We start from the raw sequence: 136,162 nt of genomic DNA on the forward strand, positions 1-136,162 counted from the left end.
GTTCTTCATCAAAGCTCTAAATTCTTCGTCCATTGCTTCTTTCCATTTGGGATGAGAGATTGTTTCCTGGAAAGTATTAGGTTCTTCAACATTAAGATCAATAGTATAGACCTTTGGTTTAAAAATACCATTCTTTGACCTCGTAACCATATGATGTGGCTGCTGCGGTAAAGTGACTAGTCTTGTATTGATAGATTCATTTGGTTCATCTGAATTTGTTGATAAAGGAATTGTACTAGGAAGAGCATATAGATTAGAAGAAGAAGATATGGAAGCTGACTCATTGAGAATTGGCACAGTTGAAGAAGAATCAGTGTTTGATAAATCCTGTTGAACAGACCTAATGTCTGAACCAGGATTCTCATCAACTTGATGACTTGACTGAGCTGAAGATGTGGGAAGTGATAGTGAAGGACTGACACTTATTGGCTCTAGGTTTTTAACTAAAGGAATGCAAGGAAGACCAACTATTGAATGTGAAACGGTTTGAACAGGTTTTTGAAGTTTATCTGCGAAAGGAAACTTAGTTTCATCAAAGATAACACTTCTAGAAATAAACATTCTTCCTTGCTGATTTAAGCATTTATAACCTTTGTGTTTAGAAGTGTAACCAAGGAAAGTACAAGGTTAGGACCAAAAATCTAGTTTATGTTTATTGTAAGGTATTAGGTGAGGAAAACAAAGGCAGCCAAACACCTTAAGCTGAGAATAATTGGGTTTAGAATTAAACAAAAAGTCATAGGGACACTTTTGCTTTAAGACCTCAGTAGGCAACCTATTGATAAGAAAAACAGCTGTGGAAAAAGCGTCAGGTCAATATTTAAGTGGAAAAGAAGCTTGAGCAAGAAGAGTCAAACCTAACTCCACTATATGTCTATGCTTTCTTTCAATAATGTCATTCTGTTTTGAAGTATGAGGACATGAAAGCCTATATATTATACCATTTTGTTCAAAATAGGTTTTCAAACTTCTAAATTCACCACCCCAATCTGTTTGAAAGGTTTTGAGTTTACAACCAAATTGGAGTTCAGCTTGAGCTTTAAACAGTAAAAAGGCTTCTCTAGTTTGTGACTTGGTTTTCAAGAAATAAACCCAGGTGTATCTAGAGTATGCATCAGCAAAAGAAACATAATATGTGAACCCATTAGAAGAATTAATTGGAGCTGGTCCCTATCAATCTGATACAACTAACTGAAGAGGCTTAGTATACACAGTTTGAGAAATTGGAAAAGGCAAATTATGACTTTTCCCGAGCTGACAAGCTGAACAAATTGAAGAACCAGATTTGGTAGAAAATGGAATTTTATTATCATTGAGAATCTGTGTTACAATTTTTGAGGTCGGATGACCAAGCATTTTATGCCACAGATCAAAAACATGAAAACTAGAATTGGTTGTTTCAGGAAAATCAGAATTGACATTATGCATAAGAGAAGCAGTACAACATGTAAGTTCATTTTGATCATTTGATAAAGAAAGACCAAATGCTTTTTCAAAGAGTTTATTTGACAAGTTGAACTTATAGAGTCCTTTATGCATATTACACTACAAGAGTAAAGAGTGATTAGATCTGTCTTTAACAAAACAAACCTTTTGATGAAACTCAAAATAAACATTATTATCTCTAGCAAATTAAGAAACACTTAACAGATTTTTCTTAATTACAGGAACTCTAAGAATATTTTTAAGAAAAAAAACTTTATTTGGACTAAAAGAAGAAGGAAAAACAGATAAACCAATGTGTGAAATTTCAAGTCCAATCCCATTTCCCATGTGGATTTTTGAGTTACCATTATACTCAGCACCAAAATTGAGGTTGCCAAGATCATGAGTAACATGGTTTGTGGCTCCTGAGTCTGGGAACTGTGGACCCGCATTTTTCACGTGCGTCCCCACTCGATCGGCGAGACTCGCTTTTTATTTATTTGTGAAAAATTGATTTTTGAAAAAAAAAGTTGGAGTCGCCACTTATTTTATTTTTATTTTTGAAGGGAAAATAAAACAAGAAATAAAACCCTAAAAAAAATGACTCCATAATTTTTGGAAAAGCGTGTCTTTGAAAACCCAAGTCTTGGTCCGGGGATCAGGTTACTTATTGGGAAGGTACCTCTAAGAGGTAGCACCCTTCTAAGCCCTAAAAAGGTCTCTACTAATTAAGTTAAGGGGAATATGGAAATTAATCGGTTAATTATGGATACCTAAGTAGGCTAGGTGATTTCAAAAGATTTGCATGCTAAACAAGATCAAATCACAAAAACTGAGAGTTAGGGTGCGTACCTGAACCGCTCTTCAAGCGCTATCATAAAACATCAGAGTTAATATAGAAGTATAACACACAACATGTATTTAATCATAGTGAATCAAGCATACATCTAAACACCTAAGGATTATCAAACATATGCATACTTCACAGTGACATGATTGTTTACGAAATTTAGAAAGTAGGTCATTAGGGGGGCGTACCTGGATAGCATAGATAACTTACAATGCGCTTCCATAAGACATGAGGGATTAGATAATAATAAAATAAAGAAACCCTAGCATGCTTGTTATCTAATTAGCATAACAAAAATTATCAAAGCATATGAAAACATTAATTATCACACACATCTTGTATACAATTCCTAAAAAAAGATAGACATAATTTCAACAAGTGACAAAAATGGCAACAAAAATAATTTTTGAAAAGATTTTCTAATGTAGGGGTTTCACCAATTCCCTAATTGATATACACGAATTTAGCCCAGAATTATCCCATTATTTGGGACCACAAGCTTTGATTCGTGTTTTTGTTCAAAACCAAACCTTTTGTTAGAAACCGAGAAGGATGCAAACCGAGCAAAATATGGTTGCATATTATTTTTTTAAAAATAAATAAAAAAAAGATTTTGATCCTGAAGACTCTAAATGAGTTTTTGAAATAGATTTTTAAAATGATTTTTTTGAGAAAAGTATTTTATTTTAAAATAAAAGGAATTAATTTGGAAAAAATAAAATATAAGAAATAAAATACCCAACAAAACAAAAATGAAACCTCAAAGTAAATTTTTTTTTTTTTAGTAATTAACAAAAATGATAATGGTGATGGTAGAGGCCAATCTTCATGATTTTCCAATGGCCTCTAAAAGTCAAATTTAATAAATATTCACCAAAGCAACAAACCAAACGACTTTTAGATCAAATAAAACTAACGAAATATTAATCGGGAATTTATAAGGATCAATCAAACACATAAATTGAGATAAACAATCAAGAACTAATTTAAAATCAACCAAACACATAAACATGTAATTATAATAATGTGAATATAGTAACATAAGCACATAGAATTCTAAAACATATTAACTAATCAACAACTAGACATTAATAACTTCCAAAACAAAAACAAAACTAAGTAACAAGGGATTAAGCAAAATGATAACCAAAATTTAAAAAAAGGACACATCGACTAAGTAGAAAAGCTAAATTTAACTATTTTTAATACATGAGTATAATAACACGGGATAAAACTAATTAACTAAAATTTTGAAAAACTATAAACTAGGACAAGATCAGTCAAAAATCAAAATTAACAAATTTTTTTAAAACATGAGCATCGATTAAACTAATTAACTAAAACTCTAAAAAAAAACACGTACTAAAATTAGGTCAATCAAGAATTAAAATTAACAAACTTACAACATGAGAAAAGTAACTTTTAAATTAAATATCTAAAACTCTAAGAAACACACAAAATAAAATTGGATCAATCGAGAATTAAAACGAACAAGCTCAAAACGTGGATATAATGACATGAGAAAGTAATAGACTCATCAACTAAAAATCTAAAACACATAAACTAGATAGGGTCAATCAAAGACTAAAGTTAACAATTTTAAACATGGAATCAATCACATAGGTTCAATAGGAATAATAAACTAAAATTCTAAAAACTCATAAGCTAGATAAGATCAATCAAAACTAAAGTTAAAAAATTAAAACATGGATTTAATCAAGTGGTTCAATAGGAATAATAAACTATAATTCTAAAAACATAACAACCTAGGAAAATCGAAACTTGGAATCAAGACAATGATAATCCATACAATTAAACAAATTCTTAAATTTAAACTCAATCAACTAAGAAGAAAAAAGAAACTTCGAATCGAATTTAATAATTAATATATTTAGTCAAAGTTCTCAATAAAAATCAAAACTTGGAATCAAAATTAATCAATCAAGAATTCAATTCTATCATATCGTCACACAAGTAAATGAATATCGAAACTTGGAATCATAAAATAAAAGATAAGTCATAAACTAAAATACACATGAAATTATCAATTCTCAATAATAAAAAAAATAATCATAAACCGAACCTGCAGTACGCAAACCAAGGTGTTATCCTGCTCTTACTGGTGGTGCGGGCTGATGATCAATGGAGAAAAGGTGGTTGCTCCTCCTTCCTCAAATTCTTTCAGACCTCTCTTTCTTCCCAGAAAAATAATATTCCCTCGTGTCAATCTCTAAAAAAAATCCGTGTCTCTCCTCTCTGGAAGAATTCTGCTTTATCTCTTGATCTCTCCACCCAAAAAAGAAAAGTCCCGCGCCTCTCCTCTTTGGAAGAACCCTGCTTTATGTTTGGATCTCCCCAAAAAAAATCTCCTAGAGAATAATATATTCTCTCCGTGTCCACTAAAAAAAATCCTCCTCTTTTTCTCCCGAAAAATAATCTCCTCCGTGTTCTCTCAAAAAATTCTTTTTTACGTGGATCTCTGCTCCAAAAGAAAAGTCTCCCCTGCTTCCTTTTTTTCTCCTATTTATATGGCAACCTTACCTTTTAAAATACGCGTGTGATGGTCTCTTCAATACGGAAAGCATGACTGCCAATATGGAATCATGATTTTGTCCCCCAAAAAGAAGAAAAATATCCCATGCAACTTGGATATTTCCTCATTAAAAATTCAGTTTTCCATAAATTCTCCAATACATACCCATAAAGCATTTTGTTCCAAGAATCACGATTTCTCCATCTCCTTGCCGACAACCCCGCTTTGTATGGAATATTTTGTTTCTTTTTTTAATGCATTTGGACATATGGAAAGTGCATTGCATGGTGGCTAACTTGAGATTCTCTCAAGGATGCAGCCCTATGTCCTGTTCTGTAAATGTCCAAATCTTAGTAATCACATCATCAACCGTTGATTGGAGTGATCGGGTAGGGAGTTGCAAGTGCCTTATCCTGTACCGCCACACACTGGAGCATTTACATTGTAACACATGTTCACTGAAAAACCAATGAAGAATACTCCGACAGCTTATCGAGATCGAAGAACAAGGATCCTTCTTCTCTTCTTCATATTTAGAATCATCTGTGGGTAATTCAAACCTACACATAGGACAAGAATTCCTGGGATTCAACCAAATGATGATGCAATCCCCATAGTATCCATGGCCACATGGCAATTTCCTAGTAGTCTCGCAAATGGAGACCACATCTTTACAAATAGCGCAATTCAAAACCTGCTTCTCCAACTTAATCTCAACACTTGGTAATGTGGAAATTGCAGATTTCGATGCTGGTGGAGTTCCTCTTCTCACAGTTTTGTCGCTCTCAACCAGGTTTTGCGACAACTCCTCGTATCCGGTCGCATCAACGTAATCTTTCGAATTTCCAATATAACCTTCGGGTTCGGGCATCTAAAAATGAGATTTGATTGTGCTGCCATCAAGATCGCCCAATCGAAGACTGTGTTCGGATTACTGGAGGTGGTAGCAAGGTTGTGAATACGACCACGTAACATCTCGCGACGCCTCTGGAGGAGATCTCTATCTATCTCTGGACGATGTATATTCCCTTCGTTCTTGTTATCAGATCGATCTTTTTCTTCTTATTGTTCTTCTCCTTCTCCATCGTTCTCGTTCATGTCTTCATCCCTGTCATTATTCCAACCATCCAGAACGATTCTCAGAAAGTCGTCTTCAGATGCGTGATCTGGAGGCGGTGAAGGCAGATCCTCGTTGTCACTCGACGGTTGAGTGATATGTCGGAGGCGTCGCGTGAGCATGTATACTAAAGAGTGCTCGTCGATTTGATCAGCGCTTCGAGGCTCCAAAGCTGTCAGCATGACGTCGATTGTCTCAACGAAGTCGTTCTTACATTCGTTGTAGATGACGTCAGACAGATCCAGTAGGGTTTCAGTGGAGACATGCTCTTCGCAATGATAGCACCAGTAGTGCAAAGTATCAGACCGTATTGGCGATTCGTCCATGGCGTTCTCATTGCAGCACCACCTCAAGAAAACTATGTTAAGACGAAATAGACGAGCTGAAATAGGAGCGTCCCACTCTCGGGACTTTTCATATGGTCCTTGACCCCTCCCAATGACATGCAAAATTTCAAAAGAAAATAAAAATCCCTCCTAGAAAATCCTGTTCTTGGAAATATAATATAATGAAATAAAAATGAAAATCAAACCACATACCACAAAAAATCTAAGATGTCAGTTCATTGGAATCAAAGGGTATATAAATAGGTGAATAAATAAACAAATTAAATTAATAAGGGTAACAAAAAATAAATATTAGATGTGTGCAATAAAAATAAATAAACAAATAAAAATAAAGATAAAAATAAAATATTATATATATAAAAAAAAAGGTTGAGCCTTAGTGAAGTGTCTAAATGGACCTATTATGAAAAGGTGCCTAAGTGACCTAAGTGACATGCGTGTAAGTTAAAAGGTGTCTCGATGAATCTAAGCGGGTCAAGGTTGGTGCCTAATGGGTCAAGTGTATCTAAAAGCTATCCTAAAAATGAATGAAAAGCCTAAGTCTAAATTAGGGCTGCCAAGGGTCACAATAAGGGGTCAGATAATCCCTCAACCAAAGTCTCCGAGGTGACTCAGAAAAAGGTAAGTTGTACGAGTAGTAATGGGCCACCAAGGAACTATTTTGAAGCACTGAAAAAGAATTTTAAAGACATGTGCTAAAGGGACAAAATTGAGGGTCTACAGGAACCAACAACAATTTTGAAGATCTTTAGGAGTGGCAACCATTTCTGAGCAATCTTGATCTTCTTGAGCATCATACTCAGTGAGATTGACATTTCCAGCACTAGAAATTGAACCAGATGCTCCATTCCTTGCACCACTTCCTAAAACACCAGGAGTATGTCCATTAGCAGGCATATTCCCATGGAAATTTGGATCATACCTATAAAAGCAATGATGAATAGTATGACCAAATTTATTGGATAGTTGACACTGAGGCTTGATTCCTCCTTGAGCTCTGCCACGGCCTCTTCCTCTTTTAGGAACAAAAAACCCTCTAGTCATCTGATTTCCTCCAAATTGATTCCTATTCTGAAAACCACTAGAAGGGTAACCATTAGAATTCTAAGAGGAAGAAGAACCTCTATTAGAATACTGAGAGGTGTAATTCACACAAAGATCATTAGAGAAGATTTTGTGTGCAATTCTTCCTTCATGAGCAATCAAAGTCGAGGTGACATATTGAAGAGAATGAGAAGACTTTTTTGAGGAGATAACAGCCATGACAGACTCATATTCATCTCCAAGACCTTGCATTATAGCAAGTATATGATCTATGTCTGAAATCTTGTGACCAACAGTAGCAAGAAGATCACAATAATTCTTCATTTTGGTAAGATAATCTCTCATAGTCAGACCATCCTTTTTTAACATCTGCATTTGACTCTTGTAGAACATAACCTTTGCAGAAGATTGAGAATTGAAATTCTGGGAAATTGTATTCCATACCTCAAAAGCTAAAGAACACCCAACAACCTAAGGCAATAACGCACTTCAGATTGAAGATAGAAGCCAAGAAATCAACAGATGATCTTGGCGTTGGTAATCTCTGAACTTGGGATTTGGAACCAAAATCCTTATTCCATCAGTCACCATCTTTGATGGAACTTGCTATGTTCCAAACAAGAAACCTTCAAGACCATAACCCCGTACAACATTTTTAATTTGATACTTCCACATCAAGAAATTATCATCCTCCAAACGCATCGTAATAAGCTGACTCAAAGGGCTTATTACCATTCTCAAAGATTCGTCCGTGGTCGTCGGATTGCCTTTTCTAGCTTCAGCTGAAAGATCCGAACGTAGCACCTCTCCAGTAGTCTAATTCACAGCGGGCATTGATGCGTGAGCACTGATGCTCTGATACCAAGATAGGAAGAAGAAGAGAGAGAGAGAGAGAGAGAGAATCAGGCAACACAAATTCTAGAGAGAAGAGAGATTTTATTGATTAGACAATACAACACCTCTACTATATATAACAAGGATTAGGAAAATAGAAAACAACAAAGTTTTAACAAAGAAACGAAATGACTAATGTTGTTACAACAAACTAAACTACTAGTTGTTAATAGTAAAACGACAAGCCATTTTGCTACTTTGCCTAATTGACGCTCTTGTTTGGAATGGCACTTGGGAACTTGTTCCATCTACCCCATCACAAAACATTGTGGGATGCAAGTGGATTTTTCGGACTAAACGACTTTGTGATGGCTCTATTAACAGGTACAAGGTCTAGTTGCCAAAGGATTTCAGCAGCACCCCGGGGTGGACTATCATGACACATTTAGCCCAATGAACAAACCAACCACTGTGCGTCTTATCCTTAATCTTGTTGTTAATAGAGACTGGTCTCTTTGCTAACTAGATGTCATTAATGTCTTTCTTCAAGGCCATCTATATAAAGATGTCTATATGGCTCAACCATCCGGGTTCATTGATCTTGACTTTCCCTCTTATGTTTGCAAACTCCATAAGGTGGTCTATGGTCTCAAACAAGCACCACAGGCTCAAGCAGTTTCTTGTTTTCTTTAGCTTTATCAATTCTCATGCTAACACCTCCCTTTTCATCCTTAACACTTGTTATCATCTCATTTTCCTCGTCTATGTTGATGACTTAATCATTACAGGAGATGAGTCGAGTGCAGTACAATGATTTGTGGAGTTACTTACCCAACAATTCTCATTAAAGGATCTTGGTCTCTTATCCTTTTTCCTTGGTGTTGAGGTCATTCCACACAAGCATGGTCTATTGCTCTTGCAGCATCGGTACAATAAAGACCTTGTCTGCACCAAAATGATTGATGTTAAACCAATTGTGACTCCTTTGGCCACTAATCCAACACTGACACTCCATTCCAGTACAACCCCGTCTGATTTAACGGATCGAGTTTCGGGCTGGAGTTGGGAGTCTTCAATATCTATCTCTCACCTGACCAGATATTACATTTCCAATCAACATGTTATCTCAATTCATGCATTGCCCAACAACTGACCACTGAACCGCCGTTAAACGTCTCCTTCGTTATCTATGTGGAACATTGGATCACAGGCTACTTTTATATCATGATTCCCCTCTTTCTTTGCATACATTCTTATACGCTGACTGGGTAGGAAACACGGATGACTCCACTTCCACTACTACATATGTGGTCCATCTAGGTCGCAATCTAATATCTTAGAGTTCAAAGAAACAACGCAGGGTCACTCGTTCCTCCACAAAAGCCGAATACCGCTTTGTTGCCTCCACTATTGCTGAACTCAGTTGGATACGTTCTCTTCTTTCTGAACTTGGTATTCATCTTCCAACCCCTCCTGTCATCCATTGTGATAATGTTGGTGCTACTCATCTGTGCTCTAATTTGGTTTTTCATTGACTTTCACTTTATTAGGGACAAAGTTCAAAGTGGAGCTTTATATGTCACACATGTTTCATCCCATGATCAACTTGTTAACGCACTCGCCAAACTGCTTCCTCACATTCGCTTTCTACTTCTTCGGTCCAAGATTAGAATCTCCGATTAGAGCTTCATCTTGTGGGGGCATGATAATGATAATTGACTTCATCCTATAATTAGAATCCCCAATTACTTGTAATTAGTTCTAACCTTAATTGTAGGAGATTTGATTTAATTAAGTAGGTATTTATCTTGTATGCATATTCATTTGATGTTAATAGACAATCCAAGCAATACCCCAAAAGTCAAGATGTAAGCTTATTATCATGAAATTATTAAATTTTAATCTAAGAAGAGGAAGATTTTGGAAATTATTAGTGTAGATTTTATCTCTTGGTCGGAGGAATAATTAGAACAATAGATGGAAAAACTCTTTCTTCACCTCGTTATATCTTCAGGCACTTTTGTTATATCTCTTTTTGCCCCATTTTTGTTCTTAAATTTGTGTTAAAAAGTGCTCTTCACTTGATGTTTCAGCTCCTTAGAGACTGAGCCCTACACAAAGATCACTTAGCTAGGCTTAAACCCAACTTTTAATTTAGGCCCCAACAAAAATATCAAAGGATGAGCCAAGTTTAATTTCAAGGATATCCAAATGCCCACTATATTTTATTCTTGAAAATTTTGAATGAAAATACAAGGAAAAAAAATATATAATAAAAATAGATTTAAAATTAATAAATTATTTTTATATATTTCTTTAAACTAATTTTACTTATTTTTCCTTTTTTACATAAATATTAAATAATTTAAAAATACATAAATTTCTAAATAATTTTAATTATATTTGATTTTCTTTCATACAATTTTAATTAATATTTTTTTCATTTTTTTAGTACTTTCTCAAAACCAATATAGTATTAAGACCAAAACCAAAGAAACTTGCTTATGTAGAAAACAAATATATTATAGTATGATTTCTTGTTTCACATTTTCCACCAATACCAAACAATGAAAATATTTTAGAGTTCTTTCCTTTGTTTTCTTGAAACTTCTCATTTGATTTAAACATAAGACCATGAACTTTGAAAAGACCTAACTCCATTTTCCTTTTCTTTTCTGTTCATACCCTTATCTTTTTCTTCACAATTTCTTGGGTGCTTCGAGAAAAGAAAAAGGAATCTTCAATAACCCTTCAAAAAGTTGAGCAAGTCTACAATGAAGACCAATCTAGCCCCTTGAGCGGGGTAAGAGTTTGATGTTAGACACGGTAAGGTAGTAACTAATTCATTTTGTCTTTGCCTTCTAATTTAATAAGTTGAAAAGAAAAACAAAACAAATCAACCTATTGTTAGATTATATGAGCAAGTCTTTTATAGAAAAAATGTAAGGCAATATTCTTATAATTTTACCAGACTTTGAGAAGAGGTCAGGGTGATGTTAGGTGATCAGGCACCAAAGAAGGAGGTCAATTTTATTGTAGTCTTCTTTTTTAATTCCATCCTTCCTTGTCCAGAAAAGGGAAAAAGAAGGGGTCAAGTTTGATGCTCGTCTTCTATCCTATTTCATAAGGACAAGTGTTGTAGAATATTTCCAATAAAAGTGAAGTAGACTTCTGCTACATGTACACATCTCTGACAAAGTATTAGTCAAAATTGATGATACCAGGCAGGTAAGGATTGGTTGGTTGGAAGATTCTTGCAAAAATGTCCTTTTTCTCCTCTTCTTTGTCAAGATTTTCCCTCATATTTTCCTCATCTGTCTCAATTGGAAGTAAAAAATATGGACAATGTAATTTAAAGCAAAGGAAAAGTTGCATGGAATTCCCCAACTTGACAAGTTGCATGGAATTCCCCAACTTTGGAGAAAATTTTTACCTAGACTTTTCAAAGGCACAGAAATGAAGATAACAAAACCACAAGTGAAATCCACCATGAAGCCATCAGTCGTATGCTGCATTGGCTAATAATTAAATCCTCAAAATGACTTTATAAACTCTAAATCCTTTTGACTTTTAATGTAGATTGTGTGTTCCTGGGCTTGTTTGAAGGAGCCGTTTTAGTTTTGTAATCTAAAGCAAAGGACAAGTTGCATGGAATTCCCCAACTTCGTAGAAAATTTGATGATCTGTATGAGAAACTTTTTACCTAGACTTTTCAAAGGCACAGAAATGAAGAACAAAACCACTAGTCAAATCCACCATGAAGTCATCAGTCTTACGCTGCATTGGCTAATAATTAAATCCTCAAAATGGATTGATAACTCTAAACCCTTCTGACTTTTAGCGTAGATAGTATTGTCTGGGCTTGTTTTCAGGAGCCATGTTAGTTTAGCATATAGGATATTGCTACTGGTTTTTGAAACGGCAGTGGAGACGAAGCTTTTTATTTCTTTTGTTCTCACTGCATGTGTCATCTGAATTTTGTCTTTTCTTATTTTTTTAGAACTTTGGTAAGCCCTCATGGGAGAATCGAGATTTGAAAGTGGAATCAAACACAAAACTTCGATCGGTTTTTCCTTGCATTGCATTAAGTCAAGGGGGTCAAAAAATATACATTAGAAAAGGACAGATTAGGTGGGATTTGTGGAAAATGGACTTGTTCATCTCTGTTAATTCACATTTAGTGAATTTCATGGATACATTATTCCGCGACAAGTACCATCAGGTGATGATGGCCTGGATGTTAAGTAGTGTGAACCGATTGATACCACACATGTATGACTATTGCAGAAAATTCTGCATGCTTAATTAATAATTGAAATGCAGATTGAAGGTGACTCAACACATTTCCTTAATATGATAACACCTACCGGAATCGGGTGTTTGACTGCATTACAAGATCATACATTGTTATATATATATATAAAGCATTCCTAGTACTATCATCCCACATTCAATTGAGAAACTTGGAGTAGTTTGTCATCAGGGTAGGAAACTTCAATAGAAGATGTATAAGCTTTCTACCTTCAGTTCCATGCCTCCTGCAATTTTCTTGCAGCCTAGGATGTCTCATGCAAGGTAATGCTTTAAGTTTTTTGTCATGGTTTAAGTGCTTCTGATTGTATACATATCGTTCTTACTGTGTTGCATTTTTTGTGCACCGGGACTTTTACACAGCTTGAAAGTCCAAGAGGATGGAATAGGTATGTGCACAAACTGCACCTGATCATAGTTGGTTTCCAAAGGCTGATTGTTTGGTTTTAGAAATGTCAGCAACAGCTAAATGTATGCAAATGGCAGGTGTTTGTACAAGGGTGACCCGGAACTTGAACATGGAGAAGCTGAGAAATGGTTATCTGTTTCCTGAGGTTAGAGGCTTGGATTCCCAAGTTTTTTATTGCTTCTATATTGTGATCTTGCTTGCTGAATACCTAAGCGTGGAAGCTGTGATTTGCTTAGCCTTTTTGTTGACTTCGGATTTTTTTTCTTGGCTTCCAGAGATATCATAGTATTTGATTGTTTACAGCTATTTCAAGACTCTCATACTCTCATCTCATTTGAATCAGATAGCTATGCGTGAGCTTGAACACATGAAGAAGTATCCAAATGCGAAAGTGATAAGCCTTGGGATTGGTGATACCACAGAGCCTATACCGGATATCGTAACATCAAGCATGGCAAACGTAAGTATTGCTTGCTGGATTTTGATTTGTTGTGTATTTCTATACTGCAAATTGGTCATTTTTTGTCTTTCTGGAATGAAAGAACACGTCTTCAACACACCAACCTGCCTGGTTTGAAAAGGTTTGACTTTGCCTCCAGCAGCCAACTTCAAAAAATATTCAGTTTGGAGAAGATCGTGGGGTATCAACATTTTCCCACATACAGAATTTTCATGAAAACAAACGCAACTCTACTAAAAGTTCATATGTTAATCCTTTCAGTAGTTTCTTTTGGCAGTTTGAAGGCGAGATAGCCCTTAAATTGCAGCAGATGTAGAAAGTTGAGCAGTTTATCTACAAAGATTGCTTGATGCAATTTGATCTAGATGGCCTGTAAATTCTATCCAAAAGGCTATTATACTCGCGTGAACCAGTTGGCTGATATGCTGCAAGCCTATCTTCCATACTCCCAACCTTCATTAGACAAGTTCCATAAAAGTGAGATAATGAAAGCCCAAGCCCAACATGTTCTTTGAATCTCTCAGAGAACAAACGACCCCACTTTCCAGAAGTGACTAGTTTCTTCCTGGGTGACCCAAGCCCAACATGTCCTTTGAATCTCTCAGAGAACAAACGAGGGAACTTTCCAGAAGTGACTAGTTTCTTCCTGGGCGAATATTTTCTCTAGTATGCTTTAGTTTCTCCAAAGTCTATAACCATGGTCGATCATTCAACAAAAGTTTTGTTAAGGCCTTCACATAATCAAACGAAAATCACTCTTTCAAAAATTGGAAGACAAGCCCATTTTTATGCAAATATAGGCATTAGAGACACTCGAGTGTCTTGGAGCCTGGAGGTCTATACTACAAGTGGTGACTATCAGAAGAAGCAAGTGTATGAACAGAGCGTGAATTATAACTTCTTTATATAACAATCTACGTGCATTTATGTAGATGCCACTGTTTGAAGTACCTAACACCTAAACAGAGTGCAGAATACCGATACTGAACTCTGGATTAGATCAAAATTATACTGTCATCAACTATGGGAGCAAAACCCAACAAAACTTGCTTGCATTGAAAATTGTATGAATTTTGTTTATAAATGGACGTTAACTGTATATAATGAATGGCAGCATGCACGTCGGCTTTCGACAGTTGAAGGTTATAGAGGGTATGGGGCAGAGCAAGGGAACAAGGTATTGTGGAGCTTCTTTTGGCCTTTACTCTGTTCTATTCCAGACATTTTTCTTTCCTGTTCGTTATTTGTTTGCCAAGTTGCAGAATCATTTTGTTGATCTTCAATTCAGCTCTTCTTCTTATATCTCTATGCCCAAAACAAGTCCTTTTCTTTAGTATGAGTATATTTATCACTACTAGGATGTCCATCCTCAGAAGCCTGTGAAATTATGACATTTCTCTTCTTGAAATTTGATGTTTCTAGTTTCTTAATCTTATTTACATATATGTTAGCTGGGTGGAGGGGTTTGCATGTTTATGAACATAATATCATGCAAATTTTGGCTGTGGTTAACTTCTTTGTTTATGTAGCAGGCACTTAGGAAGGCAATTGCAGAAACCTTGTATGGAGATCTACCCATTAAAGACACAGAAATTTTTGTCTCAGATGGTTCTCAGTGTGATATTTCTCGCCTGCAGGTACTCAAATATCCAAGATTGGAGGTTGTTTACATTCTGATTAACTTGGGTTTACTGGGAAAAATGCTGAACTTAGGCTTCTATTTCTCTATTTTCACAGCTGCTTCTGGGATCCAATGTGACCATTGCTGTGCAAGATCCAACTTTTCCAGTAATATCGAAATGCATCAATTTATTAGCTATTTTTCATGAACTAAGGCTTCAGAACTAATGGGATTTATGATAGGAAATGTCAATTGTAACAGGCTTATATAGATTCGAGTGTCATAATTGGCCAGACCGGTGACTTCCAAGATGAAACTGGCAAGTACCAGAACATCAAATACATGCCATGCAGGCCACAGAATAATTTTTTTCCAGACTTGACTACAACTGCAACCACAGATGTCATATTCATCTGCTCTCCAAACAATCCCACTGGCCATGCAGCATCCAGGAAGCAGTTAGAGCAGCTAGTGGAGTTTGCAAGGGCAAATAGATCAATTATTATTTTTGACTCTGCCTATGCAGCTTATGTCACAGATGAAAGTCCTAGATCAATCTTTGAGATTCCTGGTGCCAGAGAGGTAAAATAAGTTACTGAGCTCTCGACTTCAGGTAGGAGGGCCTCCTAGTTTAAGTACTAACCATAAATACAAACCAATTGAAATGCCATAAGCTACTTAAATCACCCATCACATCATTTTATCAGTTATGACCTATAGAAGAATTGGCAGAATAGATTGTAGAAGATTAATGATAGTCAGACCAGAATGTCCGCAGATGATATCAAAAAACCAAGTGTTGGGCATCAATGGCTTCAATGAAATAGTTTCTCATAATCTAACCAAACACAGCCTAGATAATCTGTCTAGGCCTCTCATTCCAGAGTGAATCCAAGTGCACCAATGTAAATTCTGAGATGCAATGTAGCCTGTTGATTTTGCACATCAGTATCTAACCCTCTCTTTCCTTTTCCCTCAGGTTGCCATTGAAATTTCGTCCTTCTCCAAATTTGCTGGATTCACAGGTGTCCGTCTTGGTTGGACAGTGGTCCCTGATGAACTCTTGTTTTCGAATGGCTTTCCTGTCATAAAAGATTACAACCGCATTGTATGCACTTGCTTCAATGGAGCATCCAGCATAGCTCAGGCGGGGGGACTAGCATGCCTTTCCTCAGATGGATTAATGGTAAGTCTCAGTTCTTTTCCAGGAAACAGTGTGTGGATACTAGTCAAAACATGGAACCTAGGCATGGAAATCCATCAACACACTTCTTGATCATTACCAACACCCGTGTAGCAACCACTTAAAAATGATCTTTAGGAGCAAAATTCTAGGCTTACTGAACTGAAATATGCTCCTGAGAGTCACATCCCTACAGCCCCTAACCCTTTTCTTTGTGAATCCTAACTCTATTTATTCTACATGATGAGATCTCCTCATTGAAATTCTCTTTCAGGCAGTGCAATCTGTGGTTGACTACTACAAAGAGAATGCAAAGATCCTGGGTGACACTTTCACTTCACTTGGTCTAGACGTATATGGTGGCATAAATGCCCCTTATGCTTGGGTGCATTTTCCAGGTATGAAATCTTGGGATGTATTCACTGAGCTTCTTGAGAAGACGCACATAATAACAGTTCCAGGTTGCGGATTTGGACCTGGGGGTGAAGAGCATATTAGAGTTAGTGCTTTTGGACACAGAGAATGTATCTTAGAGGCCTCAAGGAGGCTGAAAAGCCTTCTTTCCTAGGAGAAAGATGCTTCACTTTGGTTGTTATAACCATATATCTATCTAATACTAAATAAAGTAAACCGAAGTTCAACAGACCAGATTTTGAGTTGGCATATAATAAAATATCAGCTTATATCTTGTTATGTGAAGATATAGCAATATATTCAAAAAAATCAATAAATAAAGAAAAAGAAACTGCAGGTTAGCATGGTTTCCAAGTTGCATACTACTGCATGAGTATGCCTTCTGCAATTTCTATATCATGTATCACGAGATACAATTAAAAAAATTAAACATATATGCTAAAAGAGGAATATGGACTACCCTCTCATATCTGTCTATCCTCAAGAAAATGGTCTGAGAGCACACTTCTCACATACACATTGGAAAGGACCCTAGCAATAATCTTATAAAGCCTTGCAACTGAATTATTAGGTCTGAAATCTTTAAGACCCTAAGGGGTTACTTTGTTAGGGACAATAGCAATAGAGGTAGCATTGGTGGTTTTATTGACAACCTCAATATCATAGAAGTCACCAAAGACTTTTAATAGGTGGTCTTCTTTCACCCTTGGCCAATAATTTTGGCAACAATCTAAAGAAAAATCATTCATATTTGGAGCTCTATATATCCATACAAAAAGTACCCTTTAGTTTCCCGCTTGGAGAAGGGATGCTTTACTTTCACACACATTGTGTTTCATCACCTCAACTTCTATGTAAATGAAGAGACCCCCAAGGTCTAGGTCAAATCTAAACAATAATGTGAAAGTTTCCACAATTCTATTTGTGACTAGTATATGACAAGCTTGATTTCTATCAGCATGGTTCTACTATCAAAGGATATTAGAATTTACAGTATTAAGCAAACGACTTCTGGTTAAATAAAAATCAAGCTATGCAAGAAATTCTCCAATTCGAATTTGGTTAGCCAACATACCTTGGTTGATTTTGCAGAAACCTCCGAATCAAAGTCAACCCAAGATTGTCACAAGGCTTTCCTTTCACCTTCTTGCTTACCCCCACCAGAAAACCAGAAGTTTCCTCATTCAAAGTTTATTATACATAGGAAGTCTAAATAAAGACCTGCGAGACAAGGGCAAAGGCCAGACATATAAGCCACTTCTTTAACATTAAAGCTCCATCCTTGCAATAACCTTTGGTGAGATTTGCTTGCAGTGTACTGTTGATGTTGGCTGCGAGAATCTGGACAATTTGACCAGCAACATATTAAGTAAAAAGGCATTCACAACTCAAAAGTCATTGCTAAAGAAAGCTCACACTACGGGTGAGCCATGGTTCAGTTTCTACACCTACAAAATCTAAGAGATTCAGCTTATCTCATACTATGGGTGAGCCATGGTTCAGTTTCTACACCTACAAAATTTAAGAGATTCAGCTTATTTAGTATATGATCATCCACTCTACTAGGTTATTTAGGAATTCCTTGGGGTGATGCCTTTTTGTGAATATTTATTTGAAGTTTTTTCTAGCATTGAACTTGTTACATAAGGATATGGATAAAACAATCTGTTGAGATAAACATTTAGTTTTTTTCCTTCCATTTTTTTCTTCTTGAGAAATAAGGTGAATCCACAATATTACACCCAATTCTTACATGAGAGGGAACACATGTCATATAATATCACTGCCGTCCTAGTTTTCTTTAGTTTAGTTTTGCCTCCACCATTTTAGTCTCTGTAACAATGGGTCTTCTTGACAAATTTTGCTCACTAGGTACACCATCAGAGTGCTTGAACATGCATTTCCAAATGCAAGTTCAGAGTCAGGAAGACAACTTGGAGATGGGAAACAGATCTCCAATAGATGGCACTGGATTGCTATCAGCTTTTGTGTTACTTCTAATATTTCCCCAGAACTGGCCTGTCCACCAGTGGAATCTGGGTATTTTGCACATATGAATCATCAAACACAAATGTTCATCAAGGATGCCATAGTAATTGTCCTAAATTTCAAGTAAGCAAGTGTTTTGTTGGCAGTTGAAATGAGATACTTGGTGCCAAGGGCACCAAGCAGAAGCATCTATTGCTTTGTTGGCATGGAACATATCACCGTAGTGATAGAATAGCAAAACCATATCATCAGGTATCAATAGGTCTTGTTGGGTGTTGAAATCATTTGGCTCACCTAATTCATTGAGAAAAGTATAGATGTCAAGATAGACAAACTGAAAGCAACCTTGGATTCCTTGTCCTTAAATTAGATAAGCAACACCATAAAATTCATTATTTTTACAATTTCATCTTCCTTACTCCATACATATGCTAGAGAACTCCAGATTTTTATCATTTCCAAGTAAAGATAAAGATCAGTAGGAGGCCCCACCTTCACCAAGAATAGCCACAGATCACAAATAATGCTGCTAAAGTAATATCACCTGTCATTTCCCCAGTGTTCCAAAACCAACATGAATCAAACTTGTGGTCACAAAATAAGTCAGAAATGTGAAGATGATTATTTCAACCAACATTTAAAAGTACAGATTCCAACAGTAAAATCATTAGAGTGCAACTTTCTAGCTCCATATCGCATTAGATGCCAAGGATCTGACAACTAACCAGCTCACAAGCCCCAGCGCTCCTGGCAGCAATGACCTTCCAAACATCTGTTTCTGATTCTGCTGCTGATTCAGTTTGTTCAGAGGAGTTGTTTCCTAAGGGAGACAATGGAGTCAATGGAAAAGAGTGTAAATGATTTTGCATGTTAGCCTGCAGGACTGTGAAGTTGTTATTGGCATCTTTAGTGATCACATGAAGCTTCCCAAGAAGCGAAGCAAGTAAATATGGAGATTCTGCCTCAGCAAAGTCATGAATGGGAACATCTGTGGAAACAACTTTCCAAGAATCACATTGGTAATCATATACTTTGATTGTAGCAATATCTGCAGAACTTGAAGGATCTAGTGCATATAACTCATCGTCGACTATGGCACCCAATTTTGTTCCTGCCTGCCTAGCAGGCCAACCCTCACCCATGCCAACAGGCATTTCAAACCATGAATTTGTCTCAGGATCATAAACCTCTCCTCCTACATCAACAAAAAAAGGCCAGTAATATAAACTCTGGGGCACAAATAACTTTCCCTTGTATGATGTCATTCCAGTTGCAATGGGCTTGAGCAAATCAGCCAGGAAGGCAGTGGGTAGTACTTGCGCTTTTGCAAAAGGCATGCTTGGTATTTGAGACCATACACCTGTACGAGGATCAAATACTTCAGCAGATTGAAGAGGGATCAATCCACCACGACCTCTGGTAACTCCTCCAACGACATAAAGCTTATTATTTAAGACACCTGTCTTACAATAAGCTCTACCAATGGACATAGGGCTCACTTCACTCCATCCATTTTGAACTGGATCATATCGCCAGACACTCGTAAGGGCTGAAGCTCTAGAAAATCCCCCTAACACATAGAGGCAACCATCAACAGTCCCAATGGCAGAACCACAAAATGGGATTCGGTCCAATTCATCCCTCCTCCCAAGCCAACCCCTTATGACATCTGCAATTTTATTGCTTGACCCCACCATATTCAACATCCGAAGGCCTGAGAAACCCTTTCTATAACCATCCTCATGAGCAACATTAGGCATTGGTGGCAATCTTTGCCATCTCCTGGACAAAGGATCCAAAGAATACCACAACAGCTTATCATCTTTGATCTTCGTTAATATGTAGAGCCATTCTTCTGTCGTTCCAAGCTCTTTTCTCAAATTGAAGAGTTCAGTACTCATAATAGCACCTTTCCAGCTCCGAGACACCAACCTCACATTCAAATAGAAAATTCTAGGAACCCTTGCAAGAATTTGGAATGATATCTCATCAGGAAGGTTGGGAATCAGTCTCACGTTTTCATTCTCCTCAGAAATGCTTGATGAGAGTCTTTGCCTCTTGCAGGTTTCATCCACTGAAACCTCAGAGTGCTCCTCAAATCTGGTCTTCGAGCCATTCAGGCTCAATGCAGAACCCATCAGGATCTTTCTAATTGCTTCCAATCTAAATAAAAACCAACCAGCTTCTCAGCTAAATCAATTTTTCTAGCTCATGTGTAGATAGTTGCAGGTTTATGTCATATTATTAGCAAGAAATCTGAACCCAAAACAACAATGGAGAGAATAAGAAGAAACATTCAGAAGTATAAATTTCATATGTGAATCATAATAAGACATACAAGAAAGAAATTTGATAAGCACACATAATTAGCACCAAACAGTTGGAAACAATTCAAATTCAACCTCTCTGCCCCCATCACACAAGACATACTTGTATATGTAAACAGAGGGGTGAGAGAGATTCTCACACTATCCCTTTGAACTCCAATGCACACCCTCCACATTCATAGGATGCTATCCGGCATATAAATTAGTACTGTCAAACTATTCATTTAAAGGAAGAACATCAACACCCCATACACAGCTTCCAGATTCCAAAGTCATAAAAATATGCTGAACATGAAAATGATATAAAATACAGATTGTTTGTAGTATGACTTCCCAAATAGACTGAAAATAAAGAGTTCCAGAGGCTCTCATTTCATGCAACAGGATCTGCTCTAAATTTATGAACAAATAAAAAAGTTCAATAATGTCAATCAGTGACAAACAACCACACAAAATAATCAAAATTATTGGCTACAAAAGAAAAAAAAAGAAAGTAAAAAGGAAACCATGTCACACCAATCATCCACATTATTATTATTTTTAATTAACAGAGAATTGCTCTTGGGATCTCTCCTCGTTAACCCATGGAACTTGAGGCAGGCATGGGAGGCACCAGATTAAAAAATTATACTAAATTCCCAACATCAAATTGATATTGAGGGCTCTAATCTTATCTCCTGACATGGAAATTCCATAATGTTATGTTGTGCAGACAAGTTAATCCATGTGAAGCAATAGAAAATTTGATACGCACAAGCATTTTCACAATCTGAATAACCAGGAGCCCCCAGAAAAAGAAAAACATTAGAAAAAAGTCATCAACTGTTTTGTCACACAGCAATTATTGAATTGTTGACTAACAATTTGGTAAAATTGAAAAGTTTGGGCATACAGAAAGCAAATTAAACCATGAACATGTCACTTACCATCTCATTTTATTTCAACATGTCACTCAACATCTCATTTTATTTCTCAAACAGTGCAGGAAAGGAGAAAAAGAACTTAGAATTTGCAATTGTAGATTTTCATTGCGCCTTCAAACCCAGCCTTATCTATTTGCCCCCTTTTCTTTCATTTTCCTCGGTTTTCTCGACAGCCAAACGGAAAGCTAAACCAAAATCCAACAATTCCCACAAACAAATGACAAAATTGAACCAACAACACGGCAAGAAAAGGACCAAAACATACAAAATTGAAGCAAATCACCCAAAATTGCATAAAAATAAATGCACAAACTCAGAATTTAATCAAAAATTAAGCAAAGAATTAAAGAAAAATAACAAAAATACCATCCAGATTTCTGGGTCTTCAAAAGAATGATGGAGCGGATATGGGCATCAGGGGAATTTTTCACTCTAGGCGTTCGCGCTTGGCATTGTCATCCATCTGCGCCCAAAAGAAATATATATATAAAAAAAAAAGTAATAAAATTAAATGAAATCAAAGACTTTTGTTAGAGAAGACAAGACTTCGGGTAGACTTTTGTTATCATTTTTCCACCTTTTTAATCATGCCATCTCATTGACTTAGAGATAGAGGTTACCTATTAAAATAATAATAATAATAATAATAATAATTTATCATATTAAATTTAAAAATATATATATAAAAAATTTCCCTTTTCACTTGAATTTTTAGAGGGGGAAATTACTTGCCATTTCATCTAAAGAATTTCCTTAATTAATCCCATTTTTCTATTAGTGTCAATCTTTCTAACAAAAGCCATCCATGGGTAATTGTTTTGAATTATTAATATTTTTTATTTTTTATTTTTAATTATTAATGTTTTTTTATTTTCTATTGGTTAAGTCTCATAATCATGGGCTTGGCAAGTGCATATACATTTCATCTAGAAATTTGTAAGTCAATTTAAGTTTAATTTTTTTTCTTAGTCAATGATATCACATTATTAATTATTATTTTTTTCCTTTGATAGGTGGGGTGATGTCACATTAATCTATGCCATGACGCAATAACAAAGATTTACAATATATGTGAAAAGTTTTTATTTAGATGGTATTTGTTTTTTAATTAAATAGAAAAAATTAAAATATTTGATTTTTTTGTTTAAATAAAAATAACGTGTTAATATTAATTAATATAATTAAATTAAATATATTGATAATAAGTTTATTTTAATTATATTAGTTGATATCAATAGATTACTTTTAGTTGAATAAAAAAAATTAAAAAAGCAAACCTTTCAAAACATATATTTTCTTTTTTAAGAATAAAAAAAATTGGGAATAAAAAATAAAAATACATGTGATTATTAATTATTCTCAAAAAAAAAGTTATAATTGTCCTGAAAATATAGTATTTTTTATAATATATTTTAATTATTTTTACTAATCTTTTAATATACAAATATGAAGAATGATTGAAAATAAAGTATTATCAATAAAAATTATTTTTATGAAATATTTAAAAATAAAAACATATAAAAGATGTTAAAAACATTTCAAATTGTCATTAAAGTTGTAGAAAACATTATAAAACTTTAATTTATAAAACAATTTTTTTAGAACTCTTTTGTTTATTTTTCCATCCACTATTTTTAGAGATTTTTAATTCAAATTATTTTATTTAGTTTTGTTTCAATTTCTAATTTGATAAGAGAAAAAATATTAGGCCCAATTTTAGCAGCATGTGGCACTTGGCCACATCATAACAATTGATAGAATTAAATATCAAAATAATGAGAAAATTGGTTTGATGAGAGTTGCTATCAAAAATAGGATTATTTACAAAGAAAGAGTGTTGTTGCAAAAATATGGGAACTTTTATGTGATGATGATAAGGTGAAAAGTAGGATCTTACTATACCATCATATTGGATTTTATTATGAAGTGAATATCAAATTAATAATCTAGAAAAAGAGGAGTGATTGGTATGAAATTCTTAGTAGAAAATAATTTATCATGTAGTAAATTAATATGGTAATAGAAGGGTTGGTTGGGAAGTTTAAAAAAAAATAGAGATCTATTACAAGATAATTAGTGTGGTTATTGATTATAAAATGTTGGAAAATGTTCTTAAATGATGGCATAATGACATAAATTGATTATCTTAATTAAGACCTTTTTAAATTTTGAATTAAAAAGATCATGATAAGCTATTTTAGGTGAGCTGTTAAAATATGATTAGAGTAAGTGGGACAAGTGGGCTAAAATACCAACCATTATATTACTAGGGGAGTAATATGAAGGTGACATATAATAGGGTGTTTTCAAGCCCTTAAAATAAGAAAGCGAAAGAGTTTCACTTGTTATAAATAGGAAACTATATATAGGGAAAAGTATGTTATAGGCTGTTGATTTTCAAATAATTAGAATCTTAGAACCCAATCTTTTCAGATTCAAGAAAAATATACTCATCTGAAAAGTTATTATGTTTTCATACACTTTGTGATTAGGTTTATACCCAATATGCGCTTCCCTATCCTCCAACTCAACTTCCATAGAAGGAAAACCAAAAGGAAAAAAAACAAAATTAATTCCTCCAACTCAGCTTCCTCAAGTATAGACACTAAACCAAAGGAGTTGGAATTAATTCCCAAGAATGAATCTCTCTCTTGAAGCCAAACCTCAACCTTCCTTATCTTCCTCTCATTTAGGAAGACCAAAAACCCCAACCTCCTACTCCCATTTTGAAACCTCTTTGCCTCATTTTCCTTTAATTTTGGAACCCTAAAAACCCTAACCTATTGCTCTCATTCCGAAAAATGAAAATCCTCTTACCCTAGCCCCTTATTCTCATATCTCAACAGTGTAGATTGGAGGGATTAGGTTACCATAATTGCTTTCTTCTTCTCTATCTAAAGCTTCATGTCATGGACTTGGTCTTTTCCTAAGCTCGTGCGACACTTAGACAAGTCAAGACATTGATTTTGCTAAGTCAACCTTACTCCCAATGCTTAACTTGCTAGGCTAAGATGCTCACGACTTGGAAGCTTGAGAAGGCATAGTAGGAAAATCTTAAAGAGTGGAAGTTTTTATTGCTCAAAGGAAGCTTTACAAGTGTTTTTGGAACTCACTTGCTTGGTTGGTTAGGTTCTTTGGTGGTTTTTGGGTGGTTTTGGGTGGTGCTTTGGCCAAATGAGGCCTTAACCTATTTATAGGCACCTTAGGAATTCTCTAGAACCTTGAAGGGTTCCTTACAAATCAAGAATAATTTAGAAGCCTCTGCACTAGTCTATGTACAAGGGTATGTACAAGATGACTTTGGAAAATTCTAGAACACCCCACACTATTCCAATTCTCTCTTAGCCAAGTATAGAGAGGTGTGGACATCTCTAGCCCTCTTTAGAAGTTTCCATACTCTTCCACTTTGTAGCTAAGTGTAGATGTCTTCAGGGGTCTCTAGAAGCTTCACACCTCCTATATAAGCCCATGGGGAGGGTCATTTGAAGCATCTTGTGACACTCTTCCCCACCTATGTCGTCGACGTACCCGTCGTTGCCTCTTCTTGAAACCTCTCAATGTGTTTCCAGAACCTTCTTAAGGAAGCTACATGTTTCCAATTTACCTGCCTCTTAGGTAGTCCTTTCCACCGGACTAGATACTCTATCACAGGAGGGACCCTTTGTATCCTAGTAACCCGTTTAGCCAGGATATTTTTCACCTTCTTCTCCCTTGAGGCCTTAGATGGATGCAGACCCCTGCACTTTCAATGCTTGGAGTATTGCTTCATCTTACCCCTCGAGTTCACCTTTCCTTTGGTGACCTTGTCCATGTGTGTGTGGGCTACCTCAGCTCACTCCCCTTTTGTCTCCTTTACTTGCACCCCTGATAGTAAGGAGGTCTTAGGTGTACTAGGCTTTGGGTTGACTTGGAGGGCACCTAGTAGCTGCATCAAGCCCATATGTGTTTCGTCTTCCTATTCCCTCTCCTTGATTATGACATTGAGCATCTTTCTCTTTGGACAATCCCGTGGCCAATGTGGATCGTCACACAAGAAGCATTTGATTTTAGGCGTAAACTCCTTCCTTTCCGCTTTAGTCCTTCTTTCCCGGACGTTAGGCGTCTTGCTTGATCCCATTGTAGGAGCACTGTGGTCCCTTAAAACCTCATCTCCCCCACCCGTGGCGTGACTATCCTCCAAAGACTAAACCTTGGAGGAGTCTCCCCTCTTGTAATCCGTTAAAGACTCTGCTACTACCATAGCAGTGGCTAAGTCTTGAACACCTCGGCGCCCTACTTCCTTATCAACCCATCCTTGCAGGTTATCCATGAAATTGAATAGAAAATCCTCCTCAGTCATATTAGGAATCTCAAGCATGAGCGAAGAGAATTCCTTGACATAGTCGCGTATCGAGCCTGTGTGCTTGAGATGCCTCATGTTTTTCCTAGCTAGGTAAGCCACGTATTCGGGGTAGAACTGCCTCTTGATCTTCCTCTTAAAGTCCTCTTACATCTCTATGGTGCAAATGTCTTTCTCCATATTAGCGAACCTCCGGCGCCACCATAGAGTAGTTGTGTCAGTAAGGTAGAGGGTTGCAGTCCTTACCTTAGTCACCTCATCAGTCAATGCGATAGCCTCAAAGTATCGCTCCATATGTGATTACTACTCAAAAACCACACATTTTAAATAATAATTCTCATGAATTTCATACCTTTTGAGTAGTAATTATGCCTAATATGCCCAAGTAATACATTGTTACCCTTGCAAGAGATACTAATGGTTTTTGTGAAGTTTTGGAGATATTTTAAGGTGATTTTTGAAGCATTAAGTGACAAAAGAGAAATGGAATTGAGGAAGGCAAACAATGTGGATGATGAGGAAAAAGAAATGCACTTAGACCAAGCTTTGGAGCTAATTTGGAAGTGTTTAAGGTAGATTCAAAAGAAAGAAATGGAAGAAATATCAAAAAAGAGTTGAAAAATTATTTATTTCCATTTAGTCATGCAAAATGGACTAGAAGACATTTGTGCTGAAAATCAAAGAGAAATCTCAAAGTTGATTCCGCATGATCATGCGAACATTTCCAATAGTCATGTGAAATGCTCCAAGAAGGTGAAATTTGGTGTTGATGCATTTTTTACTTCGCACAATCATGCGAAATTGCTAGACCTCATGCGAAATAACCATTTTATTACTAAACTCCAGATTTCTTGGTGAAAAAGCCTTCGGAAGACCTCTTAGATGATGTCAAGTGTCCACTTGACCTTGGCCTATAAATAGAAACTTGATTTACTCATTTTGAGGGACTTTTAGACATTTTCTAATTTGAGAATTTTTCATATTTTCTCTCTCTCTAGAGAATTCTCTATTTTATCTCATTTTCTTACTAGCCAAACATGCCTTCTGAGACCAAATCTCCAAGCATGAGTGGCTAAATCTCATTTTTCTCGAAGGATGGATGATCTAGAGGTAATATATATGGTGAATTAGAGAAATGAGCTTGAATTGCAAAGGTAATTTGATCCAATTGATTTATTAATTGAATTTTGGAAAATTTTCTCTTCAAATTGTCTTGGATGATTTCTACAATGCAAACTAAGTAGATTCATTAAATTCTTAAAGCTAGATTTAATGAGATTGAATAGTTTCATTGTGTGGATCATTGGAAGATAATTTAAGATGAATTGAATATATGATTTGAATTGATCTCTTAGATTAAATGACCTAATTTGAAGAGAAATTAGATCTAGACCTAAAGTTAAATCAAAAATCGGTTTAGATGAAAATTTAGGTTTTCAATCTAACTTGATGAAAATTAGATCTCAACATCTATTCACCATGGAAATTGTTTTCTAGAAAATCCTAACTTCGAGAATTTCACCTCCCATTAATTTTCTTCTATTTTACATGTCATTTTTCTTTTCAATTCGAGACCATTGTTAAATTGATTTTTCATCATGAATTTTCAAATCAATTTCACTTTATCACAATCATTTATTATCCTCTCATTCAAGCCTTAATTACCGAGAATAATCCATCCTAGTGGACGACACCTAAAACCACTATATTACGGTAGTTTGTACTAAAACCATTTTTTATCAGGTACAAGCTACTCTAGAATAGTGAATTAGGTTATAAATTGTGTTTTGATCTAATAAACGACGAAAAACCAAGTAATCAAAAATAGCGTCATTGTTGGGGATGGTGCCAAGGTGATTGAGGCATTTTTTTGGTGAGGATTAACCATTGTGATCCACATCACAAGATTGGTGAAGTTCTTTTTACCGATTCTCCACTGTCATCTTAGTTTTCTTTCAAATTTCATTTTTCTTTTTATTTTTCTCTTTTGTTCTTTTTGTTTTGTTTTGTTCTTTTTCTTTGTTTGCTATGTAGGTGAACCCTTGTATGCTCCATTGGGAACTAAATTCTAAGGGAATTTGGAAAGAACTAATTCATCTACTCAAGTGCTGAATCTTGGAATTGCTACAAATATAATGGAACCTCAAGGTGAAGATCAACAAAGTCAACATGGTCCTAATGAAGAAAATTTCCATTTGTATTGATCTATGAGGGACCATATGCATCCACCGAGAATGAGTGCACCACCATCATGCATTGTTCTTCCTAATGAGCAAATGATCATCCGTCCTTATTTGGTGCCACTTCTCCCTCAATTTCATGGAATGGAGAATGAGAATCCTTACACTCACATAAAGGATTTTGAAGAAGTATATCATACTTTTCAAGAAGGGACGACATCAATTGATCTTATGAGACTTAAATTGTTTCCTTTCACTCTCAAGGACAAGGAAAAAGTGTGGTTGAATTATTTGAAACCTCGAAATATCCGCTCATGGCCAGAACTAAAAGCTGAATTTTTGAAGAAATTTTTTCTAAGTCATCATACTAGTGGATTGAAGAGGCAATTTCCAATTTTGTGGCTATGAAAAATGAAAAATTTTATGCTTGTTAGGAGAGATATATGGAGGCTTTCAATGTTTTTCCTCATCATGGTTTTGACACTTGGATGTTGGTAAGCTACTTTTATGAAGATATGTCACTAGCTATGAAACAATTACTAGAAACCATGTGTGGAGGTGACTTTATGAGCAAAAGTCCTGATGAAGCTTTGGATTTTCTAAACTATGTGGCGGAAATATCTAGATCATGGGATGAACCTCATGGAAAATACTCAAGCAAAGCCAAGCCCCAAAACAATTCTAAAGGAGGAATGTACACTTTGAATGAGGATGTAGATGTGCAAGCAAAAATGGCAACTCTATCAAGGAGATTGGAAGAACTTGAAGCAAGAGGAGCTCATGAAATCAAAGTGGTTAATGATGTTCCAATGCAAATTGTTCGATGCTCTATATGTCAATCCGGTGAACATCTAGTGAGCGAATGCCCCACCATACCAGTTGTTAGAGAAATGTTTATGGAGAAAGCAAATGTTGTTAGATTTGTTAAACACTCCAACAGTTCTCCATTTTCAAATACTTTAATTCGCGGTGGAGGAATCATCCAAATCCATCTTGGAAGAGTGGACAAGTACAATTTTCTTCTAACATGCAAACTTCTCAACCTCAAGTTTCACCGGTAGAACAAGTTATAGTTAATTTGAGTAAAGTGATAGGTGACTTCATCGGAGATCAAAAGAGTATCAATACTCAATTAAATCAAAGGATGGATCATGTAGAGACATCTTTCAATCAAAAATTTGATAGCTTGAAAACCAATCTCACACAAAAAAAAAATATATGGATAATATGGAGCTTGCTATTTCTAAACTCACAAGCATACATATGGTGCAAGAAAAAGGGAAATTCCCTTCACAACCCCAACAAAATCCAAGCGGAGTTCATGAAATTGGAGAAAAAAATAAAAATTATGTTAAAGTAGATGAAGTGAAGGCAATCATTACATTAAGAGGTGGTAACTAAGTTGATCAACCTATGCCAAAACCAAAAGAGAATAAAGAAGGGGAACAAGAAGAAAATGTGAAAGAACAAGAAAAAGGGAAAGAAGTGAATGAAGATGATAGATCAAAGCAAGATGAGATTGTCAATGAAGAGGTTAAGAAGAAAAACAAGCTCTTATCTCCACCTTTTCCAAAATCCCTTCAATCAAGGAAGGTGGTAAATAATGCAACTAAGATTTTTGAAGTTCTCAAGCAAGTCAAAGTTAACATACCACTCGTAGACATGATAAAGCAAGTTCCTCCCTATGCCAAGTTCCTTAAAGATTTATGTATAATAAAAAAGGGGTTGAACATCAACAAGAAAGCTTTCTTAACTGAACAAGTTTGTGCAATCATCCAATGCAAAACTCTAATCAAATATAAAGATCCAGAGTGTCCTACCATTTCGGTGAATATTGGAGATACATATGTAGAGAAAACTCTTCTTGACTTGGGTGCAAATGTAAATCTTTTTCCTTATTCGATGTACAAGAAATTGAGGCTAGGGGATATCAAGCCTACTTCTATCACATTATCTTTGGTTGATAGATTAATTAAAATTCCAAGAGAAATGATTGAAGATGTATTGGTTCAAGTGGATAAGTTTTACTATCTAGTTGATTTTATTGTCCTTGATACGGAGCCAATAGCAAGTGAACCAAATCATGTTCCAATCATTCTTGGTAGAACTTTCTTAGCCACAACAAATGCTTTAATAAATTGTTGGAATGGGGTGATGCAACTCACTTTTGGGAATATGACTCTTGAGCTGAATATTTTTCACCTATGCAAAAGACATCCAAATCAAGATGAGGATGAACAAGAAGAGGTTTGCTTGATTGATACTCTTATAGAAGAACATGCGGAAGGAATAATGAAAGAATAGTTGGAAAAAGCTTATGAAGAATTTGAAGAAAAAGAACTAGAAGAAAAAGTTGAGGAAGCTAATGAAATTGCCTTCATTAATCATTCTATGTAATGGAAGGCAAAAGAAAGGTTTTTACCTCTAACCAATGATGAAAAAGCAAAGAAGGAAGAATCATCTAAGCTCAATCTCAAGCCATTTCCAAATGATTTGAAATATGCATATCTTGAGGAAGATAAGTATCTGGTGGTAATCTCTTCAAAATTATCATACCAACAAGAAACTAGCTTGTTGGAAGTTCTAAGAAAATGCAAAGAAGCTACTGGATGGTCTATTTTTTATCTTAAGGGGATAAGTCCTTTGGTATACACTCACCATATTTATTTGGAGGAAAATGCTAAGCCAATTCGTCAACCTCAAAGGCGATTGAATCCTCACATGCAAGAAGTTGTTCGAAATGAGGTACTTAAGTTGCTACAAGTTGGAATTATCTACTTTATTTCGGATAGCACTTGGGTGAGTGCTACTCAAGTTGTGCCTAAAAATTCGGGAATCACCATGATACAAAATGAAAAGGGAGAATCTATTCCCACAAGATTGACCATGGGATGGAAAGTGTGTATTGACTATCGAAAGCTAAACGTTGTCACAAGGAATGATCATTTCCCTCTTCCATTCATGGACCAAGTGTTGGAGAGGGTTTCGGGACATCCTTATTACTGTTTTCTTGATGGCTACTTTGATTATTTTCAGATTGAGATTGCCTTTGAAGATCAAGAGAAGACAACATTTATTTGTCTTTTTTGTACCCATGCATATAGGAGGATGTCATTTGGTTTATGCAATGTTCCCGCCACTTTTCAAAGATGCATGCTAAGTATCTTTAGCGATATGGTAGAGAGAATCATGGAAGTTTTTATGGATGACCTTACCATCTATGGTGAGGATTTTGGAGATTGTCTCTCAAATCTGGAAACAATACTTCAAATGTGCATTGAGAAAAATTTAGTGCTAAATTGGGAGAAATGTCATTTTATGGTAGAAAAAGGCATTGTCTTAGGTCAAGTTATCTTGAGGAAATGTATTGAAGTGGATAAAGCAAAGATTGAGTTAATTGTGAATCTACCACCACCAACAAATGTTAAAGAAGTTAGATAATTTCTTGGTCATGCAGGTTTTTATAGATGTTTCATCAAGGATTTCTCTAAGCTAGCAAGACCAATGTGTGCTTTACTTGCTAAGAATGCCAAATTCAAATGGGATGAAAATTGTCAACATTGCTTTGAAGAGTTGAAGAGACTATTGACTACTACACCTATTGTGAGGAGACCAAATTAGGACCTTCCTTTCGAAGTTATGTGTGATGTAAGTGATCAAGCAATGAGAGCAATTCTAGGGCAAAGAGATGAGAGGAAACCTTATGTTATCTACTATGCAAGCAAAACTCTTAATGAGACACAAAAGAACTACACCACCACTAAAAAAGAGTTACTTACGGTTGTTTTTGCATTAGACAAGTTTAGAGCATATCTTGTTAGAGCTCCTATAGTGATCTTCATCGATCATTCAGCTTTGAAATATTCAGTCAACAAGAAGGACTCTAAAGCAAGGCTAATTCGCTATATTTTACTTCTTCAAGAGTTCAATCTTGAAATAAGAGATAAGAAAGGCGTAAAGAATGTGGTAACTAACCATCTATCCCAAATTTCCGTGGAACACATTCCGGAAAACCCCCCCCCCCCCCCCCCCCCATCAATGAAGAATTTCTAGGTGATGCTCTTTTGAAAGTGGATACCAATCCATGGTATGCTCATATTGCAAATTATCTAGTCACTGGAGAACTACCTAAGGAATGGACTACTCAAGAGAGAATATTTTTCTTGTCCAAGGTGTATGCATACTATTGGGAGGAACCATTTTTGTACAAGTATTGTTTTAATCAAATCATTAGGAAGTATCGGAGGAAGAACAACAAGGAATTCTTATGCAATGACATGCTTATGCTTGTGAAGGCCATTTCTCTACTCAAAAGATAGCCTTGAAGGTTCTCCAATCAAGTTTTTATTGGCCAACTGTATTCAAAGATTCACATGAAGTTTGCAAGTCTTGTGATAAGTGTCAAAGGCTTGGGAAATTGACAAAGCGACACATGATGACACTTAACCCCATATTGGTAGTGGAATTATTTGATGTATGGGGGATTGATTTCATGGGACCATTTTCATCCTCTTTTAGACACTTCTATATCTTGGTAAGAGTTGACTGTGTCAAAATGGGTAAAAGCAATAACTTGTAAGCATAATGATCACAAAGTGGTTGTAAAATTTCTCAAGGAAAATATTTTCACAAGGTTTGGGATGCCAAAGACCATTATTAGTGATGTAGGTACTCATTTTTGCAACAAGACATTCAACAACCTTCTTGCTAGATATGGAGTGAAACACAAGGTATTCACACCTTACCATCCACAAACAAGTGGACAAGTGGAGTTAGCTAACCGTGAAGTGAATGCAAACCGTAAGGATTGGGCATTAAGACTTCATGATACACTTTGGGCTTATCGACTTGCCTTCAAAACAATTCTTAGAATGTCACCGTATAGGTTGGTTTTTGGTAAGGCATGTCATCTACCGGTGGAAATGGAGTATAAAGCATGGTGGGCCATAAAGAAATTTAATTTTGATATGCAAAGAGTTGGGTTGAAGAGGTTCCTGGACTTGAATGAGTTAGAGGAAATGAGGAACAAAGCCTACATGAATTCGAAATTTTCTAAGGATAAACTCAAGAGATGGCATGATCAAATTATCCTTAGGAAAGAGTTTCAAGAAGGACAAAAGGTGCTCCTATATGATTCAAAATTGCACATCTTTCCAAGAAAGCTCAAATCTCAATGGAATGGTCCATACTTGGTTCATAAGGCATATTTGAATGGAGTTGTTGAAATTGCTAATCCAAAGAGTGGATGTATCTTCAAAGTTAATGGACATCGGCTTAAACCATATATGGAACCTATAGTGCAAGAAAAGAAGGAGTTATACCTAAGTTGAGCATTCAAGGTTTGGTAGGCTTAGTCTTCTAAAAGACTAACTAGCCCTATGATTTTCCAATTCTTTTTCTTTGATTTTTTTTGTTTTGCTCTTATGTTGTTTGATTTTTTTTTAGTATTTATGAATGATCCATTTTTAATCATATCAATTGTGTTTTGAAGGACTTTCTGGATAGATGGAATGCATGAAGCAAAGGAAAAAAGGGAGTTTTAATGGCTCATCACCCGTTTTCACATTCATGCCAGAAACAGGGGAGTTTTCATAGTTTTGAAAATGTGCAAAACTAGTCTCTGTCCCAATTCACATGATCATGCAAAATTCTCGCATGATTATGCAAAACTGATAAGGATAGCTGCAAAAATTTTAACCCTCTAGACCATTTCGCATCATTATGCGAACATTTTGCATGACTATGCAAAATCCATCTTAAGGACTACAGTAAAATGAGCCATATGGACCACTTCGCACACTAATGTGAAAATTTCGTATGTCTGTGCCAATTTTTATTTTTTTTAAAAAAAGAAAATATGTAGTCAATATAAGCCCTGTTTCATTTTGCACCATTAAGTGAAAACAAACCCTCATGCCAAAACTTTTCACCTTCGTCGAACATAAGAAACTAAAAAGATAGAAGACCATCGGTCATTTTCCCTTTTTCATCCACACTCTCTCATATCTCTTCCTTGCCCTAAACCACGATCAAATGTCGGGAACTCTCATTATTCTCGTTTCTGAATTTAAAAGATTTACTTGAGCACTCTTAGCATCTTAGGCATTTCAGGTATTTGGATTTCACTCATCTCTCTCTGAAATTACAAGATGAATCTGGATTGAAAAGTTTGATTTGCTTTTGGAAATTGTTGCAATTTCTTACGAATTTTAGACAAATTGATATCTTTTATTCCAGTTATCATTCAATTCATCAAATTGTTCGTTGTAATTTTTTGCTCTTTCTTATTACAGATGGGCAATAAAAAACGAAAATCAACGAAAATTGAGGAAGAATTCGTGGTGATTAATGATGGAAATGGTGAAGACACTGGTCTCGAAGCACCTCCAGGATTTTCCCTTTCTGAATTTCCCATTTCTGGACATCCAAACCAAAGGAATGTCAAAAAATCTTCACTAGATAAAGGCAAATCAAAGATGGTTGCTCCTGAAAAATTATTGGTGAAGAGAACACGAAGCATCAGTGTTCAAAATCCTTCATATTTTCTGACATCCCTTGTTATTCCTTCAGCTTAGCATTTTGTAGTTCAGTCACCTATTGCTGAAGCTCCTACTCCTATTCCAGTTACAAAATTTGCACCTCCACCAAGCCGACCAATTCAATTCCAATTCACGAAAGCCCCGAAGAAGAAACTAGCCACTAGTGCAAGAGAAGACTACTCAGGTAGAAAATTTCATGAAGAATGCTACTACGATTTCAAGGCATTTGCTTCATCTCCTCTTACTAAATTCTCCACGGAACTGTGTTGTCGATATTTTTTGGAGCCATTCATGGTACCTAGACCATTCTTTTATCCTTGCATAATTCAGGAATTTTACCAAACCATAACCAATAGAAAAGTCTACCATTCTTTAGTGATTTATTTCAAAATTGATAGGAGACAAGGTATGTTGAATACTGAAATGGTAGCAAGAGCTTTGGATATTCCTCTTACTCCTCCAAATCTAGCTGAGTTTCAACCTATTACTCAAACTGAAGCTGCTGAAATGGTTCGAATTATCTCGCAAAACCACTCAACCACTACACATGCAATGTTGAGGAGAGAAATAGATTCCAAATTCTTGTTTTTGGATCATGTCCTACACTCCAATGTCTATCATTGCCAATACGCAATGCAAAGGCTAAAAAATATACTAATGGCATTATTCAGAATTGTTAGTGGGCAATGGTGGACACCTGCTGAATTATTCATGGTTGTCCTATTCTATTTTGAAGATAAGGTGCATTTGAAGAAATTGTAAAGAGCCAAGAAATATCCATTATTCTTACCGCAGATGTTGGGCACCATCTTGGAGTATGGTTTCCCTACTGAAGCTGAAAAAAAAAAGAAACACCATTGTAGGGAAGTCTACATTGTTTCCAGATAGCAGGGAAGTGTAACCAAAATAGAGTCTACATTCACAAGTGATTCATTGACTACTGATAATGAACATCATTATGTGTCTCCTTCGAATTTGATTCTTGAAGATTTTAGTGATGGAGAAGATACACCCCCAAGACCACCAGTTGCCTCCACACCAAAAGTTGCTTCTACTTTCCCAAATCTGAATGCAGCCACACATATTTTGGCAAGTCTTTTCTCTACACTAAACATAGGTATTTCGTCTTCTAATGGCTATGTACATATCTTAGTTGAGGCTTTCAACCAACTCTTAGCTCATTTGGACACGATTCAAGAAAATCAAGCAAACATCTAGCTCACTCAGCAGCAACTTGTCCAAAGAGTTGATGAACTTACCATGGTTGTCCAATAATGAAAATCTTCTTCCGAGAAGCCAACTAGTGTTCATGATGCTACTCCTCTATCCATCCCAACTACACAAGAGACTAATTCTTCAGAAAGGGAGTCTACATTGCCTACCACTATTGTGACATCTTCAGAAATCATCCCCTCTCCTCCATCTCATGCTTGAGGATAGGGAGTGTCCTCTACTTTTCTCTTTGACTGTCACTTTATCATTTCATATACTCCTTGACTTCCTTTGTGTTTTTTTTTTATGATGATAGTGTTCATTTTTTTATTTTTTTTATTTTTTGTTTCCTCCTTTCCTACCATACTTATATTTTTATATTGTTTTGTTTCAGTTATAAGAGTTGAAAAACAATGCATTGTAGGTACCTTTCCCTTCTTTTCTTTGCATTTTCTCGGTTAACATTGAGGACAATGTTTAGTTTGGTTGGATGGAGGATAGAAAAGGAAGAACTGTTGGTTTCATGTTGATTTAGAATTGTTAGATTTTTTTTTTTTTTTTGTGTAATAGCTAGATTTTTTTTTAAACTTAATTGGTAATTTTTTGAAAAAAAACATAACACTTATGTTTGATAAATGAGCATACCTAGCTTGAAAGAAGTGGATTTGGAATACCAGCTCATTTGCTTGATCTTAGAAAACTTGTTATGTTGATTGAATTTGATTTAACTTTGAAGTTTTCATTTTCCCAAGGGTCTTTTCTAATTGAGTCTTGACACACACAATGTACTCTAAACCCCTGATATAAGATGAAAGACTAGTCTAATCCTAAGACTTGGACCCAATTGTCTTAGTAACTTGAATCACTTTTAAATTGAGTTGAGACACCTTAAAAAAATGCCAATGAGCCCTCATTTCAAAAAAAAAAAAACCTGATGAATAAAAAGGTTGAGTTATGTTTGCCTTGAAACCTGAGTAAAGTCCGAGGGGTATATGGCCCAAAGGTCTTTACCTAATCCATTATGGTTGGGAGCCACCGACCTTAATGCTCACTACATGGGTGAATGGGTGGAGTATGAGCTCAATTGTAGGTGCTAAGGTATTAGATCCTAAATTGTGGAGTCTGGGGTGAAATCTGAGGAGTTAGTGGTTGAATTAGTCCTATAAACTTAGTGCTCTATGCCTTATGATTGGGAGTCATTGATGAATCCTCGCTACATGGACCGTATACTTAGAGATACCTTTAGCATTGCACTCCTACAATTAAACCTTTGAAAAAAAAATATAAATATATAAAAAAATAAAAATAAAGATAGGTGTGTTCTTGACCTATGAGAGAGAGGTTTTTGTTGCTTAAGATAAATTGGGCATGGTTGGAGAAAGGATTAGTTTTGAATATTATATCAGGGGGCTAGTTTAATTTCACTCAAGACTTGTTTGGAAATATCATTTTGGGGGTTGAAAATGGATATGTCTTTGATACTTTGATTTGCATGATATATTTTCTATTAGAGATAGTAAATGAGTTTGAGATTTTGATGACACTTATGGATGGTGAGGTGTGTTTCATTATTGACCATTTGAGCTATGGGATTTTAAAAAACATTTTCCAAATGAGTTTAAGAATTTCTTTTTGAGTATTTTTTTTTTCTCTTTCTTTTTGTTATACCATTGCTAAGAGACTAACAATGTGTTAGTTGGGAGGAATGATTACTACTCAAAAACCACACATTTTAAATAATAATTCTCATGAATTTCATACATTTTGAGTAGTAATTATGTCTAATATGCCCAAGTAATACATTGTTGCCCTTGCAAGATATACTAATGGTTTTTGTGAAGTTTTGGAGATATTTTAAGGTGATTTTTGAAGCATTGAGTGACAAAAGAGAAATGGAATTAAGGAAGGCAAACAATGTGGATGATGAGGAAGAAGAAATGCACTTGGACCAAGCTTTGGAGCTGATTTGAAGGTGCTTGAGGTGGATTCAAAAGAAAGAAATGGAAGAAATGTCAAAAAAAAGTTAAAAAAATTATGTATTTCCATTTCGCATGATCATGCGAAAATTTCGCACAGTCGTGAGAAATGGACCAGAAGGCATTTGTGCTGCAAATCAAAGGAAAATCTCAAAGCTAATTTCGCATGACCATGCGAACATTTCGAACAGTCATGCGAAATGCTCTAGGAAGGCGAAAATTGGTGTTGATGTATTTTTTATCTCGCACAATCATGCGAAATTGCTAGACCTTGTGCAAAATGGTCATTTTATTACTAAACTCTAGATTTCTTGGTGAAGAAGCCTCTAAAAAACCTCTTAGATGATGTCAAGTGTCCACTTGACCTTGGCCTATAAATAGAAACTTGATTTACTCATTTTGGGGGACTTCTAGACATTTTCTAATTTGAGAATTTTTCAGATTTTCTATCTCTAGATAATTCTCTATTTTTTCTCATTTTCTCTCATTTTCTCACTAGCCAAACATGCCTTATGAGACCAAATCTCTAAGCATGAGTGGCTAAATCTCGTTTTTTTCTTGAATGAGAGAAAATCTAAAGGTAATATCTATGGTGAATTAGATAAATGAGCTTGAATTGCAAAGATAATTTGATCCAATTGATTGATTAATTGAATTTTGGGGAATTTTCTCTTCAAATTGTCTTGGATGATTTCTACAATGCAAACTAGGTAGATTCGTTAAATTCTTAAAGCTAGATTTGATGAGATTGAATAGTTGCATTGTGTGGATCATTGGAAGATAATTTAAGATGAATTGAATATATAATTTGAATTGATCTCTTGGATTAAATGACCTAATTTGAAGATAAATTAAATCTAGACCTAAAGCTAAATCAAAAATCAATTTAGATGAAAATTTAGGTTTTCAATTTAACTTGATGAAAATTAGATTTCAACATCTATTCACCATGGAAATTGTTTTCTAGAAAATCTGAACTCCGAAAATTTCACCTCCTATTAATTTTCTTCTATTTTACATTTCATTTTTCTTTTCAATTCAAGACCATTGTTAAATTGATTTTTCATCATGAATTTTCAAATCAATTTCACTTTATCACAATCATTTTTTATCCTCTAATTCAAGCCTTAATTACCGAGAATAATCCATCCTAGTGGACGACACCTAAAAACCACTATACTACGGTAGTTTGTACTAAAACCATTTTTGATTGAGTACAAGCTACTCTAGAATAGTGAATTAGGTTAGAAATTGTGTTTTGATCCAATAAACGACGAAAAACCAGCGATCAAAATGCCATAAGAAGTTGTCCAACTCTTTGGCATCCTACATGCCACTAAACCCTTATGCCTTTGGCACCTCCACCCTAGATGCCTCCTGTGTGGCCATGACCCATGCTAATACAACAACCTTGTAGATGACCAACTCCTGTCTAACCTCCTAGTCTCAGGACTCCATTCAAGTGGCCAAGGCCTCCATCCTTGACCCCATGCTAGTAAGCATGCTCAATACCTTTTCTTGGAAGGACACAAACTCCTCGTGCGACACTGGTTGAACCTGTGAAACTAGCATCCTCTCACGAAGGTCTTGGATCTGTTCCTTAAGATCCTTCATACCCTTCTCCATGCCTTGCTCGATCAAGTCCAACCCCTCCCGAGTATCCGCCATGGCTAGCTTCACCTTGGCTAACCTTGCCTCCATGTTGGCAACGACATCATGAGATTTATCCTTCCTGTCTCTGCCCCGTGTAGCAGGTTAGGTCTCTCTCTCACGGGTTTGCTTACTAATCTCATCCACATTGGGGCCCGACATGCTTTCTTTACTATGCCCGCTTCATAGCCGCTCTCTAATACCAATTGTCACGGACTTAGTCTTTTCCTAAGCTCGTGCGACACTTAGACAAGTCAAGACACTTGATCTTGCTAAGTCAGCCTTACTCCCAATGCTTAGCTTGCTAGGCTAAAATGCTCACGACTTGGAAGCTTGAGAAGGCGTAGTAGGCAATTCTTAAAGAATGGAAGCTTTTATTGCTTAAAGGAAGCTTTACAAGTGTTTTTAGAACTCATTTGATTGGTTGCTTAGGTTCTTTTGTGGTTCTTTTGTGGTTCTTTGGTGGTTTTTGGGTGGTTTTGGGTGGTTTTGGGGGTTCCTTGGCCAAATGAGGCCTTAACCTATTTATAGGCACCTTAGGAAGTCTCTAGAATCTTGAAGGTTTCCTTACAAATCAAGAATAATCTAGAAGCCGCTACACTAGTCTATGTATAAGGGTATGTACAAGATGACTTTTGAATATTCTAGAACACCCCACACTATTCCAATTCTCTCTTAGCCAAGTGTAGAGATGTGTGGACATCTCTAGCCTTCTCTAGAAGCTTCCATACTCTTCCACTTTGTAGCTAAGTGTAGATGTTTTCTGGGGTCTCTAGAAGCTTCCCACATCCTATATAAGCCCATGAGGAGGGTCATTTGAAGCATCTTGTGACATTCAACTCTCAACTCTCTATTTATCACCATCATCAAGTTATTATCTTATATATTAGCTTTTCAGATGATGTTTATGTTCTTCATTTTGTGATTCTGTTGATTTTTTTTTTTTTTTTTTTGTTTATTGTTTCTCTAGTTAATTTTTTTGTAACAAGTGGTAGCAATTTGAATTCTCTCTCTATTCATCACCATCATCAAGTTATTATCTTATTGATTACTTTTTCAAATCATGTTTATGTTCTTCATTTTGTGAATTTTTTTTTTTTTTTTTTTTGTGGGATTGTTGTTTCTCTAGTTAAAATTTTTTTAACAAGTGTTGGCAATTTAAATTCAAAGGTTACTCTGTTGTTGTTGCTATTTTAGTTTGGGAAGCATGCTTATTATGCTATTGCTTATTATTTTAGTTAAATTTGCTACTCAATTTTGATTAATATTTCCTTTACAACTTCATGATTGGAGCATCCACTAGAATATTGTAGCAATACATTAGAAATAAGTTGTTTGTGTGAATAAGAGAAGGTTTGTTCCTAGGAGGTCCTTCTGCATGAGGCAAGCCACCGGTGAGATTAAGCAATCTAATTATGAATACTTTTGATCATTATGTGTTTTGAAACTGTAAAATTTGATAACAAAAGAGGATGTCATGTGTTTCTTCTATATTTCATAGTCAGAGATAGGATATTTGCTCCACATATAAAATAAGTTACAAATGAGACCATAAAATCAAATTGGGTTAGCATACCACTTTATCTTGTTGTTTTCACAATTTATTAAGGTGTTTGATTGCTTTTTTTCTTTCTTGGTTTGTAGCTACCAATTTCTTTTGTAAAGAGCCTATATACACTTCTATGACTTCGACCTCTTTCTCTAACATGTTTAATTTCAACCTTAACCAAGTTTCTTTTTCACTCCATCTAATTCATTAATGATAAGCTACAATGAGGAAATTAAGATCATGTTGTTTCTTTTTAGTATTTGTTAACTGCATATTTTTAGTGTGATATACTAATATTTGTATAGCCAAGTCTTGAATAAGGCAAATGAGGTTTGATATATTTTTTATTACATGGTAATATGGTTTATTTTATTGATAAATCATGCATATAAAAATAAGCTATAATATAGGTAAATGAGTATACATATAAGACAATTTAGTATGTTTAACATCTGTAGCAAATGGGATAACTATCTTCAAGAAAATGAATCTTGAGATAGTGATGGAATTTGATATCTAGATCTACATTTTGAGTCATGGATGGGATCACACTAACTAGATGCCAAGTTTTACACAAAGAGTCAAGAATTGATGGTGCCTCAAATTGGGGAAGTTATGTGAGGCAGGACAAAGATAAAGGCCATTCATCATAGACAACTCATTGAAAAGATGTTTAAAAAATCTTTATATATCATAAAGAAGGAAAATTTTGCATTCTCTCCTCTTTAGTGTCCTCTATCAAGAGTCATTTTCCATAGCATTCGTGTGCTAAGATTGAGAATGAGGAAAAGAAAATGGAAGAATGCAAGTGTCTCAAATGTCAATTTTGAATAAGATTGGTACTTTTGGCAAAAACATCTTGGAATGACTTGAAAGCTTTTGAATTAAGATACAAAATGCTTATTTCCTACTTGTTCTTGAAGAAAATTAATGCAAAGTTTTAGAAACTTAAGACTTATTGAATGAATCATTTTTCAATTCAGGTTCTTTGTGCTTTGATATAGAGCAATTTTTCTATTTATTGAACCTTAGGTACTACCTTTGCCATTGAAGCATGATAGAAGTATGCCTTTGTTTCATGACCACTTGAGATAAGTGTGTAACTTATCTACACTGGTGGTACATGTTCAATTATATTTAGATCTGAGTATGTCATTATTTTTTAATATGTACTATCTTTTTTTAACCTTAAGTACTACCTTTGTAACTTTAGGTACTACCTTTATGAACCTTAGGAACTACCTTTGCCATTGAATCATGATGGAATCCATAGTTTAAAGACCAATTGAGATAAGTGTGGATCTTGTCTACTGCTAAGCTACTTCTTCAATTGCATAATATGAGCATGACATTCTTTTTTTATAGGTTAATCCATTTTGAACCTTAGGTACTATTTGTTTCAACTTTAGGTACTACCTTTGTGAACCTTAGGTACTACCTTTGTGAATCTTATGTACTACCTTTGAGAACCTAGGTACTACATTTTCTTTCCTTAGGTGCTACCTTTTTTGTCCTTAGGTTCCTAGGTACTACATTTTCTTTTCTTAGGTACTACCTTTTTTTTTTCCTTAGGTTACTACCTTTTCCTTCCTTAGGTACTACCTTTCTTAACCATAGGAACTACCTTTTCCATTCAATCATGATGGAATCTATGGTTTCAAGACCAATTGAGATAAGTGTGGAACTTGTCTACTACTAAGCTACTTCTTCAATTGCATTTAGATATAAGCATGACATTCTTTTTCTATAGGTTAGTCCTTTTGACCCTTAGGTACTAGCTTTGTGAACCTAGGTACTATCTTTTCCTTCCTTAGGTACTACCTTTCTCAACCATAGGAACTACCTTTGCCATTCAATCATGGTGGAATCCATAATTTGAAGACCAATTGAGATAAGAGTGGAACTTGTCTAATCTTAAGCTAGTTCTGTAGTTGCATTTAGATATGAGCATGGCATTCTTTTTTTATAAGTTAGTCCCTTTTGAACCTCGGGTACTACCTATTTCAACCTTAGGTACTATCTTTGTGAACCTTAGGTACTACTTTTGTGAACCTTAAGTACTACCTTTGTGAACCTATGTACTACCTTTTCCTTCCTTATGCACTACATTTCTCAACCATAGGACCTACCTTTCTTAACCATAGAAACAAGTTTTGCTATTAAATCACAATGGAATCCATAGTTTCAAGACCAATTGAGATAAGTGTTGAACTTGTTTACTACTAAGCTACTTCTTCAATTGCATTTAGATATGAGTGTGGTATTCTTTTTCAATAAATTTATCCTTTTTGAACTTTACAACCTTAAGTACTACCTTTGTGAAATTTAGGTGCTACCTTTGTGAACCTTGGGTACTATCTTTGTGAACCTTGGGTACTATCTTTGTGAACCTTGGGTACTATCTTTGTGAACCTTAGGTACTATCTTTGTGAACCTATATACTACATTTTCTCTCCTTAGGTACCACATTTCTCAAGCATAAGAACTAACTTTTACATTCAATCATGATAAAATCCATAGTTTCAAGACCAATAGAGATAAGTGTGGAACTTGTCTACTCTTAAGCTACTTCTTCATTTGAATTTAGATATGAGCATAACATTCTTTTTTTATAAGTTAATTCCTTTTAAACCTCAGGTACTACATGTTTCAAACTTATATACTACCTTTGTGAACTTTAAGTATTACTTTTGTGAACCATGGGTACTACCTTTGTGAACCTTAGGTATTACCTTTTCCTTCCTTAAGTATTATCTTTTCCTTAATTAAGTATTATCTTTTCCTTCCTTAGGTACTACCTATTTCAACCTTACGTGCTACCTTTGTGAACTTTAGGTACTATCTTTATCAACCTTAGGTATTACCTTTGTCAACCTTAAGTACTCTCTTTTTCAACCTTAGGCACTTTGCCGGATTTCTTTTGTTGGTTATAGATCGAAATCATCAATCTTACAATGCACATGTTTACTAGCTTAATAATTATGAGTATTACCAAGAAAGCTAAGAGTAAGAAGCTTATACATGAAAAAACTTCTGATTAAAATTTTAGATATAATACGATTAAGCTTTTGCATTGAAATTGATAAGATTCTCAATTGTAGTTCACCAAGAGTGGCTTCTAAAAAGCCAAAAACACATTTTTTTCCCCTAATAAACATAGTTTTCATCAATAAACAAACATGATGTAGGCCACTAAAAGGCCCTCCAATAGCCAAAAATTGGTGCATTGCATTACAAAAGGAAATGGTAGAAAAGGGTATGCTGCGATTTTAAACTCTAGAAACTATTGATTGCATTAGATTATTAGTAAAAATTAGGTCATTATCGGTTTAGAAACAATATTTCAATGGTTGTCTGGTTTACCACATAGATAACATGTTATTTAGTGTAGAAAAACTTCAATGGTTGTTCTTGACATAAATATCCTATCACAAAGAGAAAAAAACTAGTTGATTGTTTCTCAGTGTTCTATCATATATTCCTAAGGGAACAAAAAAAAAAATTGACACATGCACACCACATTTACAAGTACAATTCATCCTCTCTCACTTTAAACAAAAAGAAAAAAAATCAAATTAGCAAATAAGAAGAATCTCATACTATAAACAAGGTCCATAGGCCATGCTAGGATATATATATATATATATATATCTTCAACCAAAACAATAAAATCTAAAACCAAATAGTTTACAATTACTGTCATATAAATTCTGGGTGCAAAGTTTTTTATCAATAGAGAATGGGGAAATTATTGGTAAACACCACATGCAATAATGTAATATTAACTCGAGTTTGAATACTAGTGAATTATTGCAACTAATTTACATAATTTACATAGACCAACACAAATTATGTAGGAATATGAAGGAACCTAACTTCATTAATGAATGATCTCAATTAAGGAATGAGTTAATGAAACTCTCCTTCAAACATAATGATACTTGAAAGGTGTAAGAAATGTCATTGTTGGATTTATAGCAAAATAATTTAATCGGTTGGATTTAATTAAAATATGGTCTTGTTCACACTAGAAAAAAAAAAAACAATAAGGCATTTGTTTGTCTACTAATCACTCACAAGAAGATCACATAACCATGTGATTGTGTATCTATGTCATGCATATATTCCTCTATGAAGCCATGCTAATGCAATCTCCTCATGAGTACATGTGATACAGTTAATGTTTGTGTAAGCCAAAATGAAAATAAAACAAACTCCATCTTTTAGGACATAGAAAACAATGCAAGTGAGCACAACATGTTTAAGTACCATACCCACTTAAATAATAAAAATGTCTTTTTACACTTCATAATTTAGTCCATGATGCAACTTATCTATAAAACAATATTTTCATATATCATATGCAAAGAAATAAACAAATATTGATTCATGGTATGTAGTTTATAATACAAATATTAAACCTACACAACCTTCGAGCTATGCTTTGACATGTTAAAGGGGTACATTGGAATACAATTTGTTAAATTTCAACTCTACCTAGTGCATATTGTAAGTGTATGTGTGTACATATATATTCGCATGTAGAAACTCTTCAACCCAATAACCATCAAATCTTCATGTTACTACTTCTAGATAGTTATAGAAATTAACTTGGTTAGCCCTACATCTTGAGGCATTTATAGATAACCACATGTAATACAACTCAAAAGGTAGTAGCACTACAAAATATGGTATTTCTTGCTAAATCAATGGATATTATCTCTTTTTCTCTTATCAATTTTACTAAAAAAAATTCTTTAGAAAACTGTTAGTGAGAGATAATCAAAGAAGAATTCATGAATATCAAGTACCAATGACAATTACAAAGCAGTCTAATAAAATAATTTAGCATTCTATTTGATTATAATATAAAACTTCTCATCACTAGATTGAACAATCATGATTGCATGAGAATCTAGGATGGACCAAAGAGATTCCATGTTAGATCTTAACACTCCTAGGATTAAAAGCAAGAAGATTAAGAATTTTGGTGATCTTCAAGCATGTTAGACACGACAAGCTCAAACTGTAAAACTAAAAAATCATTCACCTTCTCTTCTATTTTCAAAGTAGAACTCCACAATTCGGACCCCAAAAAAATAGAGAAAAATCCTTGAAACTCTAAAATAAGGCATTACAACCTTTTGAAAAGAAGTCCCATGGGAACTACTCAAACAGAATAGTCTTTTACTTACCAACAACCACTTTTCTTTCTCTTGAACAAAAACTCTCTCTCAAAGATTTAAACTTTAAATAAAACGAAATAGAGATAAGACAAGTTTGAAAATCAACACTAACCCTTGTAGCTCACAAAATTTGATTACAATATGCCCACAACAAAACAAAAAATGAGTCTCCCAATTAACAACTAAACTACAGAAATTTTTGTGCCATTAAAAAGCATATTTCCAATCTCAAAACCTCTTAAAGACCATTGTAATATTCAAAAGAAAATTATTTTCTCTTTCTTTCTTATGATATGAAGAGAATAAAAATAAAATATAAAATAAAAATAAAAATAAAAAACGATCCCTAATCAAAATGAAAAGAATTCATACTACTATAACAAAATTTCAAAAACCCTGGATTGAAAATGAGATTGACTTATCTCAAATTATGAGAGATCGCAACTAACTAGATATGGAGAGAAAGATTGAGATTCGTAGTAGAATAGGGGCATTAAGCACTCTTTGAGCCTATTCTACGTTCTAACCCTATGAGGTTGCTTCATTATTATTAGGTTTTTTCAATTCTCCTAAATAAGAGGAAGACAAGGAAGGTTAGGGTTTTTTGGTTTTCAAAAATGAGAGATAGACGAGAAATGTTAAGGCTTTTCGGTTTTCCAAAATGAGAGGAAAACATGGAAGGTTAGGGTTTTGTTTTGAGAGGGAGATTAATTCTTGAGAATTAAACTCCTTTGGTTCAATGTCCATGTTGGAGGAAGTTGAGCTGGAAGAATTAATTCTGTTTTTTTTTTTTTTCCTTTTTTTCCTTTTCTTTTGGTTTTCCTTGTGTGGAAGTTGAGCTAGAGGATAGGGAAGGGCATATTGGGTATAAAAAAACCCAATCAACACAAAGTGCATAAAAACATAATAACTTTTTGGATGAGCATATTTTTCTTGAATTTGGAAAAGTTGGGTTCTAAAATCCTTATTATTTTGGGATGAACAATTCATAACATACTTTTCTCATATGTGTGTGTGTGTGTGTGTGTGTGTGTGTGTGTGTGTGTGTGTGTGTGAAAGAGAGAAAGAGAGAGAGAGAGAGAGAGAAAGTGAGTAAAAATATAAAAGTCCTCCTACTTTTTTGTCACTAACCATTATCATAACAAAAAATATAAATACTTTAATGACAAAGTAATTTATCATAAAGAGTAAGTTCTTTTATAATTTAAATTTTTAATTTTTTCTCTCACAACAATAGTATTATCTAGAATAGCAATTATAAACAATAAATATATTTTTCAAAAAATAGTTGATGATTTGGTGACAAAAAATATTTATCACTAAAAATTGAAAATTAGTGACAAATGATTTCATCATAAATATGTGTATTTCATCATTGATGACGAAAATGATTCATCATTGAAAACAAAAATTAATGACAAATAATGTCATCACAAATACTTGTGTTTCATCATCAAAAAATTTCCTCCCATATAGTGGGAGCAACAATTTTTTTTGTCGATTCTCTAGTAGCAAATTTTAGTGACAAAAAATACTTTTGTGAAGAAAACTTAATGGTAAATTATTTTATGACAAAATCTCTCTTTTGTAGAATAAAATTCATTATTAGTGACAATTTTAGTCATAAACAAAAAAATTTGTCACTAAATCTCGCATTTGTTGTAATGAATATTTAAATTTAGGTGAACATTTTAAATTAAGAAATCAATCATAATCAAGTTTTTTGTAAATAAAATGAAAACTTAATCATAATTAAGTTCTTTTCAAATGAAAATTAACCATAGTATAGGTCAAGTCAATATAAACATAGTCAAGTTCTTTGTAAATGAAGTGTAACTATAGTATAGTTTAAATTAATATTATAATTGATAACTTAACCCTAGTTATGTTTTTTGTAAACCAAACTTAACTCTAACACAGTTAAGGTGAACATCCTTAATAAGAAACTAATCTAAGTTAAATTCATAATAAATGAAATTTAATCCCAATGAATATTGCAAATGAGAATGAGTTGTTTGGGATATAAAAGATGGAGGTAAGTATTATTAGATGAAAAAGAGTTTTTGTAGAGAGTAATTAATTGAGAAAGAAAAAGAGTAGACATATGAAATTCCTCCCTACCAACTTCTTCTTCCTTATCTTTTCTCCTTTTCACCCTTATTTTGTTATCATCTTCACCATTTTACTTTCCATCATCTTATCATCCTCACTTTAAATTTAAAAAATGAAAGGAAAAAAAAAAAACACCTAATTATTGGCTATGGTAGTTTGATTGCAACAACTATAGTTTACAACCATGTGTTCCTTTTTTCTTATTTTTTTATTTTTAAAATTTGAAGTAGGAAAGATGAATGAGGAAAATCAGAAAGATTTTGAAAAACCAAAAGTCCAATAGGAAACACCCAAATGAGGGGTGAATGGGTAATTTTAAAATTTACAATAATGATTCATATGTATTATCCCCAATTTTTTATCTTGAGAGATCCTAGAGATATCTTGTATAGCCAAATGGGTTACACTTGAAATCTTTAAATATAAAAATATGAATTTTTTTTATATATTTTAAGAGAAAACTTGTGATATGTTAGGGATAACAATGATAATCAACCAATCAAAGATATAGCAATGAAATTAACAAACATGTAATGAAAACCAAATTTTTACATGGAAAACTCTCACACTAACTATGGAGATAAAAAACCATGAGGTCTAAGATCTACTACTTTTAAATCCACTATATGAAATCAAGTTACACATATTTATCTGGTTGTTTTACCCTTAAGACTTATTTTATAGTACCTACAACTTTATTTACATTCATGATGCAACAACCTTCGATTGCTCCAGTGGATCACTTTAGCCTCACCAAAAGGATGAAGGTCTTCAACCCAAGATTCAAAGATTGAATTCTTGAATGAGAGATTGGGAATGGTGTGACACTTTAAGCTTTCTCTCTAAGAGACCCTTCTTGAAATCTTCTCAAACTCTATACAATTCTCTTCCAATCTCTAACCCTCAAGGGGTTATAATGAGGTATTTATAGGAGTAAATTCAAAAAAAGTTTGGTTTTAGAAGACTTCCAAATAAGATTTGCATGAAAGAATTGTGGTTGGAAATTCATGACCGCTCAAGCCTACTTTGGTGGCTTGAGCATTTTAGGAACTTAAGCGGTATGGGGCGCTTAAGTAGTCAACGTTTGAGCACTACACCCTGCTTAAGCATTCTCTGTTTTTCAAAAACTTTATAAAAATCAATTTTAAGTTCAAAAAAATTATCAATCCTCTTTATACCTCAATGGAGCCTAAATTACCATAAGTCAAACCTTTTTAGACATGTTTGTGACTTCTCGATTGGACAAATAACAACCTCTGATCTTCAATGGAGAGCAAGTTACTATCTAAAAAGACTTATATGGCCAAACACTAAAATGAACAAAATTGTCAACATATAAACAAGACTCAATTATCATTGTTACATAAATCCATCTGAACTCTCATAAAGGAGTTAACATAACACACATTAACACTCAATTAAAAATAAACTAAATGAATTCTTTGCATCATCTTATAGTACTTATCTTCCAAGCCTGTAACCTACACACATACAGAAAACTATACCAAAGGTAAAGCAATATGTGGGATAAAATATGATCAAAGCAACATAACATAATAGTTGGAGATTTTTCATGATGCCTTATGAAAACATGTAAAAGGAATAGATCCCTATAGCAACACCAAGGTGCAAAGCTAAGCTCGAGAGGAATATAAATGTATGCAAATCAACCAAATATAATATAAGCTTGATAAGACATAATGGCTCAACTATGATGCCTAGAGTTTTATCTCCAACCAGAAAATAGGTAGTGAAAACCATGGGAAAAACCTTCTATGACTCAAAATAGTTTTAGAGAGATAGACAATTCAAACAAAAATATCTTGCAGGAAACATCTATGTTAGGTATCTCTCTTAAATTTCTAAGTTATGTTTTCAACAGTTAATTTAATTTCCTCTGGTGTCTTAGGTTTAATTTCCTCCAATATTTCAATGTATTTTCTTTAAGAATTAAATGAATAAAAGAATGAATTAAATAAATAATTTAAAATTTATTAACCTTTTTTTTGTCAAGGAGTTTCTTTAGTTTTTTTTATTATTATCTCAATGCTTATGTTCTCTCTATTTAGGTGATTCAAATATATCCAATGATCTCTCGTTTTTTTGTCACAAAAATGGCAAAGCATATTTGAATTATAAACATTGAAAAACATACAATAGATAAAGAGAAATAAGATCATCATATATATATAACAAAAATAATTCTAGATACATAAGATATGCAATAAAGAATCAATCTAGACCAAATAAAGGATATGTCAAGATGACTCATAATAAGTAATAACAAGCTTCCTATCATACTCCTATAGAGCTTTTGCTCAACATCTTTTCCAAATGTACCCTTGCTAAGCTTAGTGGTAGTGCTCAAAGGTGTTCTAAAGTGTTTAAAAGATTTTAAACTGAATTTCTTAACTAACTTCCTAGCATATTTAGATTGAGAAAGAAAGATTTTATCTTTTAGTTGCCTAATCTACAATCTTAGGAAGAAAGTTAGTTCACCAACCATACTCATTTCAAATTTAGTCTTCATTTCCTCAACAAACTAAGGTTAAGGTCATTAAAGGTGGCTCCAAAAATAATATCATCAACATAAATCTGGGCCACTAGTAACTCATCCTTGGGCCTATGAATAAACAAGGTTTCATCAACTCTCCATCTTTTAAACTTTTTCTCCAAAAGGTAGGTAATGAGCCTTTCATAGCAAGCTCTAAGAGCTTGCTTTAATCCATAGAGGGCTTTCTTTATCCTATAGACATGATTGGGGAATTTTGGATCCTCAAAACCCTTAGGTTGCTCAACATAAACCTGTTCACTTAGAATCTCATTCAAGAAAGAACTTTTAACATCCATTTGAATAAGCTTCATACTCAAGGAGTATGTTATTACCAAAAGTGTCTTGATTGATTCTAATCTGGCTATGAGTGTAAAAGTATTTTCATAAATTCTATTTGTGATTATCCTTAGGCAACTAATCTTGCTTTGTTCCTCACAATGACCCCATTTTCATCTTGTTTATCTTTTAAAATCCATTTTGTACCTATGATATGCTTATTTTTAGGCCTAGAGACTAAATGCCACACATCAATCCTAATGAATTGGCTTAACTCTTCTCAGAGTGCAGTAGTCTAAGACTCATCTTTTAAAGCTTCATTCGTATTCTTTGGCTCCAATTAGGATGTATAGCATACAAAGCACATCTAATTTAATCTTAATTGTCTCCTAATAACCACATGTTCATTCAAAAGACCTATAATATTTGAGATAGGGCGGTTCTTGGGTACTCTGGATTTATGTTTATTTCTCATTTCTTCTTATATGTTTTCTCAAGATACATTTTCATCCTTATTGGGGTCAATTTCACTTTCAAGGAAATTATTAGGGTTATTTTCTATGGTCTCCACACTTTTAAGGTTATCCCTAATTAATTCCTGGATTAAAATTTGATTCTCAATTACATCCTAATCATACCCAATATCATTTATAACCACATTAAAGGACTCTTGGATAATTTGTAAATTTTGATTATAAACCCTATAGGTTTTATTAATAGTAGAATAGCCTAGGAAGATACCTTGATCAAATCTTGCATCAAACTTCCCTAGGTTTTCCCCATCCCTAAATATATAGCATTTACTGTCAAAAGTCCTAAAATACTTAAGGTTTGGTTTTCTCCCAATTCATAATTCATAATATGTTTTCTTTGTTCCGAATCTAAGAAAATCCTATTAGTAGTGCAACATGTTGTATTAATAGCTTTTGCCCAAAATTATATAGGGGTATTATGCATATGAATCATCACTCTAACCATTTCTTGTAACACTCTATTTTTTTCTTTCAGCCACTCCATTCTATTTAGGAGTTTTAGGGGTTGAAAATTCATGTTTAATACATTTTGACTCACAAAAGAGGTCCATATCAACATTATCAAACTCTTTTCCCTTATCACTCCTAATTTTTACAATTGGATGACCTATTTACACTTGTATTTTGGTGAACACTGACTTCAAGTGCTCTATGGTCTTTGATTTCTTCCTAAGAAAACTCACAAAGTAGTACCTCGAAAAATAATCCACAACAACTAGGACATATCTCTTACCACTTCTACTCTTCATACGGATGAGGCTCATAAGATTCAGATGGAGAAGGTCTAAAGATCTAATGGTCCTAATTTCCTTAACCTTTTTGTGTGAACTTTTCATTTGTTTGCCTTTCATGCACTCACCACAAATGAGTTTAGGTTCACCACTTAGTTTATGGATACTTCTAACTTTTTCACTATTCACTAAGTGTACAAGATTCCTATAGTTTATGTAACCTAGCCTTCTACGCTAGAGCTCAATAAGGTCTAGCTTTTGACCTACTGCACACAAGAGGTGTTTTAGAGTTAGGATTAACTGCATAACAATTGCCAATTGTCTTATGTCCTATGATTATTATTTTTCATTCTTTGTTGATTACCTCACATAAGTCTTGGTAAAAGTTTTCCCTATGTTCACTTTCACATATTTGACTAATACTTAAGAGATTTGCCTTGAATCCATCTACATAGAGAACTTTATTTAATTTAGGACAACTAGGGATAAATATACTTCCCTTGCCTTTCACACAAGCGAAGCTTACATCCTCAAAGGTAACTGTGCCACCATTATAGTCCTCAAGAGAAGTGAAAAAAGACTTGTCTCCTATCATGTGTCTAGGGTAGCCAATATCAAAGTACCAATCACTAGAAGATCCAGCTTTAAGAGCAATGAAGATAACCTCACATTATCCTTATTTTTTCTTATCCAAATTTGTTTAACCCTAAGTGGTGACTTAGAGAAGCTTTGTTGATATCTAGGCTTTTAATTAGTTTTATTCTCTTTCTAATTATTCAAAATGTTATTTTTAAGGAAATTAAAGACATTCATCAACCTACTCATTTGAGATTCAAATCTCTTAGGAACTTAGTGTAGCATCTATACTGAGTGTGTCTAGTTTTCTTGCAACGTGTGCATAGTGATTGAAGGATAAGAGATGCTACTAGGTTAGGGGTTTTTTCCTTCCCTTTTACAATTTTTTTTTCTCCACTAGAAGGAGTTTCATCTTTATTAATGTACCACAAACCTTTTTTGTCACCATTGGTTTTGCATTTATTAAGTATTTCATTAAGCACTTTAGTTCAAGGTGAAAGATCTCATTCGTATAAGAAGAGAGCTTATTATCTTTCATCTATTAAGGGAGAGCATTATTCTTCTTAAGAAGAAAATGATGTTCAGGCTCAAGAAATCTATTTTTTGTTTTTAAGAAGATTAGTTCTCTTTTCTTTTGGCACATCAATCTTGGTTTTGTGAGCTTCAAGAATATCATGGTCTCTTAAATAATTCTTAATTAGTTTTTATGTTCAACAACAAGATTATTTAGAAAAACAACTTTTTGATCATTAGTGAATTCATTATCACTATCACTATCACATTCACTATCATGTACAGATTCCATAGATGTAACATAAGTTAAAAAGTCATTCGGATTATACCTTGCATCCTCAAAAGTTGTGCAACCACTTTCTTCAGAATTAGTGTCGCTCCATGTAGCCTACATAGACTTTTTGATATCTTTGAGGCTAGAACAATGAGTACAAAAGTATCCCAGACCACCATAGTTAGAGCATTCTACTTTCTTACCTTTGGAGGAACTTTTATCATTTTCTTTAGAGGTTTTCATTTTCTAGATTTTTTATTTTTGAAAAACTTTTATTGAATTTCATGACCTTTTCAATTCTTTTAGCCATATGAGCTAACTCATCCCTAGTTATGTTATATGGCATTTCAATAGCTTTTTCCTCATTCTTAGAAACCTTAAAGGTAGACTCTTTAGGCTTTTGAGAATTAAGTAAGGTCATCTCATATGTTTGTATGGAGTCAACAAATTCATCAACTTTCATTGAATCAACATTCTTGCTCTCCTTTATGGCAGTAACTTTAGGTTTAAATTTCTCTAGGAGAGATCTTGATATTTTTCTTATAAAAAGAAGAAAATTTTTTATTTCATACATCATAATATTCTCAAACTTAGTGGTAAGCATTCACAATTTAGAAACTTAAACAGCGGATGTGCCTTCATGGGTGACTTGAAGAATATCTCATGCTTCCTTAGCACAAATATAGTTTACTATGCTACAAAACTCATTTAAACAAAACTCCATTAAATATATTATATAAAGCCCTAACATTGGCTTCACTTCTTTTATTATCGGTTTTGTTCCAATCTTGTTTAGGTTTTGATTCGCCAGTTGATCTTCTATAGAAGTCAAGAATCAATGGGGGTCCCCATCCATGTTCTACTAAATTCCATACTCATTCACTTTTTATTTTAAGAAAAAATTTCATCTAGGCTTTCCAGTGGGGATAGTTACTCATATTGAAGTAAGGTGGACTATTTAGAGGAGCCCTAATGTTTTATTGTTCCATACAAGACTTACAGGATCAATAAAAATTCAATTTTTATCCTATATAATCAATTAAAAAAAATGATTTTTAATCCTATATCATAAATAAAAATTTGATTTTTATCCCATTCTGATATAAAAATGAAAAATTGAAGTCCAGTGGAGTAACACCTAAAAAATTGGCGAATGAGTGTATTTAATAAATAAATAAATAAATATTTATATATTATAACTAACTTTTCCTTATGAGTATCTAGGGATTATCATTTCATTCAATAGAAGGCAATGCAAACAAGATAATAAAGATATGCAAAGAGGCACAAGGATTTTTACGTGGGAAACCTCACACTAATTGTGGAGATAAAAAACCATGAGGTCTAAGACACTAATTTAAATTCACCATATAAGATCAAGTTATACAGATTTACTTGGCCACTTTACCCTAAAGACTTATTCTCCAATACCTATAACTTTATCCATGTCTACGACATAGCGGCCTTTGATTTCTCTAGTGAATACGCTTCAACCTCGTTGAAGGGATGAAGGTCTTTAATGTTGGGTCGTTAAGCTTTCTCCTTAATGAAACCCTCTCAATAATTTTTTGATCTCTTACCCTAGAAGGGTTATAGAGAAGTATTTATAGGCAAATATCCCGAAGAGGTTCAATATCACAAGGTTTCCAAATGAGATTTATGTGAAATTCTAAAAAATATCTTCTAAATCTCAGTAGAAAATTCATTAGTGCTCGAGTGTACTTAACCAACACTTGAGCGTCTCAGGCGCTAGAGCGGTGCTAAGCACTTGAGCTGTCCCAACACTTGAGCGTTGTTGCTTGCTCGAGCGTTGCTGCCCACTCGAGCATCCCTTATTTCTTTCAAAATTCATAAAATAAAAAAAAAATCAATTTTCTTTAATTAGAAAGGCATCATGCCTTGTTAAAACTCTTAGGGTCCTACTTTGCCCAAGTCAAATCTTTTTAAATGTTTATGTGACTTCCTGGTTTGACGAACAACAATCCTTGATCTTCAATGGAAAGTAAGTCATTGTCTAAAAGGATTTCTATGATCAAACATTAATTGAAATAAAATTGTCAATATACAAACAAGACTCAATGTCCTAACAAGATGATTCTAGAAGGCCTTTTAATGATAACATCAAATTATTACTTCTATTTCTTTTTAATATGTTTTCATTCCTTCAATGCATTAAACTAATGTTCCAACAGTGTGCTATTGCGACATTTTATCAAACATATGAACGTACATAAGAAATTCCACCTAACAAAAAGCAGTTATAACAATCCAAATAGACAACTCAACACAATAGTAAAATGTCCAAAGAATTCACAATTTTATATATTTGATATTAATTCTTTGTTTGATTGGTGAGAAAATGCTTGAAAAACAGTAAGGCATTTTTCTAGTTGAAATTTTATACATATAGGAATATATAAAAGTTGAAGCTATGACTGAATATCATCAAATGGATCATTATAGATGAACACTAAATGATGTTAAAGGTAAAAAAAACAAAGAAAAATGATATCAAAAGTTTTATTTATTTATTTATTTATTTTTGCATTTCAAAGAGAGAAACAAGTGTCAAATTCATTTCACGATGTCACAATGTTCTACAGTGTCACAAGAAATTTTAAAATATGCATGGTATCACGACTCACAAGTAGGGACCAACGATTTAAGTATTTAACACAATAAGGGGTTGAGAGCTTACTAAAGATGAAGGAATCGTTGATGATGGTAGCAACAAAAGGCGAGGTTCAATTCACTCCTTCGACAACAGTCAACAACATGCAACAACATTGGCAACAGGGGGTTAGGCTAGGGCGATAAGACAATGTTGTTTCAACTTTGTTTGTATTTAATGAGAATGAAAGATGTTATTAACTACTTTTAAAATATAAAATTTTATCAATATTTTTTTGTTCTGAGATAAAGATTAGGGTTCATTATCTTGTAGGTATGGGAAATGAGAGCAGGGAAGAAAAGCAAATAATAAAGAAATTAGGGTTCATAGGTTTAGAGTTTTGACAAAAAATAACTCAATTTAAAAATAAAATAAAAAACTATAAACTAAGCTTGATTCCAAAATAATGAATGTTATAAAACCATAATTAGTAATTACGTTTTTTTTTTTTTTTTTTATAATGGTCAAAACTGTAATCACCAACTATATCTTTAACTTTAAGTTTAAAACCGTAATCACCAACTACGAATTTAAAATAAATTATTATATACTTAAATAAAAATATGATAAATTTTAAACTTAAATTGAACTTGTATACACATTATATTATCTATCACTTACATTATAATATATAAAAATTAATTAATTAAAATAATGATTTATATTATTTGTTTTCTTACAAATAGGATTTTTTATATTTTATTTATTTTAAATAAATACAATTTATTATATTTAATTCATATTTAAATATAATTAACTAATAATAATTTATATTAAATATAATGTCAATTGTTTTAATAAAATTAAACAAAAATATTTTTATATCAAATTAAAAAGACCAATTATTTAGTTCATATATTATTATTTTTAAAATAATCATATAAGTTTATTAACCACTTACATATTTTTAATAAATATAAAATAAAAATAATATAATAAATTTATTTTTAAAATAAAGTTAAATATTTCAAATGAAACAAAATAATTTTTATATGTATAAAATTTTTTTAAGTCTAATTGGTGACTATGATTTTAAAATCAAATTTAAAATCATAATTATCAACCACGACTTTAACTTTAAACTTAAAATCATAATTGGCATTATGGTTTTGAATTTTTTTTTTAAGTAGTCAAAATCGTAGTTATCAACTACAATTTTAAGATACGGATGTCTGGTGCCAAAGCACCAGATTAAGCATTATTTTGAAATGAAGTTTAATTTGTGGATAATTTTTTTTTAAATGGGTTATTTTTATATATATAAAAAAAAATTAACCCTCAAAGCTATACCTTTTCCATCTCTTTCATATAGCTTTGTGGGTTTTGTGGAAGTTACTTTTTTATTTTTTTTATTTGCCATGTGGCATAGGCAAGAAGAAAGGTAAGTGGGAACTCAAGAACACGTGGAGTCAGTGTGTGAAATTCTGAATACCTTGGAACGACAATAGGAGATTTAAATTATGGAAAGTTGGGTTCTATTTTAGTAATAATTCCACGTCAGCTTATGAAAATCCACTTTTTTCTAGAAAATTTTATTTTATTAAGTATGATAAAATGAGAGATTATTTAATATTTAAATAAGAGCGATAAAAAATAATAAAATTTTAATTTCCTTCAATTATTTTTGCATTTTATTATTGTTGAATTATTGTATGATATTTAATTACAATCACTATTTAATAATCTTAATATTTTCCCATTTTTATTTCCGACCAAAAACACAACAACAAACGGAAAGGGGAAGACTGGGAGTATAGCGTTCTCTGGAAGCTACGCGGGGTTTTGGAGTGTACTTTCTCTCTCTTTCCTTGGTAACCGAGTTTCTCCATACCTTTTCCTTTGTTGAGGCCCAATCATACCTGTTCACCACTTCGCTATTCTCTTTTTCTCTTTCCTATAAAGTTTCTCCAACTTAATTGGAAGATTTTGCTTCATAATTATACCTCTTTTGTTGATTTTTCTTGAATGTTTGCAGTTGATTAGCTTCAATTATGTCAAATTTCTCTTCAATCACTACTGCTTCCAATCCAAATCCCAATAAGTCGATTGAGGTAATTGTTTTTTGAGTTTAACTAAATGTTATTCTGGCTTTTTTTTTCTTTTTTTTTTTTGGGTTGCTGTTGTTGTAATTATTGTGTAATTTGATAGGTGGCTCAACCTCCGAGTGATTCTGTTTCAAGCCTTAGTTTCAGTCCCAAGGCAAATATTCTGGTGGCCACTTCATGGGATAATCAGGTTTGCTTTGTTTAATCTTCTATGGTTCTTATTTGTTTATTTATTATTTTTTAATGTTTGGTTGCTGAGAAAATGTGTAGGAAAAGAAATTAAAAGAATTTTTTAGTTTTTCTTTTTTTTTTGGTTGTTCGGGGCTCTCAATGGAGTCTGATATACAAAATATGAGATGGGTTTGGCAATTTTTTGGAAACTGATACAATAGAAAGCAGGAGAGTTGAAACTTTTGTTCTGGTTTCCTCAATTTTGTAGGCTTCTAAGCAGGGCGTTTGTAGAAATTATTGGTGAGATTGTTTTTGGTCTTGTTGGAATTAGAATTTTGACACCCATTTACATTGTTGAAACTTTTCGTAGGTTCGATGTTGGGAGATAATGCGGAATGGGCCAACTGTTGGCAGTGTGCCCAAGGCATCAATATCACATGACCAGCCGGTAACAAATTATTCTATTTTTACAAAATCTACATTTTTATTTATTTTTCTTTTTTTGGAAATTTTTGTTTTGGATTTTAAATTTGGTACATGTTATTTTTGTGTAGGTTCTATGCTCTGCTTGGAAGGATGATGGAACAACTGTCTTCTCTGGAGGCTGTGACAAGCAAGTGAAAATGTGGCCTTTGTTGTCTGGCGGGCAACCTATGACTGTGGCCATGCATGATGCTCCCATTAAAGAGGTTGCTTGGATCCCAGAGATGAACCTCTTAGCCACAGGAAGCTGGGACAAGACTCTTAAGTAAACATTCTTTTCTCTGTTTATAGTTTTTCCCATTTGAAATGAGAATCAAAAGTATGACAGTAAGTTTAGGTGCTACTTTTGTTGCAATATTGTACAAATGTTTGTGAAGTTGTAGTACCAAGGTAAATTTTGTTCTTATGATTTTGAGTTCAAGGTTGGCCTTATGTTGTCCACATTGGGTCTTGAAGTGAGTGAGCAAATATAATGTCGTCTCAATATCAAGAAAGGTCATGTAGCAAAGTCATATAACCATTGAAGGAAGTACAATTATGTGAAAGTCTTATAAAATTTTTTGCATGGGGACACAATTATCAGTTCATATTTTTGTGGAGAGAAATGGCTTTCACATCAAATGCATGATTTGTTACTTTTATTCTTTATTTTCTTGAGCAGATTTGTGGAGTTCATTGCCCATGTATAATCATGTAGATATCATAATTGATGCTAATTTTAGGAATATTTTATCTATGTATGGAATCTGGATGTGCTGTTCTTTTTCTACACGTTTGATGCACTCTAAAACTCCCTCCATCCTCCACCTTCTTTCTTCTGAAGTCTGTGATTTTAGTGCCCTCTGAATTCCTTTGCAGATTTTTTTTCTCCTTCTCCCTCTCCTTTATTGATTTTTTTGACTGAAAAAATTTAATTCCTTTGATAAGTCTTCCACTCTTTTTTTTCCTCTTTATTTTTTCCTTCTTTCTTGTTTTGAAGAATCCTCAGAACTGCAAGTTAAGCCACTTTGAAAATGTTAACTGGCATCAATATAGGTACATGAATACTTTTTTTCTTTCAGACATTTGACTGGCTATTTTGGTCATGGGAAACAATGAGTTGCTTTATGCTAGAAGCAAACATATGCACTGTTTCCACATCTAGGTATTTTCTTTTTAATAACTGAGGAACTTTCCATGATTGAGCCCTTCGGACTCTCCATGGGGACCCATAAGTTAAATCAAGATCTTGCATGTTTTCTTTGGCTTATATTTGCATCCTGATGGTGTAAGTGAAGCTTTTCTTCTGTCAACCAGAGCATTTTCTGGTGGTTGGTTAAAGAGATGCATCTAGGTTTTTGATTATGTGCTTTATGCAAGAAGCAAACATATGCACTGGCCACCATGTCTGCATCTAGGTTTATGCAAGATTTTGCATGTTCTTTTTTTGGCTTGTATTTGCATCCTGCTGGTGTAGGGAGATGCTTTTCTTCTGTCAACCAGAGCATTTTATGGTGTTTGTTCGAATAAATGTACAAAAGGTTTCCTGGGACATGTGCTATCATAATAGTAGGAGACCAATAGACCCTTTTTCTCCCTTATTTCCATGATATGTTCCTCTAGAAGCTTCATAAGATTTTGTTATTCGTCCTTTTTCTGAAGTGTCTAAGAGGAATCTTTCAACTGCTCCTTCTATCTGGCTAGCTAAACCCTCTTTAAGCACAAATGTTGAACTTTTCAATTTAAAAAATTTCAGTACTAAATGTGGCTTTTGTCATCTTATTTCTATGTTGATATTTCAGTACTTTTTTCTGTTGTGCACACCTCGCTGTGGCTAATATATGTTTTGTATTTGCTCTATGCATAGTCTCCCTTCTGATTTATTATTACAATGTGGTGTTCTAAACATATCACTTTTTGGATTCTTTTGCTTGTTGATGAAGTATTTTTGTGGATATATTCTGTATTTTCAGGTATTGGGATACAAGGCAGCCTAATCCTGTGCATACCCAGCAACTCCCTGACCGTTGTTATGCACTAACTGTGAGACATCCCTTGATGGTTGTTGGCACTGCAGATAGAAATCTTATAGTTTTTAACTTGCAAAACCCTCAGGTATTACATTTCTTCTCATGGGTTAAGTGAATAATCTTTTCAACTGGTTATTTGCTCTCTCTTGAATCTTCAGATGCTTAAGCATCATAAATAATAATATTTTATTATTTTCTGGCAATATTTACTTGCTTATGGTATGACAGTGTCTGAATCTCCAGTTTCAATAGCAAATCTCAATTTCAATGACATAAGACCTAGCATGCAATTACAAGTCATATAATGGTTGAATTTTGAATATAAGGCATTTCCATATCTATCTTTTGTATCATGTTAACATCTTGTGGTCAGTGCTATTTTACCTCTAATTATAACTTTCTACTGCTTGGAAAAGTCTCAGACATTGTTGCAAGATGCACAAATAGCATTTTAGCCTCCTCAAGGCATAGCCAATTGTTCTTGAAGATCAATGGCTTATAAAGTTTACAATATTGATATTAAGATGTCTCTTTGGTGCACATCCCATAGCAGCTAAACAGATTTACCAGCCTCTTCCTCTCCTTTCCAAGCTGAAGGGATATATTTATCTATATAGACTGCTGATTATAAGACCTTCACTTTCTAATTTATCAGAGAAGAAAATTTCCATTTGTCTCGGGAGCACATTTTCCCCGGATTGACTAAAATGACACTTAAATGCCTTTTTACTTCCTCTTTATGAGAAGCCTTATGAAGATTGTCCATTTATTAGACATAAAAACGTCATTTCTTTTCTGTTTCTAGGTTGTGTCTCATTTATATAATTCATTTGTGATGTATATTCCAACTGTATGGCTGCTTTTGGTATAGTCTTTTTCTTGATCAATTCAAGTATCCTCCTTGTGTACAGGCCTACATGGGCAGGGTCCCTTTGGCACTCCTTCAATTCCTTTTATCTAGTAAAGAATGTCAACAAGGTTGATTTTATGTTTAGTCTCATTTGCTGATAGGAATGTTTTTATTGGGTAACTGCTTATGTGCTGTTCTATATTGCCTAGAGGGAGAAGTTCTTGGCGCTTGTAAGGGATGATTTCTTTAAAATGTATAAACACATTTATGTCCTCAATAAATTTTTAATGACACTTTTTTTTTTCTTTTTTTATTAAATTTAAAATGCATTTGTAGACAGATATTTTTGTTACAGATCCCCATTTAAACTGTTTAAACATTTTCTACCACAGCTATCCCATAATATGTTGTTTTGTTTTTGGTGAAATGGAAAACTCACCTTTTCATTGCTCCAAAAAAATACATTCTTGGTTGGGAGGCCCAAAAGATTAATGCCCAGTGTACCATTGTGCTGCAATGTCATGGGAGTTAGAAAATATTTTCCATGTTACTTGTCATTGATTGGTTTATTTTCCATGAAAGTGACAAGGCAAAACTACCACATCACACAACCTTTATTTCTGCATTTTACTCGAGTTTTATTTCTCAATTACCAGCAGACTCCTGGAGAACATTTGGTTCTTCATTTCATTGCGTTTCATGTCTAACCATGGTTCAAATACCAACAGACTGAGTTTAAGAGAATCACTTCACCATTGAAGTATCAGACAAGATGTGTTGCTGCCTTTCCGGATCAGCAAGGATTCTTGGTATGTGTTTTTTTATTTTTTTATTTTTTTATTTTTTTTTATCCATCTTTTGCTTTTATATTTTCTGTATTTCTATTTATATCTTGTCTTACTCTTTTCTTCCTTTTCCCTCACTTTACATGGTTGGGATGGCAATCTTAAGTATAATATTGAAAATGAGCCTGTCAGTAGAGTTCTAAGAGAAGGGGTGTGTAGACCATGGTTTCACTTTAGAGGGTTGATCAAGGCTTAACTTTGTTGGTTACTTTTATCAACCTGGGTCATGGTTATCAGGGGCCTTATCAGAAATCAGATGGAGAAGGTTTCTCTGGTATTCTCTATGCTAACAGGGGTTGGGATGGAGAGTTGGTTGCCATTAGGGCTGAGTTTCTACCTTATTAGAAGGCTTGTGTAATGGGGCTTTGAAACTTGTTGGTTGAGAGGAATTCTGAGTTGGGGGTTTACATGATTTTGAGAGAGGACAACAAGTCCTTTGAGGTATGAACACTTAATGACAGAGATTATCGATCTCATGAGCATAGATTTTATTCTCGATTCCCTGCTTAGCTAATGAGGATGCAGATACCACCAAAGGAGTGTGATTACTTTTGAGGCTTCTAAGGGAGAGTATTACCCACCTCCAGTATTATCCACCTCCAGTGTTGTCAGTTTTGTTGTTGTTCAGGTGCTTTTATGTTATGTTATTAGCTTTTCTATTTTTATATTAGTATAACTTACCAGGCCTTTTATCTCTCTCTCTCTCTATATATATATACATATATATGTATGTATGTATGTATGTATGTATATCAGAAATAACAATTCATCGGTAATGAAGTAAGGTTACAGGAAGGATGAGCTATTCTCCGAGACCTTTCTGTTTTGTTAGTGAATTCTTTTGTTTCTTGTGAAGAAAGGCATGCTTTGTAAAGATAGACAAATGATAGATGTATATGTTCAATTGAGTGTGCTAGATGACATAGTTGAAAGATTGGGCTCTTAAATAGGATGTTTGACAGAGTAAATTGCTATGGAATCATCAGAGGTCAGTACCATGGTTCATTCTATTCTGGAAGCATATAGTCTTTTCATTACTTCTTTGTTGGATTTGATCCAAAAAAGTGTAGCTGTCTTAGTATTGTGGATCTCAAGAAGTTGTACGGTCTACCATTGTGCAAAGCAGTATATTGTTCCCCTGGGAAAAAAAATGAGCCATCTTTTATTTTTTAGTAGGCAAAACAGATGATATTTAGAAAAACGCCTAACAGTTAGTATATAAGGAATACCTTACAAAGCAAAAGAAAAGATAGGTAAAAGAAATGACCAAGACAGTAAGCCTAGGTCATCCCCTTCTTTTATTGTTGTTCATGAGTGCTGGAAGTTTCTTGGCTGTGTATTAAACTTGTGGTTGAAGGTGGTTTTGGTGTCATCAACTGTTTTGGGTGGGGCCTGGGGACCTGGGTGCTTTCTGGTCATGTGAACATTTGCATAATGTTAGCAATGTAAGGATAATAACAATAATGATAACATTAACTCACATCCAGGAAGAATAAGAATAGTAATAGTAGCAATAAGAAGAAGAAGTTGACTGTTTTGGGTGGGGTCTGGGGACCTGGGTGCTTTCTGGTCATGTGAACATTTGCATGATGTTAGGAATTTTAACAATAACAATAATGATAACAGTAACTCACATCCAGGAAAAATAAGAACAGTAATAGTAGCAAGAAGAAGGAAGAGCAGGAGCAGAATCTCGTAAATCAATCTGAAAAGCCAAACAATCAAACTAAGTCACCCAGTTTCATTTTGCAGGAGGAGATATATTAATAAATTTCCGAATAGACTAAGGCAAGGAAAACATTGTACGGAAAGGGCTTACACATGTATGCACAAGTAGGACTTGAGTATCAATAATTAAAAGGTTCTCAAATTTCTGAAGGCCTGATTTATTGGCCCCAAAATTCTATATTAAGGCCTTGTTTTGGTATAACTTTTAGTTTTTGGGTTTAGCTAGAAGCTAAAGCGGAAGCCAAACAGATGACTTTTAAAGGGGCAAAATTGATCTGATAAAAGTTTCATGAAACATTAAATAACTTCTGGCATGAGTCCAAAGAGACTTCTATGAAAAGTAACATTTTCTTAGCTTTCATATTAAGCTTTTTTTAGCATTAAGTTCTTTTAAAAATTAGCCAAATAGGTTCCAAAACTTTTATTGAACTTAAAAGAGCTTTTGACTTTTCAGAAGCCAATTGAACTTGGGTCTAACTCAAGCTAGAACTCTAAAACATAGAAATTCTTTTAAAACAGAAACTCTGAAATAGAAACTTGTTATAATAAATCATTTTTTAGCAAATGGGCTTTCTAAGCTGTAAAAACACTCAAATCAAAGCCTAAGACAAAAATAGGAATTTCAAAAATAATTAAAACTAGAAGGTTATCATTTCCTTTGAAGAGGTAAATAAATAATTGGCACACTTTAACCACACAGCAAGTATACAAAGGCTGCAATCAAGAGGAAAAAAAAAACAAAAGAAGAAACAAATAAAATCCATATTCAACTTGGCCACCTCCCTATATAATCAACAAAATCCAACAAAAACTATAAGTTTCGAAGGGGGGTAAGAGTTGGTTTGCGGTGGAATCAAAGACGTTCAAAATCTCCATTGAAGAGATTCGAGGCAAACTGAGAGGGGTTATTCTGGAAAGGAGCAAAGGCTTCTCTTCTTGGATAAAATTTGGTGAAAAGAGCTTCAGTTTTTTGTTGGAAGGGGTGGAAGACTGGTGCAAAGGAGAGTCAAGCTCGAGGCGCCTTAAAGTTTGGGAAGAAGGAGGAAGAAAATATAGGCTGGAGTGTCGTTCAAATGATGCTGGTAGGTATCTGCTATGCTCGGTGAGGGACTTGGAAGCAAAGAGGTTTTGTCTAGTATTCCCAGAAGGTAAAGGCTTAGTAGGAGGGTGGTCTGCTGGCTTAGAAGCTAAGAGCCCTTGGAATTACTAATCAAGCCATGAGCAAAGGTGATCTGGGTACCTCCAACTCTGTAAAGGATGGTTATAGAGTCAAAGGAAAAGAGAAAGGGAAAGGAGTTTATCCAGAAGCCGTGAGAAAGGAGACAGGGGAATTAGGGGAAGTTTTGTGGGTGCATGTTGGGGAGCGTGACCTGCTCAGTAGGGAAGAGCAGCTTAGTCACTGCCTGGTAGGATGCTTTGGTGATAGTGTTGAGGTCGTTCCGTCTTTGTCCTTATTGAAGGAATGGGCGTAGGAAATGTCGTCTCTCAAGGGAGGTTTAAAAATCTCCAGTTTGGGTGGAGCCCTAGTGATGTTCAAATTTGAAGATAAAGTGGAAGCGGACTTGGCGCTCTTAAGGGGTAGTAGATATCTTCAGATGAGAGAGTTTTTCCTGCAGAAATGGGGACCTGAAGTGGGGTGTTGTAGAAATGGGAGCCACCCAAAGGAAGTGTGGGTGAAAGTCGTCGGACTACCACTTCACCTTTGGAGTAGAGAAGTGTTCAAGAGTATAGGAGAGAGTTGCGGGGGATTCATAGCTGTGGATGAGGAAACCGCTTTCTTCTCCGAGTTGCAGTGGACTCATATTTTGTTGAGAGCCCTTGGGAAGTTTAGACCGGGAACGTTGCAGGTGGCAGTCGGGAATTTTTGTTGGACGGTGAGTCTCTGGTGGGAAAATCCTCCATGGTTCTCAGAGGTAGTGGCAAGATCAACCTGGTTCAAAGAGGAAAGGCGGGAGGTCAGGGATGAGGGAGGGGGGGATACACACGCCAGTGATAGCGTGCAAGAGGTTCAAAATTTTCAAAGTGATTTGCAGTCTCGGGGGACAAGGGAGCAGGTTGTGTGTGGCAGAAGGCAAAGGGAGGTGGCAGTTGCAGTGGCAGCAGAGGGTAGGAGGCCTATTGCAGTTGATTTGGGCTCTTCTAACAGTGGGTCTGGGCCCAGAAAAGAAAAGGGGAAGGCTTTAAAAGGGAATGGATGCTTGGGCTTAAGTGGTGAAGTGGTTTGGGCCAAAGGCCCATTGCCCGTTAATCTTGAAGAGGCGGCCTGGGGGGCCCACTTCTGACACAGGTTTTTTGGAGCATCCCTCCTCGGCTAAGGCTCCGTCTGCTCCCGCAGAGGGTGTAGGGGGGATGGAAGCGGAGCTCTTGGTTGTTCAAGTTGAAGTCGCCATGGAGTTGACGCCGCGTCGTTGGAAAGTCACCGACGGGGCTTTGATGGAGGAGGCTTCCAGGTATTACGCTGGTTCTATTTCTTCTTCTGCTTTAGGGCATCGGGGATCCTCTTCTTCTTCTTCTTTCTGGGGCCACGCCGAGGCTGTAGGGGTATCGGAGAGGTTGGATTATGGAGCGGAAAGAGAGTTAGGTCGTTTTGAGCCTAGTGTGGGAAGGAACAGAGCTACGTCGGCTTTCGGAGACTGGAGTGAACATTCTTGGGACTCGAGTGACGCTGAGAGAGGGAATGGGTTAGCTCTTGTACCAGTTAGGGAGGACTTTACGAGTCTTTTTGAGAAAAGGAGTGTCTGTCACATAGAAGAAGGGGAAAGTGAGGAAGGGTGGAGTTCAAGCAGCCTTGCGTTGTTCAGTCGCTACTTGGGGATGCTGACAGAAGGCTTCGAAGAGGAAATCTTATACTTCTTAAGGAGAATGAAGGGGAGAATTGAGCAAAAGGGTAGGGAAGGAGTGACTAGGAAGATGAGTTTAAAATCTTTAAAATCCAGTAGTGAACTCAAGAAGTTGGAGTGGACTGTTAGCTACAAAAAGGCAAAAATGGGTTCTAGCGTGGGTATTTTCGGAGGGGCTTCAGGATCAGGGTGTAAATGAAGATAATAATTCTATCGTGGAATGTTAGAGGGGCTAATGATAGGGATAAAAGGAGGATTATCAAGTCAGTAATTAAATCCCAGAGAGTGGACGTGGCTTGTTTACAGGAAACTAAAATTAAAGAAATAACTACGGGGCTTGTTCGAAGTTTAGGGTTGGGAAGAAATATAGAGTGGAGAGCAATCAATTCTAGGGGTGTAGCTGGGGGTATTTTGGTGTTCTGGGACAATAGATTGGTGGAGCTAGTGGGCTGGGAAGAAGGGGTTTTCTCAATTTCATGTCGGTTCAAAAATTGTGTGGATGGTGTTGTGTGGGTGTTCACTGGAGTGTATGGGCCGGTTTGCAGTAGAGATAAAGAGGAGTTCTGGGAGGAACTTGGGTCAGTTAAAGGGTTATGGAGTGACCCTTGGTGTGTGGGAGGGGATTTCAATTTGGTAAGGTTTCCAGAGGAGTGCAGGTAGGGGAGGTGGGTTTACTGCTTCAATGAGGAGATTCTCAGAAGTGTTAGAGGATTTGGAGCTGAAGGATTAACCTTTGATGGGGGGCCCGTTTACTTGGAGAGGAGGATTGAATAACCAGGTCTAGTCTAGGCTGGATAGGTTCTTAGTGACGGATAACTGGGATAATATGTTCAATGGGGCTGTGCAGGGTATTCTCCCCAGACCTGTTTCGGATCACTTCCCGGTCCTCCTAGAAGAAGGAGGGTTGAAGAGGGGACCTTCCCCTTTCAGATTTGAGAATATGTGGTTGGAGGAGGAGGGTTTCAAAGATAAGATGAAGACGTGGTGGGGGGGTTTAAAATTTACAGGGACATCTAGCTACATTTTAGATGCTAAATTGAGGGCCCTTAAAAATATTTTGAAGATTTGGAATAAAGAAGAGTTTGGGTTAGTTGAGGCTAAAAAGGGTGAAGCTCTTAAGCAGGTTGAGTACTGGGATGAAAAGGAGAAATATGCAGCTTTAAATATGGAAGAATGTGAAGTAAGAAATGGAGCAAGGGAGTCCTACAAGTCTTGGGTGATGAAGGAAGGGATTTTTTGGAGGTAGAAGTCTAGGGAGTTGTGGCTGAAGGAGGGGGATAATAATACCAGATTTTTTCATAGGATGGCGAATGCTCATAGTAGAAGAAATTGGCTATCCAAGTTGAAAGTTAATGGCTGTCGGCATTCAGAGGAAAATAATTTAAAAAATAGTGTGGTGGGGGCGTTTCAAGAGTTGTATTCAGAAGAAGAAGGGTGGCACCCTAGTGTCGACGGGATCTTTTTTATGAGGTTAGATAACAGTGAGGCTGAGGGGTTGGAGAATCCTTTCTCGGAGGAAGAGGTGTTTGCAGCTCTTACGGATCTAGGCAAAGACAAAGCCCCGGGGCCGAATGGCTTTACAATGGCATTTTGGCTTTTTGGGTGGGATGTGGTGAAGGTTGAAATTATGGGCTTTTTTAGAGAATTCCATGAAAGGGGCAGATTTATAAAATCTCTAAATGCAACCTTCTTGGTTTTAGTCCCTAAGAAGGGAGGTGCAGAAGATTTGAAAGATTTCAGACCGATTAGCCTTGTGGGAAGCCTTTACAAGTTGTTGGCCAAGGTGTTGGCAAATAGAATGAAGAAGGTAATGGGAAAAGTGATTTCGGAACCTCAAAATGCCTTTGTGGAGGGTAGACAAATTCTTGATGCAGTTTTGATTGCAAATGAGGTTGTGGATTCCAAATTGAAAAGCAATCAAGGGGGTGTGATGTGCAAGTTGGATATAGAGAAGGCCTATGATCACGTCTGCTGGAAGTTCTTGTTGGCTGTGCTAAAGCAAATGGGTTTTGGGGAGAGATGGATTAAGTGGATAGAGTGGTGTTTTCTACTGTAAGATACTCTGTTCTTATAAATGGTTCTCCTTCCAGATTTTTCCAAAGTTCAAGGGGTTTGAGACAAGGAGACCCCCTATCCCCTTATCTGTTCGTGATAGTTATGGAGGTGTTTAGTTGCTTAATGAGAAGGGCCATTAGTGGAGGTTTTTTATCAAGATGGAGGGTTAGAGGCAGGGGTGGAGAAGGGATTCTGATATCTCATTTGCTTTTTGCGGATGACACCTTGGTGTTTTGTGAGGAAGTCTCAGGATCAGTTGACAAATCTAAGTTGGCTTCTCATGTGGTTTGAGGCTTGCTCAGGGTTGAAAGTTAACTTGGAGAAGAGTGAGTTTATTCCGGTGGGGAGGGTGAATGATATAGAGGATTTGGCTTTGGAGTTGGGTTGTAAGGTGGGTGGTCTGCCTTCTAGTTATCTGGGTTTGCCTTTGGGGGCACCCTTCAAATCAGAGGTGGTTTGGGATAGTGTTGAAGAGAGGTTTAGGAAAAGGTTGGCCATGTGGAAGAGACAGTATATTTCCAAAGGGGGAAGACTCACCCTAATTCGGAGCACTCTATCTAGTTTGCCGGTTTACTTCATGTCTCTTTTCCTTTTGCCCAAAAAAGTAAGGCTGAGGTTGGAGAAGATTTAGAGGGACTTCCAGTGGGGGGAGGTGCTCTTGAACAGAGGCCTCATCTTGTTAGGTGGAATTTGGTTTGTCTGGAAAGAAAGAAAGGTGGTTTGGGGGTGAAAAACTTAGCTTTGATGAATAAAGCTCTCTTGGGTAAGTGGAATTGGCGTTTTGCCATTGAAAGTGAGGCTTTGTGGAAGCAAGCGATCAATCACAAATATGGTGTAGAGGAGGGGGGTTGGTGTACTCGGGCCGTAAGTGGGAGGCATGGTGTAGGGCTTTGGAAAGCTATTAGAAAGGAGTGGTTGGGTATGTATAGCAGTTTAGCCTACCGCGTGGGTAATGGTACGAGAGTGAGATTCTGGAAGGATAAGTGGTGTGGAGATGAGCCTCTCTGCAAGTCCTTCCCTTCTCTATTTGCCATTTCCCTGGCTAAAGATGTCTGGGTATCGGAAGTGTGGAACCCAGATGGTGTAGGGGATGGTTGGACCTTTCTTTTCTCAAGGGCACTTAATGATTGGGAAATTGAGATGGTGGAGCAGTTTATGCTAAAAATCCAAGCCTTTAGGGTGCAAAGGGAGGACGAGGATAAGGTGGTTTGGACAGCATCTAGAAGTGGTGATTTCTCAGTCAAGTCGCTATATTCTACTCTGGAGCATATGTGCCTCCTAAGGTAGCTTTCTTCGCTTGGGAAGCTTTCTGGGGCAAAATCTTAACTTTGGACCAACTCCAGAGGAGGGGTTACTCTTTGGCAAATAGGTGTTTTCTTTGTCTTTCTGAAGCAGAAACGGTGGATCACCTTTTACTTCATTGTGTTAAGACGCAGGCATTGTGGAATCTTCTTTTTTCTCTCTTTGGTGTGGCGTGGGCTCTCTCTGGTACAGTTAAGGAAACTCTCCTTGAATGGCATGGAGCGTTTGTGGGGAAAATTTGTAAAAAGGTGTGGCAAATGGCCCCCTTATGTATATTTTGGTCAGTTTGGAAGGAAAGAAATTTGTTGGCTTTTGGGAATGAGGTGTTGTCACTCCAAAGGCTGAAAAATTCTTTTGTATGTAATCTGTGGTCTTGGGTTAGGGTGTTTATAGTTTTGAGCCCTCGTTTTCTTGTTAGCTTTTTTGAGTGGCTAGGCTCTAGTTAAAGGTAGGGGTTTCTTCCCGCTTCCTTGGTTTAGAGTCTGTGGGCTGCTTTTGTATACTCCCTGTATACCTAGAGGGCATTAGTTTGGTGTCTCCTTTTTCATTTTAATATACTTCTCTTTACTTATCAAAAAAAAAAAAAAAAGAATAATATTCACTTTCTAAACTTTAATTGGAGATAAAACTAGAAACTATAAGAATAAGAACTTCAAGGAAATAGAGGCTACAGGGAAACAAAATTCTAAGAGGATAGAAGCACTGTGTGCAATTTTTGTGAATTCTGACAGCTCAACAATCAAGTATCATAGTCAAATTTGGATGAAGCATCAGTGGAAATATGAGGTTCAGAGCCTTCTTTTGTTAATCTTTGAAAGCAAATATAGGACACCATATTAAAGTGGTAAAATTGAGTTCTTACACAGTCCATGCAAGGAGTCTGTGAGCTTTGAGATGCTCCCATGTCAATCCTAGCTGCTCCAATCTCAATTGCTGCTCACAAAATTTAGTAAAAATGGGAACTGAGACTTCCATAGATGTGTGCTCATAGAATTAAAAAGTAAAAGTGGAAGAAAAAGAAATGCAATGATTGAGAAATGAATTTGTTGAAATAATGCCAAAGTTAGGATTTTAATTTAGGAAAGTATTTTAGGAATAAAAAAAAGGAGAGATCATTTAGGATATTTCCTTATGATTCAGTTTCCTAATTTTAGGAGAGAATTAAGCTAGATTGATTTTTTCTTATTCAGTCATTTGTGTATATATATGTGTATGGTGTGTACCGAATATTATCAATAAAGGAGTTCAGAAATTCTTCATGGTATCAGAGCTAGTTTTCTGAAACCCTAATCCCTTCTGGCCACCTCTTATTCAGGCCATCATTCATTCCGGCCAAATCTCTCTGGCCATCTCTCAATCCGACCATCTCTCTCTCTGGCCATCTCCCATTCCGATCATCAGTCCCTATTCTCAGAGTCAAGGGAGAAAACGCTTTCCGGTCGGTCGAATCGTCGTCAGAAAACATTCACCGCCGGCAACTTTTCCGGCGAACTTTCCGGCGAACTTTCCGGCGACGGTTTTTTTTCTACATCGCAAGGAGCGCCTAGAGGAGATCTCCAATTTATCCTAAAGCACCGGAACCAGAAACCCATCCACGCGCCGGCGCGTGAGGGCGCGTGAGCCACTTTCCGGCGACGCGCTTCCTCCTCCAAGCTCGCCTGACGCCGACCAGCCACCCTTCTTACCTGTTTTTGCCATCCGAGCCCTGCACGTGCCTCTTTTGGGGTTCTTTTGCTTCCGTGGGCCCTTCGATCAGTTTTTCCGGCGTCCTCCGGCTATTTTTTCTCAACTCCAATCCCTGCACGTGCCTTGGGAAGTGTTCTTCTACCTTTCCGGTCCATGACAAAATACGGAATGGCATCATCACAAGTATCCAGCATCACGTCACCAGAATCAGGGGGCAGATCTGAAATTCCAAACCTTGGTGGCAATGATTCCTCTCCTATTCTCATCACAGGACACAAATTAAATGGCCATAACTATTTACAGTGGTCACAATCTGTGTTGCTGTTCATTTGCGGTAAAGGAAAGGATGAGTACCTCACTGGAGAAGCAGCCATGCCAGAAACTACAGAACCGGGTTTCAGGAAGTGGAAGATTGAAAACAGCATGATCATGTCATGGCTTATCAATTCCATGAACAATGACATAGGAGAAAATTTCTTGCTGTTTGGGACTGCAAAGGACATATGGGATGCAGCCAAAGAAACTTACTCAAGTTCTGAAAATATTTCAGAACTTTTTCAGGTTGAATCAGCCCTACATGACTTCCGCCAAGGAGAGCAGTCAGTTACTCAGTATTATAACACACTCACAAGGTATTGGCAGCAACTTGACTTATTCGAGACTCACTCATGGAAATGTTCGGATGATGCAGCAACATACAGGCAAATTGTGGAACAAAAGAGACTGTTCAAGTTCTTCCTAGGACTAAACAGGGAATTGGATGATGTTAGAGGCCGAATCATGGGCATTAAACCCCTTCCAAGTCTCAGGGAGGCTTTTTCAGAGGTTAGGCGTGAAGAAAGTAGAAAGAAAGTGATGATGGGATCCAAAGAGCAACCTGCCCCAACATTGGATGGCTCTGCCCTTGCTGCTCGGTCATTTAATAGTAGTGGTGGAGATCGTCAGAAACGAGATAGGCCTTGGTGTGATTATTGTAAGAAACCAGGCCATTATAAGGAGGCTTGCTGGAAGCTTCATGGCAAACCGGCTGATTGGAAACCAAAGCCACGGTCTGACAGAGATGGCAGAGCACACGTGGCTACCAACTCTGAAAGCACATCTGTTCCCGAGCCGAGTCCATTCAACAAAGAGCAGATGGAGATGCTACAGAAACTATTAAGCCAAGTTGGCAGTGGCAGTACTACCGGGATAGCCCTCACTGCTAGTCGAGGAGGAATGAAGCCGTGGATAGTGGACACAGGTGCTTCTGATCACATGACAGAAGATGCTGCCATTTTTCAAAATTACAAGCCAAGTAATGGTCATTCATCCGTCCATATTGCTGATGGTTCAAAGTCAAAAATTGCCGGGACAGGTTCTATAAAACTTACTAAAGACTTATATCTTGACTCTGTCCTCCATGTTCCAAACTTGGATTGTAATCTTTTGTCCATTAGCAAATTGGCTCGTGATCTCCAATGTGTTGCTAAATTCTATCCAAACTCGTGTGTTTTTCAGGACTTGAAATCGGGGAAGATGATTGGCAGTGCTGAACTGTGTTCCGGGCTCTACCTCCTCTCATGTGGCCAATTCTCAAACCAAGTCTCTCAAGCAAGTTGCGTATAGTCTCAGAGTATGTTAAGAGTCTTTCAATTCTGTGTCAAATTCTAAGGTCAATAAAGATAGTGAGATTATAATGTTACACTATCGCCTTGGTCATCCTAGCTTTGTTTACCTTGCAAAATTGTTTCCCAAATTATTTATCAATAAAAATCCAGCATCTTATCACTGTGAAATTTGTCAGTTTGCAAAGCATACTCGAACAGTATATCCTCAAATCTCATACAAACCTTCGATTGTTTTCTCTCTAGTTCATAGTGATGTGTGGGGTCCCTCCCGGATAAAAAATATTTCTGGCACTCGATGGTTTGTGACATTCGTTGATGATCATACTCGGGTAACATGGGTTTTCCTTATGAAAGAAAAGTCAGAGGTTGGGCACATTTTTCAAACCTTCAATCTTATGGTTCAAAACCAATTCAATTCCAAAATTCAAGTCCTCAAGTTAGATAATGCAAAGGAATACTTTACTTGTAGTCTCAGTACCTATCTTCAAAATCACGGCATTATCCACATAAGTTCTTGCGTTGACACCCCACAACAAAATGGGGTGGCTGAACGCAAGAATAGACATCTCTTGGAGTTTGCCCGGTGCCTTATGTTTTCCTCTAATGTTCCAAACTATTTCTGGGGGGAAGCTATTCTCACAGCTACCTATTTGATTAACCGTATGCCATCCAGAGTGCTTACCTTTCAATCCCCACGTCAACTTTTCTTAAAACAATTTCCTCACACCCGTGCCGCCTCTTCTGATTTACCACTCAAAGTATTTGGTTGCACGGCATTCGTTCATGTGTATCCTCAAAATCGTAGCAAATTTGCTCCTCAAGCAAATAAGTGCATTTTCCTAGGGTATTCTCCAACCCAAAAAGGGTACAAATGCTATTCTCCAACCAACAAAAGATTTTACACCACCATGGACATCTCTTTCTTTGAACATGTCTTCTTCTATCCCAAATTTCATGTTCAGGGGGAGAGCATGAATGAACATCAAGTTTGGGAGTCTCGTCTTGAGGGTGTACCTTCTTTTCACTCAGAGTCACCAAATCCTTCCCAATTCGCACCCACTGAGTTGTCCACACCCATGCCGTCATCAGTCCAGCCAGCCCAGCACACAAATGTTCCTTCTCCCGTGACCATCCAGTCTCCCATGCCTATTCAACCTATAGCCCCACAACTTGCTAATGAGAACTTACAAGTTTACATCAGGAGGAGGAAAAGACAGGAATTAGAGCACGGATCACAGTCAACATGTGGCCAATATATTGACTCCAATTCAAGTCTTCCTGAAGAGAACATAGGTGAGGATAGGGCTGGAGAGGTGTTAATTCCCAGCATTGATGATTCTACTCTGCCGATTGCATTGAGGAAGGGTGTTAGGAGATGTACAGATCATCCAATTGGGAATTATGTTACGTATGAAGGGCTATCACCATCTTACAGAGCATTTGCTACTTCTCTTGATGATACTCAGGTTCCCAACACAATACAAGAGGCATTAAAAATTTCAGAATGGAAGAAGGCAGTACAAGATGAGATTGATGCACTTGAGAAGAATGGGACGTGGACTATCACAGATTTGCCGGTTGGGAAGAGGCCTGTGGGGTGCAAGTGGATTTTCACCATAAAATACAAAGCAGATGGATCAGTCGAGAGATTCAAGGCTCGTTTGGTAGCTAGAGGGTTTACACAATCCTATGGGATAGACTATCAGGAGACTTTTGCTCCTGTTGCAAAACTGAACACTATCAGGATTCTTCTCTCATTGGCTGTCAATCAAGATTGGTGCTTGCAACAACTGGACATAAAAAATGCGTTTCTAAATGGTGACCTAGAAGAGGAAGTCTACATGGAAATACCACCTGGTTTCGAAGAAAGTATGGCAAAGAATCAGGTTTGCAAACTCCAAAAATCCTTGTACGGCCTTAAACAATCTCCCCGAGCCTGGTTTGATAGATTCACAAAAGCAGTCCTGAAGTTGGGCTACAAACAAGGTCAGGCTGATCATACTCTATTTGTCAAGAAGTCTCATGCCGGGAAAATGGCCATATTGATAGTCTATGTCGATGATATTATTCTATCAGGGAATGATATGGAGGAATTACAGAATTTGAAGAAGTATTTGTCAGAAGAGTTTGAAGTGAAAGACCTTGGAAATTTAAAATATTTCCTTGGTATGGAAGTGGCTAGATCAAGGAAGGGAATTGTAGTCTCTCAAAGAAAATACATACTCGATCTTCTTAAGGAGACCGGTATGCTTGGATGCAAACCAATTGATACTCCTATGGATAGTCAGAAGAAACTTGGTATCGAGAAAGAAAGTACACCGGTAGACAGGGGGAGATATCAGCGGCTTGTCGGGCGCTTGATTTATCTCTCACATTCTCGGCCAGATATTGGCTTTGCAGTGAGTGCTGTAAGTCAATTCATGCACAGCCCCACTGAGGAACACATGGAAGCAGTCTACAGGATTCTTAGATATTTAAAAATGACACCAGGGAAAGGTCTATTCTTCAGAAAGACAGAAAACCGTGACACTGAAGTATACTCAGATGCGGATTGGGTAGGAAACATCACTGACAGGCGGTCCACTTCTGGATATTGTTCTTTTGTCTGGGGAAATCTTGTTACCTGGAGGAGTAAGAAGCAATCAGTTGTAGCCAGAAGTAGTGCAAAAGCTGAGTACAGAGCTCTTGCACAGGGAATCTGTGAAGGGATTTGGATAAAAAGAGTTCTTAGTGAACTGGGACAAACGAGTTCATCTCCAATTCTGATGATGTGTGATAATCAGGCAGCTATAAGCATAGCAAAGAACCCCGTGCATCATGACAGGACCAAGCATGTTGAGATTGACAGACACTTCATCACAGAGAAGGTGACTAGTGAGACGGTTAAATTGAACTATGTTCCTACCAAGCACCAAACCGCAGACATCCTCACCAAAGCTTTACCTAGGCCTAACTTCGAAGACTTAACTTGCAAGCTGGGATTATATGATATATATTCTCCAGCTTGAGGGGGAGTGTTGAAATAATGCCAAAGTTAGGATTTTAATTTAGGAAAGTATTTTAGGAATAAAAAAAAGGAGAGATCATTTAGGATATTTCCTTATGATTCAGTTTCCTAATTTTAGGAGAGAATTAAGCTAGATTGATTTTTTCTTATTCAGTCATTTGTGTATATATATGTGTATGGTGTGTACCGAATATTATCAATAAAGGAGTTCAGAAATTCTTCAGAATTAAAGAACAAGCAAATAAATGCAACCTAGGGAAATGGTGAAATTACCAAATTATATATTCTGCAACTTCAACAAGGAACAAAAAAACATTTTTTGAAGTTTAAACTAGCTCAGCCCTTGCTGATGGGACAATTTTTATAGGAGTTTCAACTATTGTTTTTTTTTTAATGGGGAATACTTCTTTTGATGATACTTTTTCACATTAGAGACACAAATAATAGAGAATATTTTCCAACTAGAGACAAACAATGGGTGGATATTTTTTATTTCTGTTCTAAGGTTTTAATTGGAGATAATATTATTAAAAAATAGAATTTGGTAACGTAGTTTTGAGGGCTTAATTCAAGTTGAATTGCTATAGAACTTCCATGTTCATATCATCTTTATTATGTTTGTTTGAGTTCCAAATTCATATATGCAGATCTTTCTAATTACTCCCAATGCAAAACTTTTATTGTTATTATTTCTGCGCAATTACAATTCGACATCTGTCTTCTTTTTTCGCTTGTATTATTACTTAAACTGTTCTTTTTCTCACATATTTTTTACTATATTTTCCTTTTAACAAATTTACTCTTTAGATTTATGGATCAATTTATTAAGATAGTTGAATCTATCTTTTTGTTCTTTAGGTTGGCTCGATAGAGGGAAGGGTTGGCGTACATCATCTTGATGATGCACAACAAAGTAAAAACTTTACTTTTAAATGCCACAGGGAAGGCAATGAGATATACTCAGTGAACTCTCTAAACTTCCATCCTGTAAGATTCTACATTGCCCTTGCAATAGTTCTAGTTATTGAATATATCTCTGTGCATGTGCATGGTTGCCTGTATATTGGGAGCTTGTTTATTCTTTGCTGATAGCTGCTTTATTTTCTCATTTTCTAGCAAATAGGGTAGGTTGTATTATATTCTTTACTTTTTTGGTTTATTTAGGTAAAGCGCACTTATTATAACCAGAAGGGTTACTGGCTTATTCTTTCCAAAGCTTCTTTTATTTCTTCTAACATGAAATATTGTGATTGCATATGCGTTTATAGCCTTTTCCCCCCTATATTATAGCATATCTGCATCCAACTCACTAGCAACATCTATGATTTTTTGTATCTAGTTGTCAAACTTCCATGAGCCTCTCTCTCTATTAGACACTCAAGATATTACCACAAAGCTTTGGCCTGCATAAAAATCTCCAATAACAATAATATCTTTGCCTCAATGGCCAATCTCGCTTTTGCCGGTTTAGAGTAATCTCTCACTATTATACCTAAATGATCTCTAATCAGCCTCTGATACAGTGATACCTAATTGTCTAGGATTACTTAAAGAACATCCACAAAGTTTAACCATGTCGAACCTAGTAGAGGGTGTAACCAATGTTGTCAAAACCAGACCGATCAATGAACCGGAAAAGTTCGGTTCATGGTTCACTAGTTGAATTGGTGATTGAAGAACCGGTGACGTCATAAATATATAATTTATATATTATATAAAATTTAAATTAATTAAAGAAATTAGGAATATAAATATAATTCAAACTTTTAAGAATATTTTATCTTTTATATTTGATATCATCAAATTAAATGATGATAAGTTTAAATATAAATATATCATTATTTTTAATTTTATATAATAAAATACATATAATATTTAAATATGAAGATATATTTAAAATAAAAGGAAAAAATATAATGTTCAATTCTATTTACATATAAAAAATTACAAATCTTATTGTTTTATAATTTTTAAAATTATTACATTATTTGATTTATATTATTTTAATACTTATCATTATAAAAATAAATATTCACTTAAATATTTATATTTATTAAGAGTTTAAATTATTGGAACTTTAAAAAAAACAAAAACAAAAAATAAAAACCCAAGGTTACATTATTTATTTTTTGTAAAGATTTACACAAAGCTTACACATAGCCTATGGTAGCTATTTCCTTAGTTTTGTGCTACAACCCAGTTCGATTCCCCCCCATGTTGCTGCCACTTTTATTTTCTACCCATGTAACCCATCCCACATCAGAAATTGACATAAAAAATTCCCCTCATAAATATAGATGAGCTTCAAAGGAAGTTAACAAAGCATTTAGCCCATAAACAGTGGACTAAAATGGGTTTAAGAGCTTTGGGCTTGTGCAAAGTATGGCCCATTATGGGCAAAAATGGGATCGGCCTTCGCATTGGCCCGCCCTGTTCGATCCAGTTCACAGTTGGACTATAGGTTTAGGCGGTTCACATCCAGTTTGACTTCTGACCAGGTTGATAAGGTGAATTGAATCAGAAAACTCTCTGGTCGACGATCCGACTGGTTGGACTAACCAGTCTGGTCTGGTTGGACTAACCAGTCTGGTCTGGTTTTCAAAACACTAGGTGTAACAAATCAATCATAGTTTTCTTCTTTGACCTCTTTGAGTAACAAACACTCTTTTAATCTAGTGTTAGAATCTATAAAAGAATATTTGCAAAAGGGAAGATTGCCAAAGCCTTTAAAAGAGATTTCCAACATCTTTGCTATGCCTCTAGGAGGAACCCATTTGGCATTGGCTATGTGGAATAATCTATGCTAAAGTCCTAGTTCTATGAGACAATGAAGAAAAATATTATTGGTTGATTCACTACCCTTCAAACATATAACATATTTATTTGACTAAGAGCCGTGTAGGGCCTCCTCAATTTAAGAAAGTTGTTTATCTTAAACTTCTTATTAGCCACAAGCCATGAAAAGCCTTAACCTTGGGTGGAGCTTTTGAGTTCTAGGTTAACTTATTGGCAATATCATGTTTCAGCTATTTAGGTAATTGCTTTGTCATTTTTATATGACATTTCATCTATTCAATTTCTATGGTGTGTGAATTTACAAGACTAGATATACTTGCATGGAATTCCAAGAAAAGATAAATCAAAAGATCTCAAGGAAAAATCATGCTAAGATCCCCAAAGTTGGACAAAGTTTAGATAATGATCTATAGTGTATGCCTATGATCTGGACAGATAGTTGTTTCTTACATTATGTCCACATTCAGTTTTTTTTTTTTTTTTTCTTTTGGAGATATTTAGTTTAGTTATAATTCAGTGCCAAACCATTTTGAAGGTCTTTTGATTTGCATTCTCTTGAGAACTTATTTTTGTGCCTCTTATTTCAGGTGCATCACACATTTGCCACTGCAGGCTCTGACGGTGCTTTTAATTTCTGGGACAAGGATAGTAAACAGAGACTCAAGGTAATCTCAAGGATTCCTTTTTGAATATGTTCTTCTCGTTGTTTTCGGACACTGTTACTCTTCTATTATTCTAGATTCTATTGTTTTTACCCTAATCGGAAAATTATGAACTGAAATCAGCCTGCATGTCCTTACAATTATCATTTTTTTGGTTCATATTTGTCATGTGAATTTATTACTTGTTCATGATCTTCTTTCTTATAATTTTGAGGTTTCTTCCAGTATTTTCAGTACATGTTTAGTATTTTCTTTTTGTTTTTTTGTTTTGATTTCTTTTATTTATTTATTTATTTATTTTGCACGGGGAGGTGTGGATGGATGGGCTGTATTGGGGGATGGGGTTATGAAATGAGTGTGATGTTGGTTGGCAATGGGTTCTAAGGTTCCAATTCATTTTGTTTGGGCCCAACAACCCAACGAAGAGAATTGAAATTTTAACCCACATCCATAAATTGCAATGTAGTTCTAAATACAAGGACAAAGGAAGAACCTAGAACCACCAGTGCCACTGCTCCTACACTTAAGACATCTTCAATACCGTTTTTCTTCTTTAGAAATGAGATATAGATAGAAAGGAATATACAAAAAGAACAAGAAACCATAATTAAAGCAAGTTTCACCCCTACACTCTTATATTTTTAATACCTTTCTCATTCATGCTTGCCCTAATTCTTCATTGTTGTTCTCCTCTTACCTCACATTATCTTTTAAGTTTCACCCAAGCCTCTTTGTTTGTTGCAGTCTCATAAGGTTAGAGATGTTCTCCATAAAAGAGAAACATTTATACCAGATGAATTTCCAAAACCTCACACAACCTCCATCTTCCACTCTAAACTCAAAATCCCTTGTCCCACTCATGATTCCCTGCCCAACACTCCAGAACTTTCACACCTTATTAGGTTATCAACCTATGCCATCACTACCATAGTCTTAAAAGAATCACTTTTTATTCCATTCGATATCTCAACATCCATTTGCCCAAAAGTGCTTATACTCATCCACAAAAGTGATCTAATATCTAAACTACCACTCTTTTGGGTTGCACACCTTTCTCTCCTGTGATGATACTTGAACCCACCTTCGTCGAATATGTCTAAGGAAGCTTCCTTCAAAATTTTCCAACCTTATAGCCTCCAAAACTGAGATTGTATATGCGTCAGCCTGTCAAGGTAAGTTTACTCCCTTCCGGGGAAATACACCCTTTTGGGTTGCTAATTTTTTCCTTATGGAGTTGATTCCATGGATATGCACACATGTAGTCTGAACCTAGAAAAATAATTTTATTCTTGACATTCTGTTGCAAGATGGGTGATAAGGGTTACTATATTTTATATAGACCTTTTTTTTTTTCTTCCATATCAAGCTGGCAAATTGCCGACTTTTTTGGGCTAGAACATCCCTTTGTTTGTCTGACTCTATTTGGTCTGATTTTCAGGCTATGTCAAGGTGCAGTCAACCTATACCTTGCAGTACTTTCAACAATGATGGATCGATATTTGCATATTCGGTATGTTCCACCCTTGATGTTTTAGCAAAGAATGATGATTGATATGTAACTTATTCTTCCTTGCCATAAGCTGGATTTAGTATGCAATTAGCCCCCATGTTGGGTTTTACCTGATCCATCTTTACGGAAGCAGCATTTAGTATGCAATTAACCTATTAAGTCAGGGTTAGTCTCCATGAAAGGAAACGTTTCCCCCATGTCCTCTTGTTGTTTTGTGATGCGTGCTGGTCTTTTAAGTCACACTGCGAGTATTTGACTATTGGGATCCCCACTTTGGAAGCTCAGTATTTTTGTCTCGGTTGCAATGCTTACCCTGCTTCTGAAGTTGTGAACAGACGAATTTTTCCTGACAACAACTTCTTGCGGACTCGCAGGGTTTAAAGTTATTTACTTCTGCGTAAATGGATTACCATGTTGGTTTGTTCTGTCCTGTAAGCTTGTTTCACTGAAATTTGTTTGTTTATAGGTGTGTTATGACTGGAGTAAGGGTGCAGAAAATCATAATCCAGCAACAGCAAAGAGCTACATCTTCCTGCATTTACCACAGGTACATTCCTATAAATGCTTCTTAGCCTTGACACTTGATGTTTTTTCTTTATGGTACTGTTTCTAACCTGGAAAAACCAGTTTTGAGAACTGCAACTGTATGTTGTTTTGGGATGCAGGAAGCTGAGGTTAAAGGCAAACCAAGAATTGGAACAAGTGGTAGAAAGTGAAGCTACACAGTGGAAGCCATGAGAATGACGGGAAGAAAAATGGGTATCTGTACCTTGCTTGTAAATGGATATCATTTTGTTTTTTATTGGTAGGTCCGACTTGTGAGCAGAGCAGAGGAGTGTAGCTTAGGAATGGTCCTGTAGTGAGCAGATGAGTTTAGCTTTGAGAATAGGTTCTTAATAAAGGTTGTTTGAGTTAACTCCGTTGAGCTTTTTTAGGGAATGGGGTTATTGCTTTTCATATATTCAAAGGCATGGCTAGTTCTTTTTTATTTTTATATATTGAAAATTACACATATAATCTTATTTTGATATTTTTATTCTCAAATTTTTCTATAAAATGCTTGACAGGAGATATGAACTGAAAATTTGTTAAAAGGTAAGGTATTTTACGTCAAAATAAAAAAGGTTTTAGGCTTCGTTTCATAGTAATTCTATGAAATATTTTTAACTTTTCTAATACTTGAAATTTTTTATATTTTAAGTCTTAGAAAGACTAAAAATGTTTTTTAGAATCACAGTCAAATGCATTTTTATTTTATGTTCTCAAAATATTGAGGCATGGTCAGAATTTATGCTTTGGTAAGATTGTAACTTCTATTGAATTATTCCTAGCAAACACATGGGTTTATATTTAATTTGTGTTTCTAATTTGATTTAAATTAAAGTACGTTTGATAGTGATTTTAAGAAGTATTTTTCAATTTTTTTTAATACTTAAAAGATAAAAAATTTTAAGTATTAAAAATATTAAAACATTTTAAAAAATCACTGAAAAACTTAGTTTTTATGTTTCAAAATGTTTTCCAATTATGTTTATGAAATATCTTTTCTTAAGCTTTGCCAAGCTCTACGCTGGAGCTGTCTATAAGAAGTAAGGGGGGTAAAAATGATAAATATTAATATAATAAAACAATTATATGGTTAGGGTATTGTTGGGATATATATTTTTGTTTTTTTTTTTTTAATTTTTAAAAATAAAAAAATTGTAGAAATGTATGTCTTATTTTCTATTTCTAAAAAAAATTAAAAATAATTTATACTTTTTTATATAAATGTTATTATTATTATTTATTTGTGAAATTTTAAAATGAAAAATCTATAGATAGACTAAAAAAAATTGAACAAAGTTCCTTTTTTAGCACTTCACCAAAAAATATTGAATGGTGATGTGGCTAGGGGTTTTGGAAGAATATAAATAATCTTTGATTTTTTAAAAATGTGGTAAGTGAAATCCAATCCACAAAATAATTTGATTTATGGATAGTATCGTTGTAGTAAAAGTCATAATATTATAGAAATCATTAACGTAGGGTCTAGAGGGAGAGATCATAAGCGTCTATAAAAATCTATTTTTGACAAAACTACCAAGGTGGAGTACGATAGGGGCCGAGGAAATTTTGAAACTACCAAATTAAAGTACAGTAGGGGTAAAGGGAATTTATGATGGAGCATTGAAATGCGTAGAAATTGGAAAGAACATCAATTCATAAGATAACTAAGTTATTTGAGGAAGAGATTAAATGATAGCAATATTTTATCAATTAAAGAAATTTAGAGTGTGTTTAGCGATAATTTTAAAAAGTGTTTTTAGTATTTCTAATATTTAAAAATTTTATATTTTAAGTATAAAAAAGATTAGAAGAACCTTTTAGAATGGCCGCCAAAATAACTCATGAATATGTGTTCTATGTGTAAATGTTGCTCTTACCTACATCCTACCATACATTATTAGAATGGAGTGTATGGGCAAATGAAATGGACTGGCAGAGAAGGAACACCATTTTATCTGTTTTTCCTTTTTTGGCTGTTTCAAAATTTTAAACCCCCCCTTCCCCCTTCAGAACGGTTTAGAAGTCAAAACCCTAATCTTCACGTTGTGGAACCCCGGAGGTGCTGAATCCAAATCCCATCGTCATGCCACCGCCTTCTTCTTCCACAGCCGCCGGGCCTCCGCCTAAGCACCCTATGGCAGCCGACCCTTCCGCCCAATCTCTGTCCCAATTGTCCAAAAGAACCCGAGAACTTCCCAATCTCTCCCATTGCCAGGCCTGCAATTTCCGCATCACCAACAACGGCAAAGATCGACTGCACATCCTTGATAGCTTCTGGCGCATCGTTATTCTCTGCTTCAAGTGCTTTGATCAGATGAATTCCGCCGATCTCTGCTCCTATTGTCTCTCTCAATTGGGCGAGTGCCCTGGTTTTGGTTGCAGTGATTGTAAGCGTCGTGTCCATAAAGATTGTGTTGCCAAGTATAAGGGTTCCGCGCCTTGGTCCTATTGCCCGTGTTTGGAGTCTGTTTGTTTGGATTGTTGGCTTCCAAGTTCGATGCCCAATCCTGGTTCGAGGAGTACTAATGGTGGGAATGGGAATTTTCAGGAGAAAATTGGGAGTGGTAGGGTTTTGGGTGTGAGTCGTAATAGGATTTTGGATAAGGTTTCGAGGACGGAGAGTTTGGAGGATGTAGTGAAGGATGTAAATTGCGAGGTGGAGAAAAAGTTCGTGGTAGCAGCTAGGGCCAAGGAGAAGGCTTTGAGGAAGGTGGTGTTAGCTAAGAGTGCCGTAGAGTTGGCTACTGGTGCTTTGGATTCGGTTGTTAGGAAGGATGAAAACACTAGGAAGGCAGGTTCTGAGGGCCCTTTCATGGATGATGCGGAATTGGCTTTTCGGTTGCATCGAGCTATGAATAGTTCACCCAGGATTTCAAAAAACTTCTGCTCAGTGAATTCTGTTTCTTCAGCTGTCCCAAAGGCTGTGAACTGTGACATTGATTTCTTGGGTTCCTTGGGTAGAGAGGGTAGTGTGTGTGGGAATATTGATCCTAATGGAACTGTTTCTGAAACTTCAGTTCATTGTAGAACTTCTGTTAAGTTGAATGTGTTAATTGAAGAGAGCAAAGAATGCCATGGAAATAACATTACAAGAATGGGGGCGATTGAGATAGGACTGAATGGGGGTGTTGATGCCAAGCCTGATCCTGAAGATTATAAGTTGGAGTTACCATTGAAGGAGGGAGAGGGAAGTTGTTCTAATAGGTTGGTTAACTCAGGTGCAGACAACAGTAGTATGGACTGGGAGTCTCAATCTTGTCAGAAACAAGATCTGTTGAGACTTGGTTTGCATGCAAGTGACTATGGAACTCAATGTGGATCCAACTGTGGCAGGGATACTATGCTGCAGGATAAAGGATGTAGTAAAAAGCCTGATCGCTATTTAAGAAAGTATAGCAAGAGACATGCAAGCTTGAAAGCAGTTCTGAATTCTGTAACCAAAGTTCATTGTGAAGGTTACCTTGAGAGCCAGGCTTCTGCTCCTGGACTGCCTTTGAATTGTTCAAAGGCATCAGAAACATTCTCTGATGCTTCTTTTCAGTCTTGTGCTGTACCTGTGCAAGCATCTGCATCTGCAAGGGGTTCATCCTGAGGCCAGTTCAAGAACAGGTAATAGAAGGCCTCTTTCTTCCTATAACATTCAGTTACTGACATAGGGATTTTGCACTTTATTATGCTTCCATGATTATAATGAATGTACATCCTATTTGGAAAAAAAAAGTCATTGTACTTTCTTCTGTGTTCCTCCTATCACTAGACCATTTCATGATGATGTAACTTGCGTTGCTTACATTGAATAGATTATTTCAAGCTCTTGAGATTCTGTAAATTGGTTTAAGCATAGAGTACCCTCTCTAGTTTGCCATTATACTTTATGTCTTCATTTGTTATTCTTGTTTAGTAATTGACTAGGAAAGTTTTAAAAAGGATATTTGCTGGGGATGATGGAGGAAGGTAATAAATTGATGAAGTGGTCAATCGTGTGCGCCCTTAGGAAGAAAGGGGGCTTTAGGAATTAGTAGTATGCTTGTTCTTAATAAAGCCTCATTGGGAAAGTGGATTTGGAGATAGGCGAGTGAAGAACATAGATTGTGGTGGAAAGTGGTGGTGGATAAGTTTGGGGTTTTAGAAGGGGGTTGGTGTTCCATAAAGGGAAACGGTTTGATGGGTTATGGACTTTGTCATGCTATTAAGAAGGGTTATGATTTTATTTTATTTTTGTTTGGTTAAGGCCTTATTTGAGATAGTTCTTTTTGTTTTTGGCTCCCAAACCATAATTTCAAAGGGCAGTATTCATATTGCAAAATTTTCATTACACATGAAAAAACTTCTTGCATAAGCTCAAATAGAGATTTTGCAAGAAGCAAAATTTTTCTTGGCTTTCATATTAAACTCTTTTATGAGATATAGACTTTTTTAACAAAATTATCCAAAGAGGTAGAGAGCTCTTCTTGAGCTTAGAAATGAGCTTTTTTCTTAAAGAAACAAATCTACAACAAACGAGTGGGAGAAGCAAGATTCCAACCTATGTAGAAAAACGTATAACAGATTTACAGTTCCATTGGACTGAGATGTGAATTCCTGTGATCTGCTCTGTATAGTGATGGATTTCATGATTGATGTCCAAGGCTTAACAAGTATGATTTGGATAGAGAGCCAAATTTTTGTAGGATGTGTGTTATTGGAAGATGACACTTTAAAAACAATTTCTGGGTCTCCTTGTCTTGTTTTTCAAACTTTATCTTTTTTACCTTATCCCTAATCATTTTTAAATTCTCTCCTTTTTCAAAGTAATAATTTTCTAGGGAAGTTTGAGGCAAAAAAAACAATGATCAAAATCAAACAACCATATGCATAGCAAAGTAGGAGTATCCAACAAGAATTCCACACCCGCACTCATGTGTCATTTTAACACAAACATGCTAGGTTAAGTTGGAGAGTTCAGGTATCATAGGCTGTGTTTATGAAGGATTGTCTTTTCTTTTTCTTCCTTGATTTGTCATCTCATAATAGAACAAAGAAAAGCCTCAATCTATGGGGGACATCACCACAACATACATCATACCAGAACCATAATCTTGGCTTTTTGCAGAGAGACAAGGATGTAGATTTTAAGAACTCATCCCACACTCTCTTCATGCCTTTCCACAAGTCTTTCCCATGAGAAAGCCCTCATTAGTGAGAACACCAAACACCTTTTTCAATTCTATACTTGCCATCATACTTCAAAGGTTGTCCCCCATTGTAAAGCTTCAAAGCCATTTGCTTTAAAGATTCACTACAATCCTTAATGGCCACAAGTTTGGGTAAAATCACACCAATAGAAGACATCCATTATACAAAGCAAGCAAGCAAAGAAAACCCATTTGGGAAAACCAATAGATCAATTAGAAGGGCACTCATATGGGTGTGAAGCCCCCTTCCATAGAAACATGAGCTTGCATTGGATAAGCCCCTTGCCACACCAACATGAGCTTTTTTCTTTCCTTTTCTTTAAGGTTTCCTAGCAACCAAATGGACTATAAAAATCCCAACAATCAAACAAACCAAAAAAACCATATACATAGGAGACTCTAGAGAAACAAAACAACAAAAATACTATATTTCTAAGATGGAGATGGAGAAAGAGTGAGGAAGATTGAGAATGTACCTTGAGAAACCTAGAGAAAGAGATCGCATTGGTTCTTGGTAGTGGAGGCCAACAATGGAGCAGGAGTGGTGACAATTGGGGGGGAGCAAGTGGTGGTGATGATGGCAAGGACAACAATGGTTAACAATGACAAACATCAATGAGCAACTGACGCCATGTAGAGGGAGGGTCGGGTGTGTGTGTCAAAAGGAGTTTGGTCAAGTGGAGTAAAAGTTAGAAAAATCAACCTTTTTTTTTTTTTTTCATTTAGATAAATGCCTTTTTCTTTTTTGGGTTTCTTGATTTACATAAAAATATTTGAAAAAGATTTATAAGTTAAAAACAAAAAACTTTGAAGTTTGAAAGTGGCACTTAAGTTAAAAATAATAGACCCTTAGTTCCTAGAAAAGGAGGGGTAAAGGGTACAAAAAGAAATTTTAGGTCTGGTTTGTGTAGTTGGGGGCTCATAGACAAGGTTCAAAGTAAAGGCCAAGTCTAGTACGATTTGATCGAGTTGTATCCGCCTTGGCCTTTTCCACTCCAAGTCTGATACCTAATACCATCTTAAACATAGATTTAGCTAGGAACCGATTAAACTTGGTTGTCTCGATTGAGATTTTGAGTTAATATGGTTGAATCATCTGAGTTGACTCGGTTGAATCATCTGAGGTGACTCGATTGAATCATCCATGTTGACTGAGTTGAATTATCCAAGTTACCAAAACATTCCCGAGTTAAACGTATAAATCGTTTTTTCCCATTCAAATCACAACAAGAAACACCAAAATAGAGAAATCTTTGAAAAATCAAAGATTCTCTTCAAAAAAAAAGTTTTTAAAGAACTGTGATTGTACTTATGAGAAGAAGAAAAAGAAAGAAGCATTAATCCATCAGGATGATCATAGATGGACTACATGTCTACAATGCCTTCTTGTTGGTGGTTTCTCTATGGTGAATGGTGAGAAACATCAAATTGTTCCACTAATCACCGGTGCTATGTGCTGGGTCACCTCCCTACTTCATCTTCATTGCTTTGTGTTCGTGGGTGTGCTCTGTAGAGGAGACTCTTTGCCTTTGCTCAAATGGGTCATCAATCCTCTCTCTCTATGTGGTGTGGTATGGGGAATTTGAAGAAAAGCGATAATATGTTAATATAAAAATAATTTATTATTCTAAATGTTTATGTGTGGTATGAATTGTGTTTATATGATAATGGTTTACTATTTTATATTCTAAAATGTGATATAAATCATATCAATTTACCTTATAGGCTGATGATGTTTTGAATTGAGAACTTGAAAAACAATTTTGTATTTATTCTTCATCAATTTGAAGACAATTGCATCAGTTTATATGATAATTTTGTTTTGTTAGTTTTTAAAATTTATTTAGTTATACTTATTTTTTAAAACAATTTTCATAATTTTTTTTTATAATCTTTGAATATTTTTTACTATATAATCTGAGTCAATGACCAATATTGTGACTTTGAACCATGCTTATAGAAGCATTTTGTTGAAGATTTTGATGAGTGATTTTGAAAAGAACCATGACCATTTTAACCAGGATTTCTTAGTTTTAGTTATAAACAAGATATGTCTTGATTAGAAATGGATTAGGTGGATTAAATCTTATATCTCCATTGTTAGTTCACCATGTTTGCTAGTCAACAATGGAAGAGACTTATGTTTGTTAAAAACATCTTTTCTAGCTTACTAATTCATTCTATGTCCTCATTTGTGGACTCTTGGCTGGTACAAGTAGCTTTAAAAGATTTAACATGATCCTTCATGTGAGGGTGGAATTCGGTATTAATGGTTTTTTAATGCTCATTAAGGCTTTATTTGGTTAGTGATTGTGGAGGTTTACTATAGAGTCAGATGGTTTGTGGGGCAGAGTCATTTTGGGTTTGCTTGGGAGGTGGAAGGGAGTTGGTGCTCTAAGGAGGGTAGGGAAGTGTATGGATTGGCCCTGGGAAAGCTATTAGAGGAGGCTGAAATACTTTCCAATCAGGAACAAGTATTTCTGAGGTCCAAGTTTTGTTATGATGTTTAGTACAGTGGATCTGTTGAAATATTGTCTCCCAATTTCATGCTGCAAAGCAGCTCATGTGTAGTTCTTCTGTCAATCCTCTGGTGCCTCCTGTCTGTTTCTAGCTAATTTGGTGTGGGGTCCTAGGGTTCCACCTAAGGACTCTAATGCTCAATATGACTATTAAATTTGGATGCACAGATTGAGTTTGCCATAGCTTCCAGATATGGCAAGTGTTGGACAATGACCAACCAATGGAAAGGAATGTGCCGTAGTTCATCTTCCTTGAACTTGGAGGGCTGTTTTGCCCAAAAGTCCTTTTTCAAATGGGGAAGTTGAGAATTGAGTTTGTTTGGTTCCCTGGGTGCCTGGATCCAACCATGTTTTGGCAGTTTCTTAGGATTGAAGAAATCTTTTGGTCTTTTTGGTATTTTTCACTTGTTTTTATTGTTGGGAAGAAAAATGGAATCAGAACTCCAGAGAACCTTATAGCATCAGTTTCATTTTTCAGGTTCCAGTTACTTGCTTAGTGTTACCTGATTTGCTACTCCTAGATCCACATTTTACTCAACCTAATCCAATGCTTTTATACATTGTGATACTTGCTTCTTTGTGCAGATGATGTGAAACTCCCTTGATTTACCTACCGGCTACAGGGAACTGAAATGAGTTGGAGTAATAGAGCAATTAGTTGAGCCTTTACGAACTAGTGAAGTGGCACTGATTTTTCTTCTGTTCTTTATATTTCTCTAATAACAGGCTAGGATATTTGGGACTTGTAGAATTAATTAAAGAGAGGATACAAAGCCTCTTTCATATTGGCAATTTAGTGAGGATTTAATGTTCCCTGTTTGAGCTATTCATTTATAATAAATATTTCTCAATGTAACTTCGTATTAATCATTGTGCATTGAAATTTCATATTTATCGTGTATTTTTACAGTTTATTGCTGTTTAGCCTTTAATCCAAATTGAAGATTTACAATGAGGTTTGGGTGGTTGTAAAGAAGATCAAGAAAAATGATGTCTTACAACTAGTTGGGGTTGAAATGGTAGTTAGATTCTCAAGTTTTATTCTCTGTTCCTTTATTTTTGTTTGACTGAACAGAAATGGGATTTTGAATTGTATTTTCTGATATATGATTTCATTTTTTTCCCTATAGAAAGTAGAATTCGAAATGATTCCATAAGGAAGTCGATTGGCTATATACAGATAGCTCATCCATCCTTGTAATGCTTCATTTTAAATGAAGTTCATGCATATAAATATTTGCATACATGTATGATAAATATATATTGCTAAATTGAAGTATAAAACACTATCCAATCAATTTTGTTTATTTATTTATTTTTGATAGGTGCTATCCAATCAATCAATTTTATTAGAGATAATTAAGTTAAAAAGAGGTAAGTATAGGTGTTCATCAATAAAATACATAAGCTTAGAAAACTATTAGACTGAATAAAACCATCAAACACCTGTCCAATACTTGTTCAAACAATTGTTACCAATAAGATTCAATATTTAACATGGCTTCAACAAGTGTACAATGTTTCCATGTAGTAGGTTGTTCTTTCTCTTCTACTACCATTTTTTTCATCCATTTTATAGCTTAATTTGCCTTTTAAGCAACAATATACTAGTATTTTAAGAACAGGATTTAATTAGAATTTTCTTAAAAACTGTTAAAATACTCGAGTACTCTCATATTGTGTTTATCATGTGACACATTATGTATCAAAAGCTACACTTACGATACATCAGAAATGCATATCATTATACACTAAAAATGTATCATGTTGTGTATTGTATCAGTTTTGCTATAGTTTTTTGACAATCACGCATGTGATCCTGCAGTTTAATTGTTATGAAGCAGTATCTTTATGAAGGCACCTGGCTGAGGGTGTGCTTGGATGTCTGGTACTCCCTTGCCATTGATTCATTTTCCATTATCTACACTAGGGGTGACAATTGCTGTGCTCATGTTGGGTCATGTCTTATTAGGTGAGAGTATTCCACAGATCTTCTGAATCTAAATATGACATGTTTAATAATTGAGTCATAATTCTCTAAAATGAGCAGGGCCCATTTAGCATATAAGTGATATGACCCAACCTATGTAACCCATTTAGTAAACAAAATTAAATTAGGTTGGGTTAAGTCATGTTAAAGTTAGCATACATAATTTTTTAACTATGTGCTAACTTGATATGATTATCACCCATTTCACATGACTTTGACCCATTTAATAATACTCTAAACCAGTTAACTTGTTTTGTCAAGTAATTTTTTCATAAATATAATAAAAAAATTCATATGAACTATCAATAACTTTTATTTTCCAAAAAAAAAAAAAAAAAAAAAAAAACTTATGACTGTTAAATGGATAATACATGGTTCAAGCCATATTTGTGTTAGTATGAGGCAATAACAATTATATCCTGTACTAACATGCTAATTTTGTCGATTCTTTAGTCATATTTATGGGTCGTGTTAAGAATTGCTGGCCTTATTCTATATGGCATTTGAAAGGAATTTTAAATGATTGATATTTCCTTTTTGCATTTTATATCCTTAGTATAGGGATAAAACCAAGCTAAAAACAAGGCCTTGTCAGAGCAATAGCCTCTTGTTTAACATCTTTAAATAACTATGATTTATTTAGCAAAGAACATGTTCATTTTTTTATATTTCTGAAAAAAATGTCAATTTGAGATATTGTTTTCTTTTCCATTACTAAATATTTTTTTTGATAGGTAATCAAAATCAATTTATAAAAAGTAATGCTGGAGAAGGAGCTCCAAAATACACAGAAAGTATACTAAGAAACACCTTAAAGCAATACAAAAACAAAGAGAAACATTAACAACCCCCTTATCCCAAACCCAAACACTCCACAAAATCTATTAAGGAATGAGGTCTAGGAGCTATGTGCATCTTGCACCAAGCCCCAAGATTACAAGAAAAGGAGGATTTCAACCCTTGAATTGACTGACCCTCGTTATCAAATGTCTTACTATTTCTTTCCTTCCAAATAGTCCAAAAACGGTATAAAGGAGCAACCCGTCATGCCTTCTTCCTTTTCTTTCCCACGAAAGAACCATGCCAACCTAACAACACCTCTCTAATCGATGAGGGGAGCACCCACACCACACCAAAAAGGGAGAACAAAAGATGCCATAAAACTCTTGTTCTAGTATAATGAAGGAGAATATGATCCACAAATTCTTCCTCCTTAGGCGCCCACAAATTCCAAATAACCTTATTGGGAAAACACTTCGTCTTCCTAGCTCCAACACCCTGTATAAGGATTTTACAAAGAAAGCCCTATCCTTAGACTCAGTCCACAGAATCTCATCCTCCCTATCCTTGAACACCCTCCTCCCATGCAATCTCAGAAGGAAGCACTCCAAGCTCTTCATCTCCCGATCATTGAAATGCTTAGAAAAGCACTGAGCCCAACACCCTTCCTCAGAAGAATGACTCCAAACCTCCTCCATCCATGCCTCCTTGGAGGAATTTTTTAACAAATAAAGAGGGAAAGGGATGCACAAAAGCTCATCACCACACCACTTGTCCTTCCACAACCTCACCCCCCTATCATCCCCCACCAAAAAGGTATATCTATAACTGAACATGTCCCCTTAGTTCCTAATGACTTTCCATAACCTTACCTTGTACGCTTTCCTCACCTCCTGGGGGTGCCATCCTCCTTCCTCGTATTTTCCGTTGATAACTTGCCTCTAATAAGCCTCCCTCTCCTTGGTAAAGCGTCAATTCCATTTGCACAAAAGAGCTTTATTGAGCAATGAGAGGTTCCTAACCCTTAAACTACCCTTGTGTGTAAACAAAACAACAGACCAACTAACTAGGTGAGGTCTCCTCTCAAGGGCCCCTTCTCCCCAAAGAAAGTCTCTTTGAATTTGCCCCAACCTTTGCCCAACCAATCTTAGCATACAGAACAAGGACATAAAATAAATAGGCAAGCTGGACAGAGTACTGTGAATTGGGGTACGTCTCCCCCCCTTAGAAATATACCACCCTTTCCAAAGAGCCAGTCTCTTCTGAAACTTCTCCTCCACACCATCCCAAACTGCCACTGACTTTAAAGGAGCATCCAAAGGAAGACCCTAATAAGTCGATGGAAGTGCCCTAACCTTGCATCCAAACTCGTGCACCAACTCTGATATTCTCCACCCTCCCCAATGGGAGAAGCTCACTCTTTTCTAGATTAATTCTTAACCCAGACATAGCCTCAAAGCACATAAGCACTCAACTCAAATAAGTCAGCTGATTTGAGGAAGGCTCATAGAATACTAATGTGTTATCGGAAAACAGTAAATGAGAAACATCCAACCCCTTTCTCCCTCTTCCTCTCACCTGCCACCCCAGCAAAAAACCACCAAGCTTGGCCTTAGCAAACAACTAAGGGCCTCTATGACAATCACAAACAGATAAGGAGAGAGAGGGTCCTTTTGTCTCAACCCCCTAGAGTTTTGAAAAAAGCCTGAAGGAGAACCTTTGACAAGAATAGAGAAGTTTACTAAATATAGGTATGTATGTGTGTATGTATATATAGAAGGACATCTATATATATATGTGTGTGTGTGTGTACATATATACATATGGATGGAGAGATATATTATGGTATGTCTCTTTGTTCTGAATTGCTCCAAACCCTTCTCCTGTCACAAATGTCTGATAAGAGCTTTCTAATCCTCTATCTGGGGTCATTTTTCCCTAGAACTTCATTTGACTGCAGGGAAAACATAGGAAAAGATTGTTAACAACTGTCCTTGAGTTCCATCATTCATTCATATTACCGTGTTACTCCTGATCGAACAGGAAATGCTTCACCAGCAGTGATTGTTTGTTTCACATGTTTCTGCTAGAGTCGCATATATTAGGAATTAATCTGTTTTATGAACGCCTTGTTTAGAAGTAGGTAGTTTCTGAATTGATGTAAATATCCATTTGTTTTGAACATTAATATAGTCAATTTAGCATTGTTAATGACTTGAATTTCGAGTAGTACTGACTATGTTAGAATTATTTCTAATAGAGTCAGTACTTTCTAGTAGTAAATAGTCTTGCTCCCAACTCTAACATGGACAGAGTAACTTTCCAGCTAAGCAATGCCTATGAATGTAAATGAGTTTTTAATGGCTGCTTGAAATATTCTGAACTTTGTAAATTTTTAGTGCAGGCCTCCAAGGACTAGCCTTTGTTTAAACAATCTGATGGACCTATCTTTGAAGTCTCTTCTTGGCTCCATTGCTACAATTAATATGACAACACTTGCAAGTGCTTGCCAAGTTTGAATCTCTCAGTTTGACAGAGTGAGATTGGATTCCCAATCATTTGTAAGGTCCTTCTTTGAACTAATTCCAAATTATTAGCTTGTTTTGTTGTTCTGGATTGTTAGAAACAATAAAAATCACTTTTTGACTCTTAAGTGAATGCTTCATATTGAGCATGAGGCAGAGGAGAGATAAAATAAGGTTGTGGCTTCATTGTTTGTCATATCATGTTGTTCTTAGTAAGTAGGACCACCTTTTTAGAGAGCATGGGGGAGAATAGTTTCAAGCAGTATAGACTTAGGAGAAACTTATCTGGACAAAAAAATAAAATAAAATAAAGCAATGTACTTAGTAGAAAGACATGAAAGGGAAGTGCCAAGCAAAGTTTTTAAATGCAAAAGCGTGAGGCAAGGTGATGATGAGAGGGTCCTGCCAGAGTGAAAGCGAAGATCATGAGGTCAGGTTTCATGAAGGTAAGGTTAGGGTTTTTCTTCAAATTTCTTCTCTATTCTTAGTTTTTACTCTCTCTATGGGATTTTTGGGTTAAATGCTCTTCATTTTTTTTTCCAATGTGGCCACCTCATCCACAAAGACCAATGGAAGCGTACGCCGCAATCCAAAGGCGTAAAAGGCTAGCCAAAATGTGCCTTTGCCATGACTTGCTGCAAAAGGCGTATGCCTTTCTGGACTTCTGCTTTTTCTTCCAAGCCTCAAGGTGTTTTTGCCACAGCTCGCCTTGAGGTGTGCTACAAGGCGCCCCTGAAAAATGGCTTTAAAACCTTGGTGCCAAGAAGATAGAAATGGATCCTATTTGTGTCCTTAACAAGTGTAACTAACTTTATGGGAATATGGAATAAAGGACTTATTCACAATGTGAACGCCAAGGAGAGGGCCACTAGAATGAGATATTAGCTTAATATATGCTAAGAAGATATAAAAAAACATGAGTTACTTGTTCTGATTAAAAAAAGGAAAACATACCTTATGTGTGAAAATAAAGAAGTTGGATGAATCATTCTTGATATTATTGTAGATCATTAAAGAAAAGAAAAATACACTTATCAAAAAAAATTAAAGAAAAGAAAAATACAGATGAGTTTAGAGATGTGAGTTGGTTTTAATTTTTGGTAGTTCTTAACCAACCTATTGAAAATATGAGATTGGTAATTTCAGAAAGGTAACTAAAAAATAGAAAATAAAGTAAATCAATAGTATGAATTGTACTAATTTTTTTTTCTTTAATTAGTCTAATAACCTTAGTGGGATTATCATTTTTGTGGAGGAGGAAGGTGTGGAAGACAACTTCCTTATGTTTCATTTGTAAGTGTGTAATGGTGTAGGACCTTTGAAAGAGTGGAGGTTTCTAAGCCCTCTAAAGGAAGTTGAATTTTGGTTGATACACGTAGGTAACCCAGGATAGTTAGGGATTAGAGGGATGCTCATGAATCGTTATGGAACACTAGTTAGAGCATTCTCTAAAATGTTAGTGTGTCTAGCAACTGAGGAGTAAATGTCAACATTGCTGGAGTGCTGAAAGCTAGCTAAAGCTGAGGGCTCATCCAATCTTCTAAGAGAGGGAGATTTTATTGGATGCCTCTCTTAGGTAAATGAGGCAAGAGGCTCGGGGAAGCTCGACAAGTGGCTTTGTCAGAATTTTGACATTACTTTAGACTTGAGATGTTCCTTTTGTTGGATTTTTGCAGCTAATCACATGGTTGAATGTGGATACGTTAGCAAAATGGGTAGCCAAATAATTGATCTCTTTTTAGGGGGTTTCTTTTCCTAGAGTATTGAGTTCTGAATTGTTTTCATTTTTTAATTTTACAATTCCTTTCATCTTTAGAGTAGATAGTTACTCTTCCTTTTTGTCGGAGTTATGTAGTGGTTGTCTTTTAGGGAAGGATTTGTTATCTTTCTTTGTATTTAGTTATTTCATGGCAACAAACTGATGAAAAAAAAAAAGAGAGAAAAAGCTAAAGGAAGTTATTGGTGTGTTATTCTAGGATTTTTGTTTCCTTTTTTCTTGTTTTTTTCCCTTTGTTTTCTCCGTGTGTTCCTAGTGTAGTTAAATATCCTAGTTAGTTGCTTGGGTTTTATAAGATATTGGTTGCCTTAGGTAAATAGTATGGATTCTATGATTCAACTTTAATACACCTATCAATGTTTGTGGGAATAGGGGAAAAGAGAGTGCTTTTACAAAGACACTAAGGGAAGGGCACCAAAGTAAGGTATTTGCTTAATATATAGCATGGTGAGGGTATTACTATGTCAAATATGGGTAGCAATGTTGGTTTGGTGATAAGGAAAGATAAAGGGGGATACCACTTTGGAGAAAAAAAAAAAAGAATGATTTAGCTATTGATCGTATTGAACAAATTGGTAGTTGTTTGAACATTACATTTAGCATTGAACTCAATTTCCAAGGTAGGGTTTAATGAGAGATTTTTTGAGGACCACTAATGATCTTATTGGATTTCTTTCTTCATTGTGTATTTTGAGTTTGAAAATTTCTGTATCTATTTAAAGGCTTCTGTAAGTTCTATTTGTTTGACATACTTTTGTTGGGTGAATGAAATAAATATATTTAAATTTCAAAATGATTTATACTTAGATCCTTCTTGGATATGAACACACACATATACATACCCTTTGCGCGCACACACATACACATGAAGCATACAAGTCAAGTGGTGCCAAAACGACAAATAAGAAGAGAAAGAAACGAAAAGGCTTCTAACTAGAGTTCAACCGACCGACAATATTTAACATAGATATTGAGGGCTCATCCATGAAGCTTCTAGCCCAAAGCAAAATAATACACTAGAATGATATTTGAAGAGTTTGATATGACTACTCTATATTTTCAAAAGATATGATTCTTTCTTTTCTTTCTTTTTTTTTTTTTTCCCAAATGGTCCAAAATAAGCTTAATGTAGCAATTCTTTCCACCTTCCTATGCTTCTTTACCACAAAGCTCTCATGCCAATTGACTAGAGTCTTTCTTGCTGAAGAAGCCAGCACCTACTCCATTCTAAATGTAAAGAATGACAAATGTCAGGAAATCCATTTCTTTTACCTATTGAAAAAAAAAAAAAAAGTCAGGAAATTCATGTTTAACACAATTAAAAAGGATGTGATCTACTGATTCTTCTTCAGCCTTTGGAAAGATAACATTGATTCACTAATGTTCATCCTCTCCCTTTTAACAGATCCAATGCCAAAATCCTCAGGCAAACCACTTGCCATGGAAAGAACACCACTTTCCTAGGCATCCATGAGTCTCAAAATACTTTCATAGGAAATAGTCCTCCTTTCTCCGATTCCAGGTAAGTATAGAAAGATTTGATTGAAAATTTCTCATCCTTTGAATACTTCCAAACAACCTATCCTCTTCATTCCTCATTACTAATCTCTCTTGAGTCCTCATAAAAAGCACTTCAACCCTTTCAGCTCCCAATCATAAATTTGTTTTAAGAAACAAGGTCTCCAATGCCTTCCTCATTTGATTCTTACCCCACAAACTTGACCTAAGATCCTTTGAATTGGCTATGACAAATAAAGAGGGGAAAGTGATGCTCAAGGAAAATTCACCACACCAAATATCCTTTTCAAAACTTCACTCTTTACCATCTCTTACCATAAAACTAATTTTTTTTTAAGTCTTCCAAACCTCACCTTATTGCCTTCTACAACCTTACCCCCTAGACTCCCTCACTTTGCTAGAACACTAGCCACTCGCTTCTTCCCTAAATCTCTCAACTATGACCCACTTCCTTAGTGGCTCCCTTTATGTAGCAAACTTCCAACTCAATTTGCCACGCAAAACCTTATTACGGATAGATAAGTTCTAATGCCGAGCGCTTTTTTTTTAATCCATACAAGCAATTGGCCATCTCACCCAATAAGAGTTTTTCTTAAGGGCTCCACAACCCACCTCCTGAAATAAAAGAAAGGACATCTCTATGAATCTTCTTTAGCATCAAGCTCACCTTTCTTGGAATGACAAACAAGGGCATAAAATTTATTGTCAAGCTAGATTAGGTGCTTTTAATCAATGTAAGTTGTCCACCCCTTAATAGGGTGTTGTCGCTTTCACAAAGTAAGCTTTTTGTGGAATCTCTCTTCCACCACTTTCTAGACCACCACCACTTAAAAGGAGGCTCCCAAAGGAAGGTTAGGTAGGTGGTGGGGAGCTCACCCACCTCATAATCTTATTAAGCAACTAACTCTTGCATATTAGGCATACTCTATTGGTATTAATTTGCTTTTCTCCACATTAATTTTCAATGTAGAAACTACCACAAACCATGTAAGACTCCTATTTAAAAAGGTTAATTGCTCTTGGCAAGTGTCATAGAAAATAAGAGTGTCATTTGCAATTGAAACCCTCAAACCCACCTTCCCTACTCCTTTTAAAAAAATAGTTGAGAGCCTCCATCTCCTTTCAAGTAGGGTGAGAGGTGTAGAATGGTAAAATTTAACTTTTTACAATTTATTACCAACTCAAACTGAGTTAATTGTGGGCTAACTACAAAAAACAAGTGTTCATAATTAATTTTAATTGTGACCAATTAAAATTCATCACATGACATAAATTTTCTACTAGTAATGTTATGTATTACATGGGCCCTCATTTTCTATAATTGGCGCTATGCATCATATGACATAAATTTTCTATTATTGTTGAGGGGTTAAAGACTATCTAGAAAAGTCTTGCAAATTTGCTTAAATATTATTTTAAACTAAAGAATAAGATTTTAAAAGGATTAAGAAATATCCAAGAATGAACCTCCTGATCTTTATAAACAGGGAAGGTCGTTGCTAAGCTCAAGCTACAATTCATAACAAAAGTTTTAGAGAAGGGCTTTGCGGGGACATTCAAAGCTACTTTAAATATTCAAAAAGACTTCAAATCATCTTCAAATCTTCAAGGATTTTTTAATTTTTTTGAGCATCTTCAAATTGTCAAAAATTTTAAAGCTTCGAGTTTCAAGCTCCAAGATTGAATCCATAAAAGACTTCTTAAATTTGAGATCAACTTGCTCAAGCCCTTAACCAACATTGCTCAAGTCATGCTAAGGCCCTAGAGTCAATCCAAGGCTCAAGTTAGGTCAAGACCCACATCAAGTCAAGGCCCAAGTCAAGGCTCAAACTGCATCAAGTCAAGATCCAAGGTAGGCTTAAGGTTACGACATCGAATTAAACAAATCCTTCATTCAAGATTAAACTCCTTCAAGCCCTTGATTGACAATGAGGAAAGAATATCAACCTTAAACTATACTCAAATGTTTTGGTAGGATTTGTTTTGTTAGAAATTCTTAAGAAAGTTCATGTGACAAGCATTTAGACATTGATATGAATTTTTATATGATTTTTTTGAATATGTTCAATGTGCTTGTGATATGGGTTTTTCTATTTGTTTTGAAGAAAAATCTTAATATAGATGGGCCGATTAGACATTTAGACATGGTTTAGAGTTGATATTGCTTCAAGAAAATGTCTAGGGCTAAATTGAGATATAAGTGAAAGTGTAAAGGTAATTTTTATAATTTAACAAAAAAAGGGATGAAAGAGGTAAAACACAGCCAAAAAAGAGAGAGAGAGAGAGAGAGATTCAAAAACCCTTAAAGAGTAATTCAAGCGAAAATTAGGACATGAAAAGGTGATCTTGACACAAGTTAAAGAAGATGGAAAAATCCTTTGAACTATGTTACGATTTGATCCTTTTTTAGGTAAATAGGCTTTTTGGAAAATATCCCAAGTTTCTCTCAAATAGAATGAGGTTTTTTATACCACTCAAGTTGTGTATTTTATCTCTCCTAAAGAACAAACATGAAGTTCAAAAGTTTGTTCACTTCTTACAATCTAATCGTGTTCATGAACAACTTTTCGAGGGGGCATTTGTAGAAGGACAAAATTTAATTTTTTATAATTTACTATATATTAAAATTAAGTTAATTATGAATCAACCCTAAAAAATTAAATGTTCATATCTAATTTGAATTATAATAAATCAAACTTCATTGCATGACGTAAATTTTCTACAAATAAAAAGAATGTCATGTGTCACAGGCTCCACACAGGAAGAAGACAAACTGTTTTTTACCTAAATAAATAAAATATATAATCAGGCAATTAAAGTGTTTCTGTTAGAATAAATAAAAATAGTGGTATGGGGATTTGGAAAAACATTAGGAGTTCAGCCTCAGAAATTCAATTTTGGTTAGGAATGGAGGACGGACTAAATTCTGGTTTGATAGATGGGTGGGGGTGAGACCATTGAAAGAGAGCTTCCCCATGTTATTTAGCCTAGCAGTTTCTAGATGCATTAGAATGGCAGATTTGTGGCAGATAGAGGCAGAATGTGGCCAGTGGTCCTTGCATTTTTGTAGTCACCTCCATGATTAAATGCTGCGAGAGTTCAAGCAGTAGGGGAGGATTCTTTACTTTGGAAGGAGGAAAGCAAAAGGGGATTTCTAGTGAAATCCTCTTATTCTTCTTTAAGAGCTAAGGGGAGGAATATGTTTCCTGCTCAACCACAAAGGGCTGTGTTTCCTCCACAACCACAAAAGAAAAGAAATTATGTTAAAAATTATTAATTAATTATTAGGGTGGGACAGGTGGAGGTACATACAAGAAGGGGCCACCTATTCATTTCTGCTCCATGTAACTCATGAAAGTTCCAGTTGACTAGACTATACCTGACCCTCTTTACTGTTCTGTTGTCAGTCCATGGTTATAAGCAATTCCTATGTGAGAGAACAAATCCATTGGAAGAAGATATAGAGGATCATGTCCAAACTGACTTGGAGATGATTCCATTGCTTTCATAGCAGCATCTAATTAGAGGACTGAATGGACAGCAAACTTGACAAGACAGACTGTTATTGAGTGAAGACTGTATCAAAGATAATGATATTGCTATTTTTATGTTTTAGTTCATGACACCATTTGAGAACATTTATTATGTAATATTTAGTTTGTTAAAACTAGTTATTGATGCCTATGGTAGCATATGTTTTGTAGTAACATGTTACTTGCTGACACTTATGGTTAAACACTTTCATTTTTCATTTGGTGTGGTACCTATTTTTTTAATCAAATACGTATATCATGGGATTATTGTCCCTGTTAATGGATTTGTAATATTATTTGTTATTATCACATATGCAGGAATTGAAAGTTAAGTCCAGCCAATCCAAGGAATAATGAAAGAGTAGAGATCTTCAAGTTCAGATGTAGAAAGAAGATAGAAAATTGGTTCAAACACCAAGGCAACTGCATATACTGGATTGAGATGTGAGAATGGTATGTCTAAGCCAGGATACACATCTCTTTTAGAATGAGTACTACTTGGGCTTAGTTTCAATGTCAAGGTGAGCACAACCATTCAGTTGTAGATAAAAATAATGAAAGGACAATACTGTACCATTGTTGACATGCTCGACAAAAGTAGGTTTTAGTGGAATAAATATGAAAAGTGGAATAAATGTGGATTTCATGTGCATGTCAAGGAATCGGTTTTTTCTTTATAAAATTTATTTTCTATTTTCCTTTTGCTAGCAGATATTCATGTTAAGTTCTCATTTGTTAACAAGTATGTAATGTTAATTTTAATATGCTTGCAGGGATAAGCAGATGCTAAGGTTTATTGCAGTGAAAAATCACACCATATCAGCTGTTCTTGGTAACTCCTCTTCGCCTTCTAGGAACCTTAACTTTTGTCGCAATCTTGTTGACATGGAAATTGAAAATTTTGAAAGACTCATGTCCTCACTCACTCTTATGCACTTGTCTCCATTTGCTATAGATCAAGAGCTAGGTCTTTATCCTCTTTGAGTTTATTCTCAGCAATTTTTTTTTCTTGGCCTTGTCCAATTTATTAAATCCAATCTCGTTCTTTCTAGCCAAATTTTTATGGAAATCAAAAGCCCCATCAAAGCTCAAAGCCTTTTCTTGGTTAGTACTGCATGAGAAGGTAAACATCAATAACATGTTACAGTTGAGAAGATCTTACAATTCTCTTTGTCCTCATTGGTGCATCTTATGCATGAGAAGTGGAGAATTGATCGACCATCTTTTTCTATGTTTATTCATTAAAATTGAGAGTTTGACACAAGCTTTTCAGTCTAGCCAAGATGAATTAGGTTTTGCCCAGGTGTATATGTGACATGATGATCATCTCATTTAGAGGTTTGAGAAGTTCCATCATTGGAAAGACCCTTTGGCAAATTGTTTGCCTTGATATGCTTTGAATTGTGTGGCAAGAGAGAAATGTTAGGATATTCGAGGAAAAATGGAGAATGGAAAAGATATGAGATCTACTTTACTTCTATTCCTCCTTGTGGGCTTCTTATATCGTTGCCTTCTATTCCATTCAATGTTATTCAACTCAGTTATCTCTCCATTTGTAATTCAAAGGCGGTGGATAACGATGAGAGGCGTTGAGTTCGGTTTTGAGGAGATGTTACCTTTGTCTATTCTTAAGTGGCTTATATTTTTATGTATTGTTCTCTTTGTATGAAGGTGGTGTTTAGTCTTACTTTGATTAATATTCTGTATTTTGTGGGGAAGACCTTTCATCATTTTCTTGTACTTTTTTCTTAATTATTATATCTTCTGATAAAAAATAAATAAATGAATAAAGAGCATATGCCAAGGGAATAAGGAAAAAGTAGATCTATAACGAGTTTGTGTTGATGTTGGGGATGTTGTGGAAATGAAGTGGCTTAAACAGCAATGGATGCAGTTGAAGCTTCGGATATTGACCCCAACATAGACAAATTAGATAAGCTAATGTAATGTCGTGGTTCTGACCAATGTAAATCCATGACCCAAATTTTCAGGGCCGCAAAGGCAAAATATGGCAATGGTTTGTTGGACCTTAGGATTGCACAAGATCGAAATGATATTAGGGCAAATTTTGCGATGCAATGGCTAGATCGGTGTCCGAGTGTGGTTGTTAAGCAAGGATGGTAGGTTGTGTGTCTGTCTTAATTACTTAACTGAAATTTGTGGCACTTGAACATGAAACTAGATGATTAGGTTGTGTCCAAAATAGGTGTGATGTGCAGTTGACATTGCGTTTGATGGTGAAATTGAGCATGGAAGCAAAGCTGCCAGCCCTTTTTTATGTTTTCTTTCTGTTATGTTGAAATGGGTAGATTTAGACTAGGAAATCTGTATCATATTTTTAGCTATTTTAATAATGAGCACATTATTCAGGATACCATGGGAAAATTCAATAAGAAGTGTGGCTCTCATATTATTGCCCACCATTGAAATAAGGGGGGAATCATGCAAGTGTATATTAAGTTCAAGGTTATGTTTGTTTCTTGAAAAATATTAAGAAAAAAAAAATACAAACAAAAATGATTTTTTTTTGTCCTAAGAAAAATATCAAAGAAAATAAAATATAATTAAAATTAATTAAAAATTTATGTATTTTTAAATTATTTAATTTTTATATTAATGAGTTAAAATAAATAAAATGAGTATGAAGTAAGAAATTAAAATAATTTATCAATTTTTAATTTATTTTTTTATTTTCTTTTCCTTACATTTTCCTTCAAATTTTATGGAACCAAACATAGCAAAAGAAAAAAAGTATTTTAGGAGCCTAAAGTTTTGCTACTGAATGGAAGAATGGTCTGCATTCATATCAATGGCAACCTAGATAGAATTCTCTTTAAGTCAACCCCTTTTTCATGGCAACCCATACTAATATAATTGCCCTTGCACTGATATCTCCTTGGCCTGTAAAATGGATCAAGAACCTTTCACAAAGCATTAAGTTTTGCCGGGTTCACTTGCCCTTTGTAATTTCATAAATTTCTACCGCACTAGAAATGGCTTTCTCCTATTGGGGTGTTCTAGTGGCATTCGATTGTGGTACTCTATTGCATAAAGTGCTTTTATTGGTTTTTCAATGGCAAGTGGCCGTCGTCGAGTGGTTGAACCAACCTCTACTATGGATCCACCTATTGATGAATGTCGGCCATCCTTAACTATTCGCTACACCCTTGTTGATTCGATAGCCTGAAAAAGATCGAATATAATCATTAGTCATTTTTATAACTAATTTAAAATAACCACTATTATTATTAATGAATAAATTACAACATCTTTTTAATTATTTTTTTTTTGCTCTTTATGAAAAAATAAAAATAAAAATAAAAAATTGGGATATTTATAGTTTTATTAATTGTTTTGAAATGAATTCTAGCTATGTTAAAGGATAAAATATTATGTTTATCATTTTTTATTATTTTCTTATTATGTGACTAATTGATACTAAGGAGTGTCTTTTATTTATACCCCTCTATTATTATTATTATAATTATATTCTTAGGTAATTATGTGCTTTTATAAATAATATGATAATATTAATAAGGCATAAAAATATAAAAAAAATACTAATCACAAACTATGATAATATGAAGGGGAAATCATGTAAAGTTTCACTAACAATCCAACAGTAACACAAATAAAATTCCAAGATTATCCTTCACTTTTTTCCATTTTCTATTTTTTTTTAAAATTAACATGACAATTGAAAAAACTCATATTTGTTATTTTTTAAAAAGAAAATTGACAAGTGGCAATCAATCATGCCACATGATTTTTTTTTCAATCACGCTTATCAATGTTTTTAAACTTGTCATGTGGCGATCAACATACAACATTATTTTTGTTTTCTTTTCCTTTTTTTTTTTTTTCATTTTTTATAATATGCTAATTACACATTCTCATAAATATTTTTAATATAATTTTTTTCACCCTTTCATTTTTTGATTTTAATTATTTATGAACACTTTAAATATAAAATAATAATAATAACATATAATAAATCATTAATGAGAAAAAATTAATATAAAAATATATATATAATAAACAAATTTAACTTTTTACTTATAATTTTGTAAATTCCTTGTTTTGATTAAAATGTTTATATTTTTAAATTTTAACAAAGCAAAATGTTAAAAGTTAAAACCACAATCAAGTTGTAATCTTTTTTAATTAAAAATATTAAATATTTTAACTAAAAAAATTTATAAAATAAAAAATCTTATGTTTTAGGAATATAAAAAATCTTATATCCTAAATCTCTAAATGTGTTCTTATGTATTTATTTTTATATTAAATTTGTTCTCATTGATGATTTATTATATATTATTATTTTATGTTTAAAATGTTCATAAATAATTAAAATCAATAAATATGAAAATATGAAATTGTGGAAAAATTGAAATTTAAAATTTTTTATGAAGCCAACATGTTAAAAAAACAAAAATGTGGAAGTATTATGGAGGAAAAAAAAAAGAAAAAAGATTGGCTGTTGGATGATGAGGGTTAGAGGGGTAGTTTTGGCTTGTTAACGATTTTTTACTATAGAAGTGCATATTTTGAAAGTTATTTTACTCAAAATGAATGAACTTTAAAAGAAAAAAGTCAAAGTTTCAATTTTTTTTTTTATTACATGATTCTTCCTAATACTAATCATTAATTAAACTAAGGATTTCTATTATAATTTCATGGAATAACATCTCATTATAATTATTGTTCAAATTATAAAGACATTATTATTATAGCACATAATTTTCACTATCCATTTCAAACTTCTCTAAAAATAAATCATAAATTACAAAATAAAAAAAAAAAAGTTAGTTTCATTCAAACCCCTTAGGTTTGATGTAAATACTAAACACATTTAGCATTCCTATAAATTTATTATATTTACAAAATTTATTTTTTATAAAGATTTTAAGTAGGGGTGTCAATGAAATTAATCTCTCCTAAAAAAACTTCATCTTTTCCCATCATCCTACTTTTATGTACTTTTATATAAAATTGATATTATCACAAAAAATATAAGTAATTTTGATTTTTTTAAAATATTTAATTTATAAATTTTAAGAATAAAAAAAATATACAAACACTCTTGAGTAAAAAAAAAAAAATTAAACTATTTTTATTTTATTGAAACAACAAGTACTTCAGTTGAAAAACATAATTTTATTTAATTTTTTTATTTTCCTCCATTTTCTTTCAATATAATCTATAAATTATGCTTTTGTTGTCAAATTTCTTTTAATTTTCATTATTTTAAATAGCACAAGTTTTAACATACATATTTGTTATAATTGTATAAATATCTAACACGCTTTAGTTACATTTATAATAAGAGATCATGACATGTGTACATACTTGAGTCTTTTCACATTAATTGATGAGAATTATCCATTTCTCCTTGCCCCATCATGCATAGTTAAGGGTTATAACCTAAACTGATGGGGGAGGATTTAGACACATCCTTCATAAATTCTATACATCTTTAAGAAAAATTGTGGGAAGCTTTTCTCCATGTGTCCTTCCCAAATTGAAGACACCTTGGTCCGTCCAAGTTAAGCAGATGATCCGTTTGAGGATCAATCCGTGTAGACCAAGATAAGTTTCGTCTGGCGTAAGAGGAGAGAGATTTCCTTTCTTCCCAATGCCAGACGACTGGACAGACCAAGCCAATTGGGATTTCCAAACAAACAAATTAACCAAGCCGGAGATTCCATGCATTGGATAAATGGTTAATCACACCCAATGCCTAAGTGACAATTTAGACGACATTTACGCTTAAAAATCAATGTCAATAAATTGTTACATGCAATAAGTGACATTGACAAATGTAAATGCATATTTAACTACATGGTCTGAGACTCTTGCACGACAACCAGAAAATGGCACCAGTCAGCAGCTCTTGCTTGGTATGCTTACCCAATCCGTGTCGAGATGGTGGCGTTGACTGTCTTGTTAAGGCTTGATTTCCGCCCTGATAGCAATCATCATTGAAAAAAAAGCATGAATGCACAATCAGCGTTGTGACGATGGTGTCATCCGCTCTATAAAAACCCCTAGAGAAGCATGAAAAAGGTACGTGCGTACCTAGCCATTCAAAACCGTTGGATTTATCCTTGCTGATTTTTTACTTAAGTTTCGAAGGGGCGTGTCTGGACTACCTATCCGGATATCCTTCAGTGCAGAGAAGAAGCTCGTCTGACTTTAGTGAAGTTAGACAGACCTGTATTCAGCTGACACTACACCAACATTGGCGTTGTCTGTGGGAAAGATCAGAGGATGTCAGCACCCTCCAGAAACCAATCATCAGCTATGGGTGACAAAGACTACTTTGCTTGGCATGAAATGATGGAGAGATGTTAATGAGAAAATGAGTGGCATATGGAAACTTTACTCCACCAAACAAAACGACTCAAATAAGAGAATGAAAAGTTGCGAGCTTAAATGTCAACAGCGGGCCCTTCTCAAAGTCGACACACTCAGAGCCGACAAACAGCCTTAAGACGAGCTGATGAGACATCTTTCCCTAAGGGCATAGAGTTCTTCTTTGGCAGTTACTCGAGATGATCCAATGAGGAGTCTTTGCCAGCTCACCAAACACAATCGGATGAAGACACTGACTCTACCCGAGCATCAAGGAAGAGAAGGCATGGCAGAAGGTCGCATTTATTCGGCGCAATGCGAGCTTGGCTGAGACCTCAAGCACCAGGCGTGGAAAGGCAACCACGTATGTCAGGAACTTTGAAGGCCCGTTAAGGTCCCCTTACTGTAACAACTATGTCAGAATGACCCTTTCGACTACCAAAGCAGCAGCAGACGGAAGCACCAACGACGAGAGCTCTGCCTGACTTTATCAGCCAATGGCTAGATGACATGCTCTTCACGCCAATTGGCCCCCATATTATTAACTACGAGTCGCCTAAAGGGCTCGTAGTACCAAAATTCATGATGTACGACGTAACAAGCGACCCGTTTGATCACATCATGCACTTTAGGCAATTTATGATCCTCAACATAGGGAATGATGCACTGATGTACAAAGTCTTTCCGACCAACCTACTTGGACAAGCTATCTCCTAGTTCCACCGCCTCCTGTAAAATTTTGTGAACACTTTCCGGGATGACTTGTAAGCCTTTGTAGGCCACTACCTATGTTTCGCTCGCCAAAAGTAGAACACAAGCACCCTACAAAACATTAAGTTGCAGGAGAATGAGTCGCTAAGGGACTTCATGAAGCATTTCAGGCAAACGGTGCTCCAAATTGAATCTTGCAATATGGACGTCATCCTACAGATCTTCAAGCAAACATCAGTCTGGATATGCCATTTTTTAGTCCCTCACAAAGAAGCCACCTACGACGATGGATGACTTGTTCAGGCGAGTGAACAAATATTCTATGCTCGAAGACGATGTCCGAGCAGCTTCTCAACAAGTTTTGGTCACTAATAATCTAACCAAGAATGATAATACGGGGAGTTCTAAGCCTTCAAACCAATTGAGGCAAGCTAACAAGAGACGAAACAACCTGCAATAGCAACAAATTATACTCACCCTCCTCAACATCTCCTATGAGAGACTCCTTTCACAGATCCACGACTTGTCAGACTTTAGATGGTCGGAGCCAATTAAGATGGATTCGGCTAAACGAGACCGGAACAAAAAGTGCTCATATCATAAGGATCACGACCACACCACCAAACAATGCAAGAGTTTGCATTACTTGGTGGAGAAACTTATTAGGGCTAAACACCTAAAACAGTATGTTCGCGCAACCAGCAGGCAAAGAAAAGTGGCGCAAGAGGCAACCGTCCAAGCCCCTGCATCTCCGGTAGCTCCTAGAGCTATCATTAACTACATACACAAAGGTTCAATAGACAATAAACACAACTCTAAGCGGCAAAGGCAAAGGTTGCTATGCGTGGCCTCTGTAAGAGAACGTATTAACTCCGTTCAACACACCTTTTCAGAAGGAAGTTAATTAGGTATTGCAACCACATGAAGATGCCTTGATCCTAACAGTAGGGGTAGGCGGTTTTGACGTGAGGAGAATCCTAGTTGACTCGAGTATCTTAGCTGACTTCTTGTAAATGCTAACCTATAAGCAAATGGGCTACTTGCCTTCCGCCTTAGAGAACCCAACACGTTTGTTGTCCGATTTCAATTGAGCTACAAAAAATTCATTGGGCGATGTTGTGTTGTTCGTCCAAGATGGCCTAGTCACCCTGAATGTACGATTCTCGATGGTCGACTATTTGTTTCCATATAATGCCATTATGGGACGAGCATGGCTTCACAAAATGAAAGCCATTCCATCCATGTACCATCAGATGGTGAGCTACCTCATGGAAGAAGGACAAGTTGATTTCCTTGGCTGCCAGCTATTCGTGCACCAATGCTATCAGGTGGCACTAGAGTCCGGACATCCAGCCAGCGAAGGGGCACATCCGAAGCCATCAAATGCAAGGAAGCAATAACAATTACTAAACCTGGTGGAGAAAGATCTATCTACAATTGATCTGCTTCAACCACTATGTCTCTCACATGACATAGATCAAATCACCTATACTAGCTCCCTACTTATGCAGGATGAACCGGAACAGCTAGGGAATATACTTCAGTGCAATAAAGACATTTTTGCCTAGACTCAGTCAAATATGTTGGGAATTCATCTGACCGTGGCCTTCCACAAGCTTAATGTCTCACCTATATCGTGATCTATCTGGCTAAAGGTCCGACATTTTCATCTGGATAGACAAAAAATCATTAAGATGAAAATTGACAAACTATTGGCAGCTATATTTATTAGAGAAGTCAAACATCAGGACTAGTTGGCGAATGTGCTGGTAGTTCTAAAAAAAGATGGAAGATAGCAAGTCTGCATTGATTACATCAACCTAAATGACATCTTCCTAAATGATAGTTTTCCTTTACCTTGGATAGATCAGATAATCGATGCCACCATCAGGTATGAAATGCTCTCCTTTCTAAACGCCTTCTCCGGATACCACCAGATCCCTATGTTCCAACTAGACAAGAAGAAGACAACCTTTGTCACACCATAATGGCTATACTATTACAAAGTCATGTCATTTTGGCTTAAGAACGTTGGCGCTACCTACCATAGACTAATGACGAAGATCTTCAAGCCTCTGATCAATCAACTGTGGAAGTCTACATTGACAACATTTTTGTAAAGAGCGAAACTCGAGCTAAGCATGTCTAGCACCTGGAAGAAGCATTCTGTCTGATGTGGACATACAACATAAAGCTCAATCCAGTTAAGTGTGCCTTTAGTGTCAGTGTAGGGAAATTTCAAGGGTTTATGGTAACCCAAATGGGAATTCAAGTTAACCTAACTCAAGTGAAAGTGATCCTCGAAATATCTGCTCCAAACAACAAAAAAAATTCCAACGCCTCAGGTCGTCCTATAGATTTAAGTCGTTTCATAGCTCGTTTCACAGATAAGCTAAGACCTTTCTTCCTCACACTTAGGGGGGCAAGCAAGTTCAACTGGATAGATGAGTGTAAGCAGACATTTAAAGTAGTCAAGTGCTACCTAACTAAATCGCCCATTCTAAGCAGCCCTAAGTTCGACGAAGAACTCCATATGTATTTGGCTCTATTTGACTACATTGTCAGTGTAGTCCTGTTCCGGCATATATGAGACAAAGAACAGAGGTTTGTCTATTATGTGAGTAAAGCAATGGTAGACATTGAGACTCAGTATTCCCAAGTGGAGCAGACTGCTTTTGCACTAAAGAATGTCGCTCAAAAGCTCCTCTTATATTTCTAGGCTCGTCAAGTAATTGTACTTACAAACCAACCACTCTAAGTTACCTTGCACAAGTCGGGCCTATCCGGACAAATGTTGAAGTGGACAATTAAGTTGAATGAGTATGAGATCAAGTATCAGCCACGGTTATCCTTAAAGGGGCAGGTTATGGCTGACTTTATAGTTGAACTCCCTAAAAAACAAACACATTTGGTGATCAACCTAGATAACAATGGTGGACACTTCATGTAGAAGGAGCATCCATGGTGTCCGGATCTAGAGTAGGTCTGATCTTGCAATCACCAATCGGGGAATTGATGGAGCAAGCTATCCATCTCAACTTCTTTGCCTCCAATAATGAGGCAAAATATGAAGCTGTCCTTGTTGGGCTAGATCTCGCCCTAATATTAGTAGCATCCAAGCTGGAAATCAGGAGTGACTCTTAGCTAATAGTTGGACAAATTCAACGCGTATATGAAGCAAAGAATGAATGCATGACTTGATACCTTGCCATGGTAGAAGAACGCCTGAAAAGGCTAGGCGAGTGGATCATTAAATGGGTGCCAAGAGAGAAGAATGGAAGGGATGACGTACTAGCCGGAATAGTTGCCATTCTTCCCATAAACGAGACAATAATGCTACCCATCTACCTCAAGGCCACACCTTCAATTACTCTCGAGCCAGTATGCAATACCAGTCAAGCAGACTTAGGATGGATGCTCGACATTATAAAATACCTCCAAATAGGAGAAGTGCCAGAAGACGGGAAACAAACACACAAACTCCGCATATAAGCAACACGCTTTACTTTAAGTAATGATCATCTCTATAGACGATCATTTGGAGGTTTATACCTAAAATATTTGAGCGAGCTAGAGGCCAAATATGTCCTAGACGAACTCCATGAGGGCGTATGCAACAATCACCCAGGCAGACGAACTTTGGCGCACCGCCTACACACAAGGATACTATTAGCACACCATGAAACAGGATGTTGAAAACTATGTCAAAAAATGTGATCGGTGTCAATGACACGCTCCCATTTCCAGTGTACCTTCAGAAGCTCTCAACCTAGTCACAAGTCCTTGGTCGTTTGCATAGTGGATGATGGATATAGTCGACCTCTTGCCCATTGGAGTAGCACAAAAGAAGCTTTTGCTCGTTGCAATCGACTACTTCAACAAGTGGGTAAAGACAAAAGCCTATGACAACAAAAAAGACAAAGATGTCTTCAAGTTCGTCTAGAAAAACATCATATGCTGATTCAAAATTCAACAAGCAATTGTCACGGATAATGAACCTCAATTTGATAGTGTCGTTTTTCGAACATTTTGCTTAGAGGAATTTATACTTAACACCCTGGTATCCACAAAACAACAGACAAGAAGAGGCAACAAATAAAACCCTATTGAATGCATTAAGGAAAGGGTTGGAAGGAGCAAAAGGAAAATGGGTGGACGAGTTGCTCGGAATCTTATGGGCCTACTGAACAACATCCAGACGGTCAATGACAACCACTCCTTTCATCCTTGCTTATGGGATGGAAGCCATCATTCCAACCAAAATTGGCATGCCTACTGCTAAAATAGCTGTACAAGATCAAATGGACAATGATGAAGAACTCATAAGACAACTTGATTGGGTAGATGAAATGCGAGGAGATGAAACTATCTGGATAGCTTCTTACCATCAAAGGACAATCACTCAGTACAAAAAAAAGGGCACAACCATGATTTTTTCGGCTAGAATCTTTAGTCCTCAAAAGAATCTTCGAGAACATAGTTGAAGTAGGATCTGAAAAGGTACAAGCTAATTGGGAAGGACCTTATGTTGTAGCTAAGGCAGGATACTCATGAGCGTACCATCTCTAAACGCTAAACGACGTACCCTTGGTCCGCCCATGGAATGTAACCAACTTGAAGTAATTCTATCAATAAAAATTGCTTATAAAAATAATGTAGCAATAACAAACACACTTAAAAAGAAAATTAATGAGTGTAATCGCATTAAAGAAAAAAAAACTCAAAAGAACATTCATTATATTTACAAATATGAAAGTCTAGGCCACAATCGACCAAAGTAAAGAAATACAAAAGAGATCAAGCCCACTTGCCAGAGGAACCGCCTCTTGAAGCATGTTAGTCTCCTTAGGCAGGGCAAGCCAAAAACTCATCCTTATCATCATCAGAAGAGAAGCTTGGAATACCATTTGCAACTCCATGTTTCTTCATACAACATTTGTAGCCATAGAAGAACATGTCATCCCCCTACTTATGATAGTTTGCCTCTAAATCTTCCTTTTGAGCGGTAAACCTTGAATGGAGATCTTGCAGTTCCTGTCGTAGCCGGGCAACTTCTTTTTCAACATTTTCCTTCTTGGCCGCCATAACCTTCTTTTTCTCAGCCAAATCGAGAGCTTCAGCCTGAGACATCTCATTTTCCTTTTCGGCCTTCCTCATCTAACCAATACATACCTCAACCAATTTCTGGGCAGCAGCAACCTCGCTCTTCGCCTTCTCTAAGTCGGCTAGGAGTTCCTCATTTCCATCCATGTTATGAGCAATGTATGCTCTCATGGTTTTTGATTGCTTCTAGTCGTTGGAAAATGTGCTCTCACTACCGCATAAGGTTACGAACTCTGGCTACTACTTGAGGACAGTGAAGATCATTATTAGACAAAAGATTAAGAAAAATAAACGAGAAAAGTCACAAAAGAAAGAGAATGAGACAACCTACCATTTCTGTTGTCTCAAAAGTTGTATAGTCCTTCATATGAAGGATGCGGGCAATGACGGTATCCAGAGTATTGTACGGAAGTAGTGTCATGAAATATTGGCTAGAATTCTCATCTATCTCGACTGTAATTTGCTATGTAGCCGGAAAGAGAACCCCCATATTCGACACTAAATGCTCCTTTTTGGTGAATGAAAATATACGACTTAAAAGCTCAGATATCTCCTGCTAGCTGGGGACATAGGTTGCCTTTAGACGGGGAGGAGAAGAATGAAGACACTTGAATGATTCTTCACTGATGTTCTCCGGGATGATGAAGGGTTTCCTCGCCTCGTGATAAGAAATGTCATCAATAGAGGAAGGTTTCTTATTGGGGTTTGAAGTCATGACTGCAACAATAGTTGACAGTACTAACTTGGACAGAGGATCTATGGTAGGTTTCGGGCAAGTTTTCTTCAAAGAAAAAGGATTGACAATAATGGATTTGGATAGGCACTTACGTTTCCTCTCGCGAAATCCGACCCTCAAGTTGGAAGTCATTTCCTCCTCCTCACAAATAATAGGGGGCACCAATTGACCAACCCTTGCTTCTGGTTTGTTGCTAGAAGATGAAGAGGACAAAGAGGATGAAGAAGACGAAGATGATAATGAAGACGGGGAGGCAAGAGACGGAGTCCTAGCCATCTGGACAGGACGAGTGACATACTTCTTATTCCTTTGAGTAGGAGGAGGAACCATAGAGCTAGAAGATAGACGACCAATAGCTGAAGCTTGCCTCAATGTTTCCTTTTGGTCTTCCTTTAGACGAGCCTGACATGCTTCAGAATCTACCAAACAAGAAACTTCGTAGAAAGGCAAATCCTTCAACATGAAGTGTTCGTTGGGTACTAGAGATGGAAGAGCCAATCGGGGAAACACTGGGATGATAAACGACTTGGGATTTTCTATTAGTGCCAATAGATTCTTGCCCGATAAGAGAATGTTGTGAGCTCATTCAATAGCATCTAGTTCGAACAACTTGTTGAGTCAGGCAAATGAAGCCTTTTCCATCCATTCTACAAGGTATCCCCGCCTCTCCTTACCTACATTAGATGAACATAAAGATCATGAGTAGATTTGCAATAAGGAGGAAATAACAATAAGATCTAAAGAAAGTGATAGAAGCACGGCCTACTCAAAATCTCCAATGAACGTTGTGGAGAAAAAACTCCGTTTGGGCCCTTAGATGAATTGCTCCAAGGGTTGGACACCAAAACATGCCCCTTAGCCCAACCTTTGCATGAATCTAGAAGACTGGTCACCAATTGGAGAGAAAGAATATGGACGGACAAATTGAACCTTTCCTTTTGGCTCATCTTGATAGTATAGATGAATAGGACTTCCAATAGGGAAAAATCCAGTTGGAAGAGCATGTCCAACACGTTATACCCCATCAATATTCGGACCATGTTCGAATAAAGAAAAACTGGAGGAATTTGTGTGAAATGAAGGAATTGTTTGAAGAGGGAAGGAATGGGGAGACGGAGCCCAGCGACAAATTGCTTCTTAGTAAAATATATCATGTTGTTTGGAAGGTCAGCAGAGGATAATGCCTCATTGTCTATTAGCTGAATTGGGATGGTGTCCGAAATATGAAAACAAACCCGAAATTCCTACTCAGACAGGACACCAATTGAACACTTCGATCTGAGGTACCCGACTTTAGTATTTTTTTCGTCCACCTTGTTGAAGTCTTCCATTGGTAGAAGTAATTCCTCATCTTTCCATTAGACTAAGTGTATCTAGGCCATGTGGAAACCTACGTGAGTTAACGTAGTTATTAGAACAAATCACCTGGCCCATTCGCCATTCGACGTCACCCAACAATATATAAATAAACTTAGACGGACTATAGTCTGAGCTTAGTCAGATTTGGCTACAAAAACTTGTAAAGCAAACCTCTTAGCCGACGACAAAGGAAAAGTCGCACCTATCGCCCCATCGCAACGGTAGCGAAAAGCATGAATCGATGACATAAACATAATGACGACACAAAAGCAGGCGGAGAGACCGAAAAACCCTAGATCTGGATATCAATACACCCATTTCCTCTCTAAACAAGCAACAAGAATGATCAAGGAAACAAAAAATCCAGAATCTGGACATCGATATGTCCATTTTCTCTTCAAACAAACAAGAATAACGCGATCCAAGAAGCAATAACAAGTACGGCGAAGAAATGAATGAGCGATAGGAAACTTACTGAAGTCAAGGCTAAAACGCTTCTTAGAGGAGAAAAGATCTTTCGATGGAAAATTGGTTATCGACGACGATGAAAGAAAAAATGAGCAATCGGTGGAAAGCGCAGTGACGGCGAAAGAGCAATCTATGCTAGAGAACTCTAAAGTAGGAGAAAGCCAAAATGTGACCCAAAAGTGTGGAGCCTCGCTATTTATAGGGATTAAAAACCTAGGCACCCTAAGGGACATGCCGTTTAGCAACGCTTTCTAAAGCCAAATGAAGACACACGCTGCATGACAGCCAACCTTGATTGATGTGACCCATCATTATAACCCCAAATGACATGTGTCCCTTGGCGCCCAAAAGCTTGAAAAAATAGATAATCCGTTCTGCCTCAACTCGTTAGTTACCCTACCAGACAGAAGCAGACAAATTAGGGGGCATTGTGGGGAGCTTCCCTTCACATGTCCTTCCCAAATTGAAGAACCCTTGGTTCGTCCAAGGTAAGTAGATGATCCATCAAGGGATCATTCCGTCTGGACCAAGATAAGCTCGGTTTGTTGCATGAGGAGAGAAATTTCTTTCATTCCTAATGCCAGATGGAATAGACAGACCAAGCCGATTAGGATTTCTAGACAAACAAACTAACCCAGTCGAAAATTCCATGCATTGGACAAATTGTTAATCACACCCAATGCTTGAGCAATAATCTAGATGTCATTTACGCCTAAAAATCAATGTCAATAAATTGTTACATTCAATCAGCGACATTGACAAACGTAAATGCATAATCAACTACATGGTTCGAGACTCTTGCATGACAACCAGAAAATGACACCAGTCAACAGCTCTTGCTTGGTATGATTGCCTAACCTGCCTGAGATGGTGGCGTTGACTGTTTTGTTAAAGCTTGATTTCTACCCTGATAATAATCATCATCACAAGAAAGACATGAATGCACAATTAGCATTGTGACGATGGTGCCATTCGTTCTATAAAAACCCCTTGAGAAACATGAAAAATGTACGCACGTATGTAGCCATTCAAAACCGTTGGATTCATCATTGCTGATTTCTTATTTAAGCTTCGGAGGGGTGTGCCCAGATCACCTGTCTAGACATCCTTCTGTGCAGGGAAGATGTTTGTTTGACTCCAATGAAGCTAGACGGACTTGTATCTAGTTAACACTACACTAACAAAAATTGGTTCATCCTTAATCAAATATAATACATTCTACATTAAAAGAAGTACATTATATGAGGTTATGAATGCTATGTTGACAAGTTATTTGACATTAATTGATGAGAATTAGCCATTTCTCCTTGCCTCACCATGCATGGTTAAGGGTTAATAACCTCAACTTATGTTAGAATGACTTACATCTTTCGTAAATTCTAGTATATTCTTAACAAAATTAGTACATCCTTAAAGAAAATTCGGTGCAATCTACATGAAAATAGGTACATTATATGAATGTTGATCCCTTAAGAGCAAAACATGATGTAACAATGTAAGACTTTGTTAATATTTATATTATGATTTTAGTTTTCACTTTGCTATTCTTATTTTGCATTATAGTTTAATTGAACATTTATGTTTGTATCACTTGCATTGTACATAGTTTAAGTGTATTAGGAGTTGCATAGAAGATTTTAGTACATTCTTAAGCAAAATTGGTACATCTTTAAGAAAAATAAAAAACATTCTACATGAAAATAAGTCCATTGTATGAACATTGAGCCCATGAATCATTCGACATTAATTTTGCTTAAGAATGTATCAAAATTTATGAAGAACATACCTAAATCCTTTAAACATAGTCTAGGTTATTAACCCGAGTAAGGATAAATGGATGATTCTCATAAATTATTATGAAAAGACATAGGTACATAAAGTTCATAGATGTCATGATTTCATATTATAATAGTAATTAAAATAAATGTTAGATATTGTTTCGATTATGACAAAAATTCATGATAAAACTTATAAAGTTCCAGGTAATAGGAATTAAAAGAAATATGACAACAAAAGTACAATTTATTGATTATATGGAAAAAAAATAGAGAAAAATAAAAAAAATATTGTTTATTCATAAAAATAATAAAAGAAAATTAATCATTCCCATAGCAGTATTTGTTTTTCAAAAAACCATATTTTTATTATCATTTTACTTAAGAGTGTTTATATATATTTTTATTTGTATATAATAATTATAAATTAAACATTTTAAGAAATAATAAACTTAAAATTTAAAATTTTACTTATATTTATAGTGATAATATCAAGTTATTTATTTATTTATTTTATAAAAGTATATAAATGTAGGATATATGAATAATAGTAGAAAAATGATGGGAAGGGACAAAGGTTTTTTTTTTCTTCAATATATATATATATACACACACTAATTTTTGAATTAATTTATGATTTAGTATGATTTCTTTTTACAAAACCTTGTAATAGATAAGAAACCTATTCACTATCATAATAATATTTTTATAATTTGAGAAATAAATATGATGACATACTCTTTCATGAAATTGTAATAGAAATTTGTGGATTATTAATGATTTTTATAGTAAATGAATATATTTAACAATATAAGTATTAGTATTATTATATTTTCTAGCCAATATATAATTATCTAATAATATCTAAGAACATATTATCTTTTTTTATTTATAATTTTCATTTTTCATTCCCCCACCCCCCTCCTTAACTATCAATTAATCACACAATGAGAAAGTAATAATAAAATGATAAAAACAATATTTTATTCTTTTGTAGACTCCAAAATTGGTCCTAAAACCTTTTTACATAAATTTTTTAAGTCCATTTGGTTAGTGAATTTTAAGCCAATTTCTTCTTTAGGCTTAACCGATTAGGATCCCATATATATAAAAAAATCTTAGGATTTCAAGGGCTCATTTTTCTCTCTCCTCTTTGACTAACTTTTTTCTCTCTTTGTCTCCATTTCTACCACTTACCTTCCTCTTTCTTGTTTTTTTTTCTTCTTCTTTCTCTCCCTCCTCTTCTCCATCCTACCACTTACAACTACCTCCTTCTTCCTATTACCCATAACCATCACCATCCACACGCCTCTCTCTATTGGAATTAATGTTGATATTTTATTGGTTAGTTGTAACTTTAGTTTGAGTCAAATAAATGTGGAATATACTATCCTAATTTTTAGAAAGTATTCACTATGTGTATTAATGGATTAGTGTTGGTCTATGTTTTAGGAAACACTCCTACATATGTTAATGGGGTAATATTAGTGGGCTAATGGTTGATTTATTTAAGATTTTGTTAGAATTTGATTGTGTATTTGAATGCAAATTCATGAATAAAAAGTGTGAGTCTAATTTAAATTAGACTTCTTGCCATATTCAAAGTTTTTATTTTTTATTTTTTTATTTCTCTCTTTGTAATAGTTGTAGAGAAGACAATTTTCTTTGGATTATCATCTGGTATCAGAGCCAGGTTAATCAAATGGTAAATATTATTGGTCTTATCCCACTCAACTTACCATTCCACTTTTTAAAGAAAGTGGATATGATGTTTTGAGCACAAAGATGAGGATTATTTTTAACTACCAAGATTTGTGGGAGCATGTGGATAAGGGTTATGAAGAAGAGGAGATACCTGTAAAGGTTAACAAAGATGTCTAAAAGAAATATGTTAAGGCATATTTTATTTATTTATTTATCCAACAAGCAGTTTCAAAAACTTTTTCCTCGAATTTTTACAGCAACAAAGTCCAAAGAAGCTTGGGATGCTTTGCAAATAGGATATCAAGGCTCAACTAAGGTACTTAATGTTAAACTTCAAGCCCTTCATGGGAAGTTTGGAAGTGTTATTCATGAAAGAGAATGATTGTCTGCATAACTACTTCTATAATATGTTGGGAATTGTGAACCAAATTCAAAAATATGGCGAATGATAACTTGATGAAAAAATGGTTGAAATTTTTTTGAGAAGCTTGCCTAAGAAGTTTGATCATGTGGTTACAATAACAACCATTGACGAGTTACTTAGTTATCTTCAATCCCATGAAGATAAGATTGAGAGATATGAAGAAACATATGTTGAAAATGATTTTTTTTTACCAAAATTGTTGTTTTCTAAAGATAAAACAAGTGGCAATGACAAAGAGTCTAGCAATAAAAGAGGAGGACATGGAGAACATTTCTCTCATGGAAAAAAAGGCAGAAGAAGTGAAAAAGGTGAAAGAAGTGGTAGGCCTTCATGTAACCATAACCACTACCAAAATGAGTTTGGTGAAAAAGGTGAAAGCTACAATTGTAAGTCAATCCAATGCTACTATTGTAAGAAATTTGGCCACAAAGAAAATATTGTTGACTAAAAGAAAAACATGTCAAATTTGTTTAAGAATGTGAAAGAGAAAGATAATGAGGAATCCAAAACTTTATTTCTTGATTGTTATTATGAATAGTGAGTGTAGTAATCACATGAAAACAAACTTGGATGCGTTTACAAGTTTGGATAAATCATTGATCACTCAAGTGAAAAAGGGTGATGGAGCAATCCAAGAAGCACAAGGTAGAAGTATTGTAAAGGTAAAATCAAGTGAAATGAGTTACATAACAAATTTCATTTAAGTTCCTGATTTAGATATAAGTTTATTAAGTTTGGGAAAGTTTCTATTAGAGGGCTACTCACTTGTTTTTTAAGACTTGGCATGTTTAGTCTTTCAAGATAAAACCAAAAGGCATTTTTCGATGAAAGTTCCCATGACCAAAAACAAAATTTTTCCTTTAACCCTTGGGTGGTGATACACATGCATATAGTGTTTTTGTACCTGGATATCTCCATTCCCTATACTTGGATGAAGTTAGAAGCATGAAAACATTGCTAGACTTTTCTAAATCTTATGCACAACGGAAAAAAAAATATTGCATTTTAAAAATATAACAAGATTTAGAATTTATAAACAAATACAATACCTCGATTTGGATGTTCCCAAATAATCCATGTGGTGAAGTTGAAACCTGAAGTATTTGGACGTCTCATACACCCAAAATCTTTCACCCAATGGCTCTAATTGATCTTTGCACTCCAAAGGTGGGTTTTTGGGAAGGAAAAGACTATGACTCTCTTTTCTCTAGAGGTGGAAGACGACTCTCATAAATACCTTAAGGTGGTATTTATAGGGTTTTCTAACTAGGCTAAAGTGACTTAAGCTCACTAAGGGCTTGGGTCACTTAATTTAGCCTCAAATGGGTCCTAATTGATTAATTAACTTAACAAGGCCATCTACTTAATCAATTAGTGCAATTCATATACCTTGCTCACTAACCCTTATGCAACCTTGCATAATTACCTAAACTTCTTTATGCCTAAAAGTGAACCTAGAGCCAGTTCAACCTTAATAAATTGTGCCATTAAGGTATACGAGTTTTTGCATTGACCATTAAGACCCATATGACTACTGGCTCCCTCAAAATCCAATTCCAAAGTTGATTCAACATCTTATTACAAAGAATTAAATGCACTCTAGTACCCTATATAAAGACAAAGCTTGGGTTTGTGACCTACTATATGTACTAGTGCATCTAATATAACAAGGTAGTGCTATCACCTATCCATATTACCTCTCTAATCATTGATTTACAAATCCCACTTATTATGTGGTCAATTGACATACTTTAGTTCCAAAAAGTATATATCAAATTTTCACTAAAAGAAATGTTATGACTACAATCTTCTAGATCACATGTCATTTGGATCACCAAAATGGACACATTATATTAAACCTATAAGATATCATGGTGCATCTATTAAGAATACATGTTGTCACCAACCTCCATCAACGGTGATCCAATCTATAGGGATATGTAACCACCTTAGGATCTCACCCACAAGTCAAAGCCTCCTATTAACTTTGGCATAGACTCAATATCCTCTTAAGGTTGAGAGTCTATGTGGTATAGTAGCTTAATGAATCATGACAATCGATAGCCTTACGTCATGCTTCTCCGTAGGTTTTGTCCAAAGCATACACACTAGTGCACTCACCATAAGAAACTCATCCCGACAACCAAGACAAGTCATCCCTCCAAAATGGAGGTAGTGCACTTCAATCACTACTGGATTGCCTAAATCCATGAACTAAATGTAGACAACTTATCTACTCACAAGGAACCCATGACTTGCATTCTTTTTATAACTCCTAATACACCTAAGTCATGTACAATATATGAGATATGAGTTAAATGCTTAAGTCAGTGTGAATGCATACAAAGGGATAACATGGAGACAATGAAGTCTAACTTTGTTACATCATGTCTTGCTTTTAGGAGCTCAATCCCAATAGTTTAATTGTTTGATGATAATTGGTTTTGGCATCATAGATTTGGGCATCTAAACTTTAAGAGTTTGTAATATTTGGCTAAAGAAAATCTAGTGCATGGTTTGCCTCATATAAAAAGTGTAGATGAAGTCTATGAGAGTTATTTGTTTAGGAGGTAGCATCAAGATGTTTTTCTAAAATGGAAAGCAAGGAAAGCTACAACTAATTGAATTGGTGCACGTAGATGTTTGTGGGCCAATGCAAACTTTTTCTCTTAACAATAAAAAATATTTTGTTATTTTTGTGGATGATTTTAGCGGGATGACTTAGTTCTATTTTTCCAAAGAAAAAACATAAGCATTTCCTATCTTCAAAAGATTCAAGAATCACGTCAACAAGCATAGTGGTTTTTTCTTAAAGATATTGCAAACAAATCATGGTAGTGAATTTTGTTCTTAAAACAAATATGTTTTTATAGCACATTGAATAGATATTAAAAGAAAAAAAAAGACCATTCTCTCAATTTTATGAAATAAGGGGGAAGAATAAAAAAATAAAACATAATATGAGAAAATAATTTCTTTTTGATATGAGAAAAGAATTACAAAAGAAATCGATCTCTACACATGAATGCTTTTGAATGTCTTTATTCTTAATTGAAGATCTATACCTTTCTTATGAATATGTATAACAATATCAGTTGGATGACTAGACCATCATAACTTTTTTTTTTTTTTTAATAAAAAAGAAATTGTAAAACCTTGATAGTTAAAAGAGGATGAAAAAAAAACACTAGCAAAGAAAAAAAAGCATACTATTCTACAAAATGATCTTAGATTGTTCAAACATCATTTAATATGTACCCCTCGTGAGAGTACGATTATATTTCTTCACCTTTGCTACTTGAGAGATCTTTGATTTAACACATTACAATGTTGTATAACTAACTTCTTCACCTCATGATATTACTTTTTTAAATAGATCAACTAGATTATCACTTGACTATATTTGTTAAATATTGATTTTGCCACACTTAGGAGCTTATGAGTATAAAGAAATTTGAGAGAGATATCCTTGGTTCCCTCACCTTTTTATTTTTAGTGGCATGCCAACTATGCTTTAAAAAGGCTAAAAAAATAAACATAGGGACCTAAAAAATAACTAACATTTACATATCAAAGTGACAATGATATTGATCATTTTGGATAAAACAAACCTACATTAATTGTCTTATGTATTGGGATAGAACCCTTAAAAACATGACATGACGTAACAAATGAGATTTTAGTTTCTACTATTCTATACTATTTGCATTAATATTTATTTGAGCATTCATGTCTGTATCACTTTCACTATACATGACTTGGTATATTAGGAGTCACGTAGAAGATCGATCTAACTCATGGTCCTTTGCAAGTTGATGAGTTGTTCATAACCAGTTTATGGGCTTAGGCAATACATCTAAAGTTATATTGCACTACCTTCTAATTAAAGAGATGACTTGTCTTGGTCATCAGGATGAATTTTCCATAACGAGTTCTCTAATGTATATGATTACATATTATATAGGACTTACGGTGAGCCATGAAATTGGTTATTGGATAGTTATAACTTTACCAAGTGACTATGCTACATGAGCTCTCATTAACCTTGAAATGATATTGAGCTAGTGCTAAGTTCTTCATTGGCTTTGACTTACAAGCAAGACCCTAAGGTGATCATAAATTCCCTATGGATTAAGTCATTATTGATTAAGGCAAGTGACAATAGGTATTCTTAAGATAGAGACTATGATATCTCATAGGTTTGAGATAGTGTATCTCTTTGGGTAATACTAAGGACTTATGATTATGAAATCTATAGTGTTGTAGTAATTTCTTTATTGGAATTGACATATGCTCTTAGTGAGGTAGAGTATGTTAATTGATCACATAGTTAGAGGATCTGAGACAAGGATGATAGAGATGATCTTGAGATGTTGATAACTTATACCTCAATTGATTATATAGACTTGTTCATAGAGACATGTAGTGTAGTAGGTCATAAACCTAAGAAATTAGTTAAATTGGATTTAATTAATTTATTTTTGGACATAATATGATACTAGAGTGTAGTTAACTCTCTATAGTGGGACATTGAATCAATTCAAAATTAGATTATGAAGGAGTTAGTATTTTCTTATGGGTCTCAATGGTCCCTATTTGAGCTCACTTTCTTTGGTGACACATTATTTTAAGGATTTAGGGGTTTCTTAATATTCATAAGTGAAAAATGGGTATTACTCAAATACCACTCGACTAATAATCAAAAGTCCAATAGGGAACCTAAAGGAGGGGTGAATGGGTGATTTAAAAAAAATCTAAATAAATTATTTATAAAATATGTCTAAACTTTATCTCAAGATTTTGCCCCAAATAAAAATCTTCTTTTTATGGTTAATTGATATCCAAATATTAACATTATATGTTGAGATATCGTATGGATAATAATAATAATAATAACCACTACCATAATCAACCTAACAAATTCAACAATAATCTCAACAAATTAATCAATAATTGGTTATGTGTATAACCACCACAACCACTAAGATAACAAATCAACTAACTCAATAACCAATTAACCAATCAAACCAAGATATTCAAAGTCATCAACTAGAAAATAAGTAGGAATAAATAGATATGTGCTTTTTATAAACGTCCTACAATATGTTAGGATTAATCAAATTAACTTAATCTAGGTACTTTAAACAAAATAAAAAATATAAAGAAATAGATAATGAGGCACAAGATTTTTATGTGGAAAACCCTTATAAACTTTTGGAGATAAAAAACCACTAGGTTTAAGACCTACCAATCTAAATCCACTATTTGAAATCAAGTTACACATATTTATCTACTGCTTTACCCTAAAGACTTACTCTTTAGTACCTACAACTTAATCCATCTCCACAATGCAACAACTCCATGTTGCTCCCTAGTAGATCCTTCGATCCATCTAAAGGGATTTACGTCTTCAACCAACAATTCACATATCCAAATCCTTGAATACGAGATCGGGAATGGTGTGACAATTAGGTGTTCTCTCAAGGGGTCTTTCTATAGAATAAGAGGTCTCTAAACTCTTAGATCTTTATGATCTTTAATCTCTTAGCTCGAATCTCTAACCCTTAAAGTGTTAGAAGAGAAGTATTTATAGGCAAAAGTCATAAAGATTTCGGTATCTTAAGTTTTCAAATTTGAGTTTGAGTGAAATTAATTCAAAATACATTTCTAAACTCGGTAAGATTATCATAACCACTTGAGCAGACTTAGACCCTTGAGCACTCCTATTGAGCGATTCCTATTGTTTGAGTGGGTTGATCGCTTGACTAGGATTACCCACTTGAGCGACCCCTGCTACTTTTTGAAAAATCATTTAAAAATATTTCAAGCCTAAAAATGATGTTGAACATTTTATACCTCAAATAAGCCTTATATGTCACAAGCCAAACCTTTTTAGACGCATCTGTAACTTCCCGGTTGGACGACAACAACCCTTGATCTTCAATGGAGAACAAGTCACTATCTAGAAAGACTTTTATGAACAAACTTTAATGGGAACAAAATTGTCAAGAATTACACAAGATTCAATGTCCTAACAATAAGTGTGCACAAGGGTATTTTGATAAAAATGTAAAATTTCATAAGAGCTTATGAATGGTCTTTCTAAATTGTGCTAATAAATTAATTGAAACCTAATAAAACTAGTTAATTAATTAGGACCCAGTATATTATGTTAAGTGACCCAAACCCAATATGAGGTTAAGTTACTTAGGTCCATAAAGAAGCCTATATAAACCCACTTAGAGTTGAAGGTTGGACAAGTTCTTACTCATCATCTTCTAGAGAGAAAACCCTATCTTTCATCTTTACAAAGATAGAAGTGCACCCTTCTTTTGTGCCAAGGTTAAAGAGAAAGCCATTAGATAGAAGATTTGTGCGTTTTGAGACCATCTTCATTGAACTAGAATAAGATTTGGGAACATCCAGATCCAAAGATAAAATTTTCTTAGCCATAGATATGAGATAATTTTCTTAATAAAAACTTTTGTGTGCTTAGATCTAGATCTTTATAAAGTTTAGATGCATGCACCTTTATGACCCAAAGTTTGAAATGGTTTTTCTAGATATTTTAACACCATGAAGATGTTATTTTGACTTCATTCTAATATCTAAAAAAGGATGGAGAACTATATCTTTCTAGCAAATTGATAGAAAATATTATGCCAATACTTATGAATAATATGCAAAATACATTAGAACAACAATTGTACTAAGACATGGTACCTATGAACCAATTAATTTTTTATCATCTTCTTTAGGATGAAAGAGTCCTTTATTACTTCAAGAGAACATATTATCATAAGGAAACTCAATGAGTGTGATTTGTCTATATGAAAGAACATCAAAACATTTTCTATATAGATTGGTAGATTAATATTCTATTTTGAAAATGCTTGATCTGTAGACCAAGAAATTTTTTTGCTTTTCTAAGATCTTTCACTTCAAACTTTTTTTAATAATTAGTTATTCTCATGAGCTCTTCATGCCTTTCTACAAGGTTCAAATCATCTATGTATACTATAATAATCACAAATATAGTTTCTGATTTCAGGGATCTTCATATATATGTTATCATATATCCATGGATTTTTATAAATAAGTTGGGACTACATCCACGAGACGTATATCTAATCTTTCTAGAACTATTAGATTTATAAGATATTGAAAAATGGTTGTTTCTATGAACAATGAATGTGTTTCTCATAGTCAAGATCAAGTCTATGTGAAATCTTATGTGACAAGTCAATCTTGTATCTTATTATTTCATTTTTTTTATTATGATTTCATACAAATACCCATTTAAACTTTATATTATTAGGCATTTAGACTATAACTTCCAATATTTTCTCATTTTTGTCAATGATTTTGGCTTTGTTTAAACGACTTCTTTCCATTTTTGCCAATCATTTTTATGTTAGCATTTATCCACATTTTGTTCGAGGTCTTCATCATATATAATGATGTCAATTTTCATCTAGAAAGAGAAAGCATGATCTATAAAAGTGTTATTTTGATCCAATATTTCTCTTGTATATCCATTATTTACTGAGATTTCTTTGTTTTTAGGAACCTGCACCACTTTAAAGGTGAGTCTTTCAATATTAGCTTCATCTATTGTTATTTGTGTACTTTAAGGGTGAGTCTTTCATATCTATTTCATATACAATTATTTGTGTATTTACTTGAACCTTGTAAGTCATTTTTATTAATTCTTTTGTGTATTCTCTTTTAGAGTTCAGCCATCTTGATTATATAAGTTCTTTTGTTATATTTTCCTTGTTTCTGGAACTATATCTTCAGCGTTGAGAGGTCTACCATGCTCCAGGCATGTCTTAGATTTACTTATTATGACAATAATTGATTGTCTTATGGGGATAAAACTTTGTGATGAAACATTTGTAGTTGGAATTTATGATTTGATCCATTTCTTTTAAGTCTATGAATGCATCTAGTAGCTAATTTATAATTCTTTACAATTGAATGATCCTTTGAACTTCTAATTCACATTGATTTGAGTGAGGATCAAGTTAAGTCAAAGTTGATACATTCTATTCAATTCGTCCTTCTTGTAGAGTCAATGCATTTTCTTATTATTATTCTAGAATTGGATTTCCTCCCCTTAATGGTAAGAAAATTTTCTTAGCAAAATTATAGTTTGCAAAATTTTTATCTATTAAGGATCTAAGATATCTTATTATGGATGGAAAATTAAAACCAACATAAACACCAAGTTGTCCTTGAGATCCCATCTTAGTCTATTGTGATGGTGCAATGAGAATACATATATAGCACAACAAAAACTTCATAACTAGGAAATATTAGGTTGTTGATCAATGTAAAGTTAGAAAGGGGATAAATCATAATCACCCATGGGACAAAGGTGGATTAAAGCCACTTCATGAAGGACAACATGTCTCTATATAGAAGTTAGAAGTTTATCCTCGTGAGTAAGGGATGAGCCATGAGTAAGGGATGCCTAATGTCAATACCAATCAATATACAATAATAAAGAAATGTTTGGAAGGAAAACTCTCTTGCCTTATGTAGACAACTTTTCTTAATAGGATAATCCAAGAATTGAGCCCTTAGATGCATTAGTTGAGCAAGTATAGCCTATTAAAGGCAACGTTGTGGGTAGACAAAAGGAAACATGTGATCATCTAGTTAAAGTATTTACTAATCCCTTAAAATTATAAAATGGTCCACAAGAATAGTTAATGAGCCCACAGATATCACCCCGAATTTGTTTTAGAAAAATTGGTAACTCACTAGTTGAAGTATTTAGTGAAGGATGGTCTTATAACTAACTTGCTTTGTCAAGAAGCAACTCAATTATAATTATTAGGTAAAAGAATCCTTTGGTTCTTAAAAGGACGCTCATTGGAGTAATATATATATATATATATATATATAATGATAATTGGCTTCATCATAAAAGGCCTTAGGTGACCAATTCATTCATGCATACCAAAGTTCAATTTATTTAGGTAATTGAGTTTTTGGTTTACTAAAGCATATGACTCAATTAGTTTGATGGTTGTATGATATGATCCGTAAGATTAAGCAAAGAGTTTCTCCAATATATGCTTTTATCAAAAAATAATTGAAGTAATATGAAAATATTAATTCAATATTACCATGATTCATAGTCTCACTATGATATCTATTTTAATGGATACCTTAACAATTAAGCAGATTTCTTCTAGATCTAGTAGAATATAATGCATCATTAATATAGAATTTGGTTTCACCTAGTAACATAGTAGTCCCTCCTTCAAAGCCTTGAATCAAGTTTATAGAATGTAACATGAAGTACTTTTGTTGATGTAGGATTGTATGTTATCTTAGAATCTAAGAGACATTCATCTCCATTGTGTATTGTATAGTGTATCAATTGAGTACAAAATAAATATGTAGAAAGTCATGCACTAAAAAATATTAAATAAACCTTAGAAAATAATGTATATAGAAAGGATAACATAGGAAAAATGTTTCTAACCATGGTAGACATTATCATCACCAATCAAATAATTAATTTTTCTACTTGAATCTTCAAAGAAGTCTAAAGCATCCTAATTAGTCATGTCTAAATTGTCATCACTATCAACAAAATTCCTTCCAACATGCTTCCCTTTTGTTTTTATCAAAATTTGGTAAATGTCAACTAAATGTTTCCATGTATGATAGATACATTACCTATACCCTTTCATTCGTTCTTATGGGTCTTTTTGCCTTATACATCTTACCCTTCTTTGAGAAAGCTTCTACATTATTCCATTTTTGGCGTTAGGGTGCATTTTTTTTTTCTATCCTAATAATGACTATGATCACCACTTGGGAATTATGTCTACTATAGTCCTAACCATATTCTCATTCATGTCCATGCCTTTGTTCATGGAATGATGTGGCATCTGCTTTAGATAATGGCATAAATCTAGTTGGATGTGATTGATGATTTTTCAATATAAACTTGTTATCTTATTTAGTGACTAGAAGATATGGGATGAATTATGTATATTTAGTACAGCTACTTTCTCAATATTGTTATTGTAAAAGCATATTCTTTTAATTCTATTTTGGAAGAGTTTGTTCCTCTAATACCATATCCTTTCTACCAATGGAGGTTCCTAAATATATTATTTACAAGTACAACACATCAATTATTTTTAAAAAAAATTATGTTACAGTTGACTTTTATGGTTAACCGAAGAATTTAACCATTGATTTTTTTAGTTAAAAACAAATATATTTTCGTAGAAAATTTAGCAAATATTAAAAGAGAAAATTATTCCCTCCCATTTATAAGATTTGAGAATTTTAAATTTTTATTTTTATTTTTATCAAATTTTTTATGTTTTATATTGAAAGGGGAAATTATTCCTTCAAATTGATGATGTCTGGAACCAAATTTATATCTCTTTGTTATTTTAATGATTCTTTCATAATGCAAAGTAACTCATACCATATGACTATTGGACAAATCAAGTAACTCATAGATAGCCAAAGCTTGTACTACTTAGTCTCATAATCGATAATCAAGAACCCATTGTTTCAACTTTTGAGGAAACAACAGATCATATAAAAATATAAAATATTTTATATAAGAACCTTTACTTAGATATTCAAAACATAGTATTTTGTTTGAAGTTATAATTACATGGCATGCATTCTAAATCTCCAACAAATTATATAAATAATTAATTCTAAAAATCTTTGAGGTCGTGACAATATGAAATAGGATAAGAGGTGAGAAAACTTATCTTACTACATGTTTGATGCAGGATGAGATGGAATAACTATATATATATATATATATTAACAATATAATTTAATTTTTTTATTTATAAATTTTAAACATTTTAATTATGAATATTTTTACCAAAGAAAAAAAAAATTATGAATAGCCCAAATTGCTTCTTTCTCTCTCTTTTTTTTTTTTTTTTAAAGTACATGATTTATTATTAATTATAAATTGTAAAATGATTTTAAAATAACACTAAACATGAGGGACATTTTACATTTTTTACTACTAAATATAAGAGAGATTTCACATTTTTTTTAATACTAAACATAAGAGGGATTTCACATTTGTTTAATACCAAATATCAAGATGTGATATTTTTTACTTTAAAAAAAATGCTGAATGTTGAGATGTAACATATATTTTTCATTTTATTTTTTAATTGTTATACAAACCAAATATACGCATGTCAATAAGACATCTCACTAAATATGATATTTTACTATATTATTTTTATCTACTACAAGAAAAAAGGGAAATAATTATGCTTTTTAAGAGTCAAGAAAAGTTAAAGATAATGCTTCTTCTAACCTGTCATTGTATGTTTCATTCAACAGTGACGCTTTTAAGAATGTTATAATTTATTGAAAATAATATTTTAAGATATGTATATCCTAAATATTTTATCTAACCAATAATAGTTTAAAAAGGATTTGTTGATGAGTGGAAAGTTTGATTGAAGAAGGGAAAAAGGATATGGTCATAGCCCACTTTTTAAAAACGAGGAGCCGGTGGCCTCAGTGTGGAATGAATACTCCAATTTATATATCTACTCTCCAATAGTGTCTTGTGCATTCCTTTTGGTAGTGAGAAGCTGATGGCCTTTTTGTGTGGAGTGCACACTTCCTTTAATTACTAATAATATATTTTTCACCTAATCTCTTTTGGATTCTCTTTAATGTTGAGGGGAAGTTTGTGGAAAGCACACTCCTAATTAATACTGATCTTTCCTACTCGTTGGCTCTCTCTTATTAAATCCATGTGAAGTGCTCTCCAATTCAGCAATCCATAGCTTTAAGTGATTCATTGTTTAGATATAGCCAACCCACTAATTAATTAAGACTGATTGAAAAAGTCACCCAAGAATTAAAGATCCATATTCTAATTGTACTTAGAATTATAAAGATACTGAAAATGAAACATATGAATGAGTAGTAAACATCGAGTTTGTTAGTTTGTTCAATGCTTTTGCTAGGTTGGGGATGGTGTAAATTTGCCATTCTACTCAAGTGATGGCTCTAAAAATAGGTCGGTGCTTGATATGATGTTGAATGTCATAAAGTATTTGATGTTTCTCGTTGGATATGGGTTAATTTTTTTATGAAATAGTTAAAACTCGCTACAAAAATTGGTGTCATGTTCTTATCTTTGTAAAAGTTTTGAAATGCTACTGTTCTACACTGATGACCTTTTAAAAAAAAATAGCAGTTCTCTTGCATGATAAGTCTTATATTAAAATTTGAGTGTCTTAAGAAGCTTTGTGTCTTCCACGTACTAGCTATCTTCGCCTTTTCCCCACCACTATGATCAATGTCCTAACAGCAAGTGGAAATCCGCCCCTACAAATACCCTTCATGAGGGCCTCTGCAAACCACAAAGCAATTCATCTCCTCTTCATTTTCTTCTTGTTAGTTACCTTTTGTCTTCATTTGTTCTCCATGGCTACCCTTGAACTTCATGGCCAACAGTCACTTAACCATGTTGAAATTTCAATTCATGGGAATCACTCTTTGCCGCATGAACATTGCCAAGAAGGAGAAGCTGAGGATTTCGACTACTCTAAGAGGGGACAGTGGCTTCGAGCTGCTACGTTGGGGGCCAATGATGGGCTGGTCTCCATCGCATCACTGATGATGGGCGTTGGAGCTGTCAAGGAAGATATCACGGCCATGATTCTTGCTGGTTTTGCAGGGTTGGTTGCCGGGGCTTGTAGTATGGCTATAGGAGAGTTTGTCTCCGTGTATACTCAATTGGACATAGAATTAGCTCAAATGAAGAGAGACAAGAGAAGGAGAGACAGCACAGAGAATGAGGAAAAAACTGAGAATGAGAAACTGCCAAATCCTTTTCAGGCTGGTATAGCATCTGCCTTGTCTTTTGCTCTAGGGGCAATGATTCCATTACTGGCAGCTGCATTCATAAGGGAGCATAAGGTGAGGCTAGGTGTTGTTGTTGCCGCTTCGAGCTTGGCATTGTTGGCATTTGGGGGGCTAGGAGCAGTGCTTGGGAGGACTCCTGTGGGGCGGTCATGTGCTCGGGTTCTAGTTGGAGGCTGGATGGCTATGGCTATTACATTTGGGCTCACCAGGTTGATTGGAGCAACTGGGCTTTAATGTGGTTGCTGGCTTTGAGTTATTCCTCACTCCTTCCCTTTTCTCTTTCCGTGTAGTATATAGGTAAATTTCTGCTTGAATTGATAATTAAGCAGTTCATGATTTGCATTTAAACCTTTATGCAGCTTAAAATTTCTGTAAGATGTTTTGGAGTAATTTAACTACATTCGTCCATACTGAGTCCATTCGACTATTAATTGAAAGCGGGGTGTTGTATGAACATAACATGTTGCTTTCTGAAATTTCTAATGGAGATGAAAATAAATCTACTGAAGGAAGAGTTGACATATATAGAAGCGCCTAATCTGTAGACGGCATGAATGTGAAACTTAACAATGCAGAAATTCAGATCACTCCTCACAAGGAGGAGACATAGGATTGGTGTTTGGAAAGGATTGTGCCAATGACAAACTGGACTGTGCCAAGAGTATTAATATATTTTTTGTGTTTCAAATGGAAAATTCAAATTTATAGACAGACCATTCAATGGTGACCTTTAGACTTGATGTTAGTGTTTATCAAAATTACGAAGCAAATGAGTAGAAAATAAAGAAAAACATGATATTTTTAATGTAATTCGATAATTAATGTGATCCTTACATCCATATAGTGCACTAACACTAAAAAATCCACTAATGAAAAGAAAAAAAAAAGGTTATAATGATGAAGCACTCGAAGACTCCTTTCAATTGCGGTCATGTTCTTTAAAAAGAAAGTCCTAAAAACATAACTGGGTTAAATACGTAATGGTGACAAACTCATCTTTCATCACATAAAAAAAGACATAATAGGGTTAAATGTATAACGAGCTCAATTCTCAGCATCCCGAGCGAAGCGCAACAAAACTGATTCAAACTTTACAATCAAATGGTTTCTTTTCTATGCTTGCTTTTCCACTTTTGGTGGTATTTTCTCCTTTACTAAACTAGTTTTGTTCATGGTGGTTATGTGAAATTGGTTCAGTGACTTTTATGCATTAGCACTCCTTTGTGTACAATTTTAGCCAAGTGGAATTTTTCTTCTTAATTTCTTCAGTATGTAAAATGAAATGAACCTATAATCCAGAATAGAGAATCATGGTTAGGTGACTAATTTCCTTGATCCAACTAATGTTCGGAGAATGCTAATATCATATGGCTTCATGTAAGGTTTACAAATTTTTCCATCAGAAATGTAAAATTATATATTTATCACTGGATGGGTAGTAAAAAAAATTATATCAAAGAAAGCTCAATTAGCTTAGAAAAGAAAGTCTGACCCATTTTAGAATCTGTAGGAGTGGTTCTTAGAGGCTTAGAAGCATTTCTTATCACTTAGAAGCCTTTTGTTTATAAAAATTAGTTCTTCAATAAATTTTTAAAAATTTAGATAATGACTTGAATTCATTTTTGTACTAGTATTTTATAGGAGTTTCTTCTAAAAATGATTTTTTATTATGTATTTCATTACCAAATTCAAAAATTAATTAATGCTCCATAAAAGTGATTTGATAGAAATGGTATCAACAGAAATGCTAACTACAGTAGACTAAAAGGATATTTACGAAAATCACTCCCAAAGTCCTTCAGTCATATATGAACCCTAAACTTTAAGGTCTTGTTTGGAAATCATTTAAAAAAACAATTCTAAAAAGTGGTTTTTAAAAACTGTTCTCTAATATTTTGTAAAACAAAAGTCTATTGGGAAGTTGAAATTTTTTAACTTGATTTTAATATTTTTAAATATGTTTTAAAAATAATTTTATATTTAGCGCGCTTTTTTTAATCATTCTA

The 136,162-nt window shown here is 35.0% G+C and overlaps 5 protein-coding genes across 23 annotated transcripts; 4 read left to right on the forward strand and 1 right to left on the reverse strand.

Annotated features, from left to right (window-relative positions):
• Nucleotides 1–12,583: 12,583 nt before the first annotated feature.
• On the forward strand, nt 12,584–16,908 carry LOC100253830 (aminotransferase ALD1, chloroplastic). The gene is made up of 10 exons (XM_002268730.4): nt 12,584–12,725; nt 12,825–12,850; nt 12,948–13,015; nt 13,214–13,330; nt 14,445–14,507; nt 14,863–14,967; nt 15,068–15,118; nt 15,213–15,533; nt 15,931–16,137; nt 16,409–16,908. Exons 1-10 carry the CDS (start codon nt 12,655–12,657, stop codon nt 16,700–16,702), a joined length of 1,323 nt encoding a protein of 440 aa, XP_002268766.1. The 5' UTR covers nt 12,584–12,654; the 3' UTR covers nt 16,703–16,908.
• Nucleotides 16,909–18,863: 1,955 nt separating this feature from the next.
• On the reverse strand, nt 18,864–22,382 carry LOC100245120 (F-box/kelch-repeat protein At1g22040). 2 transcript variants are annotated; one of them, XM_002271846.5, is made up of 2 exons: nt 22,154–22,382; nt 18,864–20,700 (listed from the first exon to the last, which is right to left on the reverse strand). In XM_002271846.5, exon 2 carries the CDS (start codon nt 20,673–20,675, stop codon nt 19,236–19,238), a length of 1,440 nt encoding a protein of 479 aa, XP_002271882.1. In that variant the 5' UTR covers nt 20,676–20,700; nt 22,154–22,382; the 3' UTR covers nt 18,864–19,235. The 2 variants fall into 2 exon arrangements, with proteins under 2 accessions (XP_002271882.1, XP_010657600.1); XM_010659298.3 differs by having other exon boundaries at nt 18,864–20,793; nt 22,154–22,348.
• A 35,918-nt stretch (nt 22,383–58,300) lies between these two features.
• On the forward strand, nt 58,301–83,298 carry LOC100250245 (protein RAE1). 2 transcript variants are annotated; one of them, XM_002271609.5, is made up of 12 exons: nt 58,301–58,469; nt 58,634–58,709; nt 58,807–58,893; nt 59,245–59,322; nt 59,429–59,622; nt 61,310–61,451; nt 62,945–63,025; nt 78,145–78,273; nt 80,670–80,747; nt 82,183–82,254; nt 82,721–82,801; nt 82,920–83,298. In XM_002271609.5, exons 2-12 carry the CDS (start codon nt 58,650–58,652, stop codon nt 82,968–82,970), a joined length of 1,053 nt encoding a protein of 350 aa, XP_002271645.1. In that variant the 5' UTR covers nt 58,301–58,469; nt 58,634–58,649; the 3' UTR covers nt 82,971–83,298. The 2 variants fall into 2 exon arrangements, with proteins under 2 accessions (XP_002271645.1, XP_010657599.1); XM_010659297.3 differs by having other exon boundaries at nt 58,351–58,505.
• Nucleotides 83,299–84,693: 1,395 nt separating this feature from the next.
• Nucleotides 84,694–104,359, forward strand: LOC100854651 (uncharacterized). Of its 17 annotated transcripts, none has more exons than XR_009467097.1 (7): nt 84,695–86,412; nt 91,082–91,515; nt 92,322–92,468; nt 95,671–95,827; nt 102,938–103,140; nt 103,393–103,451; nt 103,672–104,359. XR_009467097.1 is itself a non-coding variant. In XM_059741145.1 (2 exons), exon 1 carries the CDS (start codon nt 84,887–84,889, stop codon nt 86,393–86,395), a length of 1,509 nt encoding a protein of 502 aa, XP_059597128.1. In that variant the 5' UTR covers nt 84,694–84,886; the 3' UTR covers nt 86,396–86,412; nt 95,671–101,919. The 17 variants fall into 17 exon arrangements, 1 of the variants encoding a protein (XP_059597128.1); XR_009467095.1 differs by having other exon boundaries at nt 102,938–103,072; XR_009467098.1 differs by having other exon boundaries at nt 91,082–91,153; nt 92,322–92,384.
• A 29,296-nt stretch (nt 104,360–133,655) lies between these two features.
• On the forward strand, nt 133,656–134,662 carry LOC100252125 (vacuolar iron transporter homolog 4). The gene has a single exon (XM_002268528.5). The coding sequence runs from the start codon at nt 133,716–133,718 to the stop codon at nt 134,388–134,390; it is 675 nt and encodes a 224-aa protein (XP_002268564.1). The 5' UTR covers nt 133,656–133,715; the 3' UTR covers nt 134,391–134,662.
• Nucleotides 134,663–136,162: the final 1,500 nt, after the last annotated feature.

This window comes from Vitis vinifera, chromosome 12 (assembly GCF_030704535.1).
Source record: "Vitis vinifera cultivar Pinot Noir 40024 chromosome 12, ASM3070453v1".
Lineage (NCBI taxonomy): Eukaryota > Viridiplantae > Streptophyta > Magnoliopsida > Vitales > Vitaceae > Vitis > Vitis vinifera.

What these genes read in the sequence shown, in the direction of transcription:
- LOC100854651 (XM_059741145.1), top strand. Translation starts at nt 84,887, where the DNA reads ATGCCACCGCCTTCTTCTTCCACAGCCGCCGGGCCTCCGCCTAAGCAC.
- LOC100245120 (XM_002271846.5), bottom strand. Translation starts at nt 20,675, where the DNA reads ATGGGTTCTGCATTGAGCCTGAATGGCTCGAAGACCAGATTTGAGGAG.
- LOC100250245 (XM_002271609.5), top strand. Translation starts at nt 58,650, where the DNA reads ATGTCAAATTTCTCTTCAATCACTACTGCTTCCAATCCAAATCCCAAT. An exon ending in ATCCCAATAAGTCGATTGAG is followed by an intron (nt 58,710 to 58,806) that starts GTAATTGTTTTT and finishes GTAATTTGATAG; the next exon opens with GTGGCTCAACCTCCGAGTGA. An exon ending in CGGATCAGCAAGGATTCTTG is followed by an intron (nt 63,026 to 78,144) that starts GTATGTGTTTTT and finishes TTTGTTCTTTAG; the next exon opens with GTTGGCTCGATAGAGGGAAG.
- LOC100253830 (XM_002268730.4), top strand. Translation starts at nt 12,655, where the DNA reads ATGTATAAGCTTTCTACCTTCAGTTCCATGCCTCCTGCAATTTTCTTG. An exon ending in GGGCAGAGCAAGGGAACAAG is followed by an intron (nt 14,508 to 14,862) that starts GTATTGTGGAGC and finishes TTTATGTAGCAG; the next exon opens with GCACTTAGGAAGGCAATTGC. An exon ending in AGATTCCTGGTGCCAGAGAG is followed by an intron (nt 15,534 to 15,930) that starts GTAAAATAAGTT and finishes CTTTTCCCTCAG; the next exon opens with GTTGCCATTGAAATTTCGTC.
- LOC100252125 (XM_002268528.5), top strand. Translation starts at nt 133,716, where the DNA reads ATGGCTACCCTTGAACTTCATGGCCAACAGTCACTTAACCATGTTGAA.